The 144,179-nt window shown below is 39.3% G+C and overlaps 8 protein-coding genes and 1 pseudogene across 8 annotated transcripts; 7 read left to right on the forward strand and 2 right to left on the reverse strand.

Annotated features, from left to right (window-relative positions):
- Window positions 1-10,434: 10,434 nt before the first annotated feature.
- Window positions 10,435-18,754, forward strand: LOC119730562 (selenoprotein M-like). The gene is made up of 4 exons (XM_038203538.1): window positions 10,435-10,727; window positions 11,970-12,040; window positions 15,424-15,502; window positions 16,901-18,754. The coding sequence occupies exons 1-4, from the start codon at window positions 10,602-10,604 to the stop codon at window positions 17,090-17,092; spliced, it is 468 nt and encodes a 155-aa protein (XP_038059466.1). The 5' UTR covers window positions 10,435-10,601; the 3' UTR covers window positions 17,093-18,754.
- Window positions 18,755-24,322: 5,568 nt separating this feature from the next.
- LOC119730772 lies at window positions 24,323-42,431 on the reverse strand. Its single transcript, XM_038203800.1, has 19 exons — window positions 42,379-42,431; window positions 38,862-39,187; window positions 37,826-37,954; window positions 37,086-37,252; window positions 36,478-36,691; window positions 35,634-35,996; window positions 35,340-35,497; window positions 34,499-35,185; window positions 33,832-34,078; window positions 33,021-33,188; window positions 31,781-32,082; window positions 30,536-31,237; window positions 30,049-30,301; window positions 29,747-29,917; window positions 28,633-28,934; window positions 27,925-28,425; window positions 26,790-27,677; window positions 25,493-26,519; window positions 24,323-24,648 (listed from the first exon to the last, which is right to left on the reverse strand). The coding sequence occupies exons 2-19, from the start codon at window positions 39,151-39,153 to the stop codon at window positions 24,602-24,604; spliced, it is 6,618 nt and encodes a 2,205-aa protein (XP_038059728.1). The 5' UTR covers window positions 39,154-39,187; window positions 42,379-42,431; the 3' UTR covers window positions 24,323-24,601.
- Window positions 42,432-44,762: 2,331 nt separating this feature from the next.
- On the forward strand, window positions 44,763-61,945 carry LOC119730773. Its single transcript, XM_038203801.1, has 15 exons — window positions 44,763-44,833; window positions 48,630-48,956; window positions 49,705-49,833; window positions 50,111-50,277; window positions 51,356-51,569; window positions 52,330-52,692; window positions 53,005-53,159; window positions 53,345-54,040; window positions 54,167-54,413; window positions 54,742-54,912; window positions 55,972-56,273; window positions 56,757-57,257; window positions 57,464-58,351; window positions 58,643-59,738; window positions 61,168-61,945. The coding sequence occupies exons 1-15, from the start codon at window positions 44,809-44,811 to the stop codon at window positions 61,242-61,244; spliced, it is 5,358 nt and encodes a 1,785-aa protein (XP_038059729.1). The 5' UTR covers window positions 44,763-44,808; the 3' UTR covers window positions 61,245-61,945.
- A 2,211-nt stretch (window positions 61,946-64,156) lies between these two features.
- Window positions 64,157-79,513, forward strand: LOC119730270 (pre-mRNA-processing factor 19-like). The gene is made up of 11 exons (XM_038203078.1): window positions 64,157-64,330; window positions 66,843-66,992; window positions 67,473-67,691; window positions 68,956-69,110; window positions 70,341-70,457; window positions 72,036-72,111; window positions 72,418-72,527; window positions 73,908-74,133; window positions 77,219-77,475; window positions 78,190-78,295; window positions 79,053-79,513. The coding sequence occupies exons 1-11, from the start codon at window positions 64,312-64,314 to the stop codon at window positions 79,148-79,150; spliced, it is 1,533 nt and encodes a 510-aa protein (XP_038059006.1). The 5' UTR covers window positions 64,157-64,311; the 3' UTR covers window positions 79,151-79,513.
- Window positions 79,514-94,080: 14,567 nt separating this feature from the next.
- LOC119730129 (rasGAP-activating-like protein 1) lies at window positions 94,081-109,303 on the reverse strand. Its single transcript, XM_038202902.1, has 12 exons — window positions 109,282-109,303; window positions 107,644-107,818; window positions 106,532-106,718; window positions 105,492-105,629; window positions 104,456-104,594; window positions 102,524-102,550; window positions 101,482-101,660; window positions 100,601-100,738; window positions 99,211-99,346; window positions 97,990-98,113; window positions 97,452-97,570; window positions 94,081-96,560 (listed from the first exon to the last, which is right to left on the reverse strand). The coding sequence occupies exons 1-12, from the start codon at window positions 109,301-109,303 to the stop codon at window positions 96,388-96,390; spliced, it is 1,557 nt and encodes a 518-aa protein (XP_038058830.1). The 3' UTR covers window positions 94,081-96,387.
- Window positions 109,304-111,510: 2,207 nt separating this feature from the next.
- Window positions 111,511-114,069, forward strand: LOC119730206 (annotated as a pseudogene).
- A 4,916-nt stretch (window positions 114,070-118,985) lies between these two features.
- LOC119730840 (E3 ubiquitin-protein ligase TRIM71-like) lies at window positions 118,986-121,264 on the forward strand. The gene has a single exon (XM_038203891.1). The coding sequence runs from the start codon at window positions 119,159-119,161 to the stop codon at window positions 121,151-121,153; it is 1,995 nt and encodes a 664-aa protein (XP_038059819.1). The 5' UTR covers window positions 118,986-119,158; the 3' UTR covers window positions 121,154-121,264.
- Window positions 121,265-128,936: 7,672 nt separating this feature from the next.
- On the forward strand, window positions 128,937-130,943 carry LOC119730130 (transcription intermediary factor 1-alpha-like). Its single transcript, XM_038202903.1, has one exon. The coding sequence runs from the start codon at window positions 128,937-128,939 to the stop codon at window positions 130,941-130,943; it is 2,007 nt and encodes a 668-aa protein (XP_038058831.1).
- A 7,925-nt stretch (window positions 130,944-138,868) lies between these two features.
- On the forward strand, window positions 138,869-140,840 carry LOC119730131. The gene has a single exon (XM_038202904.1). It carries the CDS (start codon window positions 138,870-138,872, stop codon window positions 140,838-140,840), a length of 1,971 nt encoding a protein of 656 aa, XP_038058832.1. The 5' UTR covers window position 138,869.
- The last annotated feature ends 3,339 nt before the right edge of the window (window positions 140,841-144,179 follow it).

Consider the following 144,179-nt stretch of genomic DNA (forward strand, 5'->3'; position numbering starts at 1 on the left):
ATGCCATTGAAAGCTACTGAGCTGAGTGAGAATTACAGATTACACACAGGCATTCAAATACAAATGGGATTTTAATCGTTTGAGTCAAGACTGAAACATTATTTTTACTGTCAGATTTTGTGATTTGAATATGAAGAACAAGTCCACTTCTTTTCTGACATATTGATGGCGATTTCTGTCTGTTTTCCTTTGAATGTTTTCGTTTATTCGTGGAGGTGGGACAACGTCCATGTTTCATTGTATTTAATGGGTATTCATCAGCTCGTAGAATGGTACATGATCAGTGGTGGACAGCTGGATTTTGTGATCTTTTTATTAGAATAGTCATAACTTGGAAATACATGCAAATTAAATGAATTTTTCACATGCAGTTAGTCCTACTAGTCAATAACATTTTTGTCAATTTTGTCTCTTTCACTCAGACTTATTATTCTGAGGATATATCTTCCCGATATGTTGTTTTTATGAAATAGACCGAGCCAATTATTTTTTTTTCCTATCTCGGTCACTTTTTTTGACTCACTCTGTATAAGGGCCTACATTTATAGTAGTTGTATAAAATAACATTTTATCATGCTCAAACGTTGATTGCAATACACTTGAAATGTGCGTCCGTTTTAATGTCATGACTGTGTATTTTAGACATAATGTTTTGTGATGAACACGGCATGAAAAAGCCATTTATTTAACGCTCTTGAGGCTGATTCTCACAAACTGTAATTAAATATGAAGTATTACTGTGAATATCAAATACAAATGCATGGTGGTCGTTTGCACGAAGCATGTACTTCTATTTCTGAATAATTGGAAGTGAAATGTTCATGACCTTCACTAATAAATACAGACCTCACATACTGAGTTTTGTTTATATCATACATGAAAACGGAGTCAATCTTTAGAATTTGAATCACATTTTGGTCCAATGCTCTCAAAGGAAGCCTTCGATGCTCAGTGACAAACACCTTCACGTTTTTCCCAAATGGGGCACATTGTTTTTCTACTGCCCTGTTTGCTGGTTTGGTTCACTTTAATTCAAAATAAAATGCATCAAGCAAACATCTAATACTGTAAAAAAAAATACGACATTTGGGCCCTCTCCTCGGTAAATAAACAGATATAAATGACATAAGAATGTGTCCACTGTTTTTATTGTATCCTTTTATCTCCGACTGTCCAAAATTTTCTCATTAGAACAATTTCATAAAAAGCGGTTGCTTGAACTTCAGGATGTTTTGTAATAGTGTTGATTGCCAACTCCATTTCGAACATGTCACAATAATGTTAATTCTTCTGCACCAATGTTTCTCGTTTAACTGTCTTTTCTCATGAGTTGTAAATTTGAATGCATGGTTTTAATATATGTTTAGGAAAAACCAACATGATTGTGGTTTTTGCTATCCATTGGCGTCGCCAGGATTTTTTCTAGAAAGGGGCAAAGCACATTTCCCCAAAAAAATCCCTATAATTGCGAGCATTTCCCGATTTATCATTTTTTCGAGGGTGGGCAGGGACATTTGCCCCCCCCCCCCCCATTAAATTATCAACAACATGACTTCGCGCCTCTTTTTCCTCCTTTTTTCCCCTATTTTTTTGTTTTGTTTTTGTTTGTCCGCCCCCCCCCCCCCCCCCACGCGACGCCCATGTTGCCATCACGAATGGACAAAAACAGTCCATGTGGTGAAATTTAAAAAACGAGAAAACGAAGATAATCATGGTCAATCTTTCCTCCAATGTTTTGTCAATGTCTAGACTGTTTTGATTATAATAGTTACATTTTTGTATGTACAGCAACTGACCTGTCCTTCAGTCTGTGATATTGGCGCATAGCACAGCAGTAAACTGCACCGTTTGTAATATTTCCAGTAACAATTCCTTCATTCTTTCCGCATTTGCTTCCGTTGGTTGTCAGTTTTGTCTCTTTCACTCAGATTTATCTTTCTGAGGATTTATTTTCCCCACTTATCTCTGTTAGATTGGAAGGTGTATACATGTTTTTGAAATCCGTTTATCTGTCTGTCTTCGTTCACTTCTCGACATAGTCTGACCATTTTTAAATATTTGTGTAGTATTTAGTATTTATCCGCAAAATAATAAAAGACGATTTTTATTTATTTTATACCACGTTTCTTTTCTCCTGTTTTCAGGCACCAATCCCCAAAGCCACATAGTTTTCGTGTGCATTCTGAATTGCTGCATCAGGGCAGTTTCGATTATCGGAAATTTATCTTTATTGTTTAACATGATTTGCTATTTCTTTCTTAAATCCCTGCATGATGTCTTCGAAGTGTCGTCGCAAAAATAGTAACCACTTTATGATAATAAGTATAGAGGCCTCACCCATCTCAACTGTCCGCTCTTTCGTCTTCAAGACAAGCATAGGCCGACAGCAATATTTTACCTGTTAACATTACCAACCCTCTTCGTATAATTTGCCTTTTTCCAATTCTGTTTATTTGTGTATACCGCAACAAAATACAGGACGATTTTGTATTTATTTTAGACCCTCGTCTCTGATCATCACACGATGACCTTGTATATTGTAGGCCTAGTTCCCAGCCTTCTTTTTACATCCAATGTCCTGTGTTCCATTGTTTAGTTCATTTACCATGACTTTGCATTTTTCGAACCAAATTGTTCAACTGAGGGAGGTGTCATTCATGTCCAAACTTGAAGAATCTCCCATTTTTAAATTTTACCATGATGACATTGCTTTTCTCGAACCGAATTGTAAAAGAACTGAGGAAGGAGTCATTCGTGTCCAAACTTGAAAAAAAAAGAGCAGAGATATTGTTTTTTAGGTCTGTATAGGCCCTAATTCTTTTCTTTTCCATCAATGTCATCGTGCAATTTGCTTTCGGGCAACACTTTGGTTAAAGATCATTTCTCGTTGTTTTTTTTTATTCAGAGATAATGTCATGTTTTTCCTGTTTTTTTTAATTTAAGATTCCATTTATCCTCACAGTATTCAAAAATGTGTATATAAATAGGAACAGAAACAGCGATGGTAGTGAGGCCTAAATTAAGATGTCTGATTCAGGTTAGTGTTGTGTGCGATCATCTAACATTGGAGACGATCATTTTCTTAAAAGTGTCCAAGAAAGAGAGAAGCTGAGTCTTAATGTTTTCATGAGGAGGAAGTCTGATCAGGAACAGATGTCGAAACTTAGTTCAATTTGTCAGTCTGAATGATGGGCAAAATTGATAGCAAGCTTCCTTTGGCAATGAAACAATGAATCATTTGTGTATTTTTGTCGGTTTGTAAAACGCCGAAATGTACGTTTTCACCCGTGACGTTGCGCATCATTGATATAATACATCGTTCATTGTAAGATGAATCGGTGTTTTTTCTTGTTATCTCGACTTCAAAGGAAAAGTCAAAATGCACGGCTTCCGATATGGCTGGTGAATTTCACTCATGACAAAATTAGTCAACGATTGAAATTCTAAGTGATGTCATTCCGGTACCTAAATAGGCAGAATTAACTGTTAAAATTGTTTTAAATCTGTTTTATTTGACTATTCAGTTCTAACATTTGTTTTCGAAATGTTTTCATAGTAAAAAAGAAGGGTTTTGTTGGCCCAAAATGGTTATTTCTAGCATAATATATATGTTCGGCAATTCCCTCAGTTTGTTCGGTTTCATTGTATTCTCTTGATGTATTGCACTTGGGGTCTGGGTTGAAAATAATAAATCAAAATTCATATCCCTAATATTACCATCCCTGTATGGTTTATTTGTGAAATGTATTTAATAGTTCACATTATGAGTGGGAAACCATACTGTAGCGCATTAGAAAGTAAGAAAGGAGGGGGGGGGGAGAAAAAAATACATACTTGTTCACCACTGCAAGTGAAAGACATGCTTCTCGGTGTCCACACTCCGCTCATCCATCGAGTCACTCGTAGATGAATCACGGGGACATCGTCGTCGGAGCACGGTACCTTAATTGCTGGCGCTGCGCTCTCGCAGCTGGACGAATATGACGCATTTTTGAACGAATTCCCTAATTTTTATAGCATCAGGTGTCGTCACTGTGCTTCCAGGTGTTCAGATTTGGTAAGAACCGTGTTCAGGAATTCGGATGGAGGGCGAAGAATGGAAGAAAACAAAAATAATCGAAGTCCGTTGTTCGTCATCTGTTGCCCACATTGTTTTAGCGGTGGTTGGACGTCGGCTCCAACGCAAGCGTACAGTGAAATCGCCGTGTGACGAGCACCATGTGGCCAGCGTGTATACTACGATTTATACAGGTATATTCCCGCGTCTCGTCCGCATATACATGCCGATGCTGTATGGTAGCACACCGTCAAAGTGGGTCGGGCTGATGTTTTTTTCTTTACACTCTGTGCTGGTTGGACCAAATCGCAGCCGTTAGATAAAAAATCGAGCGACTCAGAAGTGACGATTTTCACAGCATCCGATGGTCTGCGTCGGTGCGGTCCCGGCTGTTCCCACGGCCGTTACAAGGTCTTTTCTTCTATTTTTTTCGCTGTGGCTGTTGTTCTGTTGCGGTAGAGCAAACCCTTTTGTCTAAGTCTCCATGAATTACGAGGATGTGCCTCTGAGGACAGTCTCCGAATTGGTACTTGAGACGTTGCCATAGAGCCGAGCCCCAGATGCGCACTCCATATTCGGAGGTTAATCCCGCCTTGTTTTACGCACCGTAGATGGCAAGGCAGACGAATACACATGGTGGAAAATAGACATGCAGACAACAACAACCGACATTGGCTGCCATTTCCATTTTCATTATTACGTGGGTATTGGAATACAGAACAAAAATGAAAGGGACCGTGCAACAAAAAAATCAAGCGGTGACAAGACGCTGTGAGGCGTGCAGTGATATGCCGGGCGACGCTAGGGCTGGCGAGGCGCTGAGGTCGCCAGCGCGTGCTCGCTACTGCTCGCCCGACCACACTTCCGTCTAGCCCGTTCAGTCACACAGCAGGAATCGGACCAACTCGCATAAAAGGAAAAATTTCCCGTATTGTATTCTTACATTTATAATCAGCAGATTGCTGGCTCATTCTACCATTTCATTTTCTTTTCTTTTTTTTTTTCCTTTTCACGAGGTCCCTCTGGTTGGCCTGCCAGATCTCCCCTCCGTAACAGACCGGCTGACACGGCCCTTTCTCTCAAGACCTCTCGCTGTGCTGTCTATTATATAAGCGATGCGGTCCATGACACCATATACATATTTGCTTGTAACAGTACAATATTTTCTTGACAAACAATAGGCGACGGTTGAATGTGTAATTCGCCATCCAATCACATCCCGAGTAAGGACTCTTCCAAAAAATCCCTCCCATTGTCCAACCGGAGAAATTTGTGAATTAAAACTAAAGCACCCGAATGTGTACAAGACATTCATTTTGAGTGCCAATGTGTTACACACAATGCGCAGTTGGAGTGATGTCTGTCATTGGCATCACAATACCCACTTGAAAAACTTGCAGTTGGTGATCGAGCTGGCACACAATATACGAATGATTAGGAACAAAATCAATTCTTGTGCCATACGGACGTTATGACCTATAATTTCACACGCATATTACCAGGTCTTTATAACAGTTTTCGAGATTTTTTAAATCTGCACGGCAGCAGTGGTGTAACTAGGGTAACAGTTCTGAGGGGGTACCTGGGGTGCAGACGTTTTTCAAGGGGGCACCTGAAGGCAAGAGATATATACTTGTGTTAATTCATGATTTTAAATGGCAGGAGGGGGAGGGGACACCGGGGTGGGAGTCGTATAATTACGCCTCTGCACAACAGTCTTCTAGATTATAGCAGTGCCATCTTGGTGGATGCTACAAAGTAAAAGGGGCGGGTAAAAGAGGATGGGTGGGGTCAATTTTCAAGCCCCCTTCCCCAACGAGCCACCTCAATCTTCCCCCTTCGTTTCAAAACTAAAAAACAATTTTGTTTTATATATATATTTTTTTAAATTCCGCACCACCGCTTTTTATCATTTTGGTTGATGCGAATGGAATAATAAGGATTATGCTTCCCTAACATTAAATCAAAAATGAATTCATAAACGAGTATGATAATCTAATCAGCACCATCATTTTCATGGTCATCATTCTTTCCATCTGTATTATCATCATCATTAGCCCTTCATTGTTATCAATATTACCCGCACCACTGTCACCACCACGCAGCGGCGTACCCAGGGTCCTCATCCTAGGGGGGTGGGGGGGGGGGGGGGGGGGGGGGGGCCGCCCAAAAATGTCATCTGTGCTGACATTTTTTTCTTCACCGGACACCCAACCTCCGTAAAATCAAATTGGGGGGGGGGGGGGGGGCTGGACACCTTCTTCCCACGGGGGCGCTGTTCAAAACCTATATCATGATTAATGTTAGACAATAACTATACCGCTTTGCGCTTTCCACGGATGTTGAATTACACAGCCACCTTCGCGAAAAGAAAGCGTTTAGGTGAAAAATACGCACAAAATCGCGGGGGAAAGGGACTTTATGTTCTTCCGGCTAACCATAGTTACTCATATACGGCTGTGCTTTTCTCCAGATGCCAAATTTGTAGTGGGGGGGGGGGGGTCGACGGGGGGCGAACTTTTTATGGGGAGCGCCCCCCCCCCCCCCCCCCCCCCCAGCTACGCCGCTGCCGTACACCACGGCCACCACACAAGGGGCGGGTCCAGGTTTGGGTCAAACAGGGGGGGGGGTAGGTGAAAGGGGCCGGCAGAGGGGTTTAGACCTAGTCGGTAACACCGCCCATGCACAACCACCACCATCGCCCTCACCATCATCCCCGTCATCCCCACCCTTCTTGAGACCACATCAACCTCACTACAACCATCGGCAGCATCAACAGTATGCATTGGTGGTGATACGTGTCATGAGGGTGATGCAGTGATGACATCAGTGGTGTTGATAATATGATTTAGGTGACTGATAATAAGACAAAGCGAATCCATGCACCCACCCCACTAAAGTTGCGCAATTGATGAGCATCTTCAATTTCACCACCGTTTTTCCACCCAGATTTACAGCAACACATGCTATGCGCACCCCAACAAACCAACCCCTCTGAAAGAAATGGCCGTCAGGTGGATGCACTGCCGACCCCTCATGCAGCAATCCTCCCAACAACGTGTGTATGGCGTCATCCAGAATTAGCGTTCTAATCTTGTATACAGCCGAATTTCACGGTTAACTTCCATCAACCCCCGCTCCTCTCTGTACAGCCCCTTCACTCGGGCAACAATGGCCAGTTCACGGTAGTTTGGCACGCCTTTGGACACTTGTCTGGCCCGGCCTGCATGGAAAAATTAGAACTGTGTGAAGTTGGGGAGGGTTTGTTTTCTCCTATTATAATTACACTGTTTGAATGGGAACGGTTCAAGGCTAGGTTGGGGAGCATATATCGAACGGATGGATGTTTTTCAGTGACAGATGCAAGACCATAATTTGGCGCATCTGATCGGGCTAAGGGTCTCTACCGTGAATGATTGAAGTGATATGAAACGCGCGCACTATGTGACATGCAATCGCAAATTGCGTTGCCGTTCATGAACCCAAGTATGTTTTGCGTGTAGGTTTTGCCATTGTGATTGGATGATTTAATTAATTTTAGTGAGACTGAGACAAACGACATTTTAGTTTACTTCTATTTATAATTTTTTTTTAGTGGATGGTCACAGCACAGTGAAAAATACTGTGGATGAAACCAGCGTTAAAATCTTGTCGGGAAAGTGGCGTTTCATTGTTTTCTTCCTCGAAACGCCTTATATTACAAAGAGTTACCACGCAAAACCAAAGCGCATTGTAGAGGGCTGGTACATTTCTTTCAATACGAAATCGTGCATCATAAACCTCAATGTACAATAATAAAAATAATATTTTATTCGGAAATTCACATAAACACACAAGTACAATGAATACATAAAATTGGATATTAAAACAAAGGAATAAGAAACGAAGTAAACACTGCACACGAAAGACAGAACGTGGACAGTGCAGGGCTGCCAAGGAGATAAACAAAAGTGAAACAAAACACTGTCGCCAATAAGGCGTCTCTCCAAAAGCAATGAATGAAAGGTTTGCGGAAACACCATGAGAATGGTTCAGGAAAGAACCAGAGGTAGTCCTATATAGGCCTGAACTCCTAAAAAAAAAGAACACCCGAAAAGAACCAGAGGAAATGGTTCAATGTACAAGTTCTTTTATGGACCACGTTAGTTACATTAATGTTGTTTGTAATTTGGATGCTGTGGTCACGTGATGCAAACTTTCAGCAAACTGTTCTCTTCTGCGCATGTGTATCTTCAAAAATGAAATGTGATTGGTGTAAAAGTGGTGACATACATGGGATGCAAAAGATGCTGAATTGTTAGGGTTGACGGTTGCCAATTGGTATGACATCATGTATAAAAATTACTTAATGGCATACTTAGTCTTGCACACTAAAAATGCTACAAAAATAGAATAACTTAAGTATACAGAGGTATAAATTACATGTACGATAGTAACTATATAAAATGCACATTTGTGTAGAAAAGCAAATTAAAAAAATATTTTAAATTAACAGAAACAGGCATGTGTATTATACACTGAACCGCACCACACACAAGCTCATTAAGACCTTAAATGATAATAACAATTATTAAAATACATGAATCTTAAAATTAATGTGGCCTGACGTTGCGAACTTAGCAAGTTCTTCTTCAGAGGCTAAAACATTTTTTTTTCATTAAATACATGATTAAAAGGAGGGAGTATCAAACGTCATATACCCAAAAAAGAAAATGTCAAAGTGAACTTCTACCCTTCAGCCTTACCCCCCTAAGGATACAACACAGTGGAATGCCTTTCTGAAAAAACTGTGTTTCATAACGCACATCAGATGGCAAGCCATTCCATATCTTATTATAGGTGCTGCTGAAGAGAAAATACGATCTCCTGTAAGGTTGACAACATCTTAGTCTTAGGATAATCTAACAATAATCAACCAGTGCATCTGAGACTATACGATGATGGTTTCTAACTGTAATGAGATCATTAAGATAATTAGGTGCCAAGCCATAATAAGTATTTAAACACCAGTATTTAGCAAAATCTTAAAGTCATTACGGAACTTGAGTTATTAACTTGAAATTACAAACACAAGCAAAGACAAAAGACAAATAATGTGGACGGACCAAAATACGTCTGGAATGTGTTGATCTTGTCATGTTTCCAATTGCTTGTCTCTAAAACTATCAATTCCGTGTTCTTTCTCCTTTTTCAGAATGTTGCTGCAACTCAGTAACTTCGATGGTCACGAGATGGCGCACTTTGCCAAATAAAAGCCAGCGCTGAGTTTGTTCGCCCCTACCCCTCGTGACATCTGTAGTCTTCGTCCACGAGTGGATTTGTTTTATTCCCCACCACAGCCGGTCCCTGAAAAACGTGAGTAAAGCCGCCGCGGCGGTGATGTCGTTGTCAACAAGCTGAATCAAATCAAGTTTTGAGAACTTCGGCAGGGTCACCCGGAAAATTCCGAGTTCTTTTCACTTTCAATATTTCGTATTTCTGACAGCGAAGCTGCAGTGGATGACAAAATTATTGTAAGCATTGATCATAAATACCAAAGGAAAGGGCCTCCAACTCCCCTTCTTTGTGACAGGAAAAACATTCAAACAAAAGAAACGGTCCCCAGTGTCATACAATGGCTGAGCAATGAGAGCCTCGGTTGTGCAGCTAATTTGCATAATATTTTATTCGTTCACGAGTGTCAAACTGTTTTTGTTTTTATTTCAAGAGCATGTGGACGCCTTTCTGCAGCAACTGATAGCTCCCCGCCTTGCTGTGAGGACAATGTTTTTTTTATTTTTGTTTTTTTAGTTTAGAGTTTAGTCGGGAATGCACGAAGAACTATCAAGAACAGTGGCCAAACTAGGGGGTTATGGTACGCCCCCCCCCCCCCCCCCAGGCTATCAAGGGATATCCTTATCAAGGAGTTTACACAGTATCTTACAGATGCAGATGCACTTGGATAATGGATAAGCCTACAAGAGAAATGTTGCGGGACGGTGATTAAGATACATTTTGATTTAGGATAAAGTTATTGCTACTTCTCTGAAAGGGATTTTCCGGGAGTCAAGGGAGCTATAGTGAAAGATGATTTTACTATCATTTCTCTCAAGATTATAAACATTTGGAACCACAGAGGTCGCTCTCGAGGTTTTACAGGGCAACGCAAAAACACACGTGTGCATGCGACCAATGGGATCTAGCCACGGCACGGCACATGAACCTTGGATAGGCATCGCCAAAGTGCTAAAAACGAATTTTTTTGTCTGCGGCTACGGATGTCTAAACAGCTTGTCAATGTGAATCTGAAGCCGAGTCACACAAGCCGTAGACGTGTAGTGGCTTGAAGCTCGAAGGACCGCCGATAGAGGTCGCTCTTCACATTTTATTCAGTTTTCGGCACTTGATTGATTAGTTCCTCGAGCTAGCTAGCTAGCTTGGCTCATCAGCACGACAGCAGGCAGTTTGGAACCTCAGTATTTCTCCCAGTTGTTACTGCGTCTGCACGTACGTACGTCCACCGAACAATTATTCAGGTCGGTCGGCAGACCTGCATGAGCCAGGCATGGCGTTGGATTTGGGGAAAGTGCTGGTTGTTTTGAGCCTGTTCGCTACGGTGATTGTTACCGGCGAAGATGCAGGCGACGGAGCTCGTTCAGAGGAAAGGCTGGTCTTCTCTGGCAGACTTGAGGTAGGCATGATGACACCGAGTGTTTTTAGTCATTGTCGTGTCATATTGAAATGTCTTATGTTTCAGGGTTGACGCCCAAATAGTGCTTGGTCTATCTTTGTGTAAGATAGCACCTTGCCTTGGCTTGCAGTGTAGGCCTACTCCTAGAACTATGAGGCTCCACGTAGTGGAGCCTCATACTAGTTCTAGGAGTAGTGTAGGCCTAGGCCTACATACACAAAGTGAAAACGAGTTGAGTGGCTACTGTACTGAATGCCAATTTTTAATAAACGCAGTGGCTATTGTTACGGCAGCCCGTAACGCATTTCCCATTTTCTATCGTAACGGTAGACTGCAACTTTTATAAAAACATGACAAGAAAATATAAAATTAGAAGGAAAAAAGTGAATTTGAACGTTATGAAATTCGGACTCTATTTCCCTTTTAAAAAAAATCCTCCAAAGCCTCAGGTTAGAAAAGGAAAAAAATTCGAGTGTAAAACTGAGATTCGAACCCGCAACCTCGCGGTGCAAAATCCTACCCTCTATCGACTGAGCTGTCGCACTGCTCGCTAAAACGTGTGGAAACAAATAATTATATACCTGCCTGCGTATCAAAAAAGTATCGTAGAGGGCGCTAAACAACGACTGCCGTAACGATAGCCACTTCTTTTAATAAACTTAAAGTTTCATACTTTTTGCAGGCATGCATTGTTTGCAAGTATCGCAGTGGTTTTAGTAGGCATTTGAAAGCAATTTCTTCAGTCTGAAAAAAAAATGACGGAAATTGGAATAAAAGATGGTTCAATAAGTAAATACATGTACTTGATGCTTTACGATACAATAGTATAGGGCTGGGCATTTTCGAATAATATAGTATTTGATTATTAAAACTTGAATTCAATCAAATGTTAGAATATTTGAAACACTGCAGACAAAAAAATAAATAATACATACATGATTTTGTTAACATATTTAAAGCTCAATGATCAAGCAAATCCTGATCAGTGGATCATTTACTTCCTGATCGATACATGCACATTCAAACCAAGGCGTATGCATGCACTTTCTGACTGGCATGTGCAATATCAAATTGGAAAAATACTAATCTGGATATTCAATGGATGAGCGAATATTTGAATATTCAGTACATTCAGCACAGCCGTTATAACAAATCAGTGTCAGTATTTGAAGAGAGATTAAAAATGTACAGTTCTATTGCAGGGAAAAAGTATTAATTCTGTCTGATGTTCTTATTTTCCAGAGCTGCAGTGGATGACAGCTGAACCGACTGCCTGAAGTCAAGGCATTTGTAACCCATGATCTGCCCCTGTAGTATCCTTTCATGTTATTTGCAACAAGTTTTTAAAGTTGAACAAAGAAACTGACTGGAGCGGGGTTTGAACCACGACCTCCAGATTGCCGTGCTGGTGCTCTACTAACTTTGCTGTCTAGCCCTACTGAGTACTGGTAGTTCCCCATTTTGTCAGTGTCTTTGTTTAAGGGACCCCAGTCAAAAGCCATGAATTAGATATATATGCCATGTAGCCAGGGATCACGCCCAAATAAAGTCACAATACTAGCAACATTAGCAATGCTGCACACTAGGGAAATAGCAAGCGAGGATCACTCAGAGAGGATACTGCATTTTTTTTCACAAATATTTCAATTAACCAACGAAGGAAACATAGGCCAAGTTCGGGCAAGGACCATTAGTCGACTAGTGGTTCATTTGTGATGTACCTTACGTCTGCGCACTGATAACAAAGTGCGAACGTCTCCAGTCAACGCAGGTCAAAATGTCATCGCAAAACTTCTGGATCCTGGCTCTCTGCTAGCGTTATGAATGCGCGCGGCTATTGGTTACCAGCGAAGCAACCAACCCCAGTAGGCTGGTTCCAAATAGTTGACTAGCGTAGTCAACCACCGTCGACTAGACAGAGTTCGGGCAAACGTTAGTTAACCATTTGTCAACTATAGTCCTTGCGCGAACGTGGCCATAGTTGTCGACTGAGACTTTAGTGCATTGAATTGGAATGTCCTGCCATGCAGATAAATGTTTGATCTAGTCAGGAACTCATGCCATCTGAAACACTGTGCTAGACATTTGTTTCTGAGCATTTCCAGCATTGGGCCTATGTGAGAGCATTTAACCAGTTCGCGCCGGATGATGTGTATACACGCAAAGGTTTTGTGATATTCGGAACGGATGATGGATAAACACACAGGCATGACAGGGAGCAAGGCCAGAAATATCTGTCAATAACCCGCTCACAGTGAGTGAGGCCGGAAGTGTGAGTGTGCTGCCCGAGGGTCATGGCTTCAACCCGCCTGGCTTGAGGTCGAGTGAAAAGTAATCCCACGCCTCGTTCCGTTCTTGTCAAAATAATCCCGGCGTGAACTGGTTAAGAGCTCAGTGAATAAACCTGAAAATGTATTTTTCAAATGGTATACATCATATATTAATATATTTCTGTGGAGGTGGTGTGGCGATCCACCACAGCAGCATTTCATGGACTTGAGTCTGGCCCAATCGCTTCGAAGAGAGATGGGCACTCCGTTCCTGTGAACACAGGTTCATCCCCTTACATATTAGGCCAGAAAAAAGCAATAGGTCTGCATCTGGTTTCCCTACCTACCCTATTCTGACAGCCCTTACCCTAATTTTGTTATGGGAAAAATGGAAAAAACACCCAAACCATCAATTTCTACCGTACCTTTTACCCTTGACTATACGCAGACGCCTCCATATGATCGTACACAAAAAATTTGGTAAAAAAAGAAAATTTCCCTACCTACCTACCCTATTTTCAAATGCAATGTAATCGGAAGCAGAAGCATTTTTGTTTGGCCTTAATTGTCTAGGAGATTACATACTAGGATTTTTGGAGCATTTCTCAGAATCATTATTTAGATGGTTAATTAACTCTGTCATGGACATTACTCTTCCTCTGATAATATTGGAATTGCTCACCTCCAGTTTTGAGGACAAAAGTCCTGCTTTTAAGCACCACTATTGATTCACAATTTCACCATGTACACCAGCGTTTCAGGTGGCAGATCTCCAGACTGAAATATATGCAGTGACAGACAAGCACAATTTAAAGGGTATAAATGCATCTAACCCTGACTGGTGTCTGGAGTATTTAAAAAAAACAACACCCCCCCCCCAAAAAAAATAAGGAGAGTGGGGGAGGGGGAAGTAGGGTGGGGGAGGGGGGAAAAAGGGTGGGGGTGGGGGAGGGGGAAGCTCTCTGCACACTGCCTGCTGTATGCTGATGTGGCTTAACCATCAGCACGGCCGTCTGGCAAATTGAAAAAAAAATGGGGGGGGGGGGAATTGGTAAACCTCCCCTCCCCCATATAACCTACACCGAACAAGGAAGTCTGCTTGATGTGTTTGTTTTATCCCACAGATCAGCAATTTTTCAAAAAATGTTTAATTTTTCTTTTTGATATTTTTTGTTTCAAGTTCATTTGGTCCCTTGACAAGAATTGTGGAATAATTTTCATTTATATATCCACATTATCAGATTTGTTTTTACACGCATTCTTTCGGTGAGCAGAAAAGTTATTAGAAAAATACTGAAGCAGGTACTGTAGCACTTCAGTGTCAAAAAGCTCTCAATCATTTCATAATATTTTAATAAGTTGTTTGTAATGAGTTGTGAAAATTCTGTTAATGTTAGGGTTGCTCAGTCGACCTTGGTTTAGTATGCATGGTACTTATGTGAGCACTGCACGCAGACGTACTACTCAGCATAGCAGTAAAATTGAAACAACCATCTGGCTTTAATGTTTACATGTACATTTTTTGTGATGGATATTTTCGCACTGGGGAGACGTGAATTCAATATTGGGGTGTTTGCTTCACATGAACGTAATTTTATAAACACTGCTGGCTTTTGTTATGAATTGAAAATGCAGATTTCAGTTGTCATTGAATGTGTGAAAGGAATAGCTCTGGTTATTGGCCAGAAACGATCTACAAAGCAGTTGGATGGGATTTAGAATATTTTCAGATCTTTCACTGTTTTTGAAAAACAAATGGAAACTCAGTCAAATTGTGTACTGTAATCTGAATTTTTCAGCTGAAAAGTGACTACACAGTGTATCGGCTTGTTCATTTTGTCTCGATATGTGTATATGTCTGGAATTTGAAGTATTCAAATAACTAGTGCTCTCGGTTTGGGGGATAGACGGTTATTAACATATTGGTAACAATTTTGATCTACCACTAGATACATGTACATGTAGTACAGTGGAACGTCGCTAAACTGAACATTCGGCTATAATGAACATTGTCCTTGGTTCCCTTTTAATTTTTTTTGTTCAAAACGTACCGAACATTGTTGTTGAAAAATGTCAACAGAAGAGCGAAAAGTGGCTATTATTTCCCCAAGGAAAAGAGGGGGAAAGATACCCGTTGCTGTAGGTAGTAAGCTCAAAAACTGTGTAATTACATAAATCAATAGTTGGCACATGTTCAAAGTCGTCTTTCAGTAACCACCAGGGCATGTTATTTATTTTTTGATAAGTTAGTTCCGGAGCACCGGCAGCTTAAAATCGCTATACCGAATGATTGCTATTCTGTGGATCCCGCAATGTTTGTTATAGCAGCGTTCCACTATATTGCCACAGTTATTCCTTGAGTACAATTTCTGAATAAGTTGCCTTAAATTGAACCAATTTTCCTTAACTAGAACCTTCCTTTCCAGCCATAATATACCTTTCAAGCACATTGGTGGGGCAGATCCTGATTTACTGCTGCTAGACAAGGAAGGCTCTATTATTAAGGTAGGCTCAGTGTTTTCATAACTTCAGATTTACTTTTGGGTAAACGTTTTTCTTTCAGTTTTGGTGTTTTTATCGTAGCTGGTTTTAGCAGTGAAATGTCAAATGAATGCGAGTAAGGATGATTAGCCTCCCAAATTATTATAATTATTGTATGGAGTCTGGACTCCTTGCACAGACAGTAGATGGCATTTTTATACCACTCTCGAAAGCCCCGTTGGGAGGAGCACATGCGTGTACTGGTTTGTGCAAATATGTATTGAAGTATATGCACAACTGATTTTATTCTCAGTGAGCTCAGGGCCCAATTTCATAGAGCTGCTTCAGCAGAAAATTTGCTTAAGCACGAAAAAACATTGCTTAGTAAACTTAAGTTACCGGCCAAAACTCTATGTAATGTACATTGCTTGTGACTGGTATTTAGCTGTTGTTTACTTAGCATAACAATTGCATGGAGTTTTGGCCGGTAACCTGATTTTATTAAGCAAGACGGTTTTGTGCTTGAGCAAATTTTGTGCTTAAGCAGCTCTATGAAATTGGCCCCTGACCAGTTGCGTCCTCACTTGAGTGTCAAGCGCCGATGGTAATGCGTTCAAACTTCCATTCCAGTGGTCTCCCCCAGCTCTCTCTTTGCAGATGTTGAGGGGGTACATGTACTTGCGCACAGAGTCCATTGAAAGTTATTGGCTCTGTTTCTGAATAGAGTGATTCCATTAGGCCAAGCCCACTGCCTATGCAGGCAACATCAGATGCTCTTCTCCAGCGCCACACTGCATAACCCAGCCACACGTCCTACCTACATGTACATGTAGTGCACTCGTGTCAGTCTCACTCATGTGTGCTTGGCCGGTATTAAACACAATGTTTAAGACCGGTTGGAGTCTGAATGCTGATGATGACCCTCGCCGAAAAAAAATCTAAACTTTTCGGTCCAAAAGTCAAAACAAGTCAAAATTATAAATTTCAAACGATTTTGTTCAACAATTTTACTTCATGTTTTTCGAAACACCCCTCTAGCTATGCTATGGTATTACCCTCTCGCGAGTAGTTGTAAAAAACTCCTTATATGGAGATTGGCCCGCACTTACCGCGTGATGTGGCGCAGAATGCAGCTATGCCAGTGTAGTGTAAATTTAGGACTACGAAATACTGACTCACTGGTAGTATTGCACATGCCTGCGTGAGGATTGTGAACGTTCAACCAATAAAACGGTACTGGCACCGAATTTCATAGGAGTCCAAAGTTCATGGGACACTGGAAAAGTGTCTAAACCAGCCAGCCGGTCTTTATTAACCGTTTAAAACCGGCCACGTGACAGGCTCTCGATCAATAGGAATGGGTAAACTGTCTTATGTATTTATGAATTAAATATGATAAATGATTTTCTTTGGTAATTACAGCGTATTGGTCTTAAAACCTTCAAGCGAGCTGAAATCAACGACCTGTTTGGTAGCTTGGGCTTCTACAAAAAGGGCTCCAGTGATGAAGAAGTTCCTGAAGAATTCTTAGAAGGACCCTACCTCCCCAAAGAAACAAAGGAGGAGGAGGAAGAGCCTGCTGAGGATACTGAGGAACAAAAGGATGAGCTATAATGTGCATGTCGGGTGGGTTTTCTTATTTCTTTGAGTTATTGTTTGTCTTTTTTTTGTTCCAAATTGCAATTTGCCATTCATGATGTTAATTTGATAAACTCAGTACGGTTGCTTTTGTCACATAACCTTACAAATTGGTTTCTGTACTTGGAAAAGTGTGAAATCTTGTTTGTTATTACGCATTGTGTTCAGTCGCCTGGTTACTGTCATTGAATACAAGTAGCTGTATTTTTCTTTAGTGACGTGAACTTTTTTATCTTGAAATCGGGAACATTGAACATTTCAATCATTGGGTTTAAAAAACAGCATGTTGTATCCCCTTGTTAAATTAGTATCTTTGTTCAATACTAAGTTTTGTTCAATACTAACAACTTTGAAAACTCATACATTTCATGATATTGATTTTTAAAACTAATTTTGAGCATGTTAAATTTACTCGAATATATATAATATTCGTGTATCTCACTCATTTTCTGCAAACATATTTTTGTATTGACTATCTGCCACTCACCACTGTTTTCATTAGCTACATGTGAACGTCAATAATAGCAGCAGCAACGGTAAAATGTTGATAATATACAGGCGTAGGTGCTTTAGCAGCATATGGACCTGTCACACCCTTAAAACGAAACGGTTTCATTGTCTGGTAAAGAAATGCTTGAATTTCCAATTCTGGATGCAGTTTAAGCCATGAACTTTGACTGAAAATAACAATCCGAGACTCTTGCAAAGTGGAGAAAACAGTAATTAAGAGAAGTTGCGTGCACAAGCGAACAATTCTCGAAGAGAAATTGTTCTATATCTGGTTGGTTCTCTTCAGAAGCAATTCTCTTTTTTAATAATGAATTAAAAAAATTAGCCGAAAAGGGAAACTGAGTAGGCGCAGTAAAATAATTTTTTCGAAGTTGAACAAAGAAATTGACTGGAGCAGGCTTCTAGCCCCACTTAAACAAAGACATTGACAAAATGGGAACCGCCAACATAGGGCTGGATAGCTCAGTTGGTAGAGTGCCGGAACGGCAATCCAATGGTCGCAGGTTCTAACCCCGCTGCAGTCAAATTCTTTGTTCAACTTTAAAAACTTACATAAATTCACTTTGCAGAGATCTATCTGCCAACATCTCCTGCATTACACTGAATATATGTGTGTCACTGTCTAGGGACGAAGCAACTTGACTACATTAAACAGTAAGCTCTGAAATTTCATAAAACAAATCAGTGAACGAATGCAAATGGATGACCATTTGGTTAATCATAAAGATCATGATCAAATTTATACACGAAGCAATACTTTTTTTTACCATAATATTACTTTTTAGTACACTGTATGTACCCACTGGCAATATTGCATTTGGGATTCATGGATTTTCAATGGTATGTATTTTTTCGAAATTTTTAAATTTTTCGAAATGTTGAAATGTCACTATTTTTGGAAGGAAAGCTTGTCCAGAGCAGTTTTTGCACATGTGTTCTTTGGATTTGCAAAGGCTTCAGCGTATGACGTCGGCCACCTAAACTGATCACCAGAGGGTGGCTGACTGACGAATCAATCTGAAATATTGCAAATGCGGAGAAAAACATCAAAAGCTGGCGGGACTTGCTTTTTGTGATGGCAATATAGGAGTTAGAAAATAAAACCAAACTTGGTGTATTGACAAAACATGTTTCTGTTTACTTGAGCTTTGTTATTTAGTGATTGACTCGTGTAAAGCATATCGTGTCAACACAACACACGCAGCTGCAACTGAGTATCAGATAAAAGGAGCGTACGTGTTTTTTTGTTCTCACATTTGATTGGGGAGGCTGGGGTGGGGTTGAGTGGCATATGTAGAGTCTATGTAGAATACAACACCTTTGGTACACAGACAACCATATTTTTGCCTTTAGGCCATATGGTATTTTGCTTTTAGCAGCCATCATTGAGGTGCTATAAAAAATACATATATTGAGTGGCTCAGAGTGGTATGGGAGGAATATTATCGCAAGGTAAAATCTGGACTTTTCCATTTCGTGAGGCGAAGCCGAGTGAAATGGAGCGATAATATTCCTCCCTTTTCACAATTTAAAGCCACTCAATATTTGTTTTATATAACTGACATATAGATCCTTGTCATTTGATATATTTGAAGTTTTTATTTCTGTACAAAATTGGTGGAAAATGTATTTCTCTCTTCCAAAGCGCGCCTTCTCGAAATGTTTCAACCCGACTCTGTAGTGCTGGCTCTTTGGAACAATACGCGCTACGCTCAACACGCACACCAGTATGCATTTGCACACAAATACCGCGTCATGGAACAAGGCTGATCCTAACTGTTGAATAGTAAAACCCATTGCCCATGGGCGAATGGGACTTTTTGAGCCCCGGCGTGAATGGGAGCAATAACGTATGTCACATGATGTCAACCGGTGTGAGTCCCAACAATCAAATGACAAGGATTCTGTATGAAACAAAAGTTCGCACTTCCAAGATGGCTGCAATAGAAAGCATCTATGGACTCGGTTGTGTAGGAACATTTGACGGTGCTGTGTGGCCTGCCTCAAACAGCCAAGAGCAAGATTGAGCGGGGACTTGAGGCCTCTTCACAATAGATAAATTTCGGGGTTGACGCAGGGTTGAAAACATGCAGAGTTTCACACTTGAACATTTTCAACCCTGGGTCAATCCTTAGATTGATTTTGCCCAGGTTGAATTGTCAACTTGGGTTGAAACTTTTGCCAAGGTTTGAAACAGTAGTAACCGAGCAAAATGTGCTCAGTTGGCAATGATGCAGGCTTGAATGTGGGGTTGAAAATTAAAAAGTCAACCCGGGGCGGCACTTGATTCAACCAAGGTTGAGTTCAACCCGGGTTGAGAGGCTCTTGTGTGTAAAGCCTTAAGGTAAACCATAGTTCGACTAGGTTCACTCAAACACTGGTTGGTTTGAGTGCTTTAGTCGAGGATTTTGGAGTGTGGGGCACAGTTCATGGGGCAGTGTCTGGGGCATGGTTCCATACTGGTTACCAATAGCGGCACGCATCACAATGCACAGTGGGGAGCCAGGATCAAGAAGTTTTGTGATGACGCTTTGACCAGCGTTTGACCCGAGACGTTTACACGTTGCAGTTAGTGCACAGGTGTAAATTACAGGTACTTGCTCCAGTGTATTCGGACATTGTGTGCTCTCACTGGTTCATGAAGTACAATAATAATAAAAATAATAATTAATAATAATAAACAGTGCTTATAAAGCGCTTACAACAGTTAACTGGTGTAAGTCATATTGGTTTACAGGCTGTAAAATAGATGGGTTTGTATTGTTTTCAGGTTGAAGTAATCAAGGCCATTATTTGTGCTTGTAGAATAAGTGTATCCTCTATATTCTCCTCAAAGAGCCGAGTGTTACTGCTTTTAATTTTGCAAATGCACCACAGACTGTAGTATTGATCCCCTAGTAATGAAATTTGCTTTCGGAATATTTATTGATTCCAAAAGTCTGTCAAATATTGAAAGAAATGCACACATTTAAATTTGGCATGAAAGTTATTGCCTTGTGTCATGGCCTAGCAGTTAAGAGCACCGGACTCGTGCTCTGGTGTTTCAGAGGCAACAGTGGCGTGGGATCGAGCCCGGGTCCGGACACTTGTGCCCTTGAGCAAGGCACTTAACCATTATTGCTTCGTCCTTCCGGATGGGATGTTAAGCCGGAGGTCCTGTGTGTTGTATAAGGCCTAACGCACGTAAAAGAACCCAGTCACACTTATCGCTAAGAGAAGGGGTTTGCCCCGGTGTTTCTGGCCTCCTAGTTATACTCCCTGTGGAAGTCCTTTGGAGCAGAACCAACCAAGTACCAAGTAGTGATGGAAAACACAGTTATGCACTACCGTATATCTTTCATTTGTTCAGTAAACCTCAGACTGTCTGTAACAAATTTATAACTCGGATGAAAAGTAGAAAAACTAGAAATGGTTAATAAAACCACCTTTTCTCATTTATTATCAGTCATTATACAATCCTTTAAATCAATACTTCAAACATCTGTCACTGCTGGTTAGATATTTCTATTAATATATTAATATATAATGGTAAAAAGTTAAGCTTTTGTTACGGTCATTATTTTGTAAAAAAAAAAAAATCCAATATGTGTGATACACAAAGCAAATGCCAAATACACGATGTACTCATGCCCTTGATCTTATTAAGAGTAAATACAAATTGAACATCACTTTAGAAATTACTAATGCATTTTGGGGTGGTGGGGAAAGACTCGTCCTCATAATCATACTTTCAGTTCTCTTTCATCTTTCTTCCAAAGTCATAAAAAGTTATTCTTCCGCTAAAATTTAATTTTTATGATCACATGTCACCAATTGTGTTGCCACTTCAGAGATGCCACTTTTCAGGTTTTAACCTGAATCTAGGTTTTTCGTTCAAAAATGTGACAAATTAAAAGAGCTAGATTTGGTTTGAAACATCCAGAAAACACATTTTTGAAAGGGGTAAGGGTAGTTTCCGGTTTTTTTAGTAGTGCTTCAGGCTTTTTACTGATAGATTTGTAGCATCTCTGCTACTTGAAACAGTTAAATTTGGTGTGAATACGTTCAAAGCCCTATTAATGATTACATGCTGTACTTTTATACATTTGCGATAATTGAGGCCTTATTGATTTCAGTAATAATCTCAATCACAAACCGTCTATAAAAATATTATTAATATATGCAATATTAAAGTATTACTAATATTAAAGTATAATGCAAACGTATACGCAGACATGCAACTTTTCCTCGGATCCGCTGATTTCCTCAATTTTATTTCTCAGGAATGCCATTACAAATAAAAAAAAAGAAACACTGTACAAAGTCTTGTGTCGTTTGGAATTTCCTCGTTTTTTTTCCTAAACTCCCAGTTGCAAGCCTGTATACATGATTTATCAAGCAAAAAAGCTCGTTTCTAGTCCCATTATTGAATCAAGTAAATGTACAGGCACTTTTTTTGGACTTAAATTACATTACAGAGCTCATATCAGAAGCTTGCGACACCGTCACAATGTCTGTATCAGCTGCCGTTGTTGAGGCCCCTTACATGACACCACGTGTATGACTGCTTCCTGTCGTCTGACCAAGCATGGTCATGTGACAGGTCACGTGAGGGCCTCAACAATGCTAGTTGATAAAGACACCTTGACTGTGTTGCAAGCTGCTGATGTTAGCTCAGTAATTTAAGTCCCAAAAAGGCACCATACTATTTCCTTGATACATGAGGTATTTGCATTTTCTATTAAATATTGTTTTGACTGATGTTACAATAAATGTCTGATTGTCAGTAATTCTAGACAGAAATATACTGTAAAATACAATTATACCCCTAGAGATCCTTTATTGGAGGGGTCAAGAGAATGCAGACAGAAATAGACATGGTTGCATTACACTAAACGTTTGTTAGTTTGATTGTTCTACTAAACAATAGAGTACAGTTGGTTTTACTAATAATTCATAAATACCTAAGACAGTTTACCCATTCCTATCAGTCAAGAGCCCTTCAAGTGGCCAGTCTTGAACGGATGATAAAGACATGGCTAGCTGGTCTTAAACACTTTTCCAGTGTCACATGAAATTTGGACTCCTAAAAATCCAGTGCCTCTTACCGTTTTATTGGTTGAACGTTCATAATACTCACGTAGGCATGCGCAATACTACCAGTGAGTCAGTATTTTATAGTCCTAAATTCACAACGCAATGCCCCAGGTGCATTCTGCGCGACGTCGCGCAGTAAGCATGACGCGCGCGTCAATCTCTTTATAAGGTAAGGAGTTGTAGAGGGACATTCAATATTATAGTCATAGGGGTGTGTGATACAACATGAAGTAAAATTGTTGAGCAAAAAAGTAAGCAATGTCTAGTTTTTGACTTGTTTTGATTTTTTTTACCAAAAAGGTATTTATGAATGGGTATGTAAACGTGTGTTCGGTCGGTATTAAACACTCTGTTTAAGACCGGTTTAAGTCTGGATGGGCGATAATTACCCTCGGCTTCGCCCATCCAGACTCAAACCGGTCTTAAACAGAGTGTTATAATACCTCCCAAACACACATTTTTTCCCTTATTGTAGATTCCAGATCACCTTATTATACCATGCCATGTTGACAATCAAATGTTAATACAATATAATATTCACTCTCCCTAACATTTTATTAATATGACCAGATAATGAACTTAAAAATACTATGTAAATCTGACACCCATAGTTATAAAAAAAAATGGCTAGTCCAGGTCCTCCACCTTTCGTTATTCTCTGCCATTACTCCCAAACTATTAGTAACTTAAAACTAACACAAAAATCCTTTCCGAATCCTTCTTTGATGGGTTTTACAAAGCGATTCATTTTTATCAGTTTCATTTCATTAAAACAATTGTTTCAAGCAATTGAGTAATTGATGCCTGAGATTTTAGTTTGAAGTGCAGCATTTGCTCAGGCTAGCTTTTTTTCTCTCCTTTCAGGTGGCACAAGCTTGAATCAGCCCTCAAAATCAACACTTCAAACTAACCCATAATTTTTTGTTTCAGAGCACCCTCATGTTTTTATAAAAGTCATTCACAAAACCTCAGTCCTATATTTTGTATTTTTTTTACGTTTTGCTTTTTCACAGTTTTGATAACAAATCAGAATACTAAGCACAGGTTTCTATAGTCAAGCTTCAGTCCTTCCTTTGCTTTATCAATCTACCATGGTATACAGAAAATTTGGATTGCTGCATCTCTCTCAGATTTGAGGCATTGTATGTAGAGAAACTGGATTGGCTTGCAGAAACACAAGTAATAATCTCTAATAACATGTAAATATAGTAGTTCCAACGTGGACTTCAGTTTTATTTTCAGTAATTTGACTAGGGTGCTCTTACCTTCTGATGACAGTACAGCTTATATGTGACCGGCTCCACAAAAAAAAGGGTATTATGTCGCAAACAAGTGAAATTGAGTTATATGCATGGTTGGAAAGCCCACAATGTAAGCTTTCATTTGTATATAATAGAGCTCCATAGTCCTGCCCGTTCTGGAGATATGATGTATTTGCATATTAATTACTTCCTTGGAGTTCAAATTACACAACTAAGAAAACAGGCTTTGAAATGTTTTTGAAAGGCTGGTTTTGATGTAGAACAACAGAACGATGCACACAAAATGGTTGTTTTTTCCACTTTGTTTATCAAAATCAACATTTCTGTGAATGAAACCTGAATTTGTAGGTATTAAAGATGTCATTCATGGGTAACAAATGAAAAACACATTTTGACAAAAATGGTTGTGGAGCCGGTCACATATACCTGTCCAATCACTCACGAAACATTGGCTTCATGATGATGGAAACCATGCTTTAGCTCATCAGAGATTATTACCTAATAAGTCTATGTCCGGCTTGAAATTACACACAAGTCTATGTGAAGTGGCTGCAGCCGCTATCATAGACTCCAGTAAATTCAAGCCGTAGCTAAATAATTTGGACATGGCCTTACATGATACAATGTATATCCAGAATTACAAACCAGTTTGTTCCTCTCCGACTGCAGCTGCATCAGGTGAAGCTGTATAAAAACACATGCCAAATTGAGATGTTAATCTTTGGTTGCATTGCTAACTAAACTAAATCAGAAAAAATAATATACTTGCTCTCCGTATTACTGATTTTTTGAATTGGTTTACGGCATGACGAAATCTGCTGTGGTAGTTTAATGGAGATCAGGGAATTTCACGATTGCAAAAAATACCTACATTCATGAAGTCTTATTCGATCTCGTCCTTTGTGATTAACACTATGGGTCCTGTTGTATGGAACAACAGTGTGCTTAACCAGTTCACGTCTGCAAAGGTTTTGCGGTATTCAGAATGATGACTGATAAACACGCAACAAGCCGAGGCTGGAAATATCTGTCTGTGACCCACTCGCAGCGAGCGAGGCCGGAAATAGGGTGTGCTACCTGCAGATTAAAGTGCGCTTAACCGGTTCATGTCGGATTACGTGTATACACGCAAAGGTTTTGTGGTTTTCAGAACAAATGACAGATAAAACGCAACGAGCAAGGCCGGAAATATCTGTCTGCAACCGGCTCACAGTGAGCGAGGCCAAAAATATCAGGGTGTGCTACCCGCGGACTATTGCCTGAACCTGTCTGGCATCAAGTTTCGTGAAAAACGATCCCGCGCCTGGGCCCGTTCAATGTCAAAATAATCCCGGCGCAAAGTGGTTAAACAACACAGTTGCCTTAAGTGCCATGAAAATGTTCAAGGTCCATGCAAAAACTTGTGTTTGCCTCTTTCCTTATTCAGATGCATGCACGTTTTCCTCTTTCCTTATTCGGATGCACGCATGTTTGATAATAAATTTTGACAATGCATTTTTTTATCAAAATCTGTTCACAAATAACTCACCACCAGCATTGTCGTACACATGTAACTTCTTCTCTGGCCTATCTTCCATATCGATGTCTGTGACTTTGTTGTTGCCAGTGTCAGCATTCTCTTCTTTCTTGGTAAGGGCAGCTACTTTCCCCATGAACATGAACACCAGAATGATCGTAGCATCTGCTGTCAGACCGATGGGGATTGCCGGGATGCCAAACTCAGGGTCAAGTAAGTTGAGAACACAGGCCCAGGCAATCAGAATCAAGATGCTGAAGAGACTACTGACTAAGATGGACTTGCCCTCATGGTGGGCATGAGAGGAATCCAGAGCACCAAAGGAGGAGAGGAATGTTACAAGGACCAGGAAGTAGGCATACATCATGAAGATGGTCAGATCGATGTTAGTGATGCTGCATGTTGACATTGAAATGGTCCCACAGGCATCCAGGGGTCCACCTATGGCATCAGGAGGAATCAGGACCAGCCACTCAACCACCAAGAAAACCTCCGGAAGGAGGAAGGCCAGAAACAAGAGAGACTGGGACCAGGAGCCGGCAAAGTCCATATCAACACCTGGCTGTTTACGTGCAAATCGATTAGCCCGGATGCTCTTGACAAGCATCGCAGCATACACCATGCAGTACACAAAACTCACACCAAAACGACGGATGCCACAAATGGCTGGATTGGCCTCAAACATGAATGCCACATTCAGGAGGTACATCAGGATAATCCCAAAGAGAAGCCACACGCTGAGACTGAAAGATGCACTCTGAACCACATAGCTGTGACGTTTGCTGAGAAACAAGATGCCTATCAAAAGTGCCAACACTCCACATAGACCTGACACGGCTAGGACGACGGTTGACCATATGCCATAATCTATCCACTTCCAGACATACATGTACACCTGTACTGAATCACCTCCTTCAGCCACGACAATCGGACCACAAGAACAGCCAGATGGACCTCTTTGAGCTTCCTCAGCAACGGGATTGTACAACTTTATGCCTGTACTCTGAAGATCAAGTTGGTCGTTCTGCCATCTGCCAACCTGAAATAACAAGAACAATTTGTGGTGGTACATGTACAATGTAGTTTCAAAATCTTTGATGGTTTAAACATTTTGAAGAAATATGAAAATAAGTATTTCGTAAAACAGCACCTTAAGTTTTTGGCTTACTGCATACAAGTTTCCATAAAAGTTAATCTAGGCTGATACAGTGCATTTTGATCAGGCTTGTATTTCCGATGTACCATCTCAGCATGACAGCAAATGCTTTGTATTTTTTAATTCAATATGTACCTAACTTGTGTCACTTACAATTAGGAACTGCCCATTCTGTCCATCATACTGGTAGTTTTTGATGCTGTAAGTGGCAGGACCACTGTGTTCGTCAAATGAGAAGGGGTTTCCACCGGCCCCAGACTCCACTGTCACACGACGTATGGCACCTACCCTTTCTCCTGGAGACGAATCAAGAAAACTTTCACACAGTTCATCATTAGAGAAGCCACACTTTGAATCATGGAGTAAGTTGGCACCATGAGCAGCTACATACAATGCATTGACCAGAGGAGAGATTTCTCCGGACAGCTCCTGGAGAGATTCTTGGATTTGATTTCCAAACTGGCAGTTGGATGAACTAGGACAGATATCTTGGAGATAATCTCTGAGATAAGGGTTCCTTGCACTTGCAGCTTCTAGGAGGTCTGAGTCTGCGAAGTAGTCCTGTATTTCTGGAAGGTCTGGTCTTTCTTTGGTCACCAGCAGCATTCCCTTGGCTGAGTTTTCTAGACCAGAAACAAGATTTGGAGAGTCCCACGAGTCAGTTCCCACCCACACAAACCTCTTGCTGAGCTGAAAGTGATCAGCATACAAGAGGCTTCTAGCATCTTCTTCATTGACAAAGGCAACAATGACATTCAGAGAGTGGTCGCTGCTGAAATCATTGATGATCTCTTGGAAGTTCGTGCTATCATCAAGGTAGTGCTGAGCTCCCAGGCAAATGCCTGCCACCTGGGCAGCCATCTGGAATTCTTGATTGTTTGCTAAGCCATATGGAGTCATAGAGTGTACCACTCCTACATACTTCCAGTCAAATTCCTCCAAGATCCCAATGATGGCAGCAACCTCTTCGGCGTATGGAGCAGATGTGGCCAACACAAGGGGATCTTCATTGAGATTAGGACTCAAGGCACTGTAGCTAATCTGAAACAGTTCAATCATAAAACCAGGTCATAGTTGTTGGATTGTGGATATAATGAGAAATGCGTGCTATCATTTATACCCCACTTCTACCATTCTCCCTTTTTATTCGAAAAGGCCAAAAGGCTAAAATCGCTAATGTAAGCACAGGGAAACTGAATGTAAACTGCATTGCTGTCTGACCGTTTAATGGCCAAATATTTCTGGTGGTTGTAGCTTATGGTTTAGTCAGAAAGTATTAGATACTTACCATTGGCAGTTTACTTTGACCAGTTACAAGGTTTGCAATCTCCTCAGCAACATCGGGATTGGATGGACCCAGAACAGCAAATGGTTTTCCTGTACTTTCAAGACTTACAAAATCACCCAAAAGTCCAACAAGCTTCCGTGTTGCAATGGCAGGATTCCCACAAGAGTCCACTACAGTCACACCAAGCTGAACTCCAGGTAGAACTGAAGGGTCTGCGTTCACCTTGTCAAGAGCATACAGGAGTGATTCAAGAGCAAGCGATTCTTCCGGCTTCGGGTCTCCACATGTTACCCCATCTCCAGACTTGCTGAGTTGCATGACGACTGGAAAGTCCAGGTCTCCAGGGATACTGAAGTAGTCCTGGTGAGAGGTGGTATTTGCGTCAGGTGATGTTGGTGGGTTGCATTCCAAGCATAACCCGGTACACACTGATGAGAACATTGGATCAATGATGTCATCAGAGAGGCTGGACAGACCATCGACATCGTCCCAAGAACCAATCTGTTGTCAGATAAACAAACCAAAATGTGACATTGTGGACTATAGTTATTTAATAGAAATTATATGCATGCATAATATCTAGAACATTTCCATTTAAATTGGTACAGAACAGTTTAAGCACCAGTAAGCTGCTTAAGAATTTTAAATGCTTACTGTAAGCATTTAAAATTCTAAAGTGTTCTGAAAGCATTATTCAAGAAAATGTACCTCTTGATACTGAAACATATTGTTCATCTCTGTGAGCTGGTATATGGAATAGAGTGCTGCCCCATCTCCATTTTCATCAAAGCTGACCATCTTCCTTGAGCCAACCGGACTGATGAAAGCAACGTCTTTAAGGTAGTCAAACCAATGCTGGCTGGTGAGATCATAAAGGGCATCACAGGGACCTCCATCAGGACAAGTCTCACCGATGAGGTCAGAAAGGGCCACTGCATAAGCCTGAATAACATTGATGATGTTTTCCATTCCTAGGCTGTTCACATCACTTCTAGACAGCCTTTCCGAACCTAAAAAGAACAATACGTGTGTAAAATCGTGAATCATATCTCCCTGTTTATATTCTCAAAGCATAGATAACATTTCACGTACTGTGCCAAACAGAATTCTTAAAGATAGCGTCCATGATTTGTAATTTGTGCATTATGTTCGTTTGAAGCAACAAAAGTGCTCAAAATCTAAAGAAGGGTGCTGAATAACTAACCAGATGAATTTTCATTAGCTCAGCGAGAAAACAATATTCTAGGATCTCGATTTCAAATCAAAAGTTGCTGAGTCATGTTTTGATTGGGAGACTTTTGAGACGTTGGTGGCAGCAAACACATGTGTCCTTTTCAATTGTTAAGGGCGCATGTTCAATATGATGCAAACAATGGAAAAAGGACCGGTATGTTTGCTGCCACCAGCGTCTCAAAACTTCAAAAGTCTCCCATTGAGCCTGAATTTAGCATCTGAGACACCATCTTACTGAGCTGATTGCAGGTACGCGATTGCGCGCACTGAACCAACGAATTATAGCAACTGCGTGGGTGTGCGTTGTGTCAACGCTTGCATGCGCTTCGCTGAATAAAGGAAAAACAAAAATTTCCAACGATGCGTCTTTAGACGCATCAGTTACTTTTTGGATAGCTGCAAATGATGGACTGTACCTTTAATTAAACCTCTAAATACAGGTAAGCACCCCTCCGCAGTCATCAAGGGATCAAGATGCATGGTGTTAAGTTTCTTGGTCACAATTTAAATTTGAAAGGATATTCTCTGAGTATATGCCTATATGGACTCTCAACTCCAATTTGCAAGTAAGTATGATAACGAAGCTCACCAGTACAAGTTTTGCGATATTCGTCATGACCAGGGAGGTCACACTGAAATTTCTGCATCCAGTATTCATTGAAGTAGGGGTTGGTGCCATCTTGAGTCTCGGGAGTCAACTGGAGGAAGTAGTCTTCAAACTCGGGGATGACTGATGTCTTGGAAAACACTGTCAAAGCACCTATATGCATCATAACAATGTGGTTGCTTAGCTTTTTAAATGAGGAAATGGGATTTGAAGTAAAATGCTGTAGATTAATGGACATACGGATAACACACACAGACAGTTTAAGACTCGGGGCATATGCTTACCAATAGCTTGACTTTCAAAGCCTGGGATGTAGTCAGTCCTTGTACCCCAGGTATCGGATGCAAGAATCTGAAATTGACCTGGATCAATATTCTTGTCAACCATCACTTCAAACAGGGCTTGGGCGTGTTCGTCAGTCAGGAAAAGAACCAATGTTCTTGCATCAGGTTTACCTAGAATGTCATTCAATATTCTGGCAAAATTGGTGGTGGTGGTGGAGACCACGACAAAGGAGTTAGCAATACAGATTCCTTTCTGTACAAAAAAGAATGGGAAATCATTTGAAAATTTTGAGTGGACAGGAAGTTTGCATATGCCTAATAAATTAATTCACTTTTAAGTAATTCAACTTTCTCTTTTATCAACAATGTATATAATGGTTACTGTATGGAGCCTTCAACATTAGTGGTATCTCTTTCACACCACCAAAAAAAGGAGGCACTTCATTTTCTTTGCCTTGCTGTCATATGGAGTAGTGTTTATTCTTACCTCTTTTGCTACCTCCTTAAGAGCCTGAATGCCTCCTTCTCCATAGGCACCCTTGGTGTGGATAGTCTGTATATACGTCAAGCCCAACCTTGCCAACAGATCTGCCATAGCTGCTGCTTGTTTGGTGTCTGAGGGTACTGTACGAAGGAAGTTGCCAAACATGCTTTTGTCACTCAGTGCTGGACTTGTAGCACTGTTGGCCATCAAGGGCACATCTGGGATTTGGAGGACCTTACTCTCTTCGATGGCCTTGCTACTGCTGCCAGAATGCAGCACACCCATGAGGTAGGACTCATCTTCTTGGTTTGGAAACCCTCCACCAAAGCCCCATCCCTGGATCGACCGTAATGCCTCCATCTTAGCAGCAGTCGTGTCCCCACAGATGTCATTCATGGTCAGTGACATCCGCACCCCTGTGAGGAAACTAGCATTGCAGTTTATTTCACGAACTGCAAAGCGGGCTGCCTCTACTTGAGTGAACCTGTTCTCTCGTAAAGCATCACACTGACTTCCATGAAGGTCAAAGAGACCCTCGATGACAAACTCGGTGCGATGATCGGCATCATGACACACAGGGTCGCTGCAGAATCCAAGCCAATACGATGATGATGATGGTACACCAACGATGGGACCATCTGGGCCATAGAATTTCAGCATGTCTGTGTTCAGATCCAGACCTTCATCTGATGTCCAGGATCCAACCTGAGATTAACAATCCACATAATTATCAACTCTTCTGTCATGATCTGATTATGAATAAAACATGTCTTGAATAATACTGTATCCACAAGTACACATGTACGTTTATTGTGACGCAATTTGCCTTGTTACAAGACACAATTTAACCAAGGATACTGCATCAAACTTTGCGAAATTTCTTATCATGGTCAGAACGGAATAATCCGATATGCCTTTTCAATTTAGTATTTCTACATGTTGATGTGTCTCATTTGGGTGTTTTCTTTGAACTCTTGTTTCCCTCAATTGACCCCAAACTAGCATGGGATGAATTGATCAATTTTTAAAAATGCATCCAGTTTGAACGTTTGAATAAATAACTGAGCAAAGTAAACTATTTTCAGGATAAATTAACAATGACCAGGAAAAGGTACAGAGCAAATGGCATCTATGACAAATATTAGGAAAATTGGTTGGAGATTCCCTTTTCCCAGAAAAGCCAAAATGTCTGGTCCTTATACTGTCATTTTCTTCACAATTAACGGAGAAGGCTTATCAGAACAATACCTCATTATATTGATAGGTACCATCCGTCTCAGTGAACTGGGACAGGGAGTATGACGCAGGACCATCTCCATTCTCATCAAAGCTCACTCTCCTCCTTAAACCAACATGACTGACAAAATTGACTGCTTTAAGACGTTCCTGCCATTCCTCTCTCGAGACATCAAAGACGGCGTCGCAGATTTTTCCGTTCGGGCAGGTGTCGTTAATCAGTTTGGACAGGGCAATTGCGTACACGTAAACAGAATTGATGAAATATTCCGTTCCTATGCTGCTAATCTCACTGCGTGACAGCATCTCTGAACCTGATAGACAAGTAAATGTTTTTAATGTGGTCTTCAAATATTGTGCAGCATGACAATTATAAACAATCACAGTGCTATTTATATGCCAAAAGTGTAAGTATTGTCTGTGCACCTAAATAACACAACACTCGTAGGTGAAACCACTGCTTTATATTGCAGACACAGGTGAAATGTCTTCCAGTAACCTCTCTTCATTGGTTCTCCTGATCATACTATAAGACAATCCACATACTCCACTGCCTATTCATATCCTTTCGCTGTCTGAGTTCATAAGGCTAGTACTAAATATTCTTCCAGTTTTCCCCTCTTCCTGTCTGATATCATGATATCAAAAAAAATCAATCCTTCGCAGTTCAAGCGGTGTGCATAGATACCAAACTACCAAGGTTTGGGAAACAATTCACGAGTGGGGATTGTTTACTTAAACTTTTACAAGCTCGACTTCATGTGCATGCTTAAACAAGAGAAATGAATAATTGTCCAGCATCGCTGAAGACATGGACGCTGGTTACTGGTAGATCAGTGGTGTTCAGGCAAACATACTGTTGGTAACTCCGGCAAAATCTCCCATGGAGTGAGATAAATTCACTAAGGATCGATGTAAGTCATTTTTCTAGAATGGGTGTTCCTTCACACGAATGCATTTTTATACGATTTCCCAAGCATGAGAATTGAGAAATCTTACAAAAATGTTGAGTGGCCCCTTGTCTTGTGTTTGGACCATACCCGTTGAAATATTTTTACATGGACAAATAGTAAAGAATGTACCTCAGTGATGTGTCAGAACAGATGTTACCTAATAGTCTCATGAAAACGTGACAGGGTTTGTGAACCAAATGAAAACTTGAAATAGGTTGTGTACTAAAATGACAATTTGTAAGTACTGCGCTGTTTTTCCAATTGTTATCCTTCTCGAATATTTCTGGACAATTTTATACCTGTACAGTTGCGGCTAAATAGTGGTCGTTGTCCAGGAAGGTTGCACTCAAATGTCCGCATCCAGAAGTCTTTGAAGTAGGGATTGTAAGCAGTGTCAGGAGTCTGGCTGAGAAAGTAATCCTCGAATTCTGGAACCCTTGTAGATTTGAAGTTCACTGTCAAGGCTCCTGGGAATATTTACAAAAACTTATTATGTGCTGATAATGAACAAGGTGGCGCCTCACCCATGGGCGTCGCGAGGGGGGGGGGGGGGCAAGGGGGGGGGGCACTTGCCCCCCCCCCCCCGGAAAAGCAACACACAAAAAAAAAAGGAAGAAAAAAGAAAAAAAGAAAAAAAAAAGAGGCGCGAAGACAAAGTAGTGTAAATGTAATGAGTTTGGGGGGAGGCAAAATGTCCCTGCCCCCCCTAAAACTGATAAATCGAAAATGTGTTGAGAAATACAAGAATTTTTTGGCAAAAATGTTTTTGCCCCCCTCTAGAAAAAATCCTGGCGACGCCCATGGCCTCACCCGCTACCTGCTTTGTATATACATTTTGTACGCACAAAAGTTGCAGCAGTCTAAAGTAACTTTGACAGAGAATGTCAAGTGCATAACCCATGGTTGTACTCAAGGTACTTGGATGGATTCACAAGTACTTCATATCCACATGTAATGGGTATGAACATTTAAAAAAGGAAATGGCTTTTTCATAGTTGGCAGCTTTGGAGTTAAATAGGGACTGGATGACTTGTAATTCACTTCTGATGGGCTTGTAATCACTCTTGATCCATCATAAGTACCCCAAGTACAACAGCGGTGTAACCGTACCTTTGGCTGGCCCTTCCGAGCCAGGGATGTAGTCCATCCTGGTTCCCCATACATCTGAACCAATGAACTGGAATCGTCCTGCGCTGACATTCATGGCAATCAACTGCTGAAACAATGATCTAGCATGAGCAGTGTTCAAGATAACAACAATCGTCTTGGCCTTGGGCTTAGCCAAGAGGTCACGGGCAAGTTGGGCATAATCAGTTTCATCATCCACTCTGAAGGAATTGGCGATGCAGATGCCTGCCTGAAGGTATAAAACAAATAAAACATGAACTCGTGATCAACATTCACTAATGATGTATACCTTAAAGATATCTCAGAAAAAATGGATTAAAAATAGAATGTTAAGTTCGTCACACTTCTCATTTTTCAGCTTTATAGAGATTAGGGGTCTACTTTTTTGCCGTCCCACCAACAATTTGTGTTAACAAGAAGCCTTCTATGGTAGAATGGTACATTGAAGTGGTAGTTTTGCATGCACACCTTGGAATCTTTTACCAGAAGTGGGGTTCTGAAAAGAGGATTCTGAATAAGGACAGAAAAGAGGACAAATTTCTGACCACCATTTCTTCAAATTGGAACACTTTACTTCGATGGTACACCCACAAACTATCAATCCCTCAATATATTAGGGTTTTCAATACTCCTTTGCTTTTGGCCTTACCTGATCCGTTAACTCTTTCATAGCCTCGATAGCACCATCCCCATAAGTACCCTTTGTGTTGATTGTCTGAACATACGTCCAGCCCAGACTGGACATAAGATCCACGATTGCTGCAGCTTGCCCGAGATCCGATGGATTGGTGCGCAGAAAGTTGCCATATTCATCTTTGTTACTCAGTAATGGAGTTGAAGCTGTGTTGTCAATCACTGGCACATCGGCTATCTGTAGATTCGTAGATGTTACAATGGCTGATGCACTGAAGGCATTATGCAGTACACCCAGGAGGTGGGTATCATCTTGTGCTGGAAACCCTCCATCAAAGTTCCACCTCTGGATCAGATCCAGAGAGGCCTTCCCAATTCCTTTCAGGTCCCCACATATCTGATTGGCCGTCAAGGAAAGATGGACATATGGCAGCAAATTTGGATCCTCATTGATTTGGTGAACTGCATAGAAAACTGCTTCCCACTCAGTGTACCCGGAAAAGCTAAAGACTGTACACCCATCTAGGTAAATACCAAACAGATTCTCTATAACAAAATTAGTGATTTCCTGGCACCTGGGGTCAAAACATGAGCCCTCCGTGCAGACTGAAGTGGGAGGACCAACAGGGGTGTCTCCTTGGCCATAGAACTCCACCTGGTCATTGTTGAGTGTCAGACCCTGATCTGTTGTCCACTCACCAACCTTACAGAAATAAAGCGGAAAAAAATATATTACAACAGATAATCACAAGTTTGTGCACAAAACTGCTCCTCAGATCACCCTGGTCATGGTACTTTATGAGTGCTAATATACATCTTAGGAAAGTTTATGGTAAATTTAAATTGCATGTAGGTACCTTTTGAAAGGAGTAGGTGTTTGGTGTACCAGTGCTCTTGAACTGTAGAACCTCGTAAAACTGATTTGCCGGGTCAGCATTTTCATCACTAAATGATATGGCGCGACCCTCGATTCCTGTGAAGTTTACCTGTCTGATGTAGTCAATGAATTCAGATCCTGCAAATCAAAAGAGTAGAATGAAGCCTGATTTTAAAAGTGATTCCTTTCCCACATCTGTTTTCCTGACGGACTCTCATTGTCATCACCCAATCCTCCTCTATTCTCTCATTAAGTCTGTTGTGTTTATTATTACCTTGGATATTAGCCAATGCCTCACACATTCCTTGCTGGCCTCCACACTTATCCTGATGAGCCAAGGAGAATGCAGACATGTAAGCGTGAATCACATCAATCAGCTGCCCAGTGGGACTGTAGTTGAACACGGTGTTCGGGTACCACTGTGCAAGCCACGTCTTGTACATGGCGTTCGTGTCAACGAATGGCGACAATGTGAAGAGACTTCGAGCAGCCCTGGCATTCCCTGGGATCGTTGCGAAGTCGACGTACAGTGGTGCGTCACCAGAGAGCCACGTAATGTCGTAGGCAGCCCCTTGTATGCGCTCTACGGCCAAGAACAGCCCATGGATGTTCTCCGGTAGGGCCCAGAGGATGACCACTGAAGAGAGAAAAGGAGAAGTGTACATCAAGTTGGTGCACCTTGCCTGAGGAACTAATTTCATCTTTGTGAAAGCTTGATACGGGTCATTATCTCAGGGTTATAATTCCATTTCTCCTGATTGTCCACTCACCTCACCCGTCACCTCTAAGAGTTTAAGTACATTAGGTTTTAGGAAACATAGATTCAATAAAATCAAGCAGTTTGATTTAATGAAATTAAGAAAATTGGATTTAACAAAATCCGGGGAGTCAAAATGGCACATGATACTTTCCACGCCTTCCATCTCTGTGTATTAAACCTTGCTCAAATTTATTGGTTCTGCTCTCACTTGAACAACTGGGCATTTCATTACCGTCTGTCTTTAAATCTTTGGATAGGGGAACTTCAGAATTGTCTATCAAAAGTGCATCTAGTCAATGCAGTTATTTTTTTGGAGACTGCAAGCAAAAAGAAAGGATTTATAACTGATGAAACATACCAGTGAAATTTCGTTGGATCAGATGATTCACTATGGCATCGTAGGCGCTATCACTTGTCTCTCCAGCACCAACTGAAATGGGCTCAGTGAGGCAAAACCCAGCCTCTTTGATGCTCTCTGTCACAGCTTGTAGTCCACTCATTCCATAGCTGTCATCACCGTGGACTATTGCTGAGTAGGTCCAGTTGTAACTCTTCATAATGGTCACCAGGGCCTGTTTAAGTAAAAAACAATTCACCACAGGATGGACGATGATAGTAGCTAAGGCTTATGAAGAAGAGATGACACAGGCTAATAGACTGAATGTTTTGTTCAGGCTGATGATTTTTGACATATTGTTGTTTGATTTGAAACTTTCAATAAGTTGTTTGTGATTGTTTCAACAAAGGTAGCTTTCACGTTGTATTTGATTGTTCTATTGAAAGTATTTATAGGCTACTTGAAAGAAGTGGTGTTTTATAGTTCTCCCTGAGTTGTACCAAGTAAACATAGATGATTGGCTAGATCTACACATAATTTCTTTTGTCCCAAGAAAACGAAAGCTTTCTTCGTCTTAGCGGAGACTGAAAATGACATTAAGAAGCCTGAATCTTGAGAAGCGGTCATACCTTGACAGCGGCATTGTCAGGAGGAACAATCCGGAAGAAGTTGGGATATTTCTCCGAATCACTCAGTGAATTGGATGTTGAAGTGAAAGAAATCACCGGTATGTCAAGTGGTTGTAGAAGAGCCGATAAGGGCTCACTCCATGAATTGTACCTGAATCCAACGACACCTGAAAAGAGACAAGTTTTGGTAAAGGAGTAGATAGAATGGATTCTACACAGTGAGGCAACCAATTTGTAGATACGTGGTATTTAGCTAGTGTTACAAATTATGGCAAGTTCCGGACGAGTCACTGGCTCACCATTAGTTTGCAGTGGCTTAACTGAGCTCAGTGGACCGATCCAGTAAGCACCGCCCCATGGTGTTCCGACCAATCACAGCCGTGATTTATGTCCAACATGCGTGCACAAAAGTCCGATGTGCGTGCATGCTAGTATGATGCGCGCGGCAGGAAAATGCATTGTGGCATTGGAGGGGAGCACGTGTTAATTTGCCCAGTGCTCAGTGGGCGGGACTTACTGGATCGATCCATTCAAGAGGCGTGGTGCACATGTCAACTTTGGCAATTGTTTGTGTGAAGTGGAACAGTTTGTCATGCATGACCAAAAAATTATAGTTGCAGAAAATAAAGGATCTTCGAGCATAGGCTTGAAAGACCTCCCAGTGCCAATACATGAACCAAATAGGTATCAAAATTTAAGAAGGAAAGAAAGAAGGGAATTACTTTGTGTGTTCCACTTACCCAGTCGCAGTGTTTTGTTTGTACACACCGTTCCATTTGCGAAGATATCGTTATACCTCTCATTGGCAAAGCGAACCGTACTGTATTCACCCAATTGGAATGTTTCACACAAGTCATAGATCTCAAGACCTGATTAAAATGAAAGGGACGTTAATTTGAGATGTTATTCACTTTGGAAAAAATGATGTTTCAGTAAGTGAAGTATCACCATGATAAAATATCATGTTTTATATTTACTGTTTAAGTTGTATACATTGACCTTCAAGGAACAGGACCACTTTCCTGGTTATGAGACACATCTAAGGAATGGCCAGTTTAGCCACAAGGTCCGCGTGGGTGGATGCTGGGCTGCACCGGAAGGCCGCAGTGATTCAGCCCACAGACTTATAAGGAAATCCGATTGTTCTATTAATTTGCCTAGCCCTGCCCCAGATACAAGTTGACCAAACACCTTCAATTCTGTATTATTAATATTCAATAGTTAGTGAGCGATTCCTAATAAGGCAAGAAACCTGTAAGATAGCTGTAAGATTGGAATGTTCATTTACTATAAAAACCCAGTAGAATCTAGGAATCAGACAGAGAGCGTCACAGCCAACCGAATAAACCACATCATCCCAAGTACCACTTCGTCTCTTACTGTCTTACTTTGTCTATATAACCTCACGGGTTATAGAAGGAATAGCCTGTCAGTTAAATAAAAACCAAAAATGTCATTAAACACTGGCAATTCATTGGCATTGTATTGTTTAATTTCACAACTTCTACCGTATGGAAACTAATAGATAATGTGTTTTCTTCATGAAGAAAAAATCTGAAGTGCACTACATACAGTATGCAGTCTTTTCATCTGTTATAGGTTTCAAACTTGAAGGGAAGTTGAGATTATTGTTCCACTTACTAACCACGCCAATACAGCACTACTTGCCTATATTATGTTTGAGAAGAAGCTTAAAGATGCTGTCTTTTGTGCATCAATTGAGATACAGCCCTTTGCTTCAATCCGGACTTGTGCTCTCTTCAACTAATCACTTACCGACACTCAGCCCAGGTAGTTGGATGGAGTCAGGCCAGTTGTCAGTAGCTGCAACAGCAGCTTTCATGGACAGTGAACCATAACCGGTCTCAGCACTGAAGTTACACAGAGCACCGCTAGTCGTATCCTGGCTGGCCTCATGTAAACTCAGCATGAGACCAAGGGTCAGATCTGCACCAGGTTTGGTGACGATGGGTGTATATCCCTGTATGACCGGGCATTGCTGGGATGAGATTGGCATCACCGTCACCATGGATACAAGGAGGATGGCGATGACGTGGTGAGGTGCCATCTTTGTATGATGGATGAGAGTCCTCTTCCTGATACTAAAGAACAAAGTAACAAGCTTTTATTTAAAAGTAGCCATCTGTAATTGCTCCAGGAGATTACGTATCCTTATTGCAGGTAAACTTTTGGCGAAAGAAAGAACTGTTGTTTGAACTGCAATACGGGGTGAGAAGAGAGAAAAGATGTAACAGTAATACAGAACTGATATTTATATCTTGCACGAACAAGTTGAACCAGCATCATGGTTAAAAGAAAGTGTATTGAGAAAACTCACTGTCAAGCCAATAAAATAAGTGATTGTTTTGGTGACCTTCAGTTTTACATGGGTAGGCATATTGAAAATAGTGTTATTATTTCACAACAGTCTGAATGCAGTACTAAAAAGTACTAAATAAATATTTAACAATGAACTTAATTTTAGATTGTATGAGTGGTGGAATTATGTATGGCTAGATGATAGGCACCCTAAGTGAAATGTTTTCCCAATGATAATAATACCAGAAAACGAAAATCTCAGTTGCCCTTCTTTTACGCCTTTAGCCCGGTTCATAATCTGCGCGAAAGCGAAAGCGAACGCGAATTTGTGGCGTCGTGGCAATTCCGCTCCTTAGACATCCCTATGGAATTTTGTACGATCAGTTTTGTTTGTCTAAGATTTTGCGCGTTGGCCGCGTCCATTTTGTCTATCTTGCAATTGGACAATATTCTACAAGCTGCGTTGACGATTCTATCGCAATGGGTAAATTGCACGGAAAAAAGGCGTAAAAGAAGGGCAACTGAGATTTTCGTTTTCACGAAGAGCCACATTATCTTTGTTACATTCTCAGCTGCACGCGCGTCCACACGCGTGCCCATGGAAAAACACATGTATTGAAAAAAAGGCAAAAGTGTAGGAAACTTGAATTTTCGTTTTCACGAAGAGACACATACCTTTACTAATTAATTTTCACTAATTAACTATTGTATTAAATCTTATTACTGGGTTCACATAGAAAAGTCGGCTTTTACAGAATCATGTCAAGGTTTCCTTACTGCAAGATGTTGTTGCAAAGTAGTATTTAAAAAGGAGAAACTTCTTTTACGATTATATCGAAATCACTTTTTCTTCAAAATCCACATTATGTAGGTCTTCGTGTAATTTGTAAACGGTGACTGGTCCTTTTCAGCACCACGGAAAACTCAGCACCATTCACTCCTTTTAGTTTAATAATCTACATGGCCCAACAATGACTTGGCTGCCCTGCGCAAATCTGAACTTTCAAACTGATGTGAATACGAAATGGGTCTCGTTCAACTCAACTCTGTTAAAGTTGGTTTTACATTTGAATACACACAAACGTTTTAGATCAACCATGACAGGTGACCTGCAACAAACAAGGGCTTTAGCAATGGGCTGCATTTCCAGTTGAGTTGGCAGCGGCGAGACAGAATTAAACTGTATAGCTATAGCTGTAGCTGTGGGCCGAGACAACAATATGGGCGGCCTGGTAGTGGATGCGTGGTAAAGCCCAGTTCAAAATGAAAAGTGTTTTTAAAACCCAATCCAGGTTGTAAATTTCACTAATCCTAAAATAAATTTCTCTTTTTCCCAGCAGCGGGGGAAAAAGAGAGACGACACACTAAGCATTTATATAAAAAGAACTGTCATTTACATTCATGGCTTAATTGTCTAAAATGTTCTTCTATTTAATTTTAAAATGTTTAAACCTAATATTATATGCTATTTTCCTCATTGTGCGGTATTGGTTGCTCCATTGTGGCTTTTTTGCTTCATGGGGTGAAGATTGGGTCTCGGAGAGGGAGCTTTGGCTGGCTCAAAGAGGGTTTATCTGTCGGGAGGAGGGAGGAGGGGAAGCAGGTATTTTTCCTTGCATGATTTCACTACTTTTGGCAGCTCAAGGGGGGGGGGGTAGACAAGTGCACCCTATCCCCAGCAGGTTCGTATTGACGTATTGGGAAAACCTTTGGGCGTGGAAAATCCAGTGGTGTTGGTAACAGCTAAGACGCATGAACCAAATACAGTCGGCTCCCATTATAGCAAAAACGGCTAGAACGAAATACCGGTTATTACAAACAAATATCTTCGGTCCCGCCAAAATTGTGCACATGTCTATGGGGAAAATTTCGCTTAAGACGAAAACGGACAGTACGAAATTCCTGTTACAGCGAAAGGTTTTGACGACCCGGTTGCGTAAAAATGCATTGTTAGCGACCCATTTATAACGAAAGGTAATCTTGGCTCACGGCTTTTTCGTAAAAGAAATGCATTTGTTCGTGAAACAACATTAAACTTCCCTTCCCCATGATGATGCTAGGGAAGCTGAGACGAATCAATTCAGTGGCATCCGGGGTTTTTTTCAAAACGGGGTCGCTGATGAGTCGAAGTGGCAAATTTTTCGGGGAGGGGTGCTGCTATGCAGGGGTCAACAAATATAGACATCTGTGAATCGAGTTGGCATTATTGTAATATGTTATTTCATGAGCTTTAAGGAAAGTTTAGCTTTTGTTCCAGATTGTATAGGACTGAATCTTTAAAGTCATCAATTGACCTATCGCCGGAATTTGTGTACGCTAAGTTTTGTTTGTCTCAGAATGTTGCGCGTTCCGCGTCCATTTGTATTATCATGTAATTAGACAATATTTCACCAGCTCAAATCTGTTCACAAACTAGAAGTTTTCAAATTATATTTGAAGGTTTGCCTGATGAAGAGAGCACTTTATAAGAGTAGGTTCGTAGTGCAACCATTAAGCTTACTCTTTATAAGTAAGTTAAACTCTCAAACTTAAGTTGACAAAGTTCAATCTTGACTTTAACCAAAAGGTGTTGCATTCCCCAACTTCACGCGTGTATGATAAGCTTAAAGTGTCTGCACTATCGTTTTAAACCTCAACTCTTAACTTTTAAAGTATTACTTTATACCAGGACCGATTTATTTTCAAGGATCCTGATGGCACAGGTTTCTATATCCAGTCTAGTTTCCAAATGTTGGCCATTCTATCTAAATGTCACAGTTAAACTTGATTTTTGCAACTTTCTAATTCTTCCCAAAGATCTAGTCCAGTCACAAGTTTCCATACCCGGTATAGTTTGAACATTCTGCCATTTAATCCAAAACTCAAAGTTAAACTCCCTTTTCTTTAACTGCGCAGACCCCCCCCCCCCCCCCCCCCCGTCCATAAAAAAAATACTTCAAGTTTGCAAAAGTTTAATCAATACATCAAGACTCACCAGGCAGCTTTCTGACTCCCTAGAGACACTGTTCACCTCTGGATCACTTCACTGGACAGTCCGCGGACTTAATTTTTCTGGACTTTTTATATCTGAATTGAACTAAACGTGTGATCAGTCATTCGGAACAAGGTTGCACAACTTATTACAGGGTCAAATAAACAAGCTGATGGGACGATACTAACCTTGTTCCCCATGGGTACGATCTTGCTGCGCCATGTTGTTTCCCATCATGCCTTCAGGAACGCGCACGCGCCCATGGAGTCGAGGCTGGGACGACACAGTACTGTTTCTCTCGTTTATTTCCTTTCAGCTTATTGAACAGAGTTTGCCAACAAAGTGCAACAGTCAGAAAACCAATAATTAAAATTATTTTATATTTCTTTTTCTGCAATAAAATTATGTATTACATTAAATCCTGATTATTTCTCAATCCACTCTTTTTACCCAATTCAATTTGGGTCTCAAGATCCAGAAATATAATCACTATTAAGTTAAAGGGTGCAGATTTACTTGAGCCACTCTCACCTTAGTCTGAGTATCGTGTATTCTCCCACGCAGCCCAGCTCTGGTACGCCGGGGCAAGGGTCTGTTATATAGACTACTCTCACCTTTGATGTCCACCAACTTCAGTGCCCATTAACTTCATCCCTATTCAATGCTAACCCCAGGTTCAGCATATCCAGGTGAGAGTGGCCCAGTAAAATTCACACCCTTTCACTTAATTGATTGTATTTCTGAATCTAGGAACCCAACGTGGAATGGGGTAAAAAAAGGAGTGGATTGAGAAATGTTCAGGCTTCAATGCCATTTAATTTCATTGAAGAATTTTTTTTTTTACAATTTGAAATATTTTTTCTGAATGTCGCTCTTTTTTTGGCACACTCTACTAATTTGTGTCGTGTCTTGTTGGTAGTATGTGCATAGATTCGGATTTTGATTGGGTAAAAAAGAGTAACTGGATTGTTTATAATGGATAAGTTAATTTCATATCTTGGTAAAGTTTTAGTTATGCACAATTCATTTTTTCAATATATTTTCATGGGAATTGATTGGCGTTTAAGCCTGAAATCAGATGTCCCGTTTACTGTCTTTGTGCACCTTGGAAGATTGTTTCGTCCTTTCAATTAAATCTTTAGTACAGAGATGCCACTTTTCAAGTTTTAACCTGAATTCAGGGGGTTTTATTTTTTTTAAATGTGACAAATTAAAAGTGCTGGATTTGGCCTGAAACATATCGAAAACACATTTATGAAAGGGGGTAAGGGTAGTTTCAGGGGGGTTTAATAGCGTTTCCGGCTTTTTATTGATATATTGGTGGCATCTCTGTTAGTAGATGCCTTGATTTCATTTTAAAATCATTACAAGTCAGAAATATTCAACCATCAAAACATAGACATCACGTATTTGGACATCACATGTCCAAGGTATGCCACTTGTGATCTTTTTTTTATACATTAATCCCCCAAAAAGAGCAACAAAAAGATGGAAGTGGACCGGGTTGTGACTGCATGCGTGAATAATTACTCAGTCAAAAGCAGTGTATATTATGGTAAAGCAGTCATATTATGGCAAAGTTTTAGTCATGCGCGATTCAATTTTTAATATTTTTTATGGTACTTGTTTGGCATTTATCCTGAAATCAGATGGCCCATTTACTGTCTTCGTGCACCTTGGAAGATCATTTTGTCCTTTGAATATAAATCTTTACTACGGATTGATTAAATTTTCAATTCATTACAGGTCAGAAATATTTACCCATGAAAACATAGACATCACGTATTTGGAAATCACAAAATATCCCGCCTGTGACCCTTTTAATACCTTAATCCCGAAAAAGAACAACAGAGGCTGTGGACCGGGTTGTACTGCATGCGTGAACACCTGACAATAGTATTGCCCAGTCAAAAGCTCATACCCTTGCCAGGGGCGCCAAATCAAAATGAGAAAGGTCGAGATATGGGATTGAAAAAAAAGGCTTCCATTATGAATGAGCCTATAGAACCTTTTTTTTCATTCTCCTATACATGCTTTAACTGCTAAAGTTCCACATTCCGCAAGTTTATTACCTGCACTACCTTGCTACTTGTATGCGATATTTTTCAGACCCTACTCCCACTTTGTATAATTCATATTGCTGTTCAAGCCGCTGTCACATGAAAATCAGACTCGTATGAAAATCGGACTCTTTTTCCCTTTTATTGGTTAAATCCTCTCACGTGACTGGTCCCCCTCCTAATTATCTATGCATGAGCATGCGCAATATCACAAATGAGTCCGTATTTCATAAAACCTAAATTCATGCTACACCGCATTTCAATAGATTTTTTCACGCTTTGGCACAAAACCAGTCAATTGGATGCATTTTTGAAAAAAAAGGATGTGGGGCTCATTTGAAAAGCAGCGTACAGCATAGCTTTCCAATGATACATGGGAAAAGGACAACATCTGACAGGTAATTCCTGTTCTCAATATTCTGCGTATATTGGCTGTATGTACATGTACATGTATATACATGTAGGTTGTATTCTCAAAAATACGGCCAGGCAACTCCGGATGGTTAGGCCCCTACATTACATTTACTTTACCCAGGGTATGCTCAAACAGTTTGAAACTGGTTTCCATTGGGGCCCTGCATACACCCAGTGGCGTAGCCAGGAATTTTTCAGTGGGGGGCGCTGGGGGGCTGGAACATTTCATGGGGGGCGTCATGTAGATCAATGATAATTTTTTTTAGAAACTCAAAATCTCAGTGGGGGGCGACTGGGGGGGGGGGCGTACACCGGTTCCATGCTGCCTTACGTGGATGGTCACATTTCCCTGTAGACCATCATCATTCTGCGCCATCTTGCTTTTTTTCCCGATTCAAATCAACGTATAACCAAAGCGAGGCTGGAAGGAAATATAGCACCAAACAAAATACATGTATATTGCACAAAACACATTATCATTGAGTACTGTTCTTGGATACAGGGAACATGACTGAAATGGTGGCAGCATGATAAAGGTCTATTGCATGTTTCTTCAATCTTTTTATCCATACCCTGATTAGTCTTTGGTGTATAATCTCCCTTCTGCTGGGCCCATTGTTTGTCTCCGTGTGCGACGTTCGGCATTTCTTTGCAACTCTTTACTGGAGGTACAGATTCCCACTTTCCTAATATTTATGTAAAAACATAACAAGCTCAACGACATATAAAGTACAGAATTTTACTATTTACTGCATAAATCTGTATGCGTTTTGGATCAAAATAATTTGCATCAAGGCACACATTAAAAAAAGGGAACGGCAAGGTCACAGATATAACCAGCAAGAATGTGTTCTTTTGTTAGTGTGACCATTGTGTAGTCCTAGAAAGGCATTATTAACAAATCGAATATGGTTTAGTTGTGAAATATGAGTCAACACCATCACGTGGTACTGTTTGATGCAACGAAGCATGTAAAAGGAATCTGGCTGAAACTTACACTGCAACTGGCTACGCAGTAAGGTAATTTTTTCATTTATTGGATTGGCTATCATTGGGACATGAGGGGCTCGGAGGATGCCTGGGAGGATGGGATTGTTGCCCTACCCTAGCCCCCCTCCCCCCTCGCCTGAATTCCAAAACTATACTGCAATTATTTTTAAGGACACTAACCATGCGAATGACATGTGGGTGCGGTTGCCTCTGTATTCAATGTATGTGAAGAACTAGGGCCTGTAAAAATGCAACTTTTTGAGAAATTGTGTTCTTGTTGAAAGCATGAAACTTGAATTTCCTGGTTTTGTCTTTGTCGAATAAATATTATTTGATGGGGCTGGACCAATATTTGGTCTCACTTATTTCAGTGGTAGGAATTTTTTACAGAGACACAAAAAAATTAATCCAATCTTTGTTCTTATGTCTGAAAGTTACATTAGGGGAAGCGATGATAAGTTCATGTAGGGCCATACTTGTAGGACACGGGAAGAGAGAATTTGATAGAAATTATAAAGTAGTTCATGCTCTTAAAATCAATCATTGTCTGTCTAAGTAAGCTGTTGATCTTGGGAGTAGTGGGGGAAGTGGTGTTGCCATCCATGTTTTCAGTGAGGGGGGGGGGGGGGGGGGCAGGGGTCACCGGTATTTCAAGTGGGGGCACTAAGGGAGGATATGAAGTAGGTTCTATACTCAAATGAAAAGGCTGTGTCCAATTTAGTTTATGCTATTGATTAAACATGAAACTGTTTAGAGGTGTGAGCTTTAAAGTTATCGGAGGACAATTAACTTTTACCAACATTCAACAATATTACAAATTGATAAACAACTCTTTACAAAATTGTGACTCCTGCTGATATGTTACTCAATAACTTAATTAGCCTGTATATGTTCCTCAAAAAAGCTGGTTTTCAGCATAACAAGTCTAATTTGTGATGGAATCAAAACACATTCCTTACATGTCAGAGAAAGAGTATATATTTTGTTTAATAATGAGAGTTGGTCTTACCAGAAAATCTAGGGTCCTTGGCCTGCCTGGCTTTTGTAACTCGGCAGATAAAACAAAAATCTTTGGTTGTGGTCTGTGCTGACGAAACCTCTGGGTTCCATTTTGACATAGTACGGGGGGCCGGCCGGGATAACCCAATTGAGCGTTTTTGTTATGGACTTGTTTCTCGGTGGAAGAGCAAGCTTGTGTCAGTGTCAAATCCTCACAGGTATAAGATTTTCGTGGGTATTGATATCATGATTAGAATTGAAAAACTTGTAAACATTGATAACTGAGCTGTAGAACAAACTTTGATGCTGCAAAAAATCAGTGCTAAATTTATTAAAAAATGGAGAAACTCTGCAAACTGCCCAAAAAAATTGACCAGGTCCTTAGGCCTATAGCTAAAGCAGTTATTCAGGTTTTGAAATTTGAGATTACAATTTATCGTGCAGTTGTGCCTTTCTTTGATGTTTTGTCCCGGATCTTGAGCAGAATATAAACTAAATACTTTTGTAAAATTCGAAACTTGGACTTGGTTTTTGCTCGCATTGTATTTTCTGTTTGCAAATCCTACCCACGCTTGATGTGTACACCTACCTGCTATCTGAATATACTTCCCGTTCCAACCTTCAGTTAAACCAAATCCGGTGTACTTTATACACCAACTCATCTGGAACAACCCACTGCACAGCTCTTTTATTGCACGTGTTTTTCCCAAGCTGGTCATGCCTGATTGAGAACTATTTTTGTGTATTCATCATAAATATACACAAACAGCTTTTGAATGAAGCGGAGTTTGAAAAAGACCGATTTGCTGTCAGCCTAACGAGAATATAGACAGGACATTTAAGACGCGCAGACAGTAGCCGCCATAATTATGAGGACACTTTGAAGTTGCATCGATGGCGCCTTTGATTCGTCAAAAACTAACTCATTAATCGTAAGGTTATTGAACCATGAAGACTGACCTTGTTTTGATACTGGTTGATTTTGTACTGGTTGGTATGAAAATCGCCAGCCACCTTCATAGGATGTTACCAATTTTTATCAATTACAAGAAACAGGGAAGAGAGCAAAATTGTTTTACGAACCATGTAATCATAAAAAAAAATTAAAGCACTTTCCGTTACAAGTACAATTTAAAAATTAACTTTACTTGAAGGATATATATTTTGCTCCCTTTTCAGTGTGATACTTCCTTAACTTGTTATGAATCAATAGGACTGCAGACCCTGTAGTTAGCAATTTGCCCATCCATGGATAAAGTCAAATTTACTCCACAAAAGTAATCAAAACAATTTGTAAAGAGTGATCCACTTGACTCGTTTTAATTAAATTGTTATTGATTTTTTTTTACCATTGTGCTATTTCAATGAAATTTTGTGGGAAATTGACATGTTATGGGTTTTGTATGGCACATGTCACTGTAACTAGTTTGTATCAAGAGCTCTTTATAAAAAAAAATGATTCAGTCAAAAAAGTCTTCTTGCAAGAATTGTCATTATTGATGCAAGTTTAAGTTAATTAATTTATCTTTTCATTCAAAGAAATGATTTTTATTGGGCAAAGAATTATTTTTTTCATAAACAACTTGCTTGCAAATACAATCTTCAGGAGTCACCAACTATTGGAATTAAAGGCCTCCCAATTAAAACTGGTATTTTTTTAAAACCTTAACAAGGACAATCGATTCCTCCTGTAACAGTAAAGTTTATCGGTGACCAACTAGTAGGAAATATACCGGTTATCTGTAAAAATTTTCATTCGTATAAATTAAAGCTGGATACTTTGTTGTTTAGCATCAGGACGAAGGTTCTCATCCATCATAACAAAGATGGCACCTCGCCATCTCATCTCCATCCTCCTTGTATCCATGGTGACGGTGATGCCAATCTCATCCCAGCAATGCCCGGTCATTCAGGGATATACACCCATCGTCACCAAACCTGGTGCAGATCTGACCCTTGGCCTCATGCTGAGTTTACATAAGGCCAGCCAGGATACGACTGGCGGTGCTCTGTGTAACTTCAATGCTGAGACTGGTTATGGTTCACTGTCCATGAAAGCTGCTGTTGCTGCTACTGACAACTGGCCCGACTCCATCCAACTACCTGGGTTGAGTGTTGGTAAGTGATTAATTGAAGAAGGAATGTCTTGGTTGAAACCATCATTGTATTTTGAGCAAATGGAGGTATCTTCATAATCAGTAGATTCATATAATGCAACATCTTTAAACCTTTTTCTCAAACATAATTAGAAAATAGATTGGTATAGTGCTGTTCAGTCATGGTTGGTAAGCCAATAATCTTCAGTTCGCTTAGTAAAAACAAAATCCATCATTCCGAACTCTCCCATGGTGATGACAGTATGTTTCATATTCATAAAAAAGATGGGACGTAAAACTGACGTGGGCTGAGTGTTGGTATATTTAATTGATAACAGAACATCTATTGGATAAACAGTATCGTATGGGAAGAACCATTATCATTTAGATACTTGCATCTTTTAACATGGCAACTTAATTCTTAACTTCCTTTCACAAATAAATTATTAACAAATCAGTGCTACCATCAATTGCTGTTATAAGATCATATAGACCTGATGTCTTGATTCAAGTTCTTATTTTCACAAAATTTCTTGCCAAAATTTAAAAAAAAAAATCTCAATTTTTACATTCATAAAGAAGCTTAAAATACAACAGTTTGCATAGTTGAGTTTCGGATGCTGCCATGCAAACCATTAAATCTACCAGAAAATAATAATGCGTTAACTTTTTCAATATATTGAGTAAAACTCTGGTCCGTCTTAAATGATGTTGTACTAAGTAATATCATCCTCTCTTTTTTCTTATTTTCTTTTTTCCCCCTTTTTCAGGCTTGGAAATCTATGACATGTGTGATACATTCCAACTGGCTGAATTCAGTGCAGTTCGCTTTGCCAATGAGAGGTATAACGATATCTTCGCAAATGGAATGTTGTGTGCAAACAAAACACTTCATATGGGTAAGTTAAAAGATTCAATAACCAAAAGTCAATAATATGGAATGTTCTTTCATCTCCTTATCACTGTTCATATAACGCATTTATAAGCTTTAGTGGGTCTTTCAAGCCATTTATTGAAGGTTTCACCCATAATTATCAGGTTGGTGATGACAGTATGTCCCATTTGTACCACACCAATTGCTATTTGCATATTTTACAACCCTCATTGTGGCTATCTATATGGGTTAACCACTGTAGAATCAGTTCTGTTTGCTGGTCAAAACCTGTCTCATTTTAGGAGTTGTTGGATACGGATTCAGTTCCTGGAGCGAGACATTGTCAACTCTCCTGCAACCTCTCGACATTCCGCTGATTGCTTATACTGCGACATCCGACTCCCTGAGTGATGCACAGGAATATCCAAACTTCTTCCGGACTGTTGCTCCTGACAGTGGTGCCGTCAAGGTAATATCAATTCAAAAGAATGGATCAAGGAATCAAATAAGACGAGTTTTTTTTTAAACATGTCTTCAGATAACACATCTTCAGATATTCAGCTTAATGTCGGCGTTGTGGAACCACAATATGCTTGCAGATGTGAGAAGCGGGGCTTAAAGTTGCTCGATCGAATAAATGAGACAGGGAACCTCCTCCTGGTCTTGTGTAGTACTCTTAGTCCAACTTAAAGAGGTTGCGGAATGCTCGAAGACATTTCCATCATCTTTCGGGTATATGTAGCCTAAGGTGTGATGAAATAAAAACAACTATTGTGTCTGTCATGAAATGAGTACAAATGTGTAGTATAAACGAGTCCTATTTATTACGTCACGATTTACTATGTTTTGTTTGCTGCCCCCAACGACGACTTTTACACAAATTGGGCGTTCGGGTCGAAACAGGACCTGAAAACAGCTCTCAAAAGTACCTTTTGTACTCATTTCATGACGGTCACAATAGTCGTTTTTATATCACCACATCTTAGGCTAAATATACCCGAAAATGACGGAAATGTCTTCGAGCATTCCGCAAACTCTTTAAAGGATCGTAACATACAATTTTGCCCGTGGTGCAGATGAAGGTCTATAGCGGGAGGGTTATAGTGCAAATAAAAACAAATCAAATAACACTTTACGTACGGCACAACTAAATTAGAAAACAGCTCTTTTTATCCTATTTTCATGGGAATTTGCTTTATCATTGTTCAATTACCTTCTCCCCAAACTACTTTTTGCAATAATTTATAAAAAGTTTTGTCCCCAAAATTTAAATATACACTGCAAAAACTGCAGTGTTAAATTTACACCATTGGTATCTATATAGGACCATCTGGTGTTAAATTTTACTGGTGTTGTCCTATATAGATACCGAATGGTGTTAAATTAACACTACAGTTTTTGCAGTGTACTCCATTCAAAAGGATTGCTGTGTTACCCTGTGCCATTAGGATGCTACTTTATAAGCCACAGCCTTAGCCCTTGTCATAATCCATGATATATTGATTGACAGTTGTCAATGAAGACTGATTCATTTTCCAATTAAACAGGCCCTGGTGGCCATTATGAAGAGTTACAACTGGACCTACTCAGCAATAGTCCACAGTGATGACAGCTATGGAATGAGTGGACTAAAAGCTGCGACAGAGAGCATCAGAGAGGCTGGGTTTTGCCTCACTGAGCCTATCTCAGTTGGTATTGGAGAGACAAGGGATAGCGTCTACGATGCTATAGTGGATCAACTGATCCAACGAAATATCACTGGTATGGCTATTTCTCTTATCATCCTTGTTTTATATCAGCCTTGCAATCGTGGGCCAATTCTGTTGTTTTTGGTCTTCTTTTGTCAATATGTGTTCATCTTTGTGTATTGTCTGTAGGTTAATCTCTACATGCTCAGTGCTTCTTTGAACGGCCACATAATATTTTTTGTGCCTCACTTTTCAGTAAAAAAAAATATGCGTGAAGAGTTAACTTCATGAAACTCGTTAACAAAGACATTTTGCTCCGCAGTTCGAAGAATGTAAGAAGCAGAATGTTGAATTGCATCACATTGGGAGACTCCAGCGCCATTTTGCCAAAATGTGTGACCTTGAACTACCTTCAGTGATTACAACATTAAGTTTGATAATTTGACAAAGACTTGTGAATGATTATTCATTTCACCATTAAACTCATTCAGGCAGCAATGTCCGTGATTGTTAAAGGGATCTGATTCTGATTTGCAAGGGGGTGGGGGATTTGCACTCGGTGTTTTAAACAAGAAAAAAAAATTCTGCTTCCCCAGAATTCCGATCATTCTGAATTCTGAATTCAGTCATAAAAAAAATGTTTGGTCATGAGCAAAGACTTACATCTTCTTCTCTTCAGTTGTCATTCTTTGGGGCCCACCAAAAAACCAAACTCAATTACCTTATTTTCATATTAAGATAATGAATCCTTTCAAGGTTTCAGAAAAACAATGTCTGGTGCTCCTCAAGCATGTGCACACGTTTTATTCTATTGATGGTTTTTTCTTCTTCAGTTGTGATACTATGGGTTGTACCAGCCAACCTCCAAAGGCTGTTCTTGGCCGTAGAACGCATCCAAGGTGCTGCCTATGACATTTCGTGGCTCTCTGGTGATGTACCACTATACAATGACTTCACAAGCAACCCTGGCATTGCCAAGGCTGCGCGCGGTCTCTTCGCTTTGTCGCCATTTGTTGATGTGAATGACACATACAAGAGCTGGTTTGCACAGTGGTACCCAAACACCGACTTCAACCACCCTCCTGTTGTGAACATGATTTATGCCATTCACGCCTACATGTCTGCATTCTCTTTGGCGCATCAGGAGAAGTGTGGGAGCCAGCAAGGGATGTGTGAAGCATTGGCCAATATCCAAGGTAACTTGAAATCCTAAGCCTGCAAACCAAAATGTTGAATCTGAATGGAACCGAAATGTTTTCGCTAGTTGTAAAAAAGTACGCCGGGTCCTGAACAACAGGGGATAATCAATAACAAAACAGTACATTTATCACACTTGATTTGGTTTACTGGACTTGAGGCTAGACGACCTGAATAGTTGGTGACTAAATTGTTATTGACTAAAATGTGGAGTAATTTAAACTGAGATCATTAGAAAACTAGCTACTATCAAAACAAATTGTAGTAAAAACTGTTGTAATTGTAATTGTTGTAATTGTTTTTATTGTCAGGATCTGAATTCATTGACTTCATTAGACAGGTGAACTTCACAGGGATTGGGGGTCGCGCCATATCATTTAATGAAAATGATGACCCGGCAAATCAGTTTTATGATGTTATGCAGTTCAAGAGCACTGGTACACCAAATGCCTACTCCCTGCAAAAGGTATAGTTAATGCATTTCCTAATTATGACAGAGTTGCAGCAGCTATTTTATTTAGCTAAAGTTATTACAGAGTTGATGAAATAGACCTGTAATACAAATACAGTGAGTTTGTTATATGTAGAAGTAGTTATATACCTAAAGTCTGTTTAAATGGATATGTAGTGAGTGAACATCTTTTTTTCCAGGTTGGTGAGTGGACAACAGATCAGGGTTTGACACTCAACAAGGACCAGGTGGAATTCTATGGCCAAGGAGACACCCCTGTCGGTCCTCCCACTTCGGTCTGCATGGAGGGCTCATGTTTTGACCCCAGTTGCCAGGAACTCACTGACTTTGTCATAGAGACTCTGTTTTCACACCACGTGGCTGGGTGCCAATCCCAGTTGAAGCTGACTCGGTTCAAGCAACTGGAGGCAGTGTTCTATGCAGTCCACCTAATCAACAAGGACCCGAATCTACTTCCAGATGTCCGTCTGTCCCTGATGGTAAACGACATCTGCTATAGCGACACCTTTGCAGCTAATAATGTTGGTCTTACGCTGGTTAAGAATTGGGACTTTGATGTGGGTTTCCCAACCCAAAACAACAAGTATCACCTTCTAGGTACACTCCACTCCTCCTCAAGTTCCAGAGCCAAGGGAATCAGCAAAGACCTACAGGTTGCAAGCATACCGGTGATTGACAACACAGCTTCCAGTCCTGCTCTGAGTGACAAAGAGGAATTTGGCAACTTTCTGCGGACAGTGTCCTCCGATGTCAAACAAGCTGAAGCTATTGTGGATCTTTTGGGGAACCTTGACTTCAAGTATGTTCAGACCATCAACTCAAAGGGTGCTTATGGTGATGACGCCATCAAGGCTGTTAAAGAATCAGCAAAAAATGTAAGGAAAACCCACATTTTTTAACAACATCATGTTTTATCTCTACTGTACACAAGTTACACAAGTTCAACATTGTTCAACACTATTGATCATGAAACACTCGCTTGATTTCTTTATACATAACAGGCAGGCGTTTGCATTGCCAATTCGTTCAGAGTGGATATAAACTCTGATTTTGCCGAACTTGTCCGTGAGCTCATGGCAAAGCCCGAGGCCAAGACAGTTGTCGTCTTCTTGTTCACATCTCATGCCCGACGGCTGTTTCAGGAGTTAGTCTTCATGAATGTCAGCGCAGGACAGTTCCAATTCATCGGTTCAGATAACTGGGGAACCAGGATGGACTACATCCCTGGTTTGGAAAATCCAGCCAAAGGTGCGATCACGTAAAATACGAAGGACGTCTGGGGTTCAAGTCCCACCTGAGTGCCTGTGACGTTTTTTTTCCATAAGCTCTTAAGTTGAACTGGATATTAAATGCTTTTAAAACTACACCAGAGAGAACAAATCCAATCTTAAAATTTACATCTCCAGTTTCACTTCAGGGGTTGACACCCTCAAGTCTCAGATCAGGAAATGATATATTCCATCATCTTCCTGAAAATATCGCCTGATCAACTTTTTAGATGGCATCTAGAGTTGTTGCCGAAGAACAAAATTATGAATCATCTTCTCTTACCTTTTCTTTCATCGTATATGTACAGGAGCCTTGACGGTGACCTTCAAATCTGAAAGGGTTCCAGAATTTGAAGAATACTTCCTCGACCAGACTCCGAATGACACGGCTTACAATCCCTTCTTCAAGGAATACTGGATGCAGAAATTTGAATGTGATCTTCCAGGAGAACAACCAAAATACAACCAAAACTGTACAGGTACACATAAGCCTGCCTTCAAAACCTAAAACAAGTGAATATGGTGAAAGTTGGGAAAGAGGCTAATTGCTTAAATACAGGAGAATAGAATTCTAACATAAGACGAGGAAAACTTATTCATCAATAATTATGCATTATACGTCTTACCGAATAACCGTACTCTAACTTTGGTAAAATTCTGCTCGGCCTTTAAAAGAGATTGAGGTTTCCTTTCTCTGTGGTTATAGGATCCTGTTTAATGTTTGCCCTTTTTCTGTGAGGGTTTGCATCACAATTTTGTTTTGTCAAAGTAACATTTACTTTATCTCACTATTTAAACCTTTGCATGCGTGGAAATCAGCTGATGTCAGCTAAAACATGGTGCCCAGTGGAGATGAAAATGCTGATAATTATGTCGGTTTAACTTCAGTAGTGTATTTTTTTAATTCATTAAAGCAAGACAATGTGTATAATAATCAAACTTCATTAAAATAAAGATTGAAACAACATTCAAACCTAGGCTACTGTCTGTATGAGCAGAACATTACAAGGCTGACAATACAATACATTCAAGACTACAAAAGGACAAAACAAGAACAATGAGAAACAGTAAAATAAAACGGTTTAAAAACAGTTAAAAATGGTAAAAACATGGGATAACAAAAAAATTCAAAGAGTACTGTGCATCCTGTAGCAATGACGGCCAAGATCCTACGAGATTAAACAAGCTACATTTTGTATATATTTGTGATTATGCAAACTAACTGTCATGCTTGTTATTCCAGTTGTCAGTCTATTAGTCCACTTGCTTTTTTCACATCACAAATTTCGTAGCCCTCAACCACATGAAAAGTTTCAAAAAACCTTAATACTTTCCCTTGGCTAAAAAAGTTGAACATAAACTTTAGGCTGGAGCCTAAAACCTGAAACCGTGCGGGTGCTCTTCCAACTGAGCTCTTCAGCCCAACTTTGGCGGTTCCCCATTTAGTCAATTTCTTTGTTCAACATGTCCTAGTCATGAGCCATAAACTTGTGTGTGCTTTACTTGAAAAAGCTTTTAATTATTTATTTGTTACTCAGGTTCTGAGATGTTGTCAAGCAGTGATGTTAACAGCCTGGAAATGGAATACTTCATCAACTCCGTTTACGTGTATGCAATTGCCCTGTCTAATCTAATTAACGACACCTGCCCAAATGGAAAGGTCTGCGATGCCGTCTTTGATATCGCGAGAGAGGAATGGTTGGAACGTCTTAAAGCAGTCGATTTTGTCAGTCAAGTTGGTTTAATGAGGAGAGTGAGCTTTGATGAGAATGGAGACGGTCCTGCTCGGTATTCCGTGTACCAGTTTATTGAGATGAACAGTGTATATCGTTATGATCAGGTATAGTTTTTTTTAGAAATATTCCGGTCTTGTCATGAAGGCCTTAAGATCCAAGATTTAAAGGGGGGAAAAAACACATGTAACCTCAATACGGTATTTGATTTCCTCAGCGCCAAGCTTCTAGACTTATTAGTGATACAAAGGATAAAGAAAAGCAGTTCAAGTCACCCCATTTTTAAATGACTTAAACAATTGTCCAGCCTATTAAAGGGGCTTAGACTGTACAGTACCTATCTGATTTGAATGTTGTGATGGATATCAGGCAAACACTTCATTTATTTATTTATTAATTAATTAATTAATTTATTTATTTATTAATTTATGTTTGCTGATTTCCTTGGCTCTGGAACTTGAGGAGGAGTGGAGTGTACCTAGGAGGTGATACATGTCGCTTAAACAAGCAAAACACTGGTATAACTGTCACTTGTAACTGTCAGTTATACCAATTATTGTCACCTTTCCTGTGTGTTTACTTGTCAATAGATTGGTTCTTGGGATGATGTGGATGGTCTATCCAACCTCGTTGACAACATCATTGATCCAATGTTCTTATCAGTGTGTACCGGGTTATGCTTGGAATGCAACCCACCAACTCCACCTGACGCAAATACCACCTCTCACCAAGACTACTTCCGTATCCCTGGAGACCTGGACTTTCCGGTCGTCATGCAACTCAGCAAGTCTGGAGATGGGGTAAAATGTGGAGACCCCAAGCCGGAAGAATCGCTGGCTCTTGAATCACTCCTGTATGCTCTTGACAAGGTGAACGCAGACCCTTCAGTTCTACCCGGAGTCAAGCTAGGTGTGACTGTGGTGGATTCTTGTGGGAATCCTGCCATTGCAACACGGAAGCTTGTGGGGCTATTGGGTGGTTTCGTCAGTCTTGAAAGTTCAGGGAAACCATTTGCTGTTTTGGGTCCAGCGAATCCTGACGTTGCCGAGGAGATTTCAAACATTGTGACTGCTCCAAGTAAACTGCCAATGGTAAGTAACTAATTCATTGGCTGAAAACTAAAGCTAACCACCAGACCCAGCAGCTCAAACAGTGGAATGTCCGTATTCCTGCATAAGCCATTTGTACCTTTACTGAAGCTTTTCAAATTAAAAGGATCGGAGGAGGTTGGGAGTGAAGTGTTAAAGAAAGCAAGTGATTCCTTTATGATGTGGTGTAATGATTTGAATTTTTGCAGATAAGCTACAGTGCCCTGAGTCCTAACGTCAATGACGATCCCCTTGTGTTGGCCACATCTGCTCCATACACCAAAGAGGTTGCCGCCATCATTGGGATCTTGGAGGAATTTGACTGGAAGTATGTAGGAGTTGTACACTCTATGACTCCATACGGCATAGCCAACAGTCAGGAATTCCAAACGGCTGCCCAGGTGGCTGGTATTTGCCTAGGAGCTCAGCACTACCTTAACGATACCACGGACTTCCAAGAGATCATGAATGATTTCAGTAGCGACGACTCTCTGAATGTCATCGTTGCCTTTGTCAATGAAGAAGATGCTAGAAGCCTCTTGTATGCTGATCACTTTAAGCTCAGCAAGAGGTTTGTGTGGGTGGGAACTGACTCGTGGGACTCTCCAAATCTTGTTTCTGGTCTAGAAAGCTCAGCCAAAGGAATGTTGCTGGTGACCAAAGAAAGACCAGACCTTCCAGAAATACAGGACTACTTCGCAGACTCGGACCTCCTAGACGCTGCAAGTGCAAGGAACCCTTATCTCAGAGATTATCTCCAAGATATCTGTCCTAGTTCATCCAACTGCCAGTTTGGAAATCAAATCCAAGAATCTCTCCAGAAGCTGTCTGGAGAAATCTCTCCTCTGGTCAATGCATTGTATGTAGCTGCTCACGGTGCCAACTTGCTCCATGACTCAAAGTGTGGCTTCTCCAATGATGAACTGTGTGAAAGTTTTCTTGATTCATCTCCAGAAGAAAGGGCAGATGCTATACGTCGTGTGACAGTGGAGTCTGGGGCCGGTGGAAACCCCTTCTCGTTTGACGAACGCAGTGGTCCTGCCACTTACAGCATCAAAAACTACCAGTATGATGGACAGCATGGGCAGTTCCTAATTGTAAGCAAAATACAGGTGCTTCATTAAAGACTAAAAAGCCTTATCTGAAAAATAAACGTATTTGAGATGCTCTTTATAAAGTCCGTTTAAGCAGATAATGTATATTGAGAAATATTTTATACTTTGAACAGGCTGCTTAATCTTTGCCAAAAATTGTTTGGGTGCTATTTTTTCATTAATATCTATTTTTCATCATTCTTGTTTGGCGTTATAAATCTCTAATATTTTAAAATCATCAAAGGTTTTCTGACAACCTCGACATTTCGTGGTTTATTTTTTTTATTGTTGTAGGTCGGCAAATGGCAAAACAACGATCTTGCCCTCCAGATAGTAGCCGAGCTTGCTGCTCAAAGAGGTCCATCTGGCTGTTCTTGTGGTCCGATTGTCGTGGCTGAAGGAGGTGACCCAGTACAGGTGTACATGTATGTCTGGAAGTGGATAGATTATGGCATATGGTCAACTGTCATCCTAGCCGTTTCAGGTCTATGTGGAGTGTTGGCACTTTTGATAGGCATCTTGTTTCTCAGCAAACGTCACAGCTATGTGGTTCAGAGTGCATCTTTCAGTCTCAGCATGTGGCTTCTCTTTGGGATTATCCTGATGTACCTCCTGAATGTGGCATTCATGTTCGAGGCCAATCCAGCCATTTGTGGCATCCGTCGTTTTGGTGTGAGTTTTGTATACTGCGTGGTGTATGCTGCGTTGCTTGTCAAGAGCATTCGGGCTAATCGATTCGCACGTAAACAGCCAGGTGTTGATTTGAACTTTGCCGGTTCCTGGTCCCAGTCTCTCTTGTTTCTGGCCTTCCTCCTTCCTGAGGCTTTCTTGGTGGTGGAGTGGCTGGTCCTGATTCCTCCTGATGCCATCGGCGGACCCCTGGATGCCTGTGGGACCGTTTCACTGCCAACATGCGGCATCACTAACATCGATCTGACCATCTTCATGATGTATGCCTACTTGCTGGTCCTTGTTACATTCCTCTCCTCCTTTGGTGCTCTGGATTCCTCTCATGCCCACCATGAGGGCAAGTCCATCTTAGTCAGTAGTCTCTTCAGCATCTTGATTCTGATTACCTGGGCCTGTGTTCTCAACTTACTTGACCCTGAGTTTGGCATCCCGGCAATCCCCATCGGTCTGACAGCAGATGCTACCATCATTCTGGTGTTCATGTTCATGGGAAAAGTGGACGCCCTGACTAAGAAAAAGGAGGACATGGACACCGGTCTGAAGAGAGTCAAAGATGTGGAAATGGAAGACAATTTGTATGGAAAGGATGATGTCAAGAAAGTTCTAGCTATGGAGGTGGAAGACACTGTATATGAAAATGACAGTGGTAAGAAATATCAAGATGTGGAAGTGGAATATCCTGTGTTTGCAAATGCTGGAGGTAGGTCATGATTGAATATTGGTCTTTAACAAGAAAAGGTTTCTACATTTTTCTCTACTTAGCTTTCTTTGATGCAAAGGTTCCCCCACTTTAATTACTGTTTTGTTGGTGCTACTTTTAAACGTTTTTGACAATCTGATTGTTTTAAAATGTTGTTTTAATGTGCCTTTTTGGACTTCGTCTTTAAAATACACAATACAGGGATCATATTGTGCTTCATGCAGGGATGAACTGATGAAATGTGGTTTCTGATTACCGATCTAACTTTCCGCCTGACCTTTCCACAAGTCTGAGGTTCTTTATGTTATGAACTGTTTCTCAGTATAAAATTCACTGACCTGTATCATCTTAACTTGGGAAATGTATGTATAAATATTATGAATCATGCATTACCTGCTTGTTTTAACCCCTGTTTTACACTTACTTCAAACATTTTCATTCCGATATTACCCGCAGTACTACTAGGAAAAATCTGTATGTTAATTATAGTAAAACTTCATTGTCCAAAAATAGTGTTGTCCAACGCGGCACTCTATATTGGAATGGTCTTGATGACTCTTTTAAATCATCACCCACTCTCTCTATTTTTGCTAGAAAACTAAAAAAAAAAATCATTTGCTTACTACAACAATGTAATAAGGATAGTAACGGCCTTGATTACTGTCTTACACCGGTGTCTGTGCTCTGTCTTTTCATGTATGTCTTTCACTTGACTGTTTGTCCATAGGCTGGGGAACAAAAGTTGATGCTTCACCCCGGACCTACTGCCATTTAGTTAAAGGGAATATACATCATTTGCTTTTGCTGTAATTTTCAGAAATGGATGGAATTGGGGGGTTGGAAATATATAGCAAATATATTTACACTGACTTTTTTTTAGGTTTTGGGTTAAAAAATGCCATAAAAACCAAGAAAAACAATCATTTTCCTGTAGTCTGGTTCCCTGACTCCATTTAAGAAGAAACAGAGCAGTTTACATACATTGGGGAATTGTAAGGTCAGGGAACCAGTCTAGCTGGCTTGTACCCGTTCATAGGTGTGTAATCGATTGCAAACAAGTGCGATGGTCAATTGGGGCCAGTATTTGAAAAAAAGCCAGTTTTTTCCAACGCTGATCGGCCGATCAGCGTTGGAAATTGATACAAAAATACCACTTTTCTTGAAAATGACAGTATACCAGGTGCCATGATTTTACAGGATGCTTTACACTGTCATTCACTAACAGTCCAGCAAGGTATTTCAAAATGATTTGGTAGTTTTATTTTTTGATGTTTGCAAATGTTGTATTTTCCCTTTAATGTTCACTATTGTAAATATGTCTATGTACTGTTATTTTGAATATATAACTTTATGTATCATCCTTTATGCAGCATCGAAATAAATGTATCTTATCCTATATCAGTTACGGGTTCTTTTGTTTTTCATGCAGCAACGCTTGTTGATGAGGCTGTTGATGAGGAGGCTGATGGTGATGTTTTTGTTGAGGAAGAGCACACCCAATTCTGATTCCAAGAGTTAGAGAGAAAAGTAGACTGTCAGGACTTCACCCCGTAGTATGAAAGGTCTTTTACAATCATCTTAAAGTTCTTACCAAGCTGTAACCCCATCTTTGTAATTCCTTAGAGTAGAAGCAGAAGCAAGTTAAAGAGAGGTTGAGGGAATTTAGACTTTACTGCATGCTCTCTTTGTTAGCTCTGATCACAGTTTTGGTATAACACGTAACAAGTGCCTGTAAATGGCATACTGGTAAAGTTTAGTAAATTTCGTATATTCCTTTGCTGATAAAGCTTATCTGTACTATAATGGCTTCGCCTGTTATACAAACATTTTAAATGGTTTAAAAAGCTAGGTTTGCATTTTAGATTACAATCAGCAAAATGTTGAGTGTTTGTGTATATTAAGTCTACGGTATGAGGGTATATTGTAAACGTATGGTTTTATTTTATTGTCTTTGCTCAATGGTATTCATACGTGATATTGTAAACGGGTGCTTCATTTGGTTGTCTTTATTGTAATGTATCCATACGTGGTAGGTATATTGTAAACGGATGGTTATATTTGATTGTCTTTATTCAATGGTATTCATACGTGATATATTGTAAACGGATGGCTTCATTGTCTTCATTGTAATGTATCCATTCGTGGTATATTGTAAACGGATGGTTTTATTTTGTTTCTCTTATATTGCAACATATTCATATGTTTTATATGCTTGTGTATTATGATAACTGCATATATTATGCCGAAGTAATCACTGCGTAACAAAATAGGAAGTGTCAATGGGAACAGGATTCGTCAACAATATCCATTTTTGGATTCTTGCCAATTGAGACTCCTCATCATCAAGTTGGCAATCTTCCTATGCATTTCTAGCGGTACGGTTAAATTTGTCCAAATGTAGCAATATGATGCAAATCACAAATAGCAATTCGTGCGAACGAAATAGCAATTTGTGCTAACGAGTTAGCAATTCGTGCGAACGAATTAGTAATTCGTGGGAACGAGTTAGCAATTCGTGCGAACAAATTAGCAAATTTTTACAAAAAAAAATCTACCCTGTCCCTTCCCGGGCTTCATACGTTAGTTCTCTCCGGTGCCACAAAGGTTTTTCTCCGGGCCCTCCGATTTTCCTCCCTACGAAAAAATCAAAAATTTTAGGTCTGTGGCTATGCCTCATGGTCTTACATGGGTCGTACAGCTGGCTGCCAAAGGCGCCTTTACATGCCTGCTGCTCGACTACGTTGTGGCCGCGTCCTTCGCAATTCAGCTTTAAAAGTTCGCAGCTGCGCGCGAGCCTCCCGAAATATTATCAAGCTTAATTTTGTTAAGTGTAGTTTTATTTACACAGGATAAAATTAAAACTGCTTATGTTTACAGCCTTGGCTCTTTTTATTATTTTGTTTACAATGTTTTATTTGTTTATAATATGACATGAACATTTGATTAAATCGTTAGTTCAGAATGGAAGCTGGGCTAACAGCGAAAACGTAATGGTTGAAGAATGGTTGAAGAAATTGACCATTGCAGTTACCTTCTCGTTAAAGTAACATGTTCCAAACAGTTTACCTATTAGTAAACTAGTAGATGACGAATCAACTCGCGCGGAGGAAAGGTTCCATGAGTGATAGTGGAGTTGGTTCTTATTAAACTGTTTTTCTTTTAAATTAATACCATATATATCATTACCGCATCCATTCTTAAAAAAAGAAATCATCATTCTAAAAACTTGGGAACATTTTATATGACATTTCTTGTACATTAGTTTTATGTTCAGAAAGAATGCGAATCAGAGTCGTATACGATTGCACAATTTATGTTATATACATATATGTGATTTTCCTTGTACCTTTGTATCACGTTTCGATTTTATTTACGTTTTCAGATTGGGTTTTTGTTTTAATTGCTATGGGCCTATTATATAAGGTCATGGTGTGTATCGCTGTTTGATTTAATGTTATGCAAATAATGATCAATACAATGTCGGCTGCTATACCCAGAACGTTTGGTAACTGTCAAACCTGCGGTGAATTAAAGGGAGAAAATATTAAAAAATACATTTTGTGACGTTTATTGTGACTGGGTTTATTTGCTGTCAGAGGTGACGAACGGAATTTCAATATTTTTGATTACTGCGCTTAGGCCCCCTATTGGTTTTTTTTTTTATTTACAAAGGGGGGGGGGGAGACTTGAGAATATTTGCTTATAATTTCTCCGCCTTCTAATCGAGTGGAGATTCGAGGGCACAACGAAGGCGCACGTGCCTCGAATGGGGGCGGGGGGGGGGGGGTTAGTTACATACGCCACGGAGATTGGCCATCGATGTCACGTCACGCCTCCTCAATGACCCAAATAAAAAAATGAGACCGTACCTGTAGGTCAAGGGTGGATCCAGAACACAATTTGGGGGGGGGGCAAAAAAATGTTTGGTCCCCCGAAAATGTTTTGGATTCTAGATGCTCTGTTGTGCGATCTGAGGCAATTTCTGATCACTTTAACCAATGTTTTTTTAAGGAAAAGAAGGTGGTGCACTGCCTTTATTGCGACGTCACATAAAAAAATGGGTTTCGGGTTTTTTTTGGGGGGGGGGTGGGGACATGCCCCCCCCCCCACCCCCTTGGATCCGCTTTTGCGGTAGGTAGCCGTCACCAGCGCAATGTGTTCATTGTTGACGATACTAATTAGTTTGCACGAAGTGGACTGCAATTAGGCCTACAAAGTTTTTCTGATCCATACATAATTTCAATCTGTTTATGTAACGTATCCCTGTCAACGATCCCGTCCGGCCTTACCGTGTAATTAAGTTTGGTTGTTTGGCATTTATCGGTTATCGTAAGCACGCCTGCTCCACTGTGCTATTCTTAATGAGCATGTAGTTGAAGATTCATTGTATCACTGTCATTGATTCTTGTTTTTCGAGAAATGAAATAAATACAGGGTTAATACCAAATTCCTCTGATAGAATAATAAGCAAATATATCTGTTATTATGAATTCCTTCATTGTGTGCACTGTGCAATAATTATTGATGTTACACCAACTATAAGTTAGAAATTAAAAGGTCCATTTGAAGCAACATGGCGCTCGTTTGTTCAAGTAAGTATTCATCCTCCGTTAAAAATATTGCTGTTTTGGGCCATAGCATTTGTTTTGTTGGATGTCAAACTATGCAATCTGTTTAAATAATGTTTAGTGAATTAGTCTCAGTAACAGTTTCTTGATGTGTACCCTCGCTCTTGCTTGAAATAAATGCCGAAGTTGACCACGCGTGGCATGGCAGTGAAATGCAGCGTGGTTAACCGTGTAACATCACGGCAAAACCTGTTTTTCCGACACTTAAAAAAAACCCACGTCGTGGCTTAGCCCCACTAGTGTGGCCGTCGGTATGCTGCGCTGAACCTCTGGCCACACACCGTGGTACCGCGCGCTACTGAGGACGAAGTTTTCATAAAATCTGCGGTCCGTTTCTTACATTCTAAGTTTCTTACTTTCTTATGGTTGTATTCTATGATGTCTCACCTATCACTTCTGGGATGCTTAGGTCTAATGATGTTCCATTTTCCGAGATATTCTTCAATCTTTCTGGAGCCCATATGCACTCGTGAAACGTCTGGTGATGGCAGCCATTTTGAATGTGACAAGAGATGACCTCAAGCTGTGACGTCGCGTTTATGCAAATTGCTTGTCGAGCGCGCGAGGGCGCGAGTTGCAAATGCAACGGCTGTTTCCTGTACCATGCATTTATCCTCAGGGGGCCACGTGCACCGATCTCTATTCAGGATCTATGGCACAGGAAACAGCCGTCGCATTTGCAACTCGCGCCCTCGCACGCTCGACAAGCAATTTGCATAAACGCGACGTCACAGCTTGAGGTCATCTCTTGTCACATTCAAAATGGCTGCCATCACCAGACGTTTCACGAGTGCATATGGGCTCCAGAAAGATTGAAGAATATCTCGAAAAATGGAACATCATTAGACCTAAGCATCCCAGAAGTGATAGGTGAGACATCATAGAATACAACCATAAGAAAGTAAGAAACTTAGAATGTAAGAAACGGACCGCAGATTTTATGAAAACTTCGTCCTCAGTAGCGCGTGGTACCACGGTGTGTGGCCAGAGGTTCAGCGCAGCATACCGACGGCCACACTAGTGGGGCTAGTCGTGGCTTAGCCCTAGCTTGAGTAACTCCAGCTGACATGCTCCATTTTCATTCACATGTAACGCTGGAGGCATAACCTGTTCGTTAGAACGTGGTAGCAAGAGACCCTAAAAAAATGGCCTCTCAAAAATTGTTCATTTTCACCTCTAATATCATGAATATCCCACCCCAGAGTTCATTTACATACCTCATACATTCAGCAGTCATTTACGAAGCCTAATGATCGACTTGAAACAGACCACAAAAAGAAAATGTGAAAAATCTTGACGATTTCCATGGCTTGTCCGTAAAAAAACGCTAGTTCCAGCGGCTGTAGTCCATTTTGTTTCGCTAATTAGGGTAGACGTCCTGAATTTCGGAACCATAAGAGTCGATTATTATTTTTCGACATATGCAGTACCGATTTACCCGGTACTCCCGTCGACACACAGCATGTGGGCATAGCGCATGTTGCGATACCAAAACTTAATCGATCCTGAACCTGCTTTGGTAATGTCACGTGACTTTGAAAGACGTTCATGTTGTCCGGAAATTCGGCACCCTGTGCCTAAGTTCGGCACTGCGTGCAGTCACATGCTTCTGCAATGGGCGGCACCATGTTTCAGCGCGTGGGGAAAAAGTTGCGTTGCACACACGTTTAGTTTCGTAGGTTTATATTTTTACGCCCGTAAAAGTTGTATTTTTGCCCTATATTAGTTATGTCCCCAACAAAATTCGAAATGGTTATCAAGCTAATATTGATTTTGTGAGTTGTTTTCACATGCCGAAATTAGGGTCACTTTCTGACCCCTGCTCGTAAGTTCGGCATCCCCCACAAAACTACACACCTGCACTTTGTACAGACGATCTTCCACTCTCAGCGGCACAAACCATCACCAACGTCAGAAAAAACTTCCATTTTAACCACTTTGACATGAAAAAATGGCTGCAATCATCTTTTTCATCTTAAACCCCATCTTACAAGGAATCCTAAAAACTTGAAAAAATAGTTCGCCTTTTATGGAGAGATTTTTAATCCCAATTTTTTTGGCAAGAATGCGTCTCAAGTTTCCATTATTTCTGGTTGAAACCCAAGGGCGGGAGTTCGTCTTGTCACCCGATAGCAACATGGCTGGTCACGTGACCGCGTTGGCGGGCCAGTTCACTATTTACATAGGGGTGCCGAATTTCGGGACGTGCCGAAATTCAGGATGTCTACCCTATGTAAATGTATGCATCACGTGATGACATCGTAAAAAATCTGCGCGCGCGATTTATGTGGGTACCACACCACTTTCAGGCGCCACAAGTGAGTTCAATTTTCGTCTGGTGCGTTGTCGCGGAAAGCAAGACAACGAGAATGTACAAGGGGGCTAGGGTTAATCAAATCCTACATCCTATTTTGTAACTTCTGAATAAGGTGCCCGAGAAAATGCTGATCAGGGTCATTTCTTCTGTTTATTACAGTCTGCCACGAGGTACCTGAGCACCCAGTTTTGTCGACGGTGTCAAACCATGTCTTTGAGCGTCGACTCATTGAGAAGTTCATCGCAGAGAATGGCGTTGATCCAATCAACGGGGAGGTGCTGTCAGAGGACCAGCTGGTGGATATCAAAGGTAAAGCTTTATTAAATAATACTGTTACCTGGTTCTCAGAGAAATGTTTTAGTTGGATTATCTTTGTTTTTCTTTAATTAACCCTAACTCCCTAGGCCTTTTTGCTAGGATGTAGTCCCAATCCTGCCAAATCCTCCAATTGGCCTCATGGAAAAATAGCATAAAGCCTCAATCCTGCAAACTCCTCCATTATTTCTTGAACATGGTCCGTAGAGGGGTGACCACTGCCTGAAACCTGCAAAATCCTGCAGCAGTGACTGTCAATGTGTTGGCCAGTGACATCCTGGAGCAGTACGGAGGTTTTCAAGCATAACCAGGCCTATATTTATGCATGGCTGAGGCCAAATAAAATTACAACATTCAGTGAATCTAAACATTAAAACCAATCCGAATTTTTCAGGTTTTGAAAGTCATTTGAATGGGGATAATCATCCCCACACAACTGGCATTGATCATTGTTGTTTAAATTTGTCCACTCAGTGAGCCCCTTGGTCAAGCCACGCCCCCCGACAGCCACCAGCATCCCTGCCATCTTGAAGTTACTGCAGGATGAGTGGGATGCTTGCATGCTGCACAGCTTCACCTTGCGCCAGCAGTTGCAGACGGCTCGGCAGGAGCTGTCCCACGCCCTGTACCAGCACGACGCGGCCTGCCGTGTCATTGCAAGACTCACCAAGGAGGTCACTGCTGCACGTGAAGGTTGGTATTTCTACCATCATTATAGGTTCCGATCGTATGACCTCAAAGTACCATGGGACCATCTGTTTTCCCCATGATCTGCCGCCGTTGCAGTAAGAAAGCGTTTGTTAAAAACTACATCATGCATTGTAAACTAGAGAGTATGGCTTATTCTCACGTAAAATAGCCACATACTCTTTATCAAGTGACATAATGTTCACTATGGTTGTCATCATCATGCTGACCCAGCACTGGGTTGGGGCTCGGCGTTTTTTTCACAGTTTTTGTCATCCATCACAGCTTTGAAGGCCTGCCTACTACCTGCTGCGTGGTACGCTACAAGATCTGTGCCTACTACAATGGCGACGCTGACTTTCTGGTACCTACAATCCTGGCCAAAATGGTTGGGACACTTGGAAATAACCCTATCCCCCGCTCCCTTGGTCAATGTTGTTCTCTCCAGCTGATGGAGCACACATCGCGCAATGAGAGACAACATTGAACGGGGGCTGGGGGGTTGGAGGCCCAGCGAGATTTGACCAGGATTGTAGATGTTGGCCTTGTTATTAGAGCCCTATTTAGTAGGCAGCAAGAGAATGCGTATTCACAGGGATGACTGACAATGGAAATTTTGAGAAGGTCTCAAAAACTCAGAATGTTACTGTTCCTTTTCCAAATATTTCTATTGGAAGAACATACATTCCACAGGTAGGGCTACAGGAAAACCTAGGATTATTAGGAAGTTCCCTGTTCGAATATATGTAAGATCCTTATTCTTTGCTCATTCTCTGAAAAGGTTATTGGCTCATCAGATAGGCATCAGCAAAAATCTGTGTTTTTCTGTGAGCGTATGTATTTTAATGCTCCTTGCATACAAGATTGAGATTTGTTCTGATTTTCCGGGTTTTTAAGATTTTTAAACAGTCCCTTTTGAAAGTCAGGAATTCCTGAGGTTTATAACAAAAGCAGTGGGTATTTAAGGGGTGTCTGGAGGAAAATATAAACAGGTACTTCATTGCTCTTCTCATAACCCTCCACTGAAAATTGCATTATTCAGGCATGCAACTTTTCCTCGGATCAGCTGACTTCCTCATTTTCACTTCACACTTATGCCATAAAAATTGAAAAACACTGAACAAAGTCTTGTCAAGCTTTGAATTTCCTCGGTTTTTGTATCCTCCAAGTTGCATGCCTGATTATTTCATTTTCCCTCAGTCTCAACCCCTGGTGTGGTGTTCTTGTAGTTCTGAACAAACCTTAAAAAAAATGTTTCTTTTCATTTTAGCCTTGGCTACTTTGAAGCCCCAGGCTGCCCCAGGCATGGTCCCCGCCCAGATTGCTGCCCTACCTGCAGGTGCCGCCCAGGGCGTGGTCAGACATGAACCCATGGAGGCTGCTGAGCCTGGGCCAGCAGCAATGACTGAGGACATTATACAGAAGGTAAGCGCTTCGAATTAACTAATTCGTTCTTCTACAGCCCCAACCGTTCCTTCTGAAAGCGACCTAAGCTTTCTCAGGACCGTATCTTTGTATGGATCATCATGGAGTAATGTGCCCGGCAGAAGGGCATATGTGCATATGCCCTTACGCAATAGCGCGTAATGACCAAAATGTTCCCAGCAAAAGGACATATGCAGAAAACTGCCTCTATTTTAATGAAATTTAAACATTTTTGTCAGAAACTAATACAAGTTGATCCAAAACTTATGATTCAAACGTGTGACAAATTTCAAATTCATACGATTTATGTTACGTGTGGGAGAACATTGGATACATAATGCGCGCGGGGGAGCAGTAGAACCTTTCAATGCAATTTGCTTGAAAATTATTTTTGCGTCAGAATGCTCATATGCCCTTCTGCCAGGCACCCGACGTAGTGTGGTATATTATACACATATAGACTGGCAATGAAGTCTTTAGTGCACTTTATGCGCTGGATGGGATGCTAGTCTTTTGCAGGTTACTCCCCAGCTAATGCTGGTACCCATTTATACTCCTGGGTGGAGAGAGGCAAGTGGGGTGAAGTGGCTTGCCCAAGGACACAACATATGGCCAGCAGCTGGATTTGAACCCTGACCCTTTGATCATGAGTCATGAACCCTAACCACTTGGCCAAACTCCCCCTTAATCATTTTATAACCTGTTATTCTCTCCATCCTGCAACTCAAGGATACCAAGGGGGCCAAAATAGTCATCACTGTGTAAAAGATATTTTATTTTGTCGCTTCCATTTCTATTTTGTCACTTCCACGATGGATTCCAGAGAGTGAAACGGAACTTGAGGTTCCTCCTTCAATTAAAAAAAAGGGAACCTACCCACAGTAATATTTAATAGTTGCTTTTCGATACATAAGGTACATAATATTCTGTGGTTTAATAAATGCCATATTCTTGTGTTATAATTTTAATATTCAACATAATGGGTCTCATCTTTCTCATAAACTTCATTTACCAGTCTTTGATAATAGACATAATTACCAGCGCCTTAAGTACCTAATTGTTGGTAGATACGTGCGCTATACAAGACTCCAGTATTAGTATTATTATGTGATTTAAGATAACCAGGAAAAATTCTGTTTCTAACAGCAAACACAAATGCCTGTGCACATTGCAGTAAATGGGTTTTATTATCGAAGAAGCATTCCTATTTTCTGCTTGTTTTACTCGTAGCTACAAGAGAAGGCCAACCTGTTGACTGCAGAGCGTAAACGTCGTGGCAAGAAAGTTCCTGACGAGCTCATGCCGCCAGATGACATCAGGTCCTTCAGAACCCTGTCCTCCCATCCTGTAAGTATGAAAACTCAATGGACTCTGTGTGTGAACAGGAAATGGTGATTTTTACCTCTTCGTTAGAGCTGCTGTGAAGGTACACAACCTGTAACGTCTTCATGTGAGAATCAAGTATTTGAATGTCACTCCCAGTGGTCTCCCCCAACTCTCCCCTGGGTAGGGGTGTGCATTTACGGGTAGTACAGGAACCGGGTACCCAATTGAAAAAAATAAACATGTGTACTCAGGTATCGGTTAAAGGGAAAATACAACATTTGCAAACATCAAAAAATAAATCTACCAAATCATTTTGAAATACCTTGCTGGACTGTTAGTGAATGACAGTCTAAAGCATCCTGTAAAATCATGGCACCTGGTATACTGTCATTTTCAAGAAAAGTGCTATTTTTGTATCAATTTCCAACGCTGATCGGCCGATCAGCGTTGGAAACAACTGGCTTTTTTTTTCAAATACTGGCCCCAATTGACCATCGCACTTGTTTGCAATCGATTACAAACCTATGAACGGGTACGAGCCAGCTAGACTGGTTCCCTGACCTTACAATTCCCCAATGTTTGTAAACTACTCTGTTTCTTCTTAAATGGAGTCAGGGAACCAGACTACAGGAAAATGATCGTTTTTCTTGGTTTTTATAGCATTTTCGAACCCAAAACCTCAAAAAAGTCAGTGTAACTATATTTGCTATATGTTTCCAACCCCCCAATTTCATCCATTTCTGAAAATTACAGCAAAAGCAAATGATGTATATTCCCTTTAAAGAAACCCAACCCCAACATTCAAATATCTGAAGTGCTGTTCAGACTGTTCAAAAAGGTCATATAGGTTCATACAGTAAGATCCAAGTATGTACAGTGTAGTTACGATGTACACTGCAACTTTTTTTAGCGTCATAAACGTGAAATACGTTTTGTTTTCATTTTGAAAATTCCCCACAAATGACATTCAAGACCTTTCTTTTTCATTTGCTGAGAAGTTACTTAGTAATTTGCAACTTTGGCTACTGGTATCTGGTCCCATAATCTGCAACTGGTTTCTGACATTAACCGTTGGGTACTTGGGTACACAGTTCCGATGCATAGCCCTAGTTGAGGGGGTGCTTGTGCATAGAGTTCACAGGAAATGGCCTCTAAGACACAAATATAGTGGTTTTTTTTTTTAAAGTAAAGTGATGTAAAGGGACATTTTTAGTGTTCATTGGCATTAGAAATTGTTTGTTACATGGAGCAGTGGACCTTGCTGCAGTCAAAAGATATTATTGTGTAAACCAGTAGATCAGTCGTGTAGTTTTCACAAGAAAGCACTTTTCCAATGCTGATATCGCTGGATTATGTCCAGTGGTCTCACAGGTATATCAAGTCCTGCAAGCCCATCTCGTTAACAAGTGAAATGTTTTTACTCTGAAACTCAAATTAAGAGCGCAACACAACCGCCAGGGATTAACATTCGGAACAAAGATAAGATGGAGTGATTAAGAATATCATGAGCCACCACAAGTTTGCATTGATGCAGTTGAAGAAGCACTTCAAAACTGGTTTCTTTATTTATTTATTTATTTTCTTTCGTTTTTATGCCAGGGTCTGCATAGCGCCAGTGTGCCAGGTATTTTGTCCATGGATCTCCAGGCCACAGATACATCTAAGGTGTTGACAGGTGAGTTTAGAAATTGCCCTGATAACGAGTCTCATATGAGATGTACAAGGCAGTGTTGTAGGACTCCATACTCGAGTCCACTTTTTGACGGACTCAGACTCAGAGTAAAGGACTCGGTGTTTGACTCAGATTTAGAAGACTCAAGCTTGTCCTCAGATTGGAAGGACTCTGACTCGGATGTGGTGGACTTGACTACAACACTGGTATAAGGATGAGATTTGGGGACCTTGTAGATGCAAGACTCAATAGAGCAATTGACAACTATCCTAAAATGAACATTTTGACAGGTAGTTCTTTTTTCCTTAGGTGGTGCTGATAAGTCAGTTGTTGTTTTCAACAAGGACACGGAGCAGGTGACTGCCGTCATGAAAGGTCACAGCAAGAAGGTCACCAATGTCATCTATCACCCCACAGAGGTAAGTGGTTAGCAGCCGTGTTATCAGGTAGACACCGGTAGAAAAAGATACACAACATTTCTGTGACTAACTAAAAGCTCTTGCATAAGTAATGTAGGTAAATATTACGGGATAAATGTTAAAAGACACATTGACCCTCCTACTGTAGCTGACATACGGGACCAAGCTGTCCATCCAGTCAAAATCAGTTAAGTGACTGTTGTGAACAGTTGAGTGCTCGCTGTCCACATAAAGCAGGATTGACTGGCTGTGACTTGATACAGGTTTGCCTTGACAGTAGGTGATTGATAAGCCAGCTGTACCTACCAGTTACTTGCTTTTGTCTGTTGACTGAATTTGACTTGTCACAGTACTTGCTTGAAATATGATCTGACTGTTGGTGATAAGCCTGTGTAAAAGGCATGGCAGGGAAAGAAGATCGATTGTTTGATTGTCTGTCAAAATCATGATAAAATTAAATATATTCGTTTCTGGTTTTGGCTTTCGTCGAATTGAGTGCAGTGTTCAATGAAAATACCCCTTCCAGTGTTGCAGTCAAGTAAATCTCTCGTCCAGTCAGAAGTACATTTGCTAGTCCGTTCACAAGTCTGGTCACAAGTAACAGGGAATGAACAATAACCAAGGAGTTCTTTTGTCACAGCTCATCTGAAAAGCTTGTGACTTGACTTTACGGGAAGACTTATGATGGACTTTTGAAGATTTGTGATAGTATACAAATATTGAATGCTTCGAGTGGTGTAGTAAAACTAGCCTCCCGAGGTGATTCATGGACATTCGCCTCGGGAAAATAGAATGGTCCATGGATCACCGAGGGAGGCTAGTTTTACTTCACCACGAGATAAAGCATTCAATATTTGTTTTATAACACTTCACCCACAGATTCTGCTTGATTTTAATATTTTACATGATTTAAATCTGAACACAGTTGAAATAAACTTCAATTTCAATACAAAATTGGTGGAAAATGTATTTCTCTCTTAAAAACTAACCCTTCACGAAATGTTTGAACCCAAGTCTGCGGCGCGCTCTCTTTGGAATAATACGCGCTACGCACAACACGCAACGCGCACACCAGCATGCATTTGCACACAAATACCGTGCCGTGGAAATAGTACTTTGGTTGCTAATGGTATAGTACTTTGGTTGCTATGCGCATAGTACTTTTGGCCGTGCACAGAAAGATAGCAAAATTAGAAAGTAACATGTGACTCGCTCTCGGCCAATCAAGACACAGAATCTGTGGGTGAGGTGTTATAAACTTGAATACGACACTGACCTATTCTACTTTTCTTATCAGACACTAGGAAGAAGTCTTTCTTGTTTTGGTCAACTATCATGATTAATTGTTTACCTTGACATTTCCCCTCCCCCACTCCACAGGAAATTGTGTTCAGCTCCTCCCCGGACACCACCATCCGCATCTGGTTCGTTGGCAATGCTTCCTGCCAGCAAGTCATCCGTGCCCACAATGCACCGGTCACCGGGCTGAGTCTCCACGCTACGGGCGACTACCTACTGAGTTGCTCCGAGGATCAGCACTGGGCGTTCTCCGACATCGCAAGCGGTCGCGTGCTGACTAAGGTTACTGATGATTCCATTGGGCATGGTAAGCATTTTTTGTTTTTATGGACGAGATGGCTTAATAGGAAATAGCAAGGATTTGTCCTCGTGTCCTTTAAACCAAATGTGGAGCCGTTTTTTTCCTTCCTTAACTACAGTTTGGTAAATTTATTGACAGATTGTATAAAATACAACACGGTTGGGTTGTAGGTAGTGTGACCCTACTAGCCCTGAGGTGCTGGCTGATTTTACCATCTCCCAACTGCAAGTGGAAGATGGTAATCAAAATCAGCCATCAAAGGACCAGTTATTTCGCACTACTTCAATCATGTTTACCTCCATTACAAAACTTCAACAAAATTCCATGGAAAACCCTTCCAATGGAATGCAAATAATAATTCATGCCTAGTAAGTAAAGTCTGTCACGAGCCAATGTGGCCCATCAGGCCGGCATTTATCTCCGGTTTCAGTGGCATGAAACGACTGAGAATATTTCTACTCCCCCTGGATGGGATGCTAGTCCATCGCAGGTTACTCCCCAGCTAATGCCAGTACCCATTTACACCCATGGGTGGAGAGAGGCAAGTGGGGGTGAAGTGGCTTGCCCCAGGACACCAGATATGGCCAGCAGCTGGATTCGAACCCCTGCCCCCTCTGATCATGAGTTATGAACCCTAACCACTAGGCCACACTCCCCTCACTCCACACTACCTGTTTTGCAGTCATTGCTGTTAGGTAGGAGTTATGAGTCAAGGAGCCAACCCTGGGATATTAATCTCTGGTGCTACAGACTCTTTGCGTGCATGGGATAGCTACAAGTCAAATTTATTAATAGAAAGAATAAAAGACAAATGAGGTGTAAAGCATCAGAAACAGGAACGAATCCCGGGAAACTTCGTGTGAAGTGGAGGAGGGCAATTTAGTCTTGTACCAATAACAGTGATCACACTTCAGTTGTAAGATGTTACAAAACGTCTTCAGATTTTATTACACAGCTCTGCTACAATTGCAGTGTACATCCTTTCTCTTTCCCTACCAAACACCAACTGCTTCCAAAAACTCTTTTAATAACAAAAAACGAATTCCTTTCCATAATATTATTCTCGAATTACTTTAACGCACGCACGCACGTGTGCATGCGCATGCACTTGTATAACGCAGCTGTTCCCTTGCCTTGCATATTTATAATTACTTTTCACATCACTACAGAGGGAATAGAGCAAGTCCCATACGGAATAATTAAACATAGTAAACTTTTGTGAAAAGATAGTGGTTATGATTTGTATAAATAACCCCTGTGATATGTAAGCCTGTTCGATATCCATTTATTTTTAAATCGGCAAATCGTGAAAAAAATATCGGATATCGCGATATTATCGTGATGACGTCATTTTTCCATTCATGGAACAATGGAAAAAAAAAAAAAAAAAAAAAAAAAAAACCTGACCGAAGTCACGATCCACTGCCGTGAAAAAGACCCAATATGTCCTGAACAAAATCGTCAAGTTTATTTGACTAGAGTCTCATTTACTTTGCCAATTTAGGTAGAAAATAAATTCCACATTCAAACATCGAAAACAAAATTACATTGAAATGTTGGATAAAAATGTGCAAATAGAAATCCATATCGAGGAAAGAACGAAGCACTAGCACGCAATTGCACACCGCATTGACATGATCCCCACGTGCACTCATAGTACAGCCCACACCATTGCGGCAAGGGTGTGCTTCATTGAAAACAATTTACCAGTATTTCCATCTTTTCAGAATTACAAATAATATTTTTTAATGGAGTCCGAAATATTTCCTGGTTCAGAAAAAGTTCTTCATCGTTACAAACTAACAAAATATTTTTTTTTCTAAAGATTTGTTTCGAAAAACGATGTTAACTCCAAAATGAGGGTGAAGCACCCCTTTACAAAAATTAATGGATCAGTCCAATTTCTTGTGACGCATTTTCTGTTCTGTGAACGAAATAAAAGGCACGACTGAACAGTTGGTTTTCGACGTTTTTTGTTGCTGAAAATATGAACAGATTTCATAAGTCTGGGACAGTTTTGGCACTAAGCAAGTGTAAGTGCCCAGGCACAACCACGGAAGAGAAGGAACGAGTCAGGAAAATACGTGCAGGAAAATTTGATCTAGTTCGCCTGCGCGGAGTCGTCCCAGCCCAGCGGCAATTTTTTTTTTCTCTCCCAAACGCGTACGACATCCGCAATACGCTATGGCGTTTTGGACTATACTTTTCTAAAAACATGAGAAGAAAATCAAAAAAGAAATATAAGAAATTCGGGCTTTATTTCCCTTTTTAATAAAATCCTCCAAAGCCTCAGGTTAGAAAATAATAAAAAAAAAAAATCATCTGCAATACCGTGATTCGAACCCGCAACCTCGCGGTATAAAACACAATAAATTATCGACTGAGCTGTCACATTGCTCGCTTCAAAATTGGAAAACTAGGCCTAATAAATATATAATGCCCACGTATCATAAAAGTATCGTAGAGGGCGCTTTACGTGCGTATGCGGATGTCGTTTGGTGCTGGAAAAAGAAAATTTGCGGGCTCGGCGTGGTCTCCTCTAGCCGCGTGCCGAAACGAAACATTCACTTCTCAACGTCCTAATCTACAATTCAAGCACATGTATTTGGCACCGTATTTTCTTTGCGAAATGTCAGAGACTTTGTTTCCCTTCGGTTAACTCCACGCACGTGATTACGATTTTGGCACTTGGTATGTGGGGTGAAATTGTGGTGTTTGTACTGCACCACGTGCAGTGTGGAAGACGCAAAATCCAATACACGTGACGTTAGTCAGTTGGTTCCGCCCCTGAATAGGTAAGACCTCGCGGTACATACAATGCGGTAACAGTGAATTTGTGGTTTGCGGTTTTTCATGGGAGCGCTTTAGCGACGGTTTGAAACTGAGAGGGATTGACTTTGGTTACAAAAGCGGTACCTCAAAAGAATATCGCGGTATTTTTCGGCATATCGAATTTCACGATGTGCCGATTTTTTTTTATGAGATCGATACGATTTCCGATATGAAAATTTAATCGAAATATCGTGAAATATCGTCATACCGAACAGGCTTGGTGATATGTATTTAAAAACCTGTTGGACTTTTTTCCCAGCTCTGACATGCGCCCAGTTCCATCCTGATGGTCTGATCTTCGGCACGGGTACCGGCAGCAGCATCATCAAAATCTGGGATTTGAAAGAAGGGACCAACGTGGCCAACTTCCCTGGCCACTCTGGACCCATCACCGCTCTGGCATTCTCTGAGAATGGTTACTACCTGGCAACGGCTGCTGACGACGCGGTGGTCAAGCTGTGGGATTTACGCAAGCTGAAGAACTTCAAGAATATCACCCTGGACGATAGATACGAGGTATGATGCCTTTCTGTTGCCCCTATCCACTCTTTCACAGATTAACCATATTTCCCCAGGCATTTATGGTAGGACACAACCTCAATCCTGCACAATCCTCCAACTACCTCTGTCTTAAAGTTACATACAGCCTCAAATCCTGTGTTGCTTCTTGACCACTGCCTCAGTCCTGCAACACCCACCAGCAGTCGCTGTCAATAAGTTGAGGCCGAGCCAGTGACATCCTGGAGCAGTGAAAAAGATTTCAAGCATAATCCAGGCCTAAATTTATGCATGGCTGAGCATTAACAACACAAGGTCCGCCCAAGACCTTGAACCAGTGCACTCTCCAAAATCAGCCACACATTTTTGCCATGTACCATCAATCCTGCAAAATCCTCCATTTTGCAAAGAGGATTTTGGAGGATTTGGGAAGATTCAGGTTAACCCTCATACTCTATAATGGACTCAGTGCCTACTGCCATTACACATACTAGACAGTTTTTATGTCCTCTTTCATCGAGTTGGGGGGGGGGGGGGACAGAATTAATTAGAATACGGAAATATCAACTCTCTGTTGGAGGTGCCGTTTCAAGCTGCTGCAAGTGCTTGCCTAAGGAATAGAGTTGAATATGTTTAGAAATGTTGGAAAGTATATTGGGTATTCCTTTACTTGATGGATTTTTAATTTGCTTTAATTGATGGAAGTATATAATTTGGCTGTTCTGTTTCCAGGTGAAGTCACTGTCCTTTGACCAGAGTGGAACCTATTTGGCTGTGGCAGGCACAGACCTGAGAGTCTACCTCTGTAAGCAGTGGCAGGAACTCAAGGTCTTCTCGGGTAAGAATTGCGTTCACATTATCAATAGATTTATCATACTTTGTAAAATGTTTGATGATAGTATTGACCTGTGTTTACTCAACAGGACTGGATGGCTGTCAATCTGGTATCCATTATTTTGTTTGCTTTATTGGCTTGATACACACATTTTCCATATTATTCAATAAAAATAAATATATTGAACAAAAGAGGTCTCAGCAGGTTGACCTTTGTGGCTAGTGGTCTAAATGTACAACTTGTAACCTGCCAAATACAAAGTGGCCCTGTGAAGTGACTGACAAATTATCGAAATTACATCATTTTCTTTGACATCAAAGAAAGTCACCCTGTCATTATCGATATGCATCACACTATTTGTTATGTACACCCCATTTACTTGAGAAAGTACCAGTTAATTGTGAAAAGAAGTTCTCATATGGAAGCATTTTAATATGGAACAAAAAGGTCTGTTGTGGTTAGATGACCCGGTATACTGTATACCGGTATACATAAAGAACCAGGTTAGTACTTGACGTAAATCAAAAAGAGCAGAGTTTGACTTTAATGGATTTAGCCCCAGCCCCATCATTCTGTGGTTTTTATACATTTAGCACGGTGCTTGCAACAGAGTTATCATGGTCAGCTGACCTCAAGTCATGATCTAATTGGTCAATGCAAATGACAGGCAGGAAGTGTACATCACATTGAGAACTAACATCTTTATTTATATTTGCCTCCTTCCCTCCATTTATTTTCTCATTCGCCTCCTGAACCACAGATCACACTGACATGACTACCGGGGTTCGATTTGGTCAGCATACTACGTTCCTATCCTCCGTCAGTATGGATCGTAGTCTCAAGTTCTATGGACTCTGATCGGTAACTCTCTCCTACCTTGATGTTGGTTTGGTCTGCAGCTTTTGGTGACAAAACTTGACGGTATCATGGTTACTCAACATTGAGTAGTTATCAAACTTTGAAGTTGTATCTTTTTTTTCTGCAAGAGGCCATCAGAAATGATCAGTTTAACCCTGTTAATCAGAGATGGGGTGGATAATTTTTTCCTGCTTCAGCAGAAAAAATAACACAACTCCAAGTTTGAGTGGAAATCAACAGATGTGAAAGCCCGATAGAGTACCGAAGTGTGACGTCAGCTGTCGTTGTTCTGGCTCACGATGGTTTGCGCGCTGATGTCTTCATACAGTTAAGCTGTGCGCGTGGAACACAATACGCGGCACATAGAATACCGAAGTGTGACGTCATCTGTCGTTGTTCTGGTTCACTATGGTTCGCACGCTGATGTCTTCATGCAGTTAAGCTGTGCGCGTGGAACACAATACGCGGCACATAGAATACCGAAGTGTGACGTCATCTGTCGTTGTTCTGGTTCACTATGGTTCGCACGCTGATGTCTTCATACAGTTAAGCTGTGCGCTCGGAACACAATACGCGGTACATTGAATATCGAAGTGTGACGTCAGCTGTCGTTCTGGCTCACGATGGTTCGCGCGCTGATGTCTTCATACAGTTAAGCTGTGCGCGTGGAACACAATACGCGGCACATAGAATACCGAAGTGTGACGTCATCTGTCGTTGTTCTGGCTCACTATGGTTCGCGCGCTGATGTTTTCACACACTTAAGCTGTGCGCGTGGAACACAATACGCGGCACAAAGAATACTGAAGTGTGACGTCAGCTGTCGTTGTTCTGGCTCACGATGGTTCGCGCGCTGATGTCTTCATACAGTTAAGCTGTGCGCGTGGAACACAATACGCGGCACATAGAATACCGAAGTGTGACGTCATCTGTCGTTGTTCTGGCTCACTATAGTTCGCGCGCTGATGTCTTCATACAGTTAAGCTGTGCGCGTGGAACACAATACGCGGCACATAGAATACCGAAGTGTGACGTCATCTGTCGTTGTTCTGGCTCACGATGGTTCGCGCGCTGATGTCTTCATACAGTTAAGCTGTGCGCGTGGAACACAATACGCGGCACATAGAATACCGAAGTGTGACGTCATCTGTCGTTGTTCTGGTTCACTCTAGTTCGCACGCTGATGTCACACACACTTCAGCTGTGCGCGTGAAACAGAATACGCGGCACATAGAATACCGAAGTGTGATGTCAGCTGTCATTGTTTTAGTTCACTCTGGTTTGCACGCTGATGTCACACACACTTCAGCTGTGCGCGTGAAACAGAATACGCGGCACATAGAATACCGAAGTGTGACGTCAGCTGTCATTGTTTTAGTTCACTCTGGTTCGCACGCTGATGTCACACACACTTCAGCTGTGCGCGTGAAACAGAATACGCGGCACATAGAATACCGAAGTGTGACGTCAGCTGTCATTGTTTTAGTTCACTCTGGTTCGCACGCTGATGTCACACACACTTCAGCTGTGCGCGTGAAACAGAATACGCGGCACATAGAATATCGAAGTGTGACGTCATCTGTCGTTGTTCTGGTTCACTCTGGTTTACGCATTGATGTCTTCACTCACTTAAGCTGTGCGCGTGAAACAGAATACGCTGCGCACTTCGGTACTCTATTGGGTGTATACAAATGAGAAAATCAATTATTTGTGATTTCCACAATTTGTTAATTTCAATTCCATTCCATGCTTTGGGCGGTGGTTTTAAGGATCTCTTGAATCCTTTCTTGACATTAAACACTTTGCAACCATTCTCAGTAAATTCATAATGATGAAGCAGGCTTTGGATTTCTCCAGACTGTTCTTTACAAAAGGATTCCCTGAAACAGACATTTGACATTTTTGAAGAAAAAAAAAATTAATTGGCTTTGTAGAAATGGTGTATGTAACTTGTTCCATTTCGAAATATTGGCATCTTTTCTCTTGAGTAGTATTTCAAAACCAGGAGTTATTTCTAGGGCCTTCTTTACTTGTACTTTGTCCATAGTTAACATTTAACACTGCAGCACACAGCTAAAAACATTATATTCCTCAGTGAAAAATATCGCCTGCTGCTCTCAGAATTGTGGTTCTACTGCATGGGTTGCAGTTTAAATGGGTTATTTTATGAACGCTTTGGTTTTTATAGTCCACTTTAGCATTAAGAAATATCATAATGCCAGTACCAAAAATAAGCGGTAGTGTAAGTCATCAAAGTACATGGTGATTGATTGCCTAAACAGCCCTGTCAGCAAAGTACAGTTTGTATATAGTAAATGTGGAAGGGGCACATTTGGGGGGGGGGGGGTTACTGTTCATTCCCTCCCTTTGTCATTTTAAAAGTGTTTTATAACAGACTTGTAAATCAGTCAGCATTAGGGGCAGTTTGTATTTAACACGAGTATAAAAGCAAAGGAAACTGTGACGTGTGATTTCATTGTATATTTCAAATAATTCTTTGCTGTCAAACTCGTGTGAAGTAGAAACTGGATTTTAAAGAGTGCATTTATGTTGCATTTTGCTTTTCCTACCTTCTTTTTGTTGAACTTAATGGTTTAGATTTGTAGTGTTAGCAACAAGCTGAACAGTAAGGAGTAAAATTTAAAGATTTGTTTGAAATGAACGGCAAAGCATCGTTGGCATTTAGGTTGAAATTTTTCACAACTTTTCAAAACATAGATTGTCAATTTACCAACTAGACTTGGCAGTCTTCAATGAGTTATGTTATGAAAATCTAGGGTAATACTTGTATGCTTTTTGTATTAAAGATGTACTGTCCTGGCTATTTTCATGTTTCAACCCAAAAATTTAGTTTTTTTTTTTTTTTTTAAATTGCTAGCTTTCTAGCAATTCAAAAGTTATTCTCCATCAATGGCCAACCCAGAACAGACTGGACAACGGCCTTAAAACCGATGATGATGATGAATGAGACATTGTATGAAAAGATTGACCTACATTAAGTTATGTAATAGTAACTTAACAAATTTCAGCTTATTTACAGCCAGATAATAGTCAATTTCCAGAGACTGGCTGTCGCCCCCATCAGGATCTGTAATGGAGGGACAATAGGCTTCTTTTCTTAGGGTTGAAGTGGCACAGTTTAAAAAACCTCTTAGGAGAAGGAAAAAAATCAAATTTGTTGAGGTTCATCGATACTTGGATAGTACATCTTTAGGATTTAGTTTTCAAAATAAGACCTACTTCATATTACATGCTTACAGCAATTTCCTAGTAGAAATGTGAAAAGAATGTTCAAAGTTTATTGCAGATTCTTACATGCATGCATGTCTCCCACGGAGGCAGGTGTAAGTCAATATCGTTTTGTTACAGAAACTCTTGCAGTTTAATGCAGCTTTACATTCACTCCAAGTTTTGCGCATTTTATAAAGTGCCTATTCAGTTCAGACCAATTTTTGTATCTTTATGTGTGACCGTTCAACTACTTATAACCTGTGAACTGTTCAATAAATTGTGTTGTTTATTAATATCAGTATCTCTTAAATGTTTGTCTGCAAATGAACTGATTTGGGGAAATTTTTTTTTTTTTTTTTTTGCTTTTTATTTTCTTCAAATTGTCCACGGCAGCTTCAACAGCGCCCTCTTCTGCTGCACCTCAAATTTTTGTACCAAGGAGCACCAAGGAATGTAAAATTGCACCAAGGCAAATGATAAAGGGAACCAAGCCAAATTATGGAGGACACCAATGTATAATGAGGACACGAAAAAGCAAAATAGTACCCACCTTGTCTATACAATTCAAGCTTGAAAAAAAAATAAAGCCACTAAATTATTTTTTTTCAAAACGCGTCGCCGCATCAATTCCAGAACTTCGGTCTGACCAGAGACCAGAGACTTTTTTTTTTTTTGGCCTAACCCCTTGCATTTTTTTTTTTCAATTTTGGCCAAAAAAAGAAATTTCCTGAAAGTTGCTAGAAAGATGCCTTAAGGGCCCTAGAACGCATTCCAAATCAATTGCTAGACAGATGTGCTATGAAAGGGGAAATTCTGTCGAAAAATTAAGGTAAAATCGCTCAAAAAATTACCAAAAAATTATTATGTGTGTTAGAGTATTGATTCATGTTCCTCTTGCATCCAGATTAATTTCTGCCTTGTGTTGAGAAAGGTCCATTTTTGGACGATTTTGACTAAAAATGTAAGGCTAACCCCTAACATTTTTTTTAATTTTGGCCAAAAAATGAAATTTCCTGAAAGTTGCTAGAAAGATGCCTTAAGGGCCATAGAACGCATTCCAAACTGATTGCTGGACAGATGAGCTATTAAAGGGGAAATTCTGTCAAAAAAATTAAGATAAAATCGCTCAATAAATTACCTATTTTTCCTCCAAAAATTGACGATTTTTGCCCAAATCTTCAAAATTATGTGTGTTAGAGTATTGATTGATGTTCGTCTTGCATCCAGATGAATTTCTGCCTTGTTTTGGGAAAAGTCAATTTTTGGCCGATTTTGACTAAAAATGTAAGGCTAACCCCTTGCATTTTTTTCAATTTTGGCCAAAAAATGAAATTTCCTGAAACTTGCTAGAAAGATGCCATAAGGGCCTTAAATGCATTCCAAATCGATTGCTGGACAGGTGTGGTATTACTGGGGGAATTCTTTCGAACAATTAAGGTAAAATCGCTCAAAAAAATTACCTATTTTTCCTCCAAAAATTGACGATTTTTGCTCAAATCTTCAAATTGATGTGTGTTAGTGTATTGATTAATGTTTCTATTGCATCCAGATGAATTTCTGCTTTGTTTTGAGAAAAGTCAAATTTTGGCCGATTTTGACTAAAAATGTAAGGCTAACCCCTTGCATTTTTTTTCAATTTTGGCCAAAAAATTAAATTTCCTGAAAAGTTGCTAGAAAGATGCCTTAAGGGCCCTAGAACGCATTCCAAATCGATTGCTGGACATATGTGCTATTAAAGGGGAAATTCTGTCCAAAAATTAAGGTAAAATCGCTCAATAAATTACCTATTTTTGTCCTCCAAAAATTGACGATTTTTGCCCAAATCTTCAAAATTATGTGTGTTAGAGTATTGATTGATGTTCCTCTTGCATCCAGGTGAATTTCTGCTTTGTTTTGAGAAAAGTCCATTTTGGGACGATTTTGACTAAAAATGTAAGGCTAACCCCTTACATTTTTTTCAATTTTGGCCAAAAAATGAAATTTCCTGAAAGTTGCTAGAAAGATGCCATAAGGGCCTTAGATGCATTTCAAATCGATTGCTGGACAGGTGTGGTATATCTGGGGGAATTCTTTCGAACAATTAAGGTAAAATTGCTCAAAAAAATTACCTATTTTTCCTCCAAAAATTGACAATTTTTGCTCAAATCTTCAAATTGATGTGTGTTAGTGTATTGATTAATGTTTGTATTGCATCCTGCTGAATTTCTGCTTTGTTTTGAGAAAAGTCAATTTTTGGCCGATTTTGACTAAAAATGTTAGGCTAACCCCTTGCATTTTTTTTTCAATTTTGGCCAAAAAATTAAATTTCCTGAAAAGTTGCTAGAAAGATGCCTTAAGGGCCCTAGAACGCATTCCAAATCGATTGCTGGACATATGTGCTATTAAAGGGGAAATTCTGTCCAAAAATTAAGGTAAAATCGCTCAATAAATTACCTTATTTTTCCTCCAAAAATTGACGATTTTTGCCCAAATCTTCAAAATTATGTGTGTTAGAGTATTGATTGATGTTCGGCTTGCATCCAGATGAATTTCTGCCTTGTTTTGGGAAAAGTCAATTTTTGGCCGATTTTGACTAAAAATGTAAGGCTAACCCCTTGGATTTTTTTTCAATTTTGGCCAAAAAATGAAATTTCCTGAAACTTGCTAGAAAGATGCCATCAGGGCCATAGAACGCATTCCAAACTGATTGCTAGACAGATGTGCTATGAAAGGGGAAATTCTGTCCAAAAATTAAGGTAAAATCGCTCAAAAAATTACCAAAAAATGATTATGTGTGTAAGTGTATTGATTGATGTTCCTCTTGCATCCAGATTAATTTCTGCCTTGTGTTGAGAAAAGTCCATTTTTGGACGATTTTGACTAAAAATGTAAGGCTAACCCCTTACATTTTTTTCAATTTTGGCCAAAAAATGAAATTTCCTGAAAGTTGCTAGAAAGATGCCTTAAGGGCCATAGAACGCATTCCAAACTGATTGCTGGACAGATGAGCTATTAAAGGGGAAATTCTGTCAAAAAAATTAAGATAAAATCGCTCAAAAAATTACCAAAAAATGATTATGTGTGTAAGAGTATTGATTGATGTTCCTCTTGCATCCAGATTAATTTCTGCCTTGTGTTGAGAAAAGTCCATTTTTGGACGATTTTGACTAAAAATGTAAGGCTAACCCCTTACATTTTTTTCAATTTTGGCCAAAAAATGAAATTTCCTGAAAGTTGCTAGAAAGATGCCTTAAGGGCCATAGAACGCATTCCAAACTGATTGCTGGACAGATGAGCTATTAAAGGGGAAATTCTGTCAAAAAAATTAAGATAAAATCGCTCAATAAATTACCTATTTTTCCACCAAAAATTGACGATTTTTGCCCAAATCTTCAAAATTATGTGTGTTAGAGTATTGATTGATGTTCGTCTTGCATCCAGATGAATTTCTGCCTTGTTTTGGGAAAAGTCAATTTTTGGCCGATTTTGACTAAAAATGTAAGGCTAACCCCTTGCATTTTTTTTCAATTTTGGCCAAAAAATTAAATTTCCTGAAAAGTTGCTAGAAAGATGCCTTAAGGGCCCTAGAACGCATTCCAAATCGATTGCTGGACATATGTGCTATTAAAGGGGGAATTCTGTCCAAAAATTAAGGTAAAATCGCTCAATAAATTACCTTATTTTTCCTCCAAAAATTGACGATTTTTGCCCAAATCTTCAAAATTATGTGTGTTAGAGTATTGATTGATGTTCGTCTTGCATCCAGATGAATTTCTGCCTTGTTTTGGGAAAAGTCAATTTTTGGCCGATTTTGACTAAAAATGTAAGGCTAACCCCTTGCATTTTTTTCAATTTTGGCCAAAAAATGAAATTTACTGAAACTTGCTAGAAAGATGCCATAAGGGCCTTAGATGCATTCAAAATCGATTGCTGGACAGGTGTGGTATATCTGGGGGAATTCTTTCGAACAATTAAGGTAAAATTGCTCAAAAAAATTACCTATTTTTCCTCCAAAAATTGACAATTTTTGCTCAAATCTTAAAATTGATGTGTGTTAGTGTATTGATTAATGTTTGTATTGCATCCTGCTGAATTTCTGCTTTGTTTTGAGAAAAGTCAATTTTTGGCCGATTTTGACTAAAAATGTTAGGCTAACCCCTTGCAATTTTTTTTCAATTTTGGCCAAAAAATTAAATTTCCTGAAAAGTTGCTAGAAAGATGCCTTAAGGGCCCTAGAACGCATTCCAAATCGATTGCTGGACATATGTGCTATTAAAGGGGAAATTCTGTCCAAAAATTAAGGTAAAATCGCTCAATAAATTACCTTATTTTTCCTCCAAAAATTGACGATTTTTGCCCAAATCTTCAAAATTATGTGTGTTAGAGTATTGATTGATGTTCGGCTTGCATCCAGATGAATTTCTGCCTTGTTTTGGGATAAGTCAATTTTTGGCCGATTTTGACTAAAAATGTAAGGCTAACCCCTTGGATTTTTTTTCAATTTTGGCCAAAAAATGAAATTTCCTGAAACTTGCTAGAAAGATGCCATAAGGGCCATAGAACGCATTCCAAACTGATTGCTAGACAGATGTGCTATGAAAGGGGAAATTCTGTCCAAAAATTAAGGTAAAATCGCTCAAAAAATTACCAAAAAATGATTATGTGTGTAAGAGTATTGATTGATGTTCCTCTTGCATCCAGATTAATTTCTGCCTTGTGTTGAGAAAAGTCCATTTTTGGACGATTTTGACTAAAAATGTAAGGCTAACCCCTTACATTTTTTTCAATTTTGGCCAAAAAATGAAATTTCCTGAAAGTTGCTAGAAAGATGCCTTAAGGGCCATAGAACGCATTCCAAACTGATTGCTGGACAGATGAGCTATTAAAGGGGAAATTCTGTCAAAAAAATTAAGATAAAATCGCTCAAAAAATTACCAAAAAATGATTATGTGTGTAAGTGTATTGATTGATGTTCCTCTTGCATCCAGATTAATTTCTGCCTTGTGTTGAGAAAAGTCCATTTTTGGACGATTTTGACTAAAAATGTAAGGCTAACCCCTTACATTTTTTTCAATTTTGGCCAAAAAATGAAATTTCCTGAAAGTTGCTAGAAAGATGCCTTAAGGGCCATAGAACGCATTCCAAACTGATTGCTGGACAGATGAGCTATTAAAGGGGAAATTCTGTCAAAAAAATTAAGATAAAATCGCTCAAAAAATTACCAAAAAATGATTATGTGTGTAAGAGTATTGATTGATGTTCCTCTTGCATCCAGATTAATTTCTGCCTTGTGTTGAGAAAAGTCCATTTTTGGACGATTTTGACTAAAAATGTAAGGCTAACCCCTTACATTTTTTTCAATTTTGGCCAAAAAATGAAATTTCCTGAAAGTTGCTAGAAAGATGCCTTAAGGGCCATAGAACGCATTCCAAACTGATTGCTGGACAGATGAGCTATTAAAGGGGAAATTCTGTCAAAAAAATTAAGATAAAATCGCTCAATAAATTACCTATTTTTCCACCAAAAATTGACGATTTTTGCCCAAATCTTCAAAATTATGTGTGTTAGAGTATTGATTGATGTTCGTCTTGCATCCAGATGAATTTCTGCCTTGTTTTGGGAAAAGTCAATTTTTGGCCGATTTTGACTAAAAATGTAAAGCTAACCCCTTGCATTTTTTTTCAATTTTGGCCAAAAAATTAAATTTCCTGAAAAGTTGCTAGAAAGATGCCTTAAGGGCCCTAGAACGCATTCCAAATCGATTGCTGGACATATGTGCTATTAAAGGGGGAATTCTGTCCAAAAATTAAGGTAAAATCGCTCAATAAATTACCTTATTTTTCCTCCAAAAATTGACGATTTTTGCCCAAATCTTCAAAATTATGTGTGTTTGAGTATTGATTGATGTTCGTCTTGCATCCAGATGAATTTCTGCCTTGTTTTGGGAAAAGTCAATTTTTGGCCGATTTTGACTAAAAATGTAAGGCTAACCCCTTACATTTTTTTCAATTTTGGCCAAAAAATGAAATTTCCTGAAAGTTGCTAGAAAGATGCCTTAAGGGCCATAGAACGCATTCCAAACTGATTGCTGGACAGATGAGCTATTAAAGGGGAAATTCTGTCAAAAAAATTAAGATAAAATCGCTCAAAAAATTACCAAAAAATGATTATGTGTGTAAGAGTATTGATTGATGTTCCTCTTGCATCCAGATTAATTTCTGCCTTGTGTTGAGAAAAGTCAATTTTTGGACGATTTTGACTAAAAATGTAAGGCTAACCCCTTACATTTTTTTCAATTTTGGCCAAAAAATGAAATTTCCTGAAAAAGTTGCTAGAAAGATGCCTTAAGGGCCATAGAACGCATTCCAAACTGATTGCTGGACATATGTGCTATTAAAGGGGGAATTCTGTCCAAAAATTAAGGTAAAATCGCTCAATAAATTACCTTATTTTTCCTCCAAAAATTGACGATTTTTGCCCAAATCTTCAAAATTATGTGTGTTAGAGTATTGATTGATGTTCGTCTTGCATCCAGATGAATTTCTGCCTTGTTTTGGGAAAAGTCAATTTTTGGCCGATTTTGACTAAAAATGTAAGGCTAACCCCTTGCATTTTTTTCAATTTTGGCCAAAAAATGAAATTGACTGAAACTTGCTAGAAAGATGCCATAAGGGCCTTAGATGCATTCAAAATCGATTGCTGGACAGGTGTGGTATATCTGGGGGAATTCTTTCGAACAATTAAGGTAATATCGCTCAAAAAAATTACCTATTTTTCCTCCAAAAATTGACGATTTTTGCTCAAATCTACAAATTGATGTGTGTTAGTGTATTGATTAATGTTTCTATTGCATCCAGATGAATTTCTGCTTTGTTTTGAGAAAAGTCAAATTTTGGCCGATTTTGACTAAAAATGTAAGGCTAATTTTTGCATTTTCTTTCAATTTTGGCCAAAAAATTAAATTTCCTGAAAAGTTGCTAGAAAGATGCCTTAAGGGCCCTAGAACGCATTCCAAATCGATTGCTGGACATATGTGCTATTAAAGGGGAAATTCTGTCCAAAAATTAAGGTAAAATCGCTCAATAAATTACCTATTTTTGTCCTCCAAAAATTGACGATTTTTGCCCAAATCTTCAAAATTATGTGTGTTAGAGTATTGATTGATGTTCCTCTTGCATCCAGGTGAATTTCTGCCTTGTTTTGGGAAAAGTCAATTTTTGGCCGATTTTGACCAAAAATGTAAGGCTAACCCCTTGCATTTTTTTCAATTTTGGCCAAAAAATGAAATTTCCTGAAACTTGCTAGAAAGATGTCATAAAGGCCTTAGATGCATTCCAAATCTATTGCTGGACAGGTGTGGTATATCTGGGGGAATTCTTTCGAACAATTAAGGTAAAATCGCTCAAAAAAATTACCTATTTTTCCTCCAAAAATTGACGATTTTTGCTCAAATCTTCAAATTGATGTGTGTTAGTGTATTGATTAATGTTTCTATTGCATCCTGATGAATTTCTGCCTTGTTTTGAGAAAAGTCAATTTTTGGCCGATTTTGACTTAAAATGTAAGGCTAACCCCTTGCATTTTTTTTTCAATTTTGGCCAAAAAATGAAATTTCCTGAAAGTTGCTAGAAAGATGCCTTAAGGGCCCTAGAACGCATTCCAAATCGATTGCTGGACAGATGTGCTATTAAAGGGGAAATTCTGTCCAAAAATTAAGGTAAAATCGCTTAATAAATTACCTTATTTTTCCTCCAAAAATTGACGATTTTTGCCCAAATCTTCAAAATTATGTGTGTTAGAGTATTGATTGATGATCCTCTTGCATCCAGGTGAATTTCTGCCTTGTGTTGAGAAAAGTCCATTTTTGGACGATTTTGACTAAAAATGTAAGGCTAACCCCTTACATTTTTTTCAATTTTGGCCAAAAAATGAAATTTCCTGAAAGTTGCTAGAAAGATGCCTTAAGGGACCTAGAACGCATTCCAAACTGATTGCTGGACAGATGAGCTATTAAAGGGGAAATTCTGTCAAAAAAATTAAGATAAAATCGCTCAATAAATTACCTATTTTTCCACCAAAAATTGACGATTTTTGTCCAAATCTTCAAAATTATGTGTGTTAGAGTATTGATTGATGTTCGTCTTGCATCCAGATGAATTTCTGCCTTGTTTTGGGAAAAGTCAATTTTTGGCCGATTTTGACTAAAAATGTAAGGCTAACCCCTTGCATTTTTTTTCAATTTTGGTCAAAAAATGAAATTTCCTGAAAGTTGCTAGAAAAATGCCCTCTTGCATCCAGGTGAATTTCTGCCTTGTTTTGAGAAAAGTCAATTTTGGGACGATTTTGACTAAAAATGTAAGGCTAACCCCTTACATTTTTTTTCAATTTTGGTCAAAAAATGAAATTTCCTGAAAGTTGCTAGAAAGATGCCTTAAGGGCCATAGAACGTATTCCAAATCGATTGCTGGACATATGTGCTATTAAAGGGGAAATTCTGTCCAAAAATTAAGGTAAAATCGCTCAATAAATTACCTATTTTTGTCCTCCAAAAATTGACGATTTTTGCCCAAATCTTCAAAATTATGTGTGTTAGAGTATTGATTAATGTTCCTCTTGCATCCAGGTGAATTTCTGCCTTGTTTTGGGAAAAGTCAATTTTTAATAATAATAATAATAATGAAGATTTATAAAGCGCACATATCCACCTATTAAGGCGCTCAAGGCGCTATAAACACAATAAATCTAAGTTACTCAGAAAATAAACATAATACCAATAGAGAGAGAAAACAAATCACAAATTTTAAAATAAGAAACAACATATACACTCTGTTGTTGTCTTGGTGCATTCTTCCCACGTGAACAACATGAACGTCGGCCTACATCGCCAGGCATCTCCAATTCAGATGTAAACATAAAGATGTGGCGAATGCACACCGACGCCCACGCCGCTCACGTGATCAGAATGCACCTGGCTCAGAAACAATAAACGGAATGAAATTTTGACTAAAAATGTAAGGCTAACCCCTTGCATTTTTTTTCAATTTTGGCCAAAAAATGAAATTGACTGAAACTTGCTAGAAAGATGCCATAAGGGCCTTAGATGCATTCAAAATCGATTGCTGGACAGGTGTGGTATATCTGGGGGAATTCTTTCGAACAATTAAGGTAATATCGCTCAAAAAAATTACCTATTTTTCCTCCAAAAATTGACGATTTTTGCTCAAATCTACAAATTGATGTGTGTTAGTGTATTGATTAATGTTTCTATTGCATCCAGATGAATTTCTGCTTTGTTTTGAGAAAAGTCAAATTTTGGCCGATTTTGACTAAAAATGTAAGGCTAATTTTTGCATTTTCTTTCAATTTTGGCCAAAAAATGAAATTTCCTGAAAAGTTGCTAGAAAGATGCCTTAAGGGCCCTAGAACGCATTCCAAATCGATTGCTGGACATATGTGCTATTAAAGGGGAAATTCTGTCCAAAAATTAAGGTAAAATCGCTCAATAAATTACCTATTTTTGTCCTCCAAAAATTGACGATTTTTGCCCAAATCTTCAAAATTATGTGTGTTAGAGTATTGATTGATGTTCCTCTTGCATCCAGGTGAATTTCTGCCTTGTTTTGGGAAAGTCAATTTTTGGCCGATTTTGACTAAAAATGTAAGGCTAACCCCTTGGATTTTTTTTCAATTTTGGCCAAAAAATGAAATTTCCTGAAACTTGCTAGAAAGATGCCATAAAGGCCTTAGATGCATTCCAAATCTATTGCTGGACAGGTGTGGTATATCTGGGGGAATTCTTTCGAACAATTAAGGTAAAATCGCTCAAAAAAATTACCTATTTTTCCTCCAAAAATTGACGATTTTTGCTCAAATCTTCAAATTGATGTGTGTTAGTGTATTGATTAATGTTTCTATTGCATCCTGATGAATTTCTGCCTTGTTTTGAGAAAAGTCAATTTTTGGCCGATTTTGACTTAAAATGTAAGGCTAACCCCTTCCATTTTTTTTCAATTTTGGCCAAAAAATTAAATTTCCTGAAAGTTGCTAGAAAGATGCCTTAAGGGCCCTAGAACGCATTCCAAATCGATTGCTGGACAGATGTGCTATTAAAGGGGAAATTCTGTCCAAAAATTAAGGTAAAATCGCTTAATAAATTACCTTATTTTTCCTCCAAAAATTGACGATTTTTGCCCAAATCTTCAAAATTATGTGTGTTAGAGTATTGATTGATGTTCCTCTTGCATCCAGGTGAATTTCTGCCTTGTTTTGAGAAAAGTCCATTTTGGGACGATTTTGACTAAAAATGTAAGGCTAACCCCTTACATTTTTTTTCAATTTTGGCCAAAAAATGAAATTTCCTGAAAGTTGCTAGAAAGATGCCTTAAGGGCCCTAGAACGCATTCCAAATCGATTGCTGGACAGATGTGCTATTAAAGGGGAAATTCTGTCCAAAAATTAAAGTAAAATCGCTAAATAAATTACCTATTTTTCCTCCAAAAATTGACGATTTTTGCCCAAATCTTCAAAATTATGTGTGTTAGAGTATTGATTGATGTTCCTCTTGCATCCAGGTGAATTTCTGCCTTGTTTTGGGAAAAGTCCATTTTTGGAAGATTTTGACTAAAAATGTAAGGCTAACCCCTTACATTTTTTTCAATCTTGGCCAAAAATGAAATTTCCTGAAAATTGCTAGAAAGATGCCTTAAGGGCCCTAGAACGCATTCCAAACTGATTGCTGGACAGATGTGCTATTAAAGGGGAAATTCTGTCAAAAATTTAAGTAAAATTGCTCAATAAATTAGCTATTTTTCTTCCAAAAATTGACGATTTTTGCCCAAATCTTCAAAATTATGTGTGTTAGAGTATTGATTGATGTTCGTCTTGCATCCAGATGAATTTCTGCCTTGTTTTGAGAAAAGTCAATTTTTGGGCGAGTTTGACTTAAAATGTAAGGCTAACCCCTTGCATTTTTTTCAATTTTGGCCAAAAAATGAAATTTCCTGAAACTTGCTAGAAAGATGCCATAAGGGCCTTAAATGCATTCCAAATCGATTGCTGGACAGGTGTGGTATTACTGGGGGAATTCTTTCGAACACTTAAGGTAAAATCGCTCAAAAAAATTACATATTTTTTCTCAAAAAATATACGATTTTTTCTCAAATCTTCATAATTATGTGTGTTAGTGTATTGGTTAATGTTTCTCTTGCATCCAGATGAATTTCTGCTTTGTTTCGAGGAAAGTCATACTTTGGCCAATTTTGACTAAAAATGTAAGGCTATTAAAATATTTTTGGTTAAAAATAGAATGCAAGATTTAGCACGCACAATTTATAATCTTAGCGTTATTTTAGTGAAAATGCAATGTTAACCCCCCCCCCCGAAACAATTCTTTTTAGAATTAGCTTGCATTATAATATTAAAGTAAGCATTTGAAGGAAAATCAGATTTTGGCCAATTTGGATAAGAACGCACGGTTAAACTCTGACAAAGTTAAATTTTAATGAAAATTATTTATAAAACTGTTAGCGTTTAAGGCAACTTGGAGGCAACCAAATGCAGCGTGAGCCAAAAGACCGCTAAGGAAATTCTTCAGAAAGTTAAAGGAATGAATTACCATTTGTCGTTTTCTTCTAGAATATTGTCTGGAACAAATACATAGCTTGGAAATTGCCTCGTGTGATCTGGCCTTCAAAGAATAAATAACCCGAAAGACACTTTTGTATATCATCTGCGTCAGTTTAATCTCCTTGCAGTTCAGCATAATTGTACTACCGTGCGATTTTGAGCACCAACACTGTTATACCCACAATAAAAGGGCCTGTTTTTTCCCCAAATCATACGCAATACAGTTGAGTTACACTCATCCTGAATATATAAAATAATATTCTTGTCATGAATAAACAAATCTTTGAAGTATTTACATACAAATAAATCAAGGCTATAATTGAATAAAATACTGATGGGATTCAAATGCATAAAGAATAGCAACCATAATATATGTAGCAGCTCCTAAACACGATTCGGAAAATATATTACTTTTCTTTTTTAATTTCTTCTCTGAAAATATTTTAACAAGATCCAGTATATATTAATATTCATATTTCTGATCTGGCAAAATGTAATACATTTTTAAATAGAATTTGAAATTGAGTAATCTCATTATTTATATTAAACAACACAATGATTCACTGGTGTTTACACCGAGCATCAATATCTTACATTATAAGCATTATCAGGGATTTTAAAAATTTCTGAACAATTTCTGATTTTTCTTTAGTAACGAGCTTATGTGCTACAGATTGTCAAAAAGACAACACAAGTAATAATTTACATCAGGAGTCGAAATAATATTACCGATGTGCAGAAAATGCTGTTGTACATTTGAAAGCTTGTGTTCTCAGATGTTGTTAAATAGACCTGGTGTAACATACGACTTGAAGAAATGAAGGTACATTTGTGTAGAAACTAATAACAGAAAAATGTATATTCTGTTACAACGTGTGAAGAGCAGTACATTTGTTTAACAATACTTTTGAAAAGATACACGCATGGTTAATATTTCAAAACCCTGTTGATAAACATGCATATCACTTGCCATACCTGTTAGATGTATAAGTGTAAGAAAGCTGAAAAAGGCAATTATGCCAAATGCTGCCACGTTTCTCATTAGTTTTACTAATCTAAACAAAAACCCATAAAAAAAACTCACACCGAGTTAAAGGTGCATTCCCCGTTCTCTTCAACAAATTCAACTTTTGTTCTCGTTTAATAAATGTTCAACTTATATCTTTTATTCCAACAAAACAAAAAAATCCTTGTTTCCTTTTTTGGATGTCTACAACTCTCTGAAATTTTTTTTGTTTTGTTTTGGGCACAAACAGATCCATTTTGCGAGCAGACTGTCTCCCGGTCTGTACATTATCGATACTGATAGTGGGAGGGGAACCAAGCCTATCCTGCATAAATGGAATTATCCTCTGGCAGCCAATAATTCAAACTTTTCAAGTAATAATTCAATAACTAACAGGCACGCAATTTTCCTGGGGTCCACTGATTTCCTTGTTTTTTTTTTACTTCTCATGAGTCATGAATGCCATTACAAATTGAAAAATACTGTACAAAGTCTTGTGTGGTTTCCTCGTTTTTTTCTAAATTCGTAGTTGCATGCCTGGAGTAAACATTGGCCAATTTATTTTTTTGGGGGGGGGGGTTCGATTTCTCATGTGAATGTGAATAACTTTGTATTGCTAGAAAAATAGCTATATGTAGAAAAGTAATCTTTTAGGGGGGACAATAATCGAAAATGGCACAAGGAATACATCTTGAATCCAATGGCCTGTTAGGATGAAGCCCATGTACAGTATAAGTGCTGAAGCTGTACAGTCCTTGACCCATCAAAACCAAAACAAAGTGAATGGATGTGGGGAGGGAGTAAGGTATCACAGTCTAATTTACATCTTGCCATTCATAAGAAGTTTTAGTATCCCTCATCATAATTCATTAACATAAGAGATAATAATGTAAATCTTAGGAACCAAAGCATGCCTTCTTTAAGACAAAACAAAATCATTTTGATCTATAAGCAAAGAAAAAGGTGTTCAGTAGAAATATCAGAAATGGATAATGAAAATAATCTTCACCTCATGCCTAGGAAAGTAGAGTTTATACAAGACAGAAATTTAGCTGGCTACATTTCCACACTGACCTGTGCGTGATAACCGCCAAATGGAGGTGATTGCACAGTATTGAGCAGAAACAGAAGCAAAAGACAGCTGTCCAATGCCTTAAATAGTTACGCATCTTTTGTGCGGGTCAATCTTCCTGGCTGCAACTTGACAAATTATGCAGACTTACACACAAAGATGAGACCAAATCATACGCAGCATTGAAATGTATAGCCCTTCATCCATTGCACACAAAAAATTGGTTTTAACAAATTCTCAACTATTTACACAAAAAATTACCCAGACAATTTTTTTCAATGAAACTTCTGGATCCCTGGTATTCGTTTTTTTTTGTTGTTTTTTTCAGGCGCGTAGGTCTTTTTCTTGCTTTGCCTCCAACGCTCGTCTCTCAAAGGCAAGATGTGCTTTCTCCAGGTCATTGATGACATCTATGAGTGTGGCAGCAGAGGCCATGCGTGAGTCGTGGTACGAGACCGTCTTGTGGCAAGGCTTGTGCGGTCTCACTGCACCATTGTCTGTTGGGGTCATCAGAGTAAGGAGAAACTGATCAAGTTTGGTAACAACCCCAAATGAGCACAGACTCACAGAGGCAACTTGGGTTTATGACAACTGCTGATAGTTCGACTGTAATTATAATGCCAGCAAGCAGGTCTAAGAAAAAGGATTATTTTGTTTTTACAGCACTCCATCATTAGTATTCAGTGCCTATAAAAAAAAATTCACAGACTTCAAAGGTGTGAGGAGAATCAACAACTTTCCACTTATTATTACACTGACTTAGACTACATGAATGTTTTATTGATGTCACCTGTGTTGCAGGGTGGATACAGCTTTGACACAAAGGGGGGGGGGGGGGGGGGGGTGGGGGGGGGGGGGTAGGCAGGTGCTACAATGATTTTTCAATTTTTGTTGCAGCTGGGGGGGTGTGAATTTAGACACCCTACCCCTCTCATAGTAGAACCGCCACTGGGTTTAATCAATAGAATAGTAATAATTATTACAGGAAATAGCTGATGGTGGAATTTGTGTCAGGCTGGATGACAACCATAGGTTTTAAGAAAGTAAGAAGTGTTAATGATACTATTGAGTGAAAAATGTTTGAAATAATGTGTAAAAATAGCCAGAAACTGCTAGGACAAAATAAACAGGTGCAACCAATCCTGAGCTACCACATGCAGAGTCAAAGTCCTTTTCTACTTTTAGGGATCTATGTATCATACAGAATTTGACCTATCACATCCAATTTCGTTCAGACAAAGATGGTAAATTGTCATTTACATGCTTTACAAGATATTGCAAAGGATTTTTCAATGTTTAATGGCATAAGTGTGCACTGGAAAAATAAAAAATCACCTAATTCCATAAAAGTTACATGCCTGGATAACCTATGGGATAGTCATACCAACCTGAGTTGGTTACTACAGCGGCTGAGTTGATGTCATCTTCCGTACCATTGCCTGAATCCTCCTCGGGATCACCCCTCAACACAGCACTCCCTGCATCCGATTCTTCCAAATACTTTTTCCTAGGAAAAAGATTTGTCATTATACAACACCAGAATAAATTCCTGTTATCAGATTGGTGGGCCATTGATCACGTGACACTGAATTATTCATCCCAACCCACGCCCCAGCCACACCACAAAAAGGGAAGTTCATTCCACAGTAAATAGAATTTCCATTGCACATAGTGCTACAACACAGCTCTGATGGGTCTGACGTACACGGTACATTCATTCACACATAATGGAGGACAATGATGAAGATTTATTCAGATAATGTACCAAAAAATAATGAATCTTTCATATTCGTGCAGTGGAAAAAAATTTTCATTCGATGACACTCGGAGACAATCAAAGGTTTTGAAAACATGCTTTGACTCTTTAGGTAGGTAGCAAAGTGAGTATCTAAAGCCTTATGGCACAATTACACATGATTGACCAACCTCAAGACGTCTTTGCCTAGTCTGAGTTGACTGAATATAATCTGCGCCTCTACGTCCGGATCTAAGGGATCTCTCCAGTCACCCAGCGTTGCTGCATTATGGGCCCGACTGCATCCAACATATGCTGCAGAGAAAAACAATACCAATTCATGACGAGAAATTATTCAATAGTGATAAGAACTATATTGAACAATTCGGGCGATTCACAATGCAGTGCGCCACCAAGAGTTTGCAACGAAGAGTTCATTTTCCCCAGTGCATTGTGGGAGATGGTCGACAAATTCACAGTGCGGGACTTTTGAAATTGTTCGTTTTTCCAGTCAGTAGTTTCGTATAGGTATGCTTCGAGTATCTGTTTGCTCTTTTGTTTTCTTTTTATCAATGTGTTTTTTTTGTGAGGCGGCAGAACGTTATGCCCCAATCTATAACAAATTAGCTCAAGTTGTCTACTGACACTCATTCAAATGGGCCATGTTTTGTCGACCGTAAACTAGAAAAATGGACTCTCCATGGCAAACTCTTGGTGGCGCACTGCATTGTGAATCACCCGAATTGTTGACTGACTCACTGACTGACTGTCACTTGTGAGCTGAGTAGCGCTATCAAATAGTACGTATTACCCCGTAACATGAATGAATGTGCTACATCAGACCTATTGTGTAGACCAGATGCATGAAGAGAAGCTTCCATTAAAAAGCGATTTGAATCGATTACAGTTGAATCTTGATAAGTCAAACCTCTGCTCAAATATTAAGCAGAATTTTGGGTTATCCAATGGATTTTGTATTCAACAACAATTGACGGGAATATGTTTTTTTAGTTTGAGTTAGAAGGGTTCTTGAGCTAACAGGTTTTGACTTATTGAGATCTCACGAGATTTTGAGATTATGTGCATTCATTTGTGCAGTCCATCACAAGTCTGTCATAAATCCAGTTACAAGTAAATCACAAGTCATTTCACAGTTCTGGGCACAAGTAACATGCTATAAACAACAAGAAAGGAGGGCCTTTGTCACTGCTGATTCAAATAGACTCTGGCCTAATTATACCTGTATGACTTGCGATGGACTTGATTACAACAATGATTGCAAGTCAGACATAATGAACACACCAAAGGTCTACTCATACCAACACCAGAACAAACAAAAGCATCGCCTTCCACAATGGCTGCTTTGCACATGGTCTGCAAGTCTCAGACTTCGTTAGGGAGTCGGTACTTACGTGTTCTGCTGGACTGTAGGCAGCAGGTCCATTTGGACCCTCGGAAGGCACCAGGGTGGAATGTGTGGAGCATCTTGGCGTTGGAGACACACGTCTTACGGATTGCAGATAACCACTGCTGCTGCTCATTCACATCCTGAACAAATCATTGTTTTTATAATTATTTTTTTTAAAAGTAAACTGACAACTAAATGAGCCAAATGTTAAAATGCCACATGTGAACTGCCACCATGAAATGAGAATGAATTTGGAAATTGTCTTTTTGCATTACTGTGGGGCAACGCCAACATTACATTTTTTTGAATTTTCTTTTTTTTGGGGGGGGGGGGGGGGGGGGGTTGAACCTCAATCTCCCTTGTCCAATTTTTGGTTCTATCAAATATTTTAAAACCTATTTTTATCCCGTTAAACAAGTTGACTGTTCATTCACTGTAATACAATAGTGGGATTTTTAAATGCCATATGTTCTCAAAAACCTAGCTTTACAACTTCAATGTAGTTGGTCGTCTATATTTCCATTACTGAACTCATATAATCACACCCAATGTTACCATTATAAAGCTCTTGTTCTGCAGACTCCAGAAATAAACATTTCAATTCTGAAAAAGTCCAACCTTATGCTCATTTTGCCGTGACTGATCACATAAAAAATTGCAAATCCAAAACTTTCATGACTGGAAATTGCAGCGTGACAATGTTACACTGCCTGAAATGAACACCAAGGGAATATTGATCGCACAGTGCTTGTATGCATGGGAGCACAAGGGCTATTCGATGGCGCTGTGCAATCGATAGGGCCGATTACAGGCATGTGTGGTTACACTTCTCCTCGCGTAATCTTTTACATTTGCAACTTTTGCAACTGCATCATGTTTCAAACCCTTGTCAATCTTGGATGATTTTTACAGTCTTTGGTAGCAAACAAAGTATCAAAATGTAACTAACAAAATTCTCCAAAGGTCTATATCAATGATGTCATCAAAAGATAATCAGATTCAAAATTATGACCCCTCCAATGAGTGTGGACTTTCTTTTTCTGTGGTGTTTATTTAACCACCACTGGAAACACAGCTTTCACTGTCAAAATTTAAAGTTTCCTTGCAAGATAATGGACTTGGTGCACAAATATTTCCTCAGCGGTTACGATTAAAGAGAAAGTTAGGCAAGTCTCAAATCTGACATGCGTGCATGTATGTTATGATGCTTGTGGCTGGATTATGCAGTGTGACATTAAGAGAGGGAAGGTTGCACGTGTCATTGCTCACATGCGCAGTGGGTAGGGCTTAATGGATCAGTCCGTTCAAACATGGACCGACTTTGCTTTGTGCCTTTTGATACAGAAACAATATTTCACAATTTTATTTGATTGACCCAATTCTGATTGAGTTACCTTTGCTTGCAGATAGAGTGTCTTCAGACCTCCTTGGGCATCATGGTATATGATCTGTATCAGGTGGTCTGACTGGAAGGCAGCCTCATCTACACACTCCACAATACACACCCACTCCATCAAGATGGTGTTACGCACCTTCAAAAATTCAGAGACAGACTTAAAAAAAAAGTCTGTCCTTGACATAGTGATTCTTCATATAATGCGATCTTTTACGATATATTCCTCAGTGGATACCTTCAGATTAGGCTGTGTATAGCATGTGATCTGATACACCGTGCCCTCTGGAGACGTGCACACAATAGGGAACAAAAGATTGTATACGTCTCTAAAGGGCAATTTCTATAGATGAATGAATACGTCTCCACAAGATTTTCACGACATAGATATATGGATTTTACTCAAAAACTAGGAATTTCCAATGTGGGTTGATCAGTCGCAAATGGAAGAGTTTTAGAAAAGGGATATTAAGTCCGAATTTCAGCCAAGGAAATAAGTTCTGGTTAAAATAAGAGCATTTTGAAACTTCTTTTTTCAAACTCGAAAACTTTACTACACAAGAACAAAGAAATGTCTCCACAAGAATACAAATTTCAGTATGCGTGCTCATCTATGTTTATGGGTAAAGGCGCACGCAACCCTTGTGCAGTGGTGTATTAAGAGAAGCCATGGGCCATCAGGCTCCCCCCCCCCAGGAAAAGTTAAAATGTCATCATAAAAAGTGTATCACAGCTCTGTTTTTTTTTTTTTTTGGTCCCAAATTCTAGTAGCCCTTGATGACACTGAGTAGCTTTCATTAAGCAATCTGTGGTCTGTCAGCAAATTTCTCAACACCCACCCCCCCCCCTTTCAAATCTGTCTGGCGGCACCCATGGCCTCACCTGGTCCTCGGCATGCTTGGCATAAGACAGGCTGTCGTAGCTCAGCCAGAAGTAACGTTTCTTGAAGGTGAAGGGCGTGATGACAGACACGTCCTCAGCTCGTCGCTTCTTCAGAAAACCCTCCTTGATGGTGACGGTGCGGTGGAAGATACTGCGCTTCTGGGCCTCGCGATTTGGAACTACACGTTGTGAAAAAATTGCAAGTTAGGATTCAAAGAATGAAATGAGGACTTCTTTGGAGGGAAATATTACAACTGATTGGAGTGCAACATGCGGCAGAAGTGGGACCAGCGCACCCTGAATTGACCTATCGCGGTAGAATCGCAGTAGAATCGAGTCAACGCAGCTTGTGAAATATATTTTCCAATTACATGATATACAAATGGACGTGGAACGTGCAAAGTCTGAGACCAACCAAACTTAATAATTAGTCTACAAAAATTCCATAGGGTTGTCTAAGGGGCGTGGCTAACTTGCAAATGGTCATAGGTCAATTATTGTTGGGCTACAAATAATTAAAAACTATTTCCAATACGGCCGATTTTGGGGTAAATTTTTCATTCAAAATGATATAACTTTTGTATTACTGGAAAAAAATGCAATTTGTGATAAAAGAAAGGAATGAGGAATCCAGGATCTTTTATTAGGAACTTTCCTGTGCAAGCCAATGCAGTGGTGGTCATAGAAATATTGTTAAGCAGCCACACATCTTGTAAGTTGTAGTCCAAACTAGGTACCACAAAAGACAGCTATAGTTACCCTTTAAAGTTGATAACACCTGTATGATAAAATCTCAGGGTTTCCAGATTTCAAAAGGGATTTTTGAAAAATCATGAACTGTGCATTAAAAAAAAATCCCGACAAATCGCACTTCTGTAAATCTTATGAAAATTCAGTTGTCATTAACAATTTTTGAATGCCCATATCAGCACAGCCCAGTACAGGAAACGCAAGCAAATTAAAATATTCACAATTTTACAGAAACCCTTCAATACAAAACGGAAAATACTGTAAACTGAAAAATATAATCATGCATAAATACCTGCTATGGCAAACTCATGCTTGGCACCTGAATGACAAATGTAAAAACAACGGGGAAATGAGGGAAATGATAAAAAGAAAAACCACAACAAACCATGGCATGGATGAACATGGGATCATGTAATACATGAAGAGAAACTACAATGACATTATACACAAAGTTACATACACAATGGTTGAATATTCAACTTGCTTTTCAATTGTAACCTGCCAGATTCCATGATTTTATCTTGATTTTAACATTTATATTTGTTTCACTGTATGAACCCTGCAACATTTTAAATGTACGCATAATGCGCGTTAGAGGGGAAAAATCCTATTCAGTCACTGTTTCATTAAATCGAACTTCCTATAGTGTCTTTTACTAAGTACTGGACCAAGTACAAATTTTGAAGCCATTTTTTTAGGTGGTATGCAGCACGGTCTCTGTGCACGCCGCACACTTTCTTAAAGACAAGGCGCGTGCATTTTGGTTAACCCATTGGTCGAAGGAGCTCTGAGTGCATGCTTACCACCTGAGCGCGAATCACACAAGCCTTGTACCACCTCAGAAAACAGCTGTTGTTGGATTGGTATGTACATATCCCTGTAAAACCTCATTAAACCTCATTAAACCTCAAATTGTGGGAGTCAGGTTGGCGTAGCGTACTTTCCTCGCCTAACTCCACCGCTGTGACTCGGGTTCGAATCCCGCCTGGGCCAACATGTGGATTGGGTTTTCAGTCCCTGCCTGATTCCGTGGGTTTCCCCAGAATATTCCTCTGGGCTTTTCCTTCCACCTCTAACACTGTAATTTCTTCTTATTGTCTCCTCTCCACAGGTTTCTTCAGGCTTGTGAGCTACATTGCCTAGGGCGCTTTTGAGATATCCTTGGTTTAATTACCAGAATGATTAATAATAATAATAATAATAAAGTTACCACCTGTTTAACTTCCCATTCTCCCCTCATTTAGTTTCCCTCTAAAAGACACTTGTTATGTTCAATTTGAGTTGCATGCCAAAATAGTCAAACAAACAGTAAAAGTAACTATAAATTACAGACTTTCAAATCATGACAACTGTCACAGCAATGTACATGCTTTCACAAATTAACTTGATTGATGCATTTCTGCACAAAGTTCCTTTTGCATTTTAACGAGAAATGCACACGATGAAACACAATGTAACACTTGGACTTAAATACAATACAACCATGCATATGATTCACTATAGACCAAACACCCAGATTGGATGACTTTACCTTAACAGATGAAACCTTGATAACATTTCAGAATTTTGTATTTCCCAATTTAAAAATTTCACCAATAAGGATAATTCTAGGGCATGGCATGATAATGCCGAATATTGAGAAAGTGCTTAGAGTGTGTTCTGTGAATAAAAATGCAGAGTGCTCTTGATAGGATACTTGAGCACAAAATGAATCAGGGCATCACTAGTTGGCATTGCTTTCGACCATTTTTTGACTAAATGTGACAAAAAGCATCTTTTAATCTTTAACGAGGGCGGATCCAGAACACAATTGGAGGGGGGGGGAGCAAAAAAACCCATTATGGTCCCCCAAAAAGTGGGTCCAAAAATTATGGCGAGGGTTTCGGGGCCCGCTTAAGGGCCTCAAAAAACTTTGGGATTCTAGATGCTCTGTTGTGCGATCCGAGGCAATTTCTGACCACTTTGACCAATTTCTATCTAGGAAAAGAGGGTGGTGTACACAGTGTTTTCTTCCTTTATTTCGGCGTCACTTAAAAAAAACAAATTGGGTAAGGTTTTTTTTTATGGGGGGGGGGGGGGGGCCCATGGCCCCGTTAGCATCCACCCTTGTAATGGGAATCCTTGGGAATTCCAGGTTTCACCTGCCTGGATACAGAGACTGAGATGGTTGTATGTATGATTGAGCTTCTTTGAACATCTATGGTATGGTCTGTGATTGTCTTACTCTCAGTTTCCTCGATATCAAGTAAAGTGTCTAGGAAGTCCTTGATGCGGCTGACGCTGTCTTGGATGAGAGGGCCGAGGGGTTGCATCCAGTGCTCCTTGCCGCTCTTGATACCCAGGTTGCCTATGGTCTGCACAGCCTGTTTCAATAGATTGGTGGAAATATTGGCATTGATTGTCGGAGGTTCACGAAAACCCAGCTTTGTCATTGTCTTCGTCTTCATCTCCATCCCAAGATTTGGAAACAAGGGCAAATACAAAGGGGTAGTTGGACTAGCAAACTGTCCCCCACAGCTTCTGACTGATGCATGTTAATTATGTATGATTAACATCATCAATAAACAATGTGCAAAACCTTGATTTGATTCATTGGTTCAGGACTTTGTAGTCTGTTTATGCATTGACTGCTATGTTGACACCTTATCCCCACCCCTCCCCTGGAAAGTCTTGGACATCGGAATCTCAGCCACTGGGAAATCCTAGATCAGCCACTGACAGAAATCCTGCTACATTTTAACCCAATGAAATTAATCAAGCATTGGCCTCATGCGACAAAATTTTGATGCATATCAATGTATGTCATTTATATAAGTCAAGCCACACTGACCATGTTTTTAGTATAGATTTTTGTGTTTTTTTGGTTCCAATTTTTTTTATGATCAACCCTATATCTTTTTATTTTACAGACAAATTATGTAATCAATCAAACTGGGTTGAAGTTCAACCATTTATTCAGAGAATTCCTCAAATTTTGTGAAAATTATGGAAATTTGTTAGCTTCCTAAATTTGTTTGTAGCCTGAATATGTTTTGTCCTTTGAGGAAAATCACCAACACAAAGTCATCCAAAGAAACTTCCCCATAAATGATTTTAGCACCCCTTACATGTAGTTTCTGGTCTTACAATGTCTGGCTAGAAGTTGTGTTCCTTCCAACGCCAGGATTTTCAAAGTTGAATTTTTATTACATGATTTTTTGATTCCGTCTCTTATACAGTGCAAGACCAAAATTGGATGACAAGTCTTCCTGCGTTCTTACCTTGGCAAGGAGTGTCAGTGTCCTTCCGACATATTTGTCTGGATGCTGATCCCTGAGGAAGAAGAGCTTGGGAGACAGGATGGCTGGAGCAAAGAACCGCAGGAAGAGGAAACCAGACAGGCACAGATACTTGCATTCCTGAGACAACCAGAGGTACCATGAGCTTGGTGAATGTGTCTAGAAATCGTCAGGGATCTTAAAAGTGGGAGCATGCTTATATCTTGAATGGTTTTAGGGTTTCCGAAACTTTATGAAAGCAAAATTCTCTTGAGTTTTCTATGAGTATTTCCCTGAGAATTTCAAAAAATTGATAAGAAAAAGTTTTTGACGAGATTGATTGGAAGTCAACAGGTGGTTACAGGTACGTGTGGCACAGCCAATTGTTATTTTGGAGAGATGTGAATTGTTCACACTGCATAAACACTAAAAGCATCCATGTTTGTTTTACATACCTAGTGTGGACATTCCTTTGTTTTCGTGTAGTTAAGAAAAACCAGTGAAAAAACTCATTTTGCTCAAACTGTTAAAACTCTTTCAACCCATTTTCCCCCTATGATTCCCTTTAGTGTTTCTCTTCATTTGCCACGGATAAACCTAACCCAAAAATGCCTCTAAAGTTGTTTTCCAGAGAGGGGAAAACACTGTGTGGACGTGGGCAAGTCCACACAACGTCGCTGCTACCTGGTTAATGTGAACATCTTTTGTTCAGAAGTCAACACAGTGAATGTAATACTTGCCCACCATAGTCACAACTTGAACACTGGCACAAGACACACATAATTATGAGATACTGGCGAAAACCTGTTCCTTCTGGGTCACTGTCAATTTCTCTGAGTTTTCCCAGATTTTTGTTTTTCCCAAATTCCATGAGTTTTTTCCAAATTCCCTGAATTTTCCCGACTGGAAAAATAGAAAACTAATTTTCAAGGTTTTCCCTGATTTTCAGAGTAGCTGGGAACAGAGTGGCTGGGCAAATGCAATTTGCATTAAAACAAATGGCAAAAAAACGTTTAAATAAATTGAATAAACCAAGATATTACCGAGTCGTTATCAGGGAATTTGCTCTCCACTCTCTGTCTGAGCTGCTTGAGAGCCATCCTGAGGATGGGAGGACATCGGTCGACCGATACCAAGATGCAGTTGACGATGGAGGCCAGATACTCTGTGATTATTGTCGCGCTGTGTTCAAGGAGGTAGCCCTCAGAGCGATTCTTCATGCTCACTCGTCTGCAACAAAGTATTTTATTTCATTGGGACACATTCAAAAGGATGACCTCTCTGGTGTCTTTATGTACGTCTCTAATTACTAAGTTGAATTGAAGAGATCTATGGGAGTAGGATTTTAACCTGCCACCTCTTGATTACTGCTCCAGTGCTCTACCAATTAAGCTATCCAACCCTATGTTGGCAGGTCTCTCCCCACCTCCCTAATTTCTGAATATCTTTGTTTACGACCGCTTGTCAGACACCATCCAGTATATAGAGAGTTTCTTTCCAAAACGCGATATATCCACTTCAAAAAAAGTGAGAAAATAAAATTTTAAAGAATAAAAACAATACAACAGCTATTATAAGATGGAATGTTTGCGTCGGGGTGATATAAATCAAATTAGGTTTTGCCCTTCATAAATCAAATTAGGTTTTGTCCCACCCGAGTGATTTTTTCCAACTTTCACTCGGGAGGTAACACACTGAGTATACAGTGTTCAAACGTCGGTGAAGGGCAAAACCTAATTTGATTAATACAACAGCTGTTTCTAAATTTCATTTTTCACCTTATTATATTCTAAGGTTTTGTCTAAGTATATAACAACCATTAAAATTGACCTTGGCAGCCTGTCTAAGTATATAACAACCATTAATACTGACCTTGGGCAGCCTGTCTAAGTATATAACAACCATTAATATTGACCTTGGGCAGCCTGTCTAAGTATACAACAACCATCGATATTGACCTTGGGCAGCTTATATAACAACGATTAATATTGACCTTGGGCAGCCTGTCTAAGTATATAACAACCGTTAATATTGACCTTGGGCAGCCTGACATGTGATAGAAGTGACAATCTAGTGAGCCTAGATTGGTCATTGTCTAGGTTTCTGACAATGAGTACATGCTGAAAATGGACATCCGATTTGGACACACCCTTACCTTCTAATACTGCCCACTTTACAAGGGTCCAGCTCCACGTGTTTCTTCTCCTCATAGATAGTGTCTACAATGGGCTGTAGGGTCTCCAGTAGGTACGGCATACCCACCAGCTTCATGAACTGATCAAAGCATTTGGTGGCCAGCGAGTTGCCTCGGAAGAGAGTGTTGATATCGGCTGGACAGAATGAAAACAAATTAAATTGATGTTTATTATTAAATCTTGTTCCAAAAAAGGCATATCCGCTTTGAGTGATCCCCTTTTGAAATTTGCCAGATTTGCAGCATTGTCGATGTTAATAGCATAATGACTTTGAGAGTGATCCCTGGCCAGATGGCATATGTGACTGGCTCTACAAAGAAACAGTAAGTCACGCTGAGCATATTGTGTAATGGCCCGCTCAACATTGAGAAGGGTGAAAATTTCGTCAAAATGTGATTTTCATTTTTTGTCATGAATGACATCTTTAATATACCTACAGTTTCAGGTTTCATTCACAAAAATGTTGATATAAAAACAAAAGGGAAGAAACAACCATTTTGTGCGCATCGTTCTGTTGTTCTACAACAAAGCCAGCTATTTCAAAGCCTGTTTTCTCAGTTATACAATTCGAACTCCAAGGAAGTAATTAATATGCAAATATGTCATATCTCCAGAACGGGAGGGGCTATGGAGCTCTATTTTATACCAAATGAAAGCTTACATTGTGGGCTTTCTAACCGTGTATATAACTCAATTTTTTGTGACTTAATACCCTTTTTGTGGAGCCGGTCACATATACGGGTTTAATTCGTCTTCTGACACTGAAAGCTACTGATACTGACATAATGGGGAACTGCCAACATAGGGCTAGATAGCTCAGTTGGTAGTGCACTGGTATGGTAATCCGGATGGTTGCAGGTTCAAATCCCCGCTCCTGTCAACTTCTTTGTTCAACATTTCAATCTTATTAATGACTTTTTGTTTATCTTCTGAAAGAAGCACATCATTACACCATCTACTACAAGCCACTATATTTATAAAGTTTAATGCAGGACAAGAGAGTTATGTTCTTCCAAAAGGAAATATATTTATGATAATGTTACAGATCATTCTCCTTGTCTTTAACTTAATATTTTTTCATGTGTAATATAATATAATAAAAAAACGTGTTGTAGTACTCGTACTCGGTACTCGTTCTCGAGTACTACTTGAGTACTTTTTTTTTTTTAGAGTACTTGTACTCGTACTCGAATGTCAAAGTAGTCGAGCCCGAAATGACGGTACTCGTACTCAGGTAGCAAAGTACTCATACTTGACTTGTCAAAATTGTACTCGATCATCAAAGTACCCGTACTCGAAAAGCAGTACTCGAAAAAAAAAATGGTATAGCTTGACTGACCACGGCCGTATTTTTCTGATACTGAAATGGTTGATAGCTGGCGGAGAAAGCGAAATTTCCTGGTTTTCCTCTGGGCACGTCCGGACAAACCCAGTTAACAGCTAGCCGTAAGTGGGTCTGTATATTGGTCTGACTGGGCCTGGGCCAATTACGCACAATGAACCATTTGCCGTATGGCCGTATTCGGAAATAGAAGTACTCATACTGTCTCGTACTCCTACTTGTACTCGTACTCAGAAGTACAAGTACTCGTACTCACACTCGGAAGTAAAAGTACTCATACTCGGTAACCTAAGTACTCGGCAGTACTCGTTACTCGGAAAAAAATACTCTACTACATCACTGTACAAAAAGACTCGATTTTGTTTTTGAATATTATGCTGAAGCCTTAACATTCATTGTCAATGCTTTCTGGCTTTGTTCACTTAGAATCTTCCAAGTTTGTGTCAGTAATTTTTTAACTTTAAAATTGCTCAACTGCAACATCTACAAGAATATCTACATGTATTTCTGGACACAGATTGAAACTTTTTAAAATGTAATAAACATACATAAATGCGGATGGAATATAAGTCGGAATTTTACAACGCAAACACACACATTCTTGCTGATACAGTGCACACGTCTTCTAGTTCTACCAATCATCAAGTATATTCAGGTTCAAAGTCTTCTGTAATCGTTAACACTGATAACCTACATGTACAAATATTCTGTGTTTGAACATTAGCATTTGTAACCATGGATTCTGTTAAAGGGAATATACATCATTTGCTTTTGCTGTAATTTTCAGAAATGGATGGAATTGGGGGATTGGAAATATAAAGCAAATATAGTTACACTGACTTTTTGGAGGTTTTGGGTTCGAAAATGCTATAAAAACCAAGAAAAATGATCATTTACCTGTATAGTCTGGTTCCCTGACTCCATATAAGAAGAAACAGAGCAGTTTACATACATTGGGGAATTGTAAGGTCAGGGAACCAGTCTAGCTGGCTCGTACCCGTTCATAGGTTTGTAATCGATTGCAAACAAGTGCAATAGTCAATTGGGGCCAGTATTTGAAAAAAAAAGCCAGTTGTTTCCAACGCTGATCGGCCGATCAGCGTTGGAAATTGATACAAAAATACCACTTTTCTTGAAAATGACAGTATACCAGGTGCCATAATTTTACAGGATGCTTTAGACTGTCATTTACCAACGTCCTATTAAGGTATTTCGCAAAACTTGGTAGTTTTATTTTTCGATGTTTGCAAATGTTGTATATTCCCTTTAATATCAACACCACTCCAACTTCAACAAAATTAAAAAAAAAATAACTGCTGGTTCAATAATCCCTTATCCATGTCAACAGTCTGTAGGTCACACACACTGAGAAGGTCATAGCCTGCTCAAATCATGTGATCTCCTCATCATGCCTAAATAAACAGGGAAGTATACCATTTGCCGCTTTCGCACGCAGTCACCGACATATCGCCATTTTATCATATAACTCAACGTAATGTTCAGTGTTTCATCCGAGACTAACCATCAGAAGAACAATTGTTTCTACATACTAAGTAAGTTCCTTAACAGCTAAGGACAAATATGATTCTTTAAGTGTTTATTTGTCATCAAAGTTGTGTGTGAACCACCAGTTGGGACAGCTTTAAACACTAAAGGAATGTTTGTTGAAAAATTCGGAATCAGAAAGTATATTTATTATATATGAAACATTTAAGCTTCTGTCGTTGTGAAGCCTGGACTTACTGCATGATAAGTTGTTTTGTCAAGTTCTTCAATGGCAACAATTGGAAAGATTTCCCATCAGAGGGCCTAGGTCTGCCCTTACTTTTTCCATGCAAACCTGCTCATCTTCCTCTAACAGCGCATAACCATGCACACAGTTTCAGTGTACCACAGGTCCATCCCCCCCCCCCTTTTTTGGGGGTGACGACATGATGACGTGACAAAATCTATAACATCTTCTGACCAGGGTACAAGTTCATACCAGGTTTTATTACCATCCCGTGAATCGTTTGGAAGAAATCTTGCTTTGTTTTGACTTGGGGCTCATTTCTATATTTTGAATGCACCTAATTTTGACCTCTTCGTAGCCCAGGAAGGAAAGGTCAGACGACTTTGACTTTGGGAATCAAATTGTTGATCCATGAACAGTCCATTAGTTCACATAGTATGATCATGATGGAACATTTTGTTCACAAGTTACAAAACACACAAAAAATTGTCATACTTTGAACCAAACCCCCCCCCCAAAAAAGCTCGTACTTTGATACCTGATGACGTCATCATGATGTCAGAGTAATTTGCACCACTCGGGATGAGGGTTGATATATGTTGAAAGTTACAAGTTCACAACATTAACTGTTTAGGAGAAAACTCGCAGAGAACTATTGTCCGGAATAAAAGAAGAAGTAAGATTAATATGTACCAAAAGAGTGACCAGGATGCTCCCGATCACTCAATTAATGATCGCCATCATACAATTCAATGTAGAGTTGTGCACTTTTATTTCAAGGTTATAACAGGTGGTTTTTTGTGTAATTTATTCAGTTTAAGACGTCACTAAGAAAGAAAGATGGCATCAAGACAGCCTGATGTCACAGTTCAATCTGTGTTGGATAAGATCAGTCGAGATCATCTGGAATGTCCTATTTGCTCCGACCGTTTCACTGAGCCTAAGGTGCTTGACTGTCTGCACAGTTTTTGCCAGGAATGTCTAAAAGAAGTCAGACAGCAGCAAGATCCACAAGATCCAGAACTTAAGTGTCCCATCTGCAGACGTGAAACCATACTAAAGGGAGACGTTTCTGATTTGCCAAGTGACTTCAAACTGAGCACCTTGGTGGATGAGGTCAACGTCCATGAGAAGCTACTTGAAGGTCAAAGGTCAGAGATCCAATGTCAAGCCTGTGATGAAGAGAATCCGGCGGTGTCAAGATGCATGGACTGTGATCATTTTCTCTGCAAAGAGTGCCAAGCAGGACATGGGCGTTTTAAAGTAATGAAATCGCATCAAATCTACACACTGGCCCAGCTTCAATCATCAGGAGAGGTAACTTACAAGAGTAAGATTAGTGAGTACACTCCAAAATGTGGCAAGCATTCCGATCAAAATCTTAACATTTACTGTAACACATGTGAGAAGTTGGTATGCACAACTTGTGCTTTTCTAGACCATGAGAAACACTCTTGTGTTGATCTTCCCGAAGCTGTTGATAAGCGCAAACAAGATGTTGCTAGAATGTCTGTAAAAGCTGAACAGAACAAAGCAAAACTGAAAACAAACATAAGTAAAGTAGATGACAAGTACAGAAAGCTGAATGCCATGCATGCAGACACCACCAAGAAAATCTCCATTAAGGCTGACAAGGAGGTAGCTAGAATCACGGAGGAGATTTCAAAGATCAGAGAGGAAGAGCAGAAACTGAAGCAAGAGGCAGATACAATCTTCAAAGACAGAGCCAAGACATTGGAAACTGCTCGTGCCACAAAAAACAGTCGTCTGACTCAGACTGAGAAAAAACTGGATGAGGTGAACCAATTTGTCACTCAAGCAAGTTGCTATGAGATTCTGGATTTCAAACCTAAACTCATGCACAACCTGGAAGAACTGACTGAGGAACACTCTGAGAAAGGGACAGACAGTTGGCCTTCCATTATGGATTTTGAGGAAGGTACTGGGAGGTCACTTGGGAGACTAGTGCTGGCAGATACACAAATACCCAGCTCAGGTGCCACAGCTGAGACTTCACAGACACCTGTAAGATGGGAGCTGAAAAGACAAATGAAGACATTTGGACCAACAAAGAAACATTTGTCAATGTTGATGAAGTTGCAGCATTCTCTAACAACGAAATTGTCACGTTGGACAAGGGGCATAACAAAGTGATTACTTTCTTAACAAATGACTACCTCAAGTCTGATATAATTCCACAAGAACTCCAATTTGCAGGTCTTACTGAACCAACTCATGTTTCAGTTAACAAGGCTGATGAAATCATCGTCCTTGACAAACCTGCTGTCAAGATTTTCAAGAAGGGTGCGCAGTACTGCCTCCATCAATTCCTACCAGGTGGGAAGACAGGCAGCACCCCAACCTGCCTTGCAGTGGATGGTGGGGATGTGATAGCAGTGGGTTATGAGAAAGAAGAAGAGATCTCACTGCACAAGAGAGATGGATCCCTCATCAGGAGAATACCTGCTCCAATGATTGGGTTAAATTTGGCTATCTACAAGCAGCAGCTTTTCTACACTTGCAATGGAGATGACAAAAGACTTCTATCGTCAGTTGACAGCTATGGTCACATGGTCTTTGCAGTTGATATTCCCAGCAATATTCAAGGGAAGTTTTATGCTAGTGGTTTGTGTTGCAACAACGATGGCAACATCTACATTGCTGTTTATGGAAATACACATGGTGAAATTCATCATTTCAGTCGTAATGGACATTACATTGGCCGTGTCCTCAGTGAATGTGGTTGTCCATGTGACGTCACATGTACACCAGCTGGAGAGCTGGCTGTGGCAGCAGAAGAAAGTGTCAAAGTCTATCATCGAGTGTAAAAATGGACAATGAATGTCAAAATGACAACACAACACAAAGAACTGATACAAACAATAGCCATTTGTTCCACAAATACAGTTAACAAAATAATTGTTAAAACGGTGCTGTGTTAATGGACATCACACTCAAGATATCTGAGTTTGTGATGGCAGAAATGGACTGGGTTAAAGTCTATCATATGGGTTTAAATTATCATCAGATAATCAAAGAAAAATGACTGCATATCTGAAACAATGATCTAGTTGTAATGTGCACATATTTGAAGATGACAAAGTACATGTGAATTCGATCAGTTTACCTTAATAACCCCAAACATAGCAAATGATCCTCAGAAGTCCACCGGGCAGTTTTGGAGGATTGAAGATGAATGCAACATAGAATTTTGGATTGTAGAGGATTAAGGGCACATAGACGTTCAGTACCAGTTGATTTTGGAGGATTGAGGATGAATGGTGTTATGAAGAAGAGGAGGATTTTGGAGGATTGAGGACAGCATTTCGTACACACACAAAAATTTCAAAAAAAAAAAAATCCCTACCTGCCTACCCTATTTTCGAATGCCATTTGATCGGAAGCGGAAACTCTTTTTTTTGGCCTTATAATAAAAATAGTTTAAGAAGCTACAAATATCAGTTTAAAATGTGTGAGAGCAATGTCAAAACTGTATGTTTTGTAGATATGCAGATTTTTTTTCCCATGAAGCTTTTTACAAAAACAAGCAAACAAACAAACAAAACAAAATGAATAAATGAAACTCTGCAACGAAAACGCAGTTTGGACCCTTAATCTCCTGGATCTGTACCAGTAATATCTGTAAGTTTGTGAGACGTGTGAGTCTAGGTATAAATGCTTTAAGTAAATATGGATTTTCAGCTTGCAAATAGACGAATGAGAAAAAAATGGAAACATCTTTTGAATTAATTTTGTACCTTGCATGTAGTAAGTTTGAAGATGTACTGTCCGTACTATTTTTGAGTTTCACCCCGAAAAAATAGAGCTTAGTTTAATGTTTCTATTTTTCTTCAGGTATAAAAGTCATCCACTTTTGAATTTGACATCAACTGAAAATACAGTTTAATTCAGTTACGGACAATTTCATTGCAAAATTTTGAATTATCATTAATTTAGCTCTGGAAGGGTAGACTGGATCCCGCCTCCATATAGAATAGATAATGTGGGGATTGGTTACCAGTCTACTCACATAATGGATCTGTTTGTGTGCAACAGCAACCCAAAATAAAAGGTTTCTTTAAGGGTCGCAAATGCCCAAAACTGAAGAAGAAAATAATAACATTCTTTTCTTTGGTAAAAATAAACACTTAAAGCTCAAAGTTCATTGGGACAGATTAAAATTGAACAGTACACTTACTTGGTATACTTACAAGTATACCAAGTACGTGTGTTGAATACTAGTGTTAAACAACTGTACAAAATAATAATTACATTTCTAGAAAGGATGAAAGCCCATCCTTACTGCCTGAGATAAACTATTACGACCCAAGTATAGCAATGGGCCCAACTAGAGTTCGGACATTCTCGAACTACATGGTGCAAAATATCCCAACTGTAAGTGGGATTGCCTAAATTATAGTTGGGATGATGCTATACTTGGGTGAAAAAATTGAATTCAAAGCAAATTATTGTAACGATTTTAGAAGTCAATTGTATCACTGAGGTGTAGTTTTAAGAAGAGTCTGGAATTATGGTAGAATGATAATTTTACTACACAAGATCTCCATGTAAGCTTTCCTTATTATTTCTAACGCTGGAAGCATTGACACATTTCATTAAAAAAAATATATAAGTCTCTAGACTCTTGATTGTTGAAGTCTGTTAAAAGTATGAGATCATTTTGTTGAATCACTTGTTGAGTAAGCAGTTTATTCGCATAAAACTTCATACTCTTGTATTGGCCCCCAAGAAGGTGAGAGAAACACATGCAATCTGTTTGCCAATCTTCTCTGCCTTCTCTGTTTCAAGAGCTCATCAGGCCCCCCCCCCGGCTCTGACTTAATGAAATTAAAATTATAATAATTATAGTGATAACTAGAGGTTGTAGGAACAACCACACGGTGTTGGGCCGTTGTTGATGTTGACGTTGATTGTTGATGTTGATTGTTGATGTTGATGGTTAAAAAATAGCGCGTGTAGTAAATATACAGAGGATAGTTAAAAAGAGTCAGGTGACGATCTGCACGCGCGTTTGCTGCTGTACTGTTAACTTATCAAGTACAATCGTTACAAAACCCATTCAAAGTAAAGGTCGCACACCATTGGCGCAATACAACATATTGCGCATGTTTTTGGGAAAAAAGCGCCCAATTAAAAAAAAAAGCGCAAAACTGGGCACTTTGCCAGCCCAATTTTTGAGTATCATTTGACATCATCAGGAGTCAAAACTGTGCTTGTGTTAAGAAGTTGTCATATAAACGTGTACAAAACACTGGTAAACACTTAAAATACATTGGTCCATCAAACAGCCGTTACATGTAGCTCAATAGTTCACATACAACAGTCGTAAAACCAGACACTCACGAAGCGAGCACGGGGAATTCCCTTTTGTACACAATCATAGCACACTGTTTTGCAGGAATTCCCCTTTGTAGGGAATCATCCCCATTTGCTGTACACACAATGTACCTGGCATTAAAGGGGCACTAGCTCCTGAAATCCCTGAAAATGTTATGTTTTGGATTGTTTACTTAGCCTATTTCAAACATCTGGTTGAAAGGAAACCAACCTAATGTCTTACCGTTCCCGAGAAAAGACGAAAAAAACCCGCTTGTTTACATCGGACACGACGGATTACGAATACATTTTTCGTGTCATTCTCATGTACGCTATACACGTTGTGTGTCTCGGGAAATAGCATCCAAACAGCTCAAATTTATGGGGTCGCAAAAGCAAGGGCGGATCCAGAACACAATTTTTTTGGGGGCCCAAAATGGGTCAAAAAATTACGGTGTGGGGTTCGGGGCCCGCTTAAGGGCCCCGAAAATTGTTTGGATTCTAGATGCTCTGTGGTGCAATCTGAGGCAATTTCTGACCACTTTAACCAATGTTTTTTTGGAGGAAAAGATGGTGGTGTACTCATTGCCTGCCTTTATTGCGATGTCACATGAAAAAAAAAAAAAATGGTTTCATTTTGGGGGGGGGGGGGGGGGCCATGGCCCCCTTTGGCCCCCCCCCCCTGGATCCGCCCTTGCACAAAAGTGGACCCCGAAATTCGTTCTCGCATGCATAATACAGGAATAACACAAAAACGTCCAGTTTTGAAAAGATAGTTGTGTATGGATGTTTATATCCTACTTTGAAAAGTTATTTCTGATTATCATCATCTCGTTCAAAGCGCGTTTTGTAGCCCAATTGGGCTGTTCCAGGACCTAGTGTCCCTTTAAATGAACGTTTCAAGGTGTAGGCATTTTCAACTACAAATTTCAAGGGGGCTGCAGGACATCTCCAAGTTTACTTATTGAAACGAAACTTTGGAAAGTTTTAGACCTATTATTAAAGTGAAAACAGTTCTGGAAACGAATTGTGTCTTGGAGAGTAAAAAAAATTCTTACATTAACAATAGGTGTTGGGCTCACGACCCAACACCTAATACATGTAATAACCTATATGTCTGCCTGTCTGCCACACTCAGACACAGAGGCGTAGCCAGTCGGGGGTATTTGCACACTATTGTCCTATAGGGTGCATGATGGTCAGATTTGAACAGCGTCCCCATCGGAAGATGGTACCAGCCAGCCCCCCCCCCCCCCCCTTTTGATTTTACAGAAGGCATGTTGCTTTCATTTCAGTACTGATTTGATAAAAATAATTCTGGGGGCTGACAGGAAGGAACACATCATTACACATTCTGTCTACCACATGCCACCATATTTATAGCATTTTCAGGGCAAATTGTTTTCTTCTTGCAAAAAGGAAATATATTTATAATAAATGTTACAGATCATTCTCCTTGTCTTTGACTTTATATGTTTAATTTGTGTCTTGTAAATAACAAAAAGACTTCATTTTATTTTTAAATGTTACAGAAGCCTTGACGTTCATCGTTAATGCTTTTTGGCTTTGTTCATATGGAACTTTACAAAATGTCTGAAACCTATCCGGATGTGTATGTTGGAACAAACAGCCCAACAACCCCAACAAACAAACAACCCAACAATTCTGCATGCTTATACGGTATATAGTCCTCTACCGATCATCAAGACTATTTGAGAAGTTCAAAGTCTTCTGTAATCGTTAACACTGATAACCTACACGTACAAATATTCTGAGTGTGAACATTAGCATTTGCAACCATGGATTCTGTTAATATTTAAACACCACTCCAACTTCATAACAATATTATTTTTTCAATAATCGATTGTACAATAATTAAACCCTTGTCCATGATACAGAAAAGATCACAGCCTCCTCAAGTCATGTGATCTCCTCATGCCTAAAAATAGAAAAGGGAGTGTACAATTTGCCACGTAGTCACTGACATACCGCCATTTTATATTCAACACAACAGTGTTTCATCCAAGACTAACCATCAGAAGAACAACTTTACCTGCATATAATAAAGTAAGTTCCTTATATAACAGCCATGGACAACTATGATTCTTCTTGTTTAGTGATGTGAAATTTTCAATTGTGTGCGAACCACCAGTTGGGACAGCATTTAAGGAATGATTGTTGAAATATTCAGAAGCAGAAAGTATATTTGTCATACATGAGACTCTTAAGCTTCTGTCATGAAGCCTGGATTTATTGCATGGTTTAAGTTCTTTTGTCAAGTTGTTTACTGCCAACAAATGTAAAGATTTCACGTCTGAGGGCCTGGGTCGGGCTTTTATTTTTATAGGCAAACCTATTCATCTCCCTCTAACTGTGCTTTGTCTTGTGCTACATGGATATATAATTATACACTCAGTGTTCCCTCTCCCCCCCCCCCCCCCACACACACACACATTTCCACTACACCACAGGTCCCCCTTTAAAACAAATGATTTTGCCCCCTCCCCCAACAACAAATGTAACAATTATCGCGCACAAATTATACATGTACATATACTGAATTTATGACAATCAGTTTGGGATTGTTTGGGGGCTGGGGGCTACAGTAATTAATCCAGAAGATGAGCGCAGATGACTATTTTTTAAATTATCACCTTCTTATCCTCAACAGAAAATGTGAATAAAAAGAGAAAAAGCAAAAGGGCAAAAAGAGCCCCATAGCTCTGGCATTACGGATCCATATAAAAATAATCTTTTTTGTTCCAGACTTTTACAAATTCTTTCAAATTAAATTTGTATCAAGTTGAATGGATAATAATCATGAACCAATGCAAAGATATGCCTTGTATAAAATAAAATGACATGCATTTTTTGGGGGTTTGAATCATAGATTTCGTAGGTTTTCTTTAATGGTATTACAAAGGAGTTCATTGTCAAGCTTAGTTTTCCAATTTACAGTCATACTAATGTCAATTGTAGAGTTTTGCACTTCCTATCAAGGCAGTGATACACATGTGTCTTTTTTTTGTTTTATTCAGTTGTTGAACGTCACCAGGAAAGAAAGATGGCAGCAAGACAACCTGATGTCACAGTTCAATCTGTGTTGGGTAAGATCAGTCGACATCATCTGGAATGTCCCATTTGCAAAGACCGTTTCACTGAGCCTAAGGTACTTGACTGTCTGCACAGTTTTTGTCAGGAATGTCTCAAAGAAGTCAAACAGAGTCAACGTTCACAAGATCAAAAGCTTGTGTGTCCTCTCTGCAGATTAGAAACCATACTAAAGGGAGACGTTTCTGATTTGCCAAGTGACTTCAAACTGACCGCCTTGGTGGATGAGGTCAACGTCTACGAAAAGCTACTTGAGGGTCAAAGGTCAGACATTAAATGTCAAGCCTGTGATGAAGAGAATCAGGCTGTGTCAAGATGCATGGACTGTGATCATTTTCTCTGCAAAGAATGCCAAGTGGCACACAGGCGTTTTTCTTCAATGAAATCACATCAAATCTACACACTGGCCCAGCTTCAATCAGGAGAGGTAACTTACAAGAGTAAGATTAGAGAGTACACTCCAAAATGTGGCAAGCATTCCGATCAAAATCTCACTATTTACTGCAACACATGTGAAAAGTTGGTATGCACAACTTGTGCTATTGTAGACCATGAGAAACACTCTCGTGTTGATCTACCAGAAGCTGTCGATAAGTGCAAACAAGATGTTGCTAGAATGTCTGTACAAGCTGAACAGAACAAAGCAAAACTGAAAACAGACATAAGTGAAGTAGATGACAAGGACAGAAAGCTGAAGGCCATGTATGCAGACACCACCAAGAAAATCTCCAGTAAGGCTGACAAGGAGGTAGCTAGAATTGAAGAGGAGATTGCAAGGATCAGAGAGGAAGAGCGGAAACTGAAGCAAGAGGCAGACACCATCTTCAATGACAGAGCCAAGCCATTGAAAACTCTTCTTGCCACAAACAGCAGTCGTCTAACCAAGACTGAGAAAAAAGTGGATGAGGTTACACACTTTGTGACTCTAGAAAGTTGCTATGAGATTCTGGATTTCAAGCCTAAACTCATGAATAAGTTGGAAGAATCGATTGAAGAACAAACTGATGACGGGCTGGACAGTTTGTCCCCCATTATGGACTTTGAGGAAGGCACTGGGATGTCACTTGGGAGACTTGTGCTGGAAAATACACAAATACCTAGCTCACAGGGACCCGTAAAATGGGAGCTAAAAAGACAGAAAAAGGCATCTGAACTGAAAAACAAATTATTTCTTGGCAATGTTGATGGAATTGCAGCATTCTCTAACAATGAAGTTATTGCATTAGTCATGCGGCATAAGATGCTTATCACTTTCTCAACTGACCTCCAGTCTGGTGCAAAAGAACTCAAACTTCCAGGTCTTAATAAACCAACCCATGTTTCAGTTAACAGGGATGATGAGATCATTGTTCTTGACAAACCTGCTGTCAAGATCTTCAAGAAGGGTGAGCAGTCCTGCTTCCATCACGATCAGTTCCTACCAGGTGGGGAGACAGGCAGCAACCCAACCTGCCTTGCAGTGGATGGTGGGGATGTGATAGCAGTGGGATATGAGGAAGAAGAAGAGATCTCACTGCACAAGAGAGATGGATCCCTCATCAGGAGAATACCTGCTCCAAAGATTGGATCAAAATTGACAATCTATAGGCAGCAGCTTTTCTACCTTCATACAGGAATCTCTGACAAGCTTGCACTCACATCAATTGACAGCCATGGTAGCAAGGTCTTTTCATTTGATATTCCATGTAATTTTTTGGAAAAATCTGTCTGGAAAGCTAATTGTTTGTGTTGTGACAAAGATGGCAACATCTATGTAGTTTTACAAGGGTTGGGTACTTTGGTTTATTCATCACAACGTGTAATTAAGCATTTCAGTCATGATGGACGGTACATTGGCGATATCATCAATGAACGTGGTTTTATTACACGTCACATCACATGTACACCAGCCAGAGAGCTGGTTTTGGCAAGTAATAGGGGTAGTGTTAAAGTCTATCACCAAGTGTAAATTGACAATGAATGTCAAAATAACAACACAAAGAACTCATACAAACAATAGCCATTTCTTCCAAACATACAGTTTACAAATTATTCGAGATTATGTGTGCCATTGTATCAATGTGTTTATTCAATAGGCCTTATTCACAAGTCGGCCATATTTACTTGAATTTAGTGAGGTAAAATCTTCATTTTTGGAACTTGTGAAGAGAAATGAAAGCAATATTACATAGATTTAATGACAAATTAATACCAGTCCGCCCTCATAAAATAATTTAAAGTTTGTGACATATGTGATGACATATACCCTAATGTTTTAAGCCACATTTTAAACAAAGTTGAGAGTGAGGGTAAAATGCATACATAGTCTGGCACCAATCCATTAAACAGTTCACAATTTATAAAATACATTCAGGGAACACGTACAAAAATATAAATATAAGGTCTATATATGGACATCATACTCAAGATATCTGAGCTGCAAACTGTACATACCATACCAGGAGTTTGTTTGCACAGTATTGATCCAGATCTAGACATTCTGTATCAATATACTCATTACATTTACATATTCTCAGCACTGACATATTTTTGGCTCCTAAAAACAATTAACATCTATTTTTACACGGGAGTGGATTTAATTTCCCTAATGGGGCATAACTTTATGTACAAACATATGTACATGCATGTGAACTGTACGTTTATTAGTCCATTCTCTCTAACCATTTCACTTCTGCTAATCTGTCAGGCAATCAAGTTTGTAAATACTCGAAGTCCATTGAAAGTATGAGATCATTTTGTGCAATCACTTATTGAGCAGGCAGTTTATTTGTGTGAAACTTTGAACTCTTCAATCAATTCTAGAACTTTGTATCCATGTCTTTCCAATCAAAGACACTGGCTAAGATTTAATTCAAAATCATATTATCCATAAGCCAGAGAATGAAAGTGTTATCAGATTTTGGTAGAGAATTTTAAATGTAATGCAAGCAAAGATCCAGGAATTTAAAATATGGGGGTCAGAATCCACTCTGGGGAATGAGCTGTGTTTATTTGTCCTTAGGATGCTACCAGTATTAGTGGCCTTATTTAACTTAATATCATAAAACAAAAAACAAAAATGGAGTTAGGACCCCCTTATCTCCTGGATCTGTACCTGCAATAGCTGTAAGTTTGTAGATGTGATACCTGTGAGTCTATGTAGAATGTGTAAGTAAATATGTTATCTTATGTTATTGACACCGTCTTAACTATGGTTGGTGCAATCCAAACTATTTTTAGGACGATCACAACTATTATTGGGATTGTCTCAATTACAGTTGGGACGATGATTTAACTTGGGTGCAACAAGATGAGTTAAATTAAAGTGAATTATTGTAACTTTTTTACTAGTTGAGTTTATCACTGAATTGTATGAAGCCGGGAAGGGACAGGGTGGAATTTTTTTTTGTCATTTACTAATTCATTCCCACGAATTACTAATTCGTTCGCACAGATTACTAATCTTTTCGCACGAATTACTAATTCGTTCGCACGAATTGCTAATTCGTTCGCAGGAATTGGTAACTCGTTTGCACAAATTGCTATTTCGTGGGAACGAATTGCTATTTCATTCCCACGATTTCCTAATTTGTGGGAACGAATTAGTAATTTGTGGGAACGAATTAGTAATTCGTAATGACAAACAATCTTTATTGTAACTTTTTTTTAATAGTTGAGTTTATCACTGAATTGTATGAAGCCCGGGAAGGGACAGGGTGGAATTTTTTTTTTGTCATTTACTAATTCGTTCTTACGAATTACTAATTCATTCGCACAGATTACTAATTCGTTCGCACGAATTGCTAATTCGTTTGCACGAATTGGTAACTCGTTCGCACAAATTGCTATTTCGTACGCACGAATTGCTATTTCGTTCCCACGATTTCCTAATTTGTGGGAACGAATTAGTAATTTGTGGGAACGAATTAGTAATTCGTGGGAACGAATTAGCAAATGACCTAAAACCATCATTTACTACCTTTTACCCTTGACTACACACAGATGCCTCCATATGATGGTACACACACACAAATTTCCCAATAAACAATTTTCCTACTTACCTACCCTATTTTCAAATGCCATTTGATCGGAAGTAGAATTTTTTTTTTTGGGCCTGATAATAAAAATTGTATTTAAAATGCTTTCAGTTTTAAATGTGTGAGAGCAATGTCAAAGCTGCATGTTTTGTAAATATGCAGATTTTTTTTTGATGAAGCTTTTTACAAAAACAAGCAAACAAACAAACAAACAAAACAAAATGAATAAATAAAACTCTGCGACAAAACAGAGTTTGGACCCTTTATCTCCTGGATCTGTACCTGTAATATCCGTAAGTTTGTGAGACGTGTGAGTCTACGTATAAATGCTTTAAGTAAATATGGATTTTCAGCTTGCAAATAGGCTAATGAGGGAAAAAATGGAAACATCTTTTGAATGAATTTTGTACCTTGCATGTAGTTAGTTTGAAGATATACTGTCTTTGCTATTTTGGGGTTCACCCTGAAAAAATATAGAGCTTACTTTATTTGTTTCTATTTTGGGGTGGGGTATAAAAGTCATCCGCTTTTGAATGTGACATCAACTTAAAAATACAGTTTTGAACTATCTATTGGCAAACATTAATAAAGCTCTCAAAGGGTAGACTGGATCCTGCCTCCATTTTAGAGTAGATAATGTGGGGATAGATAACCAGTCTACTCACAGGGTGGATCTGTTTGTGTACAACAGCAACCCAAAATAATGTGCTTTTTTTAAGGGTTGCAAATGCCCAAAATTGAAGAACAAGAAAAAAAACCCAGGGGTTTTGGGGTAAAAATAAACACTCAAAGCTAAAAATGCATTGGGAAAAAATAAAATTGGAAAGTACATCTTCATGTGTTGAATACTAGTGTGATCACACTACTGCACAAAATAATAATTACATTGCTGGAAATGATGAAAGCCCATCCGTACTGCCTGAGAAAAACTATTATGACCCAAGTACAGCAATGGGCCCAACTATAGTTCAGACAGTCCAAACAACATGGTGAAATCTCAACTATAATTGGAACTGCCTCAATTATAGTTGGGATAATGCTATACCTTGGATGAAAAAAGCTGAATTCAAAGCGAATTATTGTTACTATTTTGGAAGTCAAGTTTATCACTGAGGTGTAGTTTTATGAAAAGTCTGGAATTAATGGTAGAATAATCATTTTACTACACTAGATCTCCATGTAAGCTTTCCTTAATATTTTTAACGCTGAAAGCATTGACATGTTTGATTAAAAAAGAAGATATATAAGTCTCTTGATTTTTGAAGTGTGTTGAAAGTATGAGATCATTTTGTTGAATCACTTGTTGAGTAGGCAGTTTATTGGTATGAAACATTAAACTTTGGTATTGGCCCCTGAGAAAGTGAGAGAAACACATGCAATCTGTTTGCCAATCTTCTCTGTTCTCTGCCAACCACCGCTGAGTTTTATTGTTTCAAGAGCTCATCAGGCGCGGATCTAGAGGTCCCCCCCCCCCCCCCCCCCCCGCTCTGATTGAAAAAAAAATTATAGTAATAATGAAAATAAGCTATATGTCTGCGTGTCTGCCACACTCAGACACGAAGGCGTAGCCAGTGGCAGACATTTGCACACTATTATGCTATAGGGTGCATGATGGTCAGATTTGAACAGCATCCTCATCGAAATATGGTACCAGCCAGCCCCCCCCCCCCCTCCCCCCGCCTTTTGATTTTACAGATGCCACATGTCCAGAAAAAAAAATCTGCCTACATTTCAGCACTGATTTACAGATAAAAACAATTCTGGGAGCTGACCCCCGGCCCCCCTGCAAAAAATCCTGGATTTGCCCCTGTTCCTTTTTTATTTATTTATTTTTTCAAGAGCTAATTTTGTCTGTAATGTACATGTAACAAGCATGAATAAACCAATGTTTCTCATTTACTTACATGTGAATGGAAATGCAAGCATTTCAAACGTGTAACAAATTAAATTAGGTGAACAGTGGACTGCCAGCTGGTGATAAGAATGACCAATATTACACTGCCAACAGTTTCTTAATTTTAAAACTCACACAGTTAACTTTCAAATTGTACATTTTGTACAATGAGCAATAAATTCAAACTTTAACAGCAAAAATTAGGGCTTATCTGTCCACTAGAACGTAGGCCTTCGGTAATTATAAGATACAGAACTACAAATTCCCTCTAAAGTTGGGGTTATACACTCAAAATAATCACAAAACTCTAGCAACCCAGTGTCAGTCGAGGATTTCCTTAGTTGGAAGAACTCAGCAATCCCCAGCCTGTAGAAGTCTGTCTGCAGAAGCCAACTTCCCAGAGTCAGACCCCACCCCACTTCACCAAAATGCACAGAGGTTAGCCACTGGAAAAGGTCCCAAGGCTGGAAAATGAGGCAGTTCCTTCAGAAACTGTTAACAATTTCACAAGTTGCAAATGAGGAAACTTGCTATACCCTCCCCTCTTGATTCTATTAACCATACTGAAAAAGTACCAAAGAAAGAGAGCAGAAGGTTGACAATTAAGCCTTATTTGACAGAAGGGAAGAGGAGGGCACATGGGCTCATCAGTGCAAAACAGGCAAGAGTGTTGCGCAGATTTTCGCAAAACTTGATATCACACAAGGAGGACAAGTGTAAGCCGTTTCGCCAGTAGAGTGAATTTTCTCAGATGGGTTTATGTTATGTACATGAACGATGGCACTAGCATTACCAATTTGGCTACACAACTTATGTGCAAACTTCTTCAGGGCACCCACAACATATTTATAATGTTTTAAGGGCAATTTTTTTTTTTGGCCAAAAGGAAATATATTCATAATAAATGTTACAGATCATTCTCCTCGTACTTTGACTTAACCCTAAAGGGCCGGGTTATTTTGACCATCTCTCAGCCGGGGAGGGAGGGGAAATTCCGCCCCCCCCCCCCCCCCCCACAAGATCTCGGCCATCAATTGACAAAATTTTTTGAAACTCGGTACATGCATAGAGCAACTCATCATGAACACACCCAAGAAACTTCATGACTGTAGGTCAAAGGATTTTGGAATTATGGCTAATTAATTATTCCTATGTATGAATGGTAATTTTGCTCTATGTACACGACATATATGGGAAAATTCAGTTTTCAAGGCGCGCTGTGCTGAAAAAAAAAATGTTTCCTGCGCGGCAACCCATGGACCAACTATTATGTTTTTGGTGTCAAAAGATGTGCAAGGCTCGAGGCTAAAAAGTCATAACAGCTCGGGTCATGAAAACAAAAAAAATTCAAGGCTATCGCAAAAAAGTTCAGGGGGGGGGGGAGGTTCCGCCTCCCCCCCCCCTTTAGGGTTAATATGTTTAATTAAAAGCTTGCTCTAGGATCCTACTTGGCATCCTCACAGGATGCACTTCACACTCCATTGATTTCACCTTTTGCTACTTAAGTATTCACTTTCTTAGAGTTTAGGCACTCTCCTGAAGACGGTCAGAGCATACTGACCGGAACGTCGAGTTTATACCTCTGGTTCTTTTCAGAACCATTCTCTTAGTTGAGAAATTATTCGCACATGGTGTTTCCGCAAACCTTTCATTATTTAGTATCTTCACCATGCAAAGCCTCAAATGTTACATTCAAATCTCAAATTTGCATCTTGTAAACAAGAAAGACTTCATATTATTTTTTTAAATGTTACTTCATTGTTAATGTTCTTTAACTTTCTTCATAAGGAATCATCACAATTTGTGATAGTAAGTTTGGTACTTAAAAATTGCTAATCTGCAACACTGGTCTACATGCATGTATTTCTTGCCAGAGATTCAGAACTAAATTATACAAAGTGTCTCAAACTTATCCGGATGTGATAAGTTGGAGTTTTACAATGCAAAACAAAACAAACAACAAACAACCCAACAACTCTGCTTGCTTACACAGTATACAGTCCTCTACCAATCATCCAGACTATGTGTTGACGAGTACAGAAGACTTTGACAAAGTCTTCTGTACTTGTCAACACTGATACTTACATGTACAAATATTCTGTATTTGTACTGTAGCATATGCAATCATGGATTCTGTTAATATTTAAACACCACTCCAACTTCATAACAATATTATTTTTTCAATAATTGACTGTACAACAAAACCTTGTCCATGATCCAGAAAAGATCACAGCCTCCTCAAATCATGTGATGATCTCCTCATGCCTAAAAATAGAAAAGGGGAGTATACAATTTGCCACTTTTGCACGTAGTCATCGACATACCGCCATTTTATCATATAAATCGACGGAACAGTGTTTCATCTGAGACTAACCATCAGAAGAACAACTGTACCTGCATATAAAGTAAGTTTCTTATAAACAATTACTTGGACAAATATGACTCTTCTTGTTTATGTGATGTAAAATTGTCAATTTTGTGTGAACCACCAACCAGTTGGGACAGCTTAGTAAAAGAATGTTTGTTGAAATATTCGGAATCAGAAAGTATATTTGTCATATATAAAACACTTAAGCTTTTGTCCTGAAGCCTGGATTTATTGCATGGTATAAGTTCTTTTGTCAAGATGTTTAGTGCCAACAATTAGAAAGATTTCACATCAGAGGGCCAAGGTCTGGCCTTACATTTTCAAGGCAAACCTACTCATCTCCCTCTAACAGTGCTTAGCCTTGTGCTACACGGATATGTAACTACACACCCAGTGCTCCCTCTCCCCATCCCCACACACACCCATCTTTGTAAACACCGGCAATCGTGGACCCCCTATTGTCCCTAATCCTCATTACTAAGTTTTAGCAACAGCTCTCGTTGGTTTTGTACACAAATTTTAATCGTGGACTATCGGTCAATCTTGGACGTATTGTTTGTGTCCTATAACCATTTTGTCCTAGGTCCACGATTGCTGGTGTTAACACTCACACACCCAAGTGTGTATTTGCCTGCTGTCGGGGACCCCCTATTGTCCCTCTTTTGTTAGTATTACTCTAACTTTTTAGGAAGATCTCCCACATGATTTGAACACAATTGTAGATTGGGGACCTTCAGGAAATTGGGGGACCCTATTGTTGGAAGTTGGGGACTCAATTGTTAAACATCCCCTATTGAATGCAGAAACGAACTCACCCACACACACACACCCACACCCACACAAATTTCCAGTGCACCACAGGTCCCCCTCAAAACAAAACAATTTGGCCCCCTCCCCAGACAAAAAAATGTAAAAATTATCACACAACTTATACCGTACATGTATACTGAATTTATGACAATCACGTTGGGTTTTTTTGGGGCGGGGGCTGAAGTAATTAATCCAGAAAAGGAGTGCATATGACTATTTTTTAATTATCATCTTTATATCCTCCCAACAGAAATTGTGAATAAAGAAATGGGAAGAAAGCCTCTAGCATTACAGATCCATATAACAATAATCTTTTATGTTCCAGACTTTAAATATTGTTTTCAAATTAAATTTATATCAAGTCAAATGGATAATAACCATAAACCAATGCAAAGATGTGCCCTGTGAATAAAATAAATGACTTGCATTTTTGGGGTTAGATTCATAGATTCATGGTTTTCTTTTATCGTACTGCAAAGGATGTTTATACACATAGAGTTCATTGTCAAGCTAAATTTTCCAAATTTATAGTCATACTAATTTCAAATAAGTGTAGAGTTTTGCACTTTCCTTTCAAGGCAATGATACATGTAGGTATCTTTTTTGATTTTATTCAGTTGTTGGACATCACTAAGAAAGAAAGATGGCAGCAAGACATCCTGATGTCACAGTTCAATCTGTGTTGGGTAAGATCAGTCGAGATCATCTGCAATGTCCCGTTTGCAAAGACCGTTTCACCGAGCCTAAGGTGCTTGACTGTCTGCACTCTTTTTGCCAGAAATGTCTCAGAGAAGTCAAACGCAGTCAACGTCCACAAGTTCCAAAACTTGTGTGTCCTCTCTGCAGATTAGAAACCATACTAAAGGGAGACATTTCAGATTTGCCAAGTGATTTCAAACTGAGTGCCTTGGTGGATGAGGTCAACGTCTATGAAAAGTTACTTGAAGGTCAAAGGTCAGACATCAAATGTCAAGCCTGTGATGAAGAGAATCAGGCTGTGTCAAGATGCATGGACTGTGATCATTTTCTCTGTAACGAATGCCAAGCAGCACACAGGCGTGTGACTTTAACAAAATCACATCAAATCTACACACTGGCCCAGCTTCAATCAGGAGAGGTAACTTACAAGAGTAAGATTAGAGAGTATACTCCAAAATGTGCCAAGCATTCCGATCAAAATCTGAACATTTACTGTAACACATGTGAGAAGATGGTATGCACAACTTGTGCTTTTCTAGATCATGAGAAACATTCTTGTGTTGATCTACCCAAAGCTGTCGATAAGTGCAAACAAGATGTTGCTAGAATGTCTGTACAAGCTGAACAGAACAAAGCAAAACTGAAAACAGACATAAGTGAAGTAGATGACAACTACAGAAAGCTGAATGCCATGCATGCAGACACCACCAAGAAAATCTCCAGTAAGGCTGACAAGGAGGTTGCTAGAATCACAAAGGAGACTTCAAGTATCAGAGACGAAGAGCAGAAACTGAAGCAAGAGGCAGATACAATCTTCAAAGACAGAGCCAAGACATTGGAAACTGCTCGTGCCACAAACAACACTCGTCTGACTCAGACCGAGAAAAAGCTGGATGAGGTGAACCAATTTGTCACTCAAGCAAGTTGCTACGAAATTCTGGATTTCAAACTTAAACTCATGCATAACCTGAAAGAATTGAACCAAGAACAATCTGAAAAAGGGCCAGATAATTTTCCCTTCATTATGGATTTTGACGAGGGACCTATTGGGAGGTCACTTGGGAGACTGGTGCTGGAAGATACTCAAATACCCAGCTCAGGTGCCACAGCTGAGGGTTCACAGAGACCTGTAAGATGGGAGCTGAAAAGACAAATGAAGACCTTTGGACCAACAAAAAAAGGGTTCCTCTTTGCTGAGGCAATTGCAGCATTCTCTAACAATGAAATTGTCACATTAGACAGTAAGCATAAAAAGTTGATTACTTTCTTAACCAATGACAACCTTCAGTCTGATGTAATTTCAAAAGAACTCCAACTTGCGGGTCTTACTGAACCAACTCATGTTTCAGTTAACAGGGATGATGAAATCATTGTTCTTCACAAACGTGCTGAGATCAAGATCTTCAATAGAGGTTACCAACCCTGTCTCCATCAGTTCCTACCAGGTACGGAGACAGGCAACATCCCAACCTGCCTTGCAGTGGATGGTGGGGATGTGATAGCAGTGGGTTATAGGGGCAAAGAAGAGATCTCACTGCACAAGAGAGATGGATCCCTCATCAGGAGAATACCTGCTCCAAAGATTGAGAAAAATTTGGCTATCTACAAGCAGCAGCTTTTCTACACTTGCAATGGAGATAATAACCAAAGACTTCTATCGTCAATTGACAGCTATGGTCGCACGGTCTTTTCAGTTCATATTCCCAGCAATATTCAAGGGGTTTGGCATGCTAATGGTTTGTGTTGTGACAAAGATGGCAATATTTATGTTGCTGTATCCGGGTGGCCTTTAGCAATTAGACATGGTGAAATTCAGCATTTCAGTCATGATGGATATTACATTGGCTGTGTCATCAGTGTAGATGATTTTCCAGGTGACGTCACATGTACACCAGCTGGAGAGCTGGCTGTGGCAGCAGTAGAAAGTGTTAAAGTTTATCATCGAGTGTAAAAATGGACAATGAATGTCAAAATAACGACACAAAGAACTGATACAAACAATAGCCATTTTTTCCACAAATACAGTTAACAAAATATGTGGGAACTGTTAATACGGTGCTGTGTTAATTATGGACATCATACTCAAGATATCTGATGGAAGAAATGGACTGGGTTAAAGTCTATCATATGGGTTTAAAGTTATCATCTGATGATCAAAGAGAAATGACTGTATATCTGAAACAATGATCTACATGTAGTTGTAATGTGCATGTACGCATGTATTTGCAGAAATCATGGCAAAGTACATGTGACCTCGATCAGTTTATACACATACCTTTAACTTTTAAAAGCCAATGATCCTCCAAAGTCCTCCGGGCGGTATCGGAAGATTCGAGAGGATTGAAGATGAATGCACCATAGAATTTTGGAGGATTGTGGAGGATTGTGGAGGATTAAGGGCACATGGACATTCAGTACCTGTTGATTTTGGAGGATTGAGGATGAATGGTGTTTGAAGAAGAGGGGGATTTCAGAGGATTGAGGACGGCCTTTTGAGAGGCAGGACTGTTGGAGGATTAAGTAAGATTTGAGGCTTTGCATGGTGGAGATACTAAACAATGAAAGGTTTGTGGAAACACCATGTGCGAATAATTTCTCATCTAAGAGAATGGTTCTGAAAAGAACCAGAGGTACAAACTCAACGTTCCGGTCAGTATGCTCTGAGAGAGTCTTTAGGAGAGTCATGTTGGAGGATTGTGAAGGATTGAGGCAGTGGGTATCCTTCATTTGAACTTAATGCAGAACTTCTGAGGATTTTGGAGGACTGGGGATGGGTCCTAGCAAAAAGGGGCCTGGGACTTAGACTTAACCATTTCAAAAAATATAGCGCTAAAGTTGAGGGCACAAACGGCAATTGTAAGAGGGTCACAGAATATTGCAAAAAATATCAGCAAAACAGAATGCACATGCACAACGTGTGAAAGACCAAATGAATACAATTGTTACAACCTGTCAAATAGGCAATGTAACTGACATGTTATTATTTAGGGAAACTTTCAACTGGAATGTGCCAATTAAGGCTTTTTAACGTATTTCTTGTCTTATGATTTGTCTTATAAAAAATGTTGCTTCAAGCACACATGTTACCACGATGAAGGACTTGATTTTCAAGCACTAACTTCTGACAATCTTCAGATGAATGTTTACCTTTTAATTAATGCACATATTGTGATATTTCATATTGTGACCTCTGTATCATATATCATGCCATCCATGAGATCCAGCTGCAACCTGTACATATCATAATGGGAGTTTGCTTGCAGTATTGATCTAGATCCAGATATTCTGTATCAATTAGTGCACTCCCTATACATTCTAACATTTCAGGAGTTCTGCTGACCTATCAGACAATTAAGTCTGTTGATTCTTGAAGTCTGTTCAAAGTATGAGATCATTTTGTTGACTCATTTGTTGAGCAGGCAGTGTATTTGTATGGAACTCTTGAATCAATTATTGAAACTGATGTATCTGGGTGGGTTTTTTTTCAATAGCAAAAAGTTGGCTTAGATTTAATTTAATATCTTATTTTCGATAGTCTGAAGGATTCATAACCCAGGATCCAGGAATTTGAAATTGGATGTTGGACCTTTGCTCCCCGGGATAATTAAAAGTAGCTTTTTAAGATGTTGTATGTGGCCTTAATTTTTAATACAGGAGAGTGCTGCCTAGATCTTTTGCATATTATGTAAATATTGCTTTTTTGAGTGGCATGTAGTTTCTTTCAACATCAAAAAAGAAACTTTAAAATCTTGAATCAATTCTGGAAATTGGTATCTCTGACTTTTCCATCAAAGACAATAGGTTAAATTTAAAATCATATTATCAAAAAAATGGTCTTGAGATTTTGTATTATCAAGTAAACTAAATATGGCTTGTCAGCTTGTAAATAGGCAAATAAGAAAAATAACTGATTGAATTTTGTACCTTGCATAAACTTAGAGATGCACTGTCCATGCTATTTTAAGTTTAACCCCCAAATATAGAGTTTATTATTATGTATCTATTATTCTTGTGATTGAGATATCAACTGACATAATAAGTTTTAATATGGACAAATTAATTTTAAAAAATTGAATTATATGCAGCCAAAGTATAAGTAAGCTCTGGCAGGGAAGACTGGTTCCCACTTCCCTCTTAGAATAGATAATGTAGGCATTGGTAACCAGTCTACTCACAGGGTGGATCTGTTTGAGTGCAACAGCAACCAAAAATAAAAGCCTTTCTTGCAGAGGGTTGCAAATGTGCAAAGTTGAAGAAAAAGAAGAAAATCAAAACTAGTTTTCTTCTTATCAAATTCACTGGGAAAGATTCAGAATTGATGAAAAGCACGGACAGTACATCTTCATATTTTGAATACTAGTTATGTAACAAAGCTATACAAATAATAATTACATTGCTAGAAGGATGTAACACCATCTGTACTGCTTGAGAATGACTGTTACACCCGAACTATAATAATGGCCATAATTATAAATCAGACAGTCCCAACTATAGTTGGTGCTATCACATCTATACTCGGGACGATCCCAACTATAATTGGGATTTTCCAAACTATAGTTGGGATAATATACCATAAACAAGATGAGCTCATTCTACGTGAATTTTTATAACTTTTTTTAATAGTTAATTTTATCACTGATGTGTAATTATATGCAGAGTCTGGAATTAATGGTAGGATGAGACTGCCGAATGCTGGCACAAAAACCGCTGACACTCATGATCATAATTGGTAGACTAGATGTCCATTTGTAAGCGGTCATTGTTGCATTGAGATTCGAAGCGTTGACATATTTTGAGTCGTAAAAAAGGTAGAACAAATATAAGTAGTCCATAACTTTTGTTTTTTAAAAATACATTTATCTCTCTTTGAATTGAGTGCTTATGGTACTTTTTAAATGTTAACTGATTAATATCATTTTGTCAGTGAATGCTTGTGATTTTGCTATTAATAGAGTATAACTTTAAACATGTACATTCATCCCATGAACTTTATTGTAATTGATCCCTACTATCTCACTAGTGATCTGTCAGACAATTAGGGCCGAAGTCTGTTGATTCGTGAAGTCTGTTGAAAGTATAAAATCATTTTGTTGAATAACTTATTGAGTAGACAGTTTATTTGTATGAAACTTTTAAAACTATGGTATTAATTCTAGAACTTGGCATCTCTTACTTTTGCATCAAAAAAAAATGTTTTTGATAATCTGAAGGAGTTAAGGATGCCCATGTAAATGTAATGAGTAGTCAGTTTGATAAGGCTCCTTTTGTGTTTATAAAGTACGGGCTTTTTTACACTGTGCATGTTAAAAGGGATTTTAGGCAGATGAAAAATGAGAATGTTCTGGTTTTAAAGGACCTGTTTACAATCTGGGCACATACTGCAAAGTAGATTGATGTGCTTATTTTGTATTCTGACAAATCAGCCGGCGCATGGGTGGTTATGACTTTATTGAGCTTGTATGGCCATAAAGTTCTCTGTAAATCTTTCAATAATTTGCATAAATATAATTCTGCAAGGTTTATGTGCCCAAGTGAAAATGTTTACCTCTGTGCGGCATGCTGCTTTTTCTTCCCATTCTAGTGCTTCTGTGTAAATAGGCCCAAAACATGGCTTTTCAGCTTGTAAATAAGCAGCAGAGAAAAACAGCAAAAAAATATATTGATTGAATTTTCCATGTTGCATGTCTACATGTAGAATATTTTTGTTTGTAACACAGCTACAAAAAAATACTCTGAAATAAATAGAATGTCATCCTAAAAAGAAATTTTAGAATGAAATAAATGTGCAATATTTAAGCAACAAGGGCTGTATCTGTTTTGGGTGTAACAAGATGAAATCATTCAAAGTGAATATTTGTAACTTTTTTAATAGTTAAATTTATCACCGAAATGTAACGTTATGCAGAGTCTGGAATTAGTGGTAGGATGAGACTACCGAACACTGGCACAAAAACAACTGACACTCATGATCATTTATGCCCGGAGTTGCTGCACTAGATCTTAAGCATTGTTATTTTTAAGACTCATAGCAATGACATATTTTAGTCATAAAAAAGGGATAAAACATATGTAGCCTGTAAAAAAAAAAGGATTCTATAAAAAAAAAATTAATACATTTTCTCTCTTTAAATCAAGTGTTTATGATGCCTTTTAAATGTTACTTATTATCTCTTTTACAGTGATGTCATGTGATTTCACTCTTAATAATAACTTTAAACATGTAAATATATTCATGAACTGTACTTTAAATAATCAATTTCTCTCACCATTGATCTGTCAGACAATTAAGTCTGTTGATTCTTGAACTTTGTTGAAAGTAAGAGATCGTTTTGTTCAATTATGTGTTGAGTAGGTAGTTTATTTGTGTGAAACTTTAAAAACTCTTCAATCAATTCTTGAAATAAGAATCTCTGTCTTGTCGATCAAAGACATTGGCTAAGATTTAATTCAAAATCATAGTGATTATACGGAGAATGAAAAAAGATTTTGAGATTTTGGTAGAGAGTTCTGTGTGAAATGTATTAATACAGGCAAAGATCCAGGAATTTTAGGGGTTTGGGAACATTTAGGATGCTATATATGGTCTTTTTTTAAATAATGATCTACATGTAGTTGTAATGTATAAATTGCAGAAAACATAGGGAAGTACATGTAACTTCAATCAGTTTACATGTACCTTCAAACATTAACAAAATATGCACGAGAACACTGTCAAAATTGCACATTTTAAATTTTTTTTAAATCTGCAACAAAAAGTGAGTTGGGCCCCCTGATCTCCTGGATCTGCACCTTTAATAAGTTAGTGATGACATGTGTGAGTCTACGTGCATGTATAAATGTGTAAAGTAAATATGGCTTTTCAGCATGTAAATAGGCAAACAAGAACAAACAATTATTCAATGTTGTAACTTGCATAAGTACTGTCCGTGCTGTTTTTGAGTTTCATCCCAAGAACATAGAGATTATATTGTTTCTGTTTTTCTTGCGACATAAAAGTCATCTACTTTTGATTGAGACATCAGCTAACATTTAATTCCAAATCACATTTGTGATAATCTGAAGGAGTTAAGGATGCCCATGTAAATGTAATGAGTAGTCAGTTTGATAAGGCTCCTTTTGCGTGTATAACGTATGGGTCTATTTACACTGGGCACCATATAAAAGGGATTCCAGGCAGATGAAAAATGAGAATGTTCTAGTTTCAAAGGACCCATTTACACTCTGGGCACACATACTGCAAGGTAGATTGATAAACAGATGTGCTAAGAAACTACAGCAAATTTACCAAAATACTGCCTGATAAATTTGTATTCTGACAAATCAGCGCATGGGTGGTTATGACGTTATTGAGCTAGTATGGCCATAACGGGATTCTCTGTAAATGTTTCATTAATTTGCATTAATGTACATAAGACGGCAAGGTTTATATGCCAAAGTGAAAATGTTTACCTCTGTGCGACATGCTGTGTTTTGTGTTTTTCCTCCCATTATAGTGCTTCTGTGTAAATAGGCCCAAAACATGGCTATTCAGCTTGTAAATAAGCAGCAGAGAAAAACAGCAAAAAAATATATATTGATTGAATTTTCTACCTTACATAAGTTTACTTGTAGAATATTATGTTGTAGCACAGGTAACAAAATTAAGAGATATTTGAATGAAATAATTTTGTAAAATTTAAGCAACTAGGGCTGTATCTGGTTTTATCTGAACCAAGTTCATTGGTGGATCATGAAGAGGGGGGGGGGGGTTAAAAACTACCCCTCCCCTCAATCCGCCAATGAAGTTCATGACACAAGTCTTTGAAATGGTTGAAATGCCTCTGAGAATAAAACAAGTACAACATCATTGGTCTTTTGGACACATCAAAAAGAGGGCAATTGGGACGAGAAAAAATCAGGAGAAACAAACAAAATAACATTTTTATCTGCAATAACATGTATGTCAAATATTACAAACCCAAAGAAACTGTAAGCCATTCCTAGGAGTGGCCTTCATGACATAATTTGTCCATGCAGAGTGTTTGCTGCTATCAGAGAGCTTGCTTATGAGAGATTTCACAAGTTTTCTCCAGCACATCAATACTGTATGTCTTATATCATAACCAAACCAGCCAGCCAACCCACACAATAGCAGTGGTTATGTAGAATAAAGATGCCACAAAATTTTAGCAAACACAAGTCCCAGTTGCAAGTTTGTGATTTTTTTCTTGAAACGTTCTCAGACAGTAAAGAGTTTTCAGTGATTAAAATCACTGAAGAGCAAAACCTAAACAACGATTTCCAAACTCATTATTCCATCACAAATGTCTATTGTATCATTTCAAAGGCAGTATCATATTAGTTATCCATTGTTGGTTGTTCCGTATTTCAGGAGTTTTTCCGTCTTCTGATATCACACAATTTGTGAGAAAAATCCTTTCCCGATGAACAACTCTCTAATAAAAAGCATCATGACTCTGTTGTAGTTTTGAATACACTGAGACAATTTTTAAACATAATTTGATTTTTCAGAGAAAATCTAGATGAGAGTTCCAACATGTCTTCTTTTCCATGTAGTCCTCCCATCTGTTTCATCCATCAATGTTGTTACAGCGTGTTGCGACTCCCCAGAAACGTGATTTTCATACTTAAATGACAAATTTCATATGGTAAATTTACTTGTAAGTATTTCAGGGGTGGATCTAGCTTTCATTCAAACAAAGGGGAGGGGTTATGAAGGGGGGGGTTGAGTTGAGGTGTGCCAAGGCACGTTTTGCTGGGGAGGTCCGACCGTCCGAGTACATGCTCTCCCTCCTACCTCCCCCCCCCCCCCCGGGAAAATTAAAAATTCATGATGCATTCTCCTTCATTGTAAGGCAATTCGAAAATAACTTTAGGAACTTTAGCATTCCATTTCTTATTTTCTGGCCCATATTACAAGTATCATGACATAAATCCGTAACAATGAATGGGGCAAGCCCCCCCCCCCCCCCATCAATCTGCCACTGCATTCTGCAGAAGTTCATGTGCCTTTTGAATGGCTTACTACAAATGGGCAACAGAAAATTAAGAGTCAACAACTTTGAGGTGTTTTTTTTTCTTACAAGTACACCTATCAGAGTGAATGAAATCCACCCCATGTGATCATCTTCATTTGTGTTTTTGCTTCCTTGTCCAAATCTGTCTAAAACCACGCATACTGAAGTCTTTTTAACACACTCGTATGGAATTATTGACTGCTATGTGAGTTTAACTAGTTTTATTGCTGCACGGTGAGGAAATGAATTGCATGTGGATATGAAAATCAGTATTACTATCCATTATACTGACAAACACGTCTGTATACATACAGTCCCCTCTGTGACTCTAGGTCAGTGCACATGCATAACAAATGAGTAAAGACTATTGTTGAATCAGAAAGTTTCCCCTGAACACACCTATTTCCTGCAACGTACCAGACAGACAGCTCTCTACCTGGCTACTACACCAGTAATGTTCAAATGCGCCTGTTTCAATGAGACATCGTCATCATTTTGTGATATTTCAACAGAACTGTTTGGATGCCACCTTAATACTTGCCCAGTCCAGAAACTCTACCTGCATTTCCGGTAGGTTTTGTTACCTCTCAAAGAGAACAAACATGAATTTCCAGATATATTAATACCGTCACTTTTTCGCTGCTTGCTTCTTTTAAAATCCTACTACGTGTATGCCTGAGGAAATGTATACAGTTTTTCTGATCTTACTGCAAAGACTATTAAGTTGCATGCATGGAGTTAGTGGTCAAGCTAAGTTTTCAATTGTAAAGTCTAATTAATTACCGGTATCCCTGTCGGTGCAATTTAATGTCAAGGTATTTGAAGGTGTCTTTTGTTTGTGTTATGTTTTAGAAAGAAAGATGGCAGCAAGACATCCTGATGTCACAGTTCAGTCTGTGTTGGGTAAGATCAGTCGAGATCATCTGCAATGTCCCATTTGCAAAGACCGTTTCACTGAGCCTAAGGTTCTCGACTGTTTGCACAGTTTTTGTCAGGAATGTCTCAAAGAATTCAGACAGAGTCAACATCCACAAGATCCAAAACTTGTGTGTCCCCTCTGCAGATGTGAGACCATACTAAAGGGAGACATTTCCGATTTGCCAAGTGACTTCAAACTGAGCGCCTTGGTGGATGAGGTCAATGTCTATGAAAAGGTACTTGAAGGTCAAAGGTCAGACATCAAATGTCAAGCCTGTGATGAAGAGAATCAGGCTGTGTCAAGATGCATGGACTGTGATCATTTTCTCTGCAAAGAATGCCAAGCAGCACACAGGCGTTTACCTTCAATAAAATCGCATCAAATCTACACACTGGCCCAGCTTCAATCAGGAGAGGTAACTTACAAGAGTAAGATTAGAGAGTACACTCCAAAATGTGGCAAGCATTCTGAACATGATCTCACTATTTACTGTGACACATGTGAGAAGTTGGTATGCACAATTTGTGCTGTTGTAGATCATGAGAGACACTCTCGTGTTGATCTACCTGAAGCTGTCGATAAGTGCAAACGAGATGTTGCTAGAATGTCTGAAAAAGCTGAACAGAACAAAGCAAAACTGAAAACAAACATAAGTGAAGTAGATGCCAAGTACAGAAAGCTGAACGCCACGTATGCAGAAACAACCAAGAAAATTTCTAATAAGGCCGAGAAGGAGGTTGCTAGAATTGAAGAGGATATTTTAAGCATCAGAGAGGAAGAGCAGAAACTGAAGCAAGAGGCAGACACCATTTTCAATGACAGAGCCAAGACATTGGAAACCCTTCTTGCCACAAACAACAGTCGTCTAACCAAGACTGAGAAAAAAATGGATGAGGTTACACACTTTGTGACTCTAGGAAGTTGCTACGAGATTATGGATTTCAAGACTAAACTCAAGAATAAGTTGGAAGAATTGACTGAAGAACAAACTGATGATGGGCTGGACAGTTTGTCCCCCATTATGGACTTTGAGGAAGGTACTGGGACGTCCCTTGGGAGACTTGTGCCTGAAAATACACAAATGCCAAGCTCACAGGAACCTGCAAATTGGGAACTGACAAGATGGATCAAGACAAGTGAACTGATCAACAGAATACTTGGCAATGTCGATGGAATTGCAGCATTCTCTAACAATGAATTTGTTGCATTAGTCAAGCGGCATAAGATGTTGATCACTTTCTCATTTGACTACATGTCTCATGTACAAAGACTCCAATTTCCAGGTCTTAATAAACCAACACATGTTTTAGTTAACAGGGATGATGAAATCATTGTTCTCGACAAACCTGCTGTCAAGATCTTCAAGAAGGGTGAGCGATCCTGCCTCCATCAGTTCCGACCAGGTAGGGAGACAGGCAGCACCCCAACCTGCCTTGCAGTGGACGGTGGGGATGTGATAGCAGTGGGTTATAAGCAATGGGATATGATTTCACTGCACGAGAGAGACGGATCCCTCATCAGGAGAATACATGCTCCAGGTATTAGATCAAAATTGGCATTCTGTAAGCAGCAGCTCTTCTACTTTCGTAGAGGATTCTTAGACAAGATCGCACTAACATCAGTTGACAGCCATGGTAATAAGGTCTTTTCATTTAGTATGGAAGGTCGTTTTCCAGAAACATCTGGTTGGTTTACTGCATGTTTGTGTTGTGAGAAAGATGGCAACATCTATGTTGCTTTACATGTGTTTGGTGTAACAGCACAACATGAAATTCATCATTTCAGCCACGATGGACGGCACATTGGCCGCATCATCAGTAAACGTGGTGAGCCACGTCACATCACATGTACACCAGCAGGAGAGCTGGTTTTGGCAACAAAATTTCATGTTAAATCCTATCATCAAGTGTAAAAATTGACAATGAATGTCAAAATAATTAAATAACACAAAGAACTGATACAAACTAACAGTAGAAAATTGTTCCACACCTACAGTTAGCAAAACATGTCAATCTTGCAAACAGTGTTGGATGTGTGTCATATCATATCAATGCGTTTATCCAGTGGGCATCATACTCAAGATATCTGTGCAGACATGGACTGGGTTAAAGTCTATCATGGGTTTAAAGCTATCATCAAATAATCAAAGAGAAATGACCAGATAATTGAAAAAAGATCTACATGTACTTGTAATGTACATGTGCATTACTAATTCGTTCGCACGAATTGCTTTTTCGTTCACACAAATTGCTATTTCATTCCCACGATTTCCTAATTTGTGGAAACGAATTGATAACTCATGGATCCGAGAACGCATTAGTAATTCGTGGGAATGAGTTGGTAATTCGTGGGAATTCGTGGGAACGAATTAGCAAATGACAAAAAAAAAAAATTTCACCCTGTCCCTTCCCGGGCTTCATAGAATTGTTATTGTATGCAGAGCATGGAATCAATGGTAGGATGAGACAGGCACAAAAACCACAGACACTCATGATCATTTATCCCAGAGTTGCTTCACTAGATCTAAAGCATTGTTATTTTTAAGACTCATGGCGTTGACATAATTTCAGTCTTTAAAAAAAGGTTAAATAATATCTAGTCTATAAAAAAACCATTTAAATACATTTTTCTCTCTTTAAATCACATGTGCCTTTTAAATCTTACTTATTATCTTTTTAAAAGTGATGTCATGTGATTTCACTATTGATAATAACTCAAAACATGTTAATATATTAATGAACTGTATTTTAAATAATCGTTTTGTCTCACCTTTGAGCTATCAGACATTTTAGTTTGTTGATTCTTGAAGTCTGTTGAAAGTATGAAATCAGTTTGTTCAATAATGTGTTGACTAGGTAGCTTATTTGTGTGAAATGTTAAAACTCTTGGATCAATTCTTGAAATTAGTATCTCTGTCTTGTCAATCAAAGACATTGGATAAGATTGAATTCAAAATCATGTTGATTTTGAGGAAAACGAAAAATGATTTTGAGATTTGGTACAGCATATTAATTGTAACACAGGCAAAGATCCAGGAAATTGAGTTTCCGCTCCCCCCCCCCCCCAGATCTTGACCATCGAGTGATGAAAAATTATGAAACTCAGTACATGCATAAAACAACTTAACTTAAACATACCCAAGAAATTTCATGAAAACATTTCGCTGCGCTACAACCAGTGGTCCAAATTCATGATTTTGGTATCAAAAGATGCGAAAGATTGAGGCTAAAAAGTCGGGACAGCTCACATCAAAAAAGTTGGGGGGGGGGACAGATTAATCATGTACATACATCCAATGAAATTTATGTTAAACAATATCCTTGCTCTCTCACCATTTTTCTGGAAGTATGTTGAAAGTATGAGATCATTTTAATTCTAGATCTTAGCATCTCTTCCCTTTTCACTATTGATCCGTCAGACAATTAGGGTCTAAGTCTGTTGATTCGTGAAGTCTGTTTAAATTATGAAATCATTTTGTTGAATAACTTGTTGAGTAGGCATTGTATTTGTATGAAAGTTTAAACTCTGGTGTTAATTCTAGAACTGAGCTGAGCATCTCTTAGTTTTTCATCAAAAAACAAAAACAAGTAGCTAAGATATAATTTCAAATCAAATTTTTTGAGAATCTGGAGGTGTTAAGGACGCCCATGTAAATGTAACAAGAACGGGTACTCAGTTTTATAAGGCTCCTTCTGCATGTATTAAGTACGGGCCTATTTACACAGCACACCATAACGGGATTCTAGGCAGATGAAAAATGAGAATATTCTGGTTTTAAAGGACCCATTTACACTCTGGGCATACCGGTACATACTGCTGGTCTGAATATCACCCGTTACCCAATCACTGCGTGACTTCATTTCATTCAAAAAATCAGGACTAAGATTGTGATTGGTCAATTTCAAAGCCACGTTTTGTAATCCAACAACCTGTACGAAAATGCTATCCATCGTGTGGGCGTGATGTTTACGCACGCGGGGAGCTTGAATTACGTGATAGAAGGCGCCTGCTGATTGCTCAGTTCCTCAAGGTCAATTGTTGCATAATTTATCGCCGAATCTGCTTACATATCATAGACCAAGGATGGCTTCGCCAGGGCCAGTGTCTATTAATAGGGAGGTTTCGCAAGCGAACGGATACGCTTACAAATACGTTTAGCTATATCCGTATCCATTTTTTACTTACGTGTAGCGAGCCAGATATGCGTGTCGTCTGCAGGTATGACGTCATACGCCACTCACTATCCGCTAAACGTGCAGACGACACGCATATCTCGCTCGCTACACGTAAGTAAAAAACGGATACGGATAGCTAAACGTAAGTGTAAGCGTATCCGTTCGCTTGCGAAACCTCCCTAATAAGACTCGCATGTACTGCAAGGTAAATTGATAAGCAGATGGGCTAAGAAACTGTAGCAATTTTACCAACATACTGCTCGATAAATTTGCAAATCAGCAAATCTTACAAATCAGCGCATGGGTAGTTATTACGTTATTGAGCTTGTTTTGCCAAGAGGTTCTCTGCAAAACTGTCATTAGTGGAAGTTAATTAACATCATATGGCAAGGTTTATAAGCCCAAGTGAAAATATTTACCTCTTTGCGGCATGCTGCTTTTTCTTCACATTATAGTGCTTCTGTGTAATTATAGGCCCAAACATGGCTTTTCAGCTTGTAAATAAGCAGCAGAGAAAAACAGCAAAAAAATATATTGATTGAATTTTCTACCTTGTATGTGTTTACATGTGGAATATTATTTTGTAGCACAGGTAACAAAATGATTTTAACATTAACAGAATAACACCCCAAAAAGAGATATTTGAATGAAATAATTGTGTAATATTTAAGCAACCTGGGCTGGTTTTATCTGTACCAAGTTCAAAGGTGGATCGTGACATAATTTTTTTTTTATCTGGGAGTTAAATTATGAGAGAGATTTGAGAAGTTTTCTCCAGCACAGCAATATTGTATGTCTTATATCATAACCAAACCAGCCAGCCAACCCACACAATAGCAGTGGTTATGTAGAATAAAGATGCCACAATTAGCAAACACAAGTCCCAGTTGCAAGTTTGTGATTTTTTTTCTTCAAACATTCTCAGACAGTAAAGAGTTAACCGTGATTAAAATCGATGAACAGCAAAACCTAAACAACAATTTCCAAAACTCATTATTCCATCACAAATATCTATTGTATCATTTTTAAGGCAGTATCATTTCGTCACCGTTTTCACGAAGAGCCACATATGTCGA

This window comes from Patiria miniata, unplaced genomic scaffold (assembly GCF_015706575.1).
Source record: "Patiria miniata isolate m_02_andy unplaced genomic scaffold, ASM1570657v1 HiC_scaffold_22, whole genome shotgun sequence".
NCBI classification, from domain to species: domain Eukaryota; kingdom Metazoa; phylum Echinodermata; class Asteroidea; order Valvatida; family Asterinidae; genus Patiria; species Patiria miniata.

What these genes read in the sequence shown, in the direction of transcription:
- LOC119730772 (XM_038203800.1), bottom strand. Translation starts at nt 39,153, where the DNA reads ATGGCACCTCACCACGTCATCGCCATCCTCCTTGTATCCATGGTGACG. An exon ending in CTCGGAAGGGCCAGCCAAAG is followed by an intron (nt 33,189 to 33,831) that starts GTACGGTTACAC and finishes AAATATTCCCAG; the next exon opens with GAGCCTTGACAGTGAACTTC. An exon ending in ATATCGCAAAACTTGTACTG is followed by an intron (nt 28,935 to 29,746) that starts GTGAGCTTCGTT and finishes TGTTCTTTTTAG; the next exon opens with GTTCGGAAAGGCTGTCTAGA.
- LOC119730773 (XM_038203801.1), top strand. Translation starts at nt 44,809, where the DNA reads ATGGGAAAAGGACAACATCTGACAG. An exon ending in GATCCAACGAAATATCACTG is followed by an intron (nt 51,570 to 52,329) that starts GTATGGCTATTT and finishes TTTCTTCTTCAG; the next exon opens with TTGTGATACTATGGGTTGTA. An exon ending in AGCATGGGCAGTTCCTAATT is followed by an intron (nt 58,352 to 58,642) that starts GTAAGCAAAATA and finishes TTATTGTTGTAG; the next exon opens with GTCGGCAAATGGCAAAACAA.
- LOC119730270 (XM_038203078.1), top strand. An exon ending in GAACCCTGTCCTCCCATCCT is followed by an intron (nt 70,458 to 72,035) that starts GTAAGTATGAAA and finishes TTTTTATGCCAG; the next exon opens with GGTCTGCATAGCGCCAGTGT. An exon ending in TCATCTATCACCCCACAGAG is followed by an intron (nt 72,528 to 73,907) that starts GTAAGTGGTTAG and finishes CCCACTCCACAG; the next exon opens with GAAATTGTGTTCAGCTCCTC.
- LOC119730129 (XM_038202902.1), bottom strand. Translation starts at nt 109,303, where the DNA reads ATGAGTACTTTTACTTCCGAGT. An exon ending in GAGTACTTTTACTTCCGAGT is followed by an intron (nt 107,819 to 109,281) that starts GTGAGTACGAGT and finishes CATTCTGTCCAG; the next exon opens with CCGATATCAACACTCTCTTC. An exon ending in CACTCTATCTGCAAGCAAAG is followed by an intron (nt 99,347 to 100,600) that starts GTAACTCAATCA and finishes TGATTTGTTCAG; the next exon opens with GATGTGAATGAGCAGCAGCA.
- LOC119730840 (XM_038203891.1), top strand. Translation starts at nt 119,159, where the DNA reads ATGGCAGCAAGACAACCTGATGTCACAGTTCAATCTGTGTTGGGTAAG.
- LOC119730130 (XM_038202903.1), top strand. Translation starts at nt 128,937, where the DNA reads ATGGCAGCAAGACATCCTGATGTCACAGTTCAATCTGTGTTGGGTAAG.
- LOC119730131 (XM_038202904.1), top strand. Translation starts at nt 138,870, where the DNA reads ATGGCAGCAAGACATCCTGATGTCACAGTTCAGTCTGTGTTGGGTAAG.